Source organism: Denticeps clupeoides, chromosome 18, assembly GCF_900700375.1.
Source record: "Denticeps clupeoides chromosome 18, fDenClu1.1, whole genome shotgun sequence".
Classification (NCBI taxonomy): Eukaryota; Metazoa; Chordata; class Actinopteri; order Clupeiformes; family Denticipitidae; genus Denticeps; species Denticeps clupeoides.
Window position 1 is genome coordinate 254,064 of NC_041724.1, and position 137,502 is coordinate 391,565.

The 137,502-nt window shown below is 49.3% G+C and overlaps 12 protein-coding genes across 32 annotated transcripts in view; 5 read left to right on the plus strand and 7 right to left on the minus strand.

Annotated features, from left to right (window-relative positions):
- Window positions 1–54,604: 54,604 nt before the first annotated feature.
- Window positions 54,605–59,844, minus strand: LOC114768405 (hyaluronan mediated motility receptor). Of its 3 annotated transcripts, none has more exons than XR_003743049.1 (7): window positions 59,489–59,844; window positions 58,517–58,674; window positions 58,204–58,385; window positions 56,433–56,633; window positions 56,062–56,202; window positions 55,767–55,973; window positions 54,605–55,628 (listed from the first exon to the last, which is right to left on the minus strand). XR_003743049.1 is itself a non-coding variant. In XM_028960667.1 (7 exons), exons 1-7 carry the CDS (start codon window positions 59,577–59,579, stop codon window positions 55,611–55,613), a joined length of 906 nt encoding a protein of 301 aa, XP_028816500.1. In that variant the 5' UTR covers window positions 59,580–59,844; the 3' UTR covers window positions 54,605–55,610. The 3 variants fall into 3 exon arrangements, 1 of the variants encoding a protein (XP_028816500.1); XR_003743048.1 differs by having other exon boundaries at window positions 58,204–58,397; XM_028960667.1 differs by having other exon boundaries at window positions 55,871–55,973; window positions 58,204–58,397.
- Window positions 59,845–60,602: 758 nt separating this feature from the next.
- Window positions 60,603–62,822, minus strand: LOC114767771 (leptin receptor overlapping transcript-like 1). Its single transcript, XM_028959480.1, has 4 exons — window positions 62,625–62,822; window positions 61,884–61,959; window positions 61,624–61,810; window positions 60,603–61,546 (listed from the first exon to the last, which is right to left on the minus strand). The coding sequence occupies exons 1-4, from the start codon at window positions 62,638–62,640 to the stop codon at window positions 61,430–61,432; spliced, it is 396 nt and encodes a 131-aa protein (XP_028815313.1). The 5' UTR covers window positions 62,641–62,822; the 3' UTR covers window positions 60,603–61,429.
- A 150-nt stretch (window positions 62,823–62,972) lies between these two features.
- On the plus strand, window positions 62,973–70,384 carry srp72 (signal recognition particle 72). Its single transcript, XM_028959463.1, has 19 exons — window positions 62,973–63,113; window positions 63,428–63,548; window positions 64,638–64,761; window positions 64,839–64,982; window positions 66,008–66,119; window positions 66,201–66,232; window positions 66,309–66,433; window positions 66,566–66,623; window positions 66,708–66,839; window positions 67,567–67,695; window positions 67,774–67,846; window positions 67,915–67,979; window positions 68,045–68,140; window positions 68,223–68,326; window positions 68,405–68,482; window positions 69,339–69,476; window positions 69,552–69,589; window positions 69,674–69,833; window positions 69,905–70,384. Exons 1-19 carry the CDS (start codon window positions 63,014–63,016, stop codon window positions 70,077–70,079), a joined length of 2,004 nt encoding a protein of 667 aa, XP_028815296.1. The 5' UTR covers window positions 62,973–63,013; the 3' UTR covers window positions 70,080–70,384.
- Window positions 70,385–70,715: 331 nt separating this feature from the next.
- LOC114767770 (signal recognition particle subunit SRP72-like) lies at window positions 70,716–72,469 on the plus strand. The gene is made up of 4 exons (XM_028959479.1): window positions 70,716–71,557; window positions 71,633–71,670; window positions 71,755–71,914; window positions 71,986–72,469. The coding sequence occupies exons 1-4, from the start codon at window positions 71,451–71,453 to the stop codon at window positions 72,158–72,160; spliced, it is 480 nt and encodes a 159-aa protein (XP_028815312.1). The 5' UTR covers window positions 70,716–71,450; the 3' UTR covers window positions 72,161–72,469.
- A 2,170-nt stretch (window positions 72,470–74,639) lies between these two features.
- arl9 (ADP-ribosylation factor-like 9) lies at window positions 74,640–80,594 on the plus strand. 14 transcript variants are annotated; one of them, XM_028959478.1, is made up of 6 exons: window positions 74,640–74,967; window positions 75,043–75,211; window positions 75,284–75,459; window positions 75,534–78,907; window positions 78,987–80,088; window positions 80,165–80,594. In XM_028959478.1, the coding sequence occupies exons 1-4, from the start codon at window positions 74,821–74,823 to the stop codon at window positions 75,756–75,758; spliced, it is 717 nt and encodes a 238-aa protein (XP_028815311.1). In that variant the 5' UTR covers window positions 74,640–74,820; the 3' UTR covers window positions 75,759–78,907; window positions 78,987–80,088; window positions 80,165–80,594. The 14 variants fall into 14 exon arrangements, with proteins under 14 accessions (XP_028815311.1, XP_028815310.1, XP_028815303.1 ...); XM_028959477.1 differs by having other exon boundaries at window positions 78,990–80,088; XM_028959470.1 differs by lacking the exons at window positions 74,640–74,967; window positions 75,043–75,211; window positions 75,284–75,459 and having other exon boundaries at window positions 75,775–78,659; window positions 78,761–78,907; window positions 78,987–79,106; window positions 79,737–80,088.
- Window positions 80,595–81,582: 988 nt separating this feature from the next.
- Window positions 81,583–82,994, minus strand: hopx (HOP homeobox). The gene is made up of 2 exons (XM_028960567.1): window positions 82,657–82,994; window positions 81,583–81,799 (listed from the first exon to the last, which is right to left on the minus strand). The coding sequence occupies exons 1-2, from the start codon at window positions 82,807–82,809 to the stop codon at window positions 81,722–81,724; spliced, it is 231 nt and encodes a 76-aa protein (XP_028816400.1). The 5' UTR covers window positions 82,810–82,994; the 3' UTR covers window positions 81,583–81,721.
- Window positions 82,995–85,021: 2,027 nt separating this feature from the next.
- sec24b (SEC24 homolog B, COPII coat complex component) lies at window positions 85,022–95,261 on the minus strand. 6 transcript variants are annotated; one of them, XM_028960633.1, is made up of 24 exons: window positions 95,054–95,261; window positions 94,401–94,537; window positions 93,773–94,346; window positions 93,602–93,697; window positions 92,548–92,673; window positions 91,217–91,306; window positions 91,009–91,139; window positions 89,935–90,119; window positions 89,628–89,857; window positions 89,450–89,559; window positions 89,262–89,374; window positions 89,063–89,181; window positions 88,939–88,994; window positions 88,662–88,868; window positions 88,452–88,575; window positions 88,217–88,375; window positions 87,968–88,141; window positions 86,706–86,816; window positions 86,443–86,618; window positions 86,122–86,259; window positions 85,927–86,025; window positions 85,755–85,847; window positions 85,550–85,653; window positions 85,022–85,451 (listed from the first exon to the last, which is right to left on the minus strand). In XM_028960633.1, exons 1-24 carry the CDS (start codon window positions 95,103–95,105, stop codon window positions 85,337–85,339), a joined length of 3,519 nt encoding a protein of 1,172 aa, XP_028816466.1. In that variant the 5' UTR covers window positions 95,106–95,261; the 3' UTR covers window positions 85,022–85,336. The 6 variants fall into 6 exon arrangements, with proteins under 6 accessions (XP_028816466.1, XP_028816468.1, XP_028816465.1 ...); XM_028960635.1 differs by having other exon boundaries at window positions 93,773–94,039; window positions 94,259–94,537; XM_028960632.1 differs by having other exon boundaries at window positions 93,773–94,039; window positions 94,085–94,537.
- Window positions 95,262–96,594: 1,333 nt separating this feature from the next.
- LOC114768341 (LRRN4 C-terminal-like protein) lies at window positions 96,595–97,903 on the minus strand. The gene is made up of 2 exons (XM_028960569.1): window positions 97,799–97,903; window positions 96,595–97,494 (listed from the first exon to the last, which is right to left on the minus strand). The coding sequence occupies exon 2, from the start codon at window positions 97,487–97,489 to the stop codon at window positions 96,764–96,766; it is 726 nt and encodes a 241-aa protein (XP_028816402.1). The 5' UTR covers window positions 97,490–97,494; window positions 97,799–97,903; the 3' UTR covers window positions 96,595–96,763.
- A 3,338-nt stretch (window positions 97,904–101,241) lies between these two features.
- On the plus strand, window positions 101,242–118,093 carry slc16a2 (solute carrier family 16 member 2). Its single transcript, XM_028960880.1, has 7 exons — window positions 101,242–102,176; window positions 103,734–103,878; window positions 106,458–106,935; window positions 108,148–108,291; window positions 108,532–108,760; window positions 115,393–115,639; window positions 115,722–118,093. The coding sequence occupies exons 1-6, from the start codon at window positions 101,894–101,896 to the stop codon at window positions 115,617–115,619; spliced, it is 1,506 nt and encodes a 501-aa protein (XP_028816713.1). The 5' UTR covers window positions 101,242–101,893; the 3' UTR covers window positions 115,620–115,639; window positions 115,722–118,093.
- Window positions 118,094–119,796: 1,703 nt separating this feature from the next.
- f8 (coagulation factor VIII, procoagulant component) lies at window positions 119,797–128,607 on the minus strand. The gene is made up of 25 exons (XM_028960574.1): window positions 128,154–128,607; window positions 127,509–127,606; window positions 127,270–127,392; window positions 126,974–127,186; window positions 126,716–126,889; window positions 126,369–126,593; window positions 125,686–125,953; window positions 125,426–125,600; window positions 124,831–124,924; window positions 124,539–124,756; window positions 124,302–124,452; window positions 124,014–124,223; window positions 122,931–123,942; window positions 122,693–122,858; window positions 122,391–122,609; window positions 122,087–122,315; window positions 121,831–122,013; window positions 121,631–121,747; window positions 121,477–121,548; window positions 121,296–121,381; window positions 121,056–121,217; window positions 120,819–120,963; window positions 120,591–120,739; window positions 120,291–120,473; window positions 119,797–120,123 (listed from the first exon to the last, which is right to left on the minus strand). The coding sequence occupies exons 1-25, from the start codon at window positions 128,285–128,287 to the stop codon at window positions 119,968–119,970; spliced, it is 4,962 nt and encodes a 1,653-aa protein (XP_028816407.1). The 5' UTR covers window positions 128,288–128,607; the 3' UTR covers window positions 119,797–119,967.
- A 998-nt stretch (window positions 128,608–129,605) lies between these two features.
- slc30a9 (solute carrier family 30 member 9) lies at window positions 129,606–135,113 on the plus strand. The gene is made up of 19 exons (XM_028960084.1): window positions 129,606–129,735; window positions 130,008–130,272; window positions 130,353–130,376; window positions 130,455–130,502; window positions 130,590–130,689; window positions 130,772–130,864; window positions 130,977–131,059; window positions 131,151–131,209; window positions 131,306–131,373; window positions 131,891–131,993; window positions 132,109–132,164; window positions 132,579–132,714; window positions 132,829–132,868; window positions 132,950–133,021; window positions 133,139–133,246; window positions 133,480–133,645; window positions 133,727–133,856; window positions 133,938–134,051; window positions 134,201–135,113. The coding sequence occupies exons 2-19, from the start codon at window positions 130,047–130,049 to the stop codon at window positions 134,243–134,245; spliced, it is 1,671 nt and encodes a 556-aa protein (XP_028815917.1). The 5' UTR covers window positions 129,606–129,735; window positions 130,008–130,046; the 3' UTR covers window positions 134,246–135,113.
- The window catches only part of grxcr1a (glutaredoxin and cysteine rich domain containing 1 a), a 6,781-nt gene continuing 3,881 nt past the window's right edge, over window positions 134,603–137,502 (minus strand). The window contains exons 2-4 of the mRNA XM_028960085.1: window positions 137,473–137,502; window positions 137,317–137,382; window positions 134,603–136,219 (exon numbers count right to left, since the gene is read on the minus strand). The exon at window positions 137,473–137,502 is cut by the window's right edge and continues 210 nt beyond it. Of these exons, the coding sequence (XP_028815918.1) occupies window positions 136,040–136,219; window positions 137,317–137,382; window positions 137,473–137,502 (276 nt within the window). The 3' untranslated portion in view covers window positions 134,603–136,039. The remainder of the gene's footprint in view (window positions 136,220–137,316; window positions 137,383–137,472) is intronic.

Genomic DNA, 137,502 nt, shown 5'->3' on the forward strand with positions numbered 1-137,502 from the left:
CCAATCACTCAGGGTGACTTTTTCCCAGCATGCTCTGAAAATAGCTTGAACAACGGCACCTTCTAAAGCAGCTAGGCGGCGGCGAAACGTGGCTGTTTTGTGTGTTAGCTCCCAGGAAGCGCGTTTCCTTCGCCGCCCCCGCCTCAGACCGGAGCCCGATGGATTTGGAACATGTCGGAGATGCGCGATCACGTTACAGCCCCCCCCGCCCTCCTGCGCTGGTACCGACTCGGCCTGTCCCGCTAATCTCCTCGCCGCGCTGCGAGCGCTTGAGTGTTTTACTGGGACGAGCGGCCGGCCCCGAAACTTTATCTGAGCGCTGGAATGTGCTCCTCAGAGAACTTATATCTGCAGGCCTTTTCAGTCGTAAAGCCACGCTCCACGACTTCAATTACGGAGGGATCGAGGCGTTGAGGGATTGACCCCCAACGCTGACCTCTCTGGTTTTTGATGTAACGTCACTGAGCATGAAGCGCTGTGATGATTTGTCCACAGTTGGTGCTGCTCTCGCATGTCGGTTATCTCCAGGTGAACCAGACCGCGGTCGCACAGAACGTACAGAACGTACAGAACGGGTCGCGTGAATCATTGCACGTGGTGCTTTTCAGCTCCAGGGGTTGGATACGGTTGGGTCTTTACGGCCCAACTCGGTCCTTCTCCTGCCCGATGTGTGGCCATCGCTGAAGGTGCACGATGTTGTTCCAGGTAAAGCGAGGATAACGCTGTCTAGCACACACACACACGTACTGGAAGTCCACACATCTGTTCTTTGACCTTCTGGCAGTAATAAAAACGGCCTGAGCCGTCAAATCCCTCAGACTGTGCGGTTCCAGAGTGTGGCGGATGGTAAAGTGTTTTGAAAGTGGAATCTGGTTGGGCCTGAAAGAGAGAATATCTGCTTTTGTTCGTCCCATTGACACACATTACGTCTTGATAACCCGTAATTATCACTTCCGCAAGGCGAGCGCGGTTTTCACCGACACTAACCGAGTTTGACGTGATGCCGGTGATTTCCTGGGGAAAATCCTGACCAGAGAGTGCAGCTGACGTTGTTCTGACCCGACCTGATGGTCAACTGCAGGAACAAATGATCCAGGAAGCGCCGTAATGTTTGGCTCCTGGAAGCATGTTATACGACTGCAGAGCAGCGTTTACTACGGATAAAGTGGTGGAATGGAATGAAGCACCAGTAGATGGAACCTCGAAGCTCGAAACCACGTTGTTCGGTGCAATAACATGGATGCCATCGAGCATTTTAATTCATTCATTCCAATCCATTCACTGCAACAACATTTCTAAGTTGCTGTGCAACCCACAGATTTTACGTCTCCCCCTTGTGGTCTCCGAGAGCCACTGAGCATGAAACGGAACCGCCACCGAATTCACTGGAAAGTGCGATAATCCAAACCAAATGACATTCCTGCCTCTCACACTGGGGACTCAGCATTATATTCACCAACAGCACCGTGCAGCTCTTTATTTGTCTCTCTGCCTGCACCTCTCGTGTATTTTGCCAATTTAAACCCACAGGAAGGGGGGGGGACACCATGAGATGGTTTTCTCATGCACGCGGGTTATTACATTTCTCTTGAAGCCACAGAGTACAAAGAGAGCAATTGAGCGCAATAAAGATAATTTCAACCATGGATGCTGTCGCAGCCATAAAAGCGCAGGTGCACGAGCCGGTGGGCGTGAGGGCCGCGGCCATGGCGGCATTACTCAAAAATGCCCGCTCTGTTTTCGTTTCGAGATTTACGGCAGGAGGGAAAAACATGTTTTTGTAAAGGCTGGACGAAGAGCCCGTGTTAAGAGCCCCATCACAGTGACCCGAACAGGACGGCTCGCTTTGGGGATCACGGGTCTGCCCCCCCCCCCCCCCCCCCCGGCGAAAATGCCACACAGGTTGAGCGTTGCAGCGCTGGCATCTGGAGGCATCAGAGAAAACATCGTGAATCCGTCCACAGAGCCGTTCCTCAGCAGCCGTCCCAGGCCATGTGTGAAGAAGAAACGAGCTGATAAGCGAGACGAGGTGTGACGGTGCAGGTCCTCAATGCGAACCCTTGTCCCAGTCCAGGACGATCCTCCTGGAGATACGGTGACGGGGACGGTAGCGCAGGGTCCCACTTCTTTCACGCCCTCCAATACAAGGTTCATGGTGCGAGCTGGTGCACATTTTCAGCTTCAGTGCAGTGGGGTCACCAAGTAAATCAACTTAATACTTCAAGTTCATGAAAAATCACAAGAACAACGTTCTGTACAAAAAGGCGCGGCGGTTTAAATGTGTTTTCTAGCGTTGTCAACTATTTGGGAACAATAACATTGGCCTGAGACATCATCGAAAACCCCGGAGGCTGTTAAGCGACAAGCTGTTCAAATAGAGCTTAAAGGCACAGACACTTTTATTGAAACGAAAACGTGCGTTTCCTTAAATATCAGGCCCGGCCCGGCCCTTCGTGCCAAGAGGTATATTGTTGGACGAGCAGGGTCCTGGACGGCTTCGTGCATTTCTGCATATTCTGGCGGCCGCCAGCGAAAGAAGAAAAGCGCGGTGCCGGTTTCTGTTGGAGGCGCAACACAGAGATGTGGCCGATATGGCCGGGACTGGTGAGGAGAACAAGGCGGGGACGTCCCCTCGGCCCTCACAATATAAGCGTGATTTACCGGGCTCCGCCCCCTCGCCACGGCCTGGCGGGAAACTTATTCCGACCACCAAACGGAGCCCATAAGTCAGCGGGCCGTCCGCGGGAGGTTATCGGCGTGGAGACGCTGGACTGATTCGGCATTTTTAATCAGAATCGGGTTGCGGCCGCATTTCCTGCGACGTGGGGATATTTACACAAAAAAAAAACTAAAAAATGGCGCACGCACACATGGAAAAAATCGTCAGGCAGCTGCTTCCAATCGGCGGCGCCGAGGTGAACGATGGATTCTGGACGGCCGGGATGCCGCCGCCGCCGCCGCATGGCCGGTCGCATGCAATGCCCGCGATGCTGGAACACGATACGGAACGCGGCCCGCCGAGCCGTACATCACGTAAATGGCGTTCATTAGAAAACCATTTGGCCGGCGCGGAAGGGGGAGAAGAATAAACAGGCGCTGGCCGCGCTCCACCCGTCATCGGGACGGATATACAGCATAACTCATATTAGGTCCTCCTGTAAACAGTTTTCATGTCCTGACACACTTGCTGGTCTTGAGAGGGCACTTTGCCGCGATGTCTGTTTGATTGTTGGCCGTTAAGTGAGTCCAAGTCCTGGGAGATCTGAAGAAAGCCCATCGAGTGTCCCAACGTAGCGTTCCGAAGGTTTCCCGGAGCGTTCCGGAGGTTCCTTCTGAGCCGCCTGGGCTGGGGTGACTCTCCCGCATGGGTATGCGTCTTAAGCTCTCTGGCAGTCAGATGTGGGGGGAGATTTATTTTGCATTGTCTAGCGCTGCTCCCCCAGGTCCACAGGCTGTTTGGAGAAGATAGATGACGAAGTCGAACGAGTCGTTTGGAGAGGAGAGAATGGACTCCATTTTTATTAGCGGCATCAATAAAAAGCACAATGCTGGGATGAATCATAGGAAGGGCCTGACGAACGTCTCGTGGGAGTCCATCTGTAAATCAGAGGAGAAGAAAGCCTCTCTGATGTGGAAGCCGCGTCACTCAGGCCTTCACTGGTGTAAATGAAGTCGGTGGTTTTGGGGAAAGTTGTGAATAAACATTAATAAAGCGGATCTGTCCCCTTTCCATTGGCCGCAGAGCCTCGGGGACGACGGGCCGCATGGAACCAAAACAAGCAGCCGCCCGAACAGCCCTGCAAACAAGCCGGTCAACCCGACACCATTCCAGCATGTTCACTAGGAGATGGGAGAACCGAGGTCGGAGGGAGAAGTTCCCACAGGGACTATCAGTGTCCCGTCCCGGAGCTCTGGCTCCACACACAGCTGGGGTCCAGCGTCGACAGGCCGAGATCCTCCCGGGTTTCATGGAACGTCGCCTTCGAGATGTTCACACGGCAGAGACCAGCGTTTTTGGACCGGCCAGGGGCAGTCCAAATGGCAGGAGAAGGGGTGCATGTCCACCATCTCTTTCATCCAGCCAGCCAAGGACTTTACTTTACTTTATTTAGCAGACGCTTTTATCCAAAGCGACTTACAAGAGGAAGACACCAGCAATTCTCGTTCGATTTCTATAGAATATCGAGTTTACAAACTAAGAGCCCTGATAAGGCTCAGACTTGTCAGTGAAGAGCATGCTCAGAGATTGTTGGGTGCTAGACTAAGAAAAATTATAATGTATTTATACATTTTGTATTTGTTTGTGCAGTGTGTCTGCATGTGCTTGTGTAAGTGTTAGATTTGTCTGTAATATTTTTGGAACAAGAGGGTTTTCACCTGCTTCTTAAAAGTGGTGATAGTCTCGGCTAGTCGTGTGGAGGAGGGCAGGTTGTTCCACCAGCCAGGGACAACAACGGAGAACAGACATGATTGGAATCGGAGACCCCGTGAAGAAGGAATTTTTTGTCTCCTTTCGTTTGCCGATCTGAGAGAGCGTGCAGGACGTCACGTTGGTGACGCGTGTCAACGTTGGTCGGGCGGGGGACTCAGCTGCTCCTCTGCAACGTCTGCACCTCCACCACCACCTGGTGAAAAACAAATGTTTATCTCCACGGAGGATGGAAGGTCTGCTGCTGGTCAGGCATGTGTGCACTTGACCCAGATCACAAGCTGCCTGGTAAATCATTCACGCTGGAGAACACGTGCAGGATCTTCATCAGTAAAGCGTTGTCTGGATGCGGTTATTTACAGTTAATATGGACAGGCCTCTGCAAGATTTTTTTTCATATGTTCTCAGTAATGTTCTTCAGGTGAGGGATGTTCTCCTGGGTTTTCCCATGCCGCTGTGGAATGGGTGAGGAATGTTCCGTGTTTGCTGTTGGAGGATTATGTGTGTAATACCCCTCATCTCACCATTGTTATGCTGACATATTCCATCATAATCCAGCTTCCCTGGTTTCTCCCTGATGAAGTCAGGCGTCTGAAAAAAGCCACATCCTGCTGCGTTCTCATGCAAGAAGAGTCGCTTCCAACTGGACTAAAGCCCATAGAGCACCAGAGAGATCCTTCCCATTAAAGCCCACAGCTGGATGAACTGGGCCTAGCAGGAGGTGCTCACTGTGGAGATCCTGGACTGGACGTTCAGGTGGTTCCACGCAGCACTGGACTCCTGGTGGGGCAGGTGTCCGTCTCGCTTGCTCCTCAGATTAGACCAGCTGGATGAGATGCTCTTGCAGCAATTACCAGCATCTGGGACGAGGTCTTAGTCAGCAGAAAACCTGTCTCATCTGAAGGCTTCGCTACAACCGAATTCGGTCTGCTTCTCATTTCATCTCTGCCTGGAAACCCTGAATAGAACTATAGCATCGTCTGCTACATCAACTTCATGTTCAGGGACACGTTTCTCCATTATTTTATCTTGAAAACGCCTGTTCTGAAGTCTCCTTTCTAAGTTTACTTCAAAAACCAAAAACCTTATGAACCCGGCATACGAATATTGAAGGATAATTATTTTACATGTGGTACGTACACTAGTGCTCATATCAGAAGGCCATAATTAACCAAAGAAAGGTCCTATAAGGCCTACAAATTCACTCCAATGAGCACCCCTGTGTAACGACTCTATGTTAGGGAGAACCAAGCATGTAAATAAATCCATTCTTATGGATTAATGCAAGATTTTCATAAAATCCAGATTCTTCTAGGGGGATAATCAAAGAATCCTGTTCTTTAGGCAATTTGATCCAAGAGTATGCAGCAGATAAAATGTTATCTTCAAAAAACAAATTAAAATATTGAACTAGAATCCCTAGAGAAGCCCCCCCCGGCAAGACGGACCTGCCATTCACTATTCATCATCACACTCAGCAGATGACAATGGACGAGGTCAACAGTCCCATGTTCCCCATGCATGTCCACTGCAAACATTTTCTCCTTGTAAATTCGGATCTTTCCTACTGTAAGAGCTCAGAAGTCACGTTGCCATGTTTGGCTGCGTTGCCATGTTTGTGCTGGTTTTCACATCTTATCAGCCTGCTGTGGAATTACAAAGGGAGGAAAGTACAAAGTTACTTCGAGTGTTATGCCTCAGAACTGTTTTTGGTGTAATAATTAATTTTTAATGGGCTCTTGAATAATGTCTACCTTCAGCGGCCTCTCTGGCTTCTCCTGCTCGGATATAAATTTTCATGCTGCTGGCAGCGTTTTGCACCTTGGCTTCATTTAGTGGCAACTATGAAACATTCAAAAGCAGCTAACCGCTGGAATAAAAACCATCCTTTGAGGATCTGAGACATAAAGAAGACGAGGAAGACAAATGTAATCCAAATAAAAACAGTTCCACCCGCTCACTGATGTGGCCAATCAGAAAGTAGCCGATTTATTTATTTCCCGAAATGAGGGCGCGCCTTCCAAAAAGCATTCCTCGCAAAGGCACCGTATCTGTCCACGTCCATCACGTCATAGATCACACCGCAATCACCACAAGCGTGGAGTCCCTACCAATCTGGACAGGCCAAGAACCCCAGGGGTCGTTCAGGGTGTGAGCCGCTCGCTCACTTTCATATAACAGCCAATGAATTCCATGAGTGTTGACCTGTCACCTCAGGTCAAAGTTCAACCGAATAAATCGTCTTCTGACGCCGCTTGTCTGTAAATATAAAGGCCGACGTCGTGTCCAGCGCCTGAGAGTTATGATATTTACAGAAGTTGGTCTGCGTTCAGGATATATTTGCGTTTACTGCGGTCCGCTGACTTTTCTGGCCGAGGTCACGGCGTGAAGAATAATTTCACCTTGTTCTGCCCAATAACGCGGCCTGTGAACATTTTCACATATTGTGTTTGTGCCGTTTTCATTTTATTTTCATTGCAGCGTTGTGATTGGCCGGACGAAGGTGAGCGTTGGCCAATCGTGTTTTACAAGTCGACCAATAAAAAATACACTCTCATGCACACCCGTAACCGTGGGTTTCCATTTTTGCGGCCGTATTAATCTGTAATTAATTATATATGCTCACATGTTATTAAAGTTCACCGGGACGCCACACCTAATCCCTTCACATTATAATTTTTATGAATTTATTTAGTATTACTTATTTATTTTATTTACTACATTTTGCAGGTAGAATAATTGAGATCGTTTATGGATCGATTATGGAATAATAATCCAGTGGTCTTCATTGCACCAGTCTGTAAGTGAGCAGTGACACGTGACCTCAGGATGCACCGTGGAGCCGGGATGAGGAGGAGCAGGCCAGACATGACGTCCCGCCTTATCACATTCAAAACAGCTCTTAAAAGGAGTCAAAAGATAGAAGCTTTTTGTTTTCTTCGCTTTCCCTCCCCTGGCTGGATTCCTCCACTTCTCCGTTGTCCTCGCAGGAAGTGGCTGAAGCACCACGGCCCAGAGACATCTCAGAAGGCCTGACGGGGACTGACGAGGAGCAGATTCTGCCGGGATAAAATCCTCCGGCTCCTGTCTGTGTTTAAAAAGTACGAGTTGGAATGTGGGGAGAAGGAGGGGGATAAAGTTATGGACTTGTCACTGGTCTCGATATCTCCCCACCGGCTCTCTCTCTCTCCCCCGGCGTCCTGTAAAGCGGCACCGCCGGCGCACGCTGCTGCTGCCATCTAGTGTTGACCCGGCGGCACAATGTGGTCATCTGCAGACCCTGAACCACAAAGAACTCGCCAAATACTGGCTTGTCCTCCTTTCCTGGAATTGATGTAATCAGGTCTTTTTCCTTATTTACCAGGACGACAAATGTCTGGAACGTCCACCAGGAGAGACTCTGCCACTCTGGCACCAGACAGAATGTAGACAAATGTGAGGCACTTACAGAAGAATTTAATATTTCTCAAGCTCAAGATCTCAAGCACCGTCTCTGGAAATATTTAGCCAAAGTATGGAGCAGATTTCTCAATTTCTTTCTTTCAAAGACGAGGCCACCTCAAGTCCACCACAGAAAACCGGCCACTTCCATATCAGCTGCGTGGAAAGTGTCCCCGGAAAGGGTGACAGGGTCCCTCCCAGCAGGCCGGCTCCTGTGGTCTGGGACCCAGGAGGGGAGTTACTGACTTTGGCCGCAGTGCAGCCTGCTGTGACCCAGCAAAGCAGAAAATGGGGGGCTAATTCAGAGGGACGTGTTTGCACTATTAAAGTAAAAAAAATCCAATCCAAGTTCAACACCGGCGAGTAAAAGACGGCCGAGTGTAGCTGCAGTCATTAACTTTTACAGCAGTAATTACCTCTCTGGCCCCAGTCCCCCCCCCCGTCCCCAGACGCATTCCTACAGGTGACCTTCATAAACTCCGCCTGACCCCCAGTTCAACGTAGACGCGACCTCGACACGCCCAGGTTCCACCACCAGGAGGAAAACGCTGTCCGTCAGGAGACGTCTACAGAGACCACAAGCAGCCAGGGAGCCTGAGGCTTCTACAGCAACACACACACACTTACACGCTCACACACACTAACACACACACTTACACGCTCACACACACTAACACACACACTTACACGCTCACACACACTAACACACACACTTACACGCTCATACACACTAACACACACACTTACACAGTAACATACACACTTACACACACACTTACACGCTCACACACACTAACACACACACTTACACGCTCACACACACTAACACACACACTTACATGCTCACACACACTAACACACACACTTACTAACACACACACTTACACGCTCTCACACACACACTTACTAACACACACACTTACACGCTCACACACACTAACACACACACTTACATGCTCACACACACTAACACACACACTTACACGCTCACACACACTAACACACACACTTACACGCTCATACACACTAACACACACACTTACACAGTAACATACACACTTACACACACACTTACACGCTCACACACACTAACACACACACTTACATGCTCACACACACTAACACACACACTTACTAACACACACACTTACACGCTCACACACACTAACACACACACTTACATGCTCACACACACTTACACGCTCACACACACTAACACACACACTTACACGCTCATACACACTAACACACACACTTACACAGTAACATACACACTTACACACACACTTACACGCTCACACACACTTACACACACACTTACACGCTCACACACACTAACACACACACTTACACGCTCATACACACTAACACACACACTTACATGCTCACACACACTTACACACACACTTACACGCTCACACACACTAACACACACACTTACACGCTCACACACACTTACACACACACTTACACGCTCACACACACTTACACACACACTTACATGCTCACACACACTAACACACACACTTACACGCTCACACACACTAACACACACACTTACATGCTCACACACACTTACACACACACTTACACGCTCACACACACTAACACACACACTTACACGCTCACACACACTAACACACACACTTACACGCTCACACACACTTACGCTCACACACACTAACACACACACTTACATGCTCACACACACTTACACACACACTTACACGCTCACACACACTTACACGCTCACACACAGTAACACACACACTTACATGCTCACACACACTTACACACACACTTACACGCTCACACACACTTACACGCTCACACACACTAACACACACATTTACACAATTAACCCCAGATTTTTAAATTATACCAAGAACTGCATTTTCTCTACTTATATAATACACCATCTTTCATTACATTCTCTTACATTCTCGAGATTCACGAATGAAGTTGCTGAATCGACCAAAAATTGTAAGGTAAGGTCGGTCTGCCAAGAAAAGTGACATATCAGCAGCGGCCAGAACAACCGTGAAGGACATTTAAACCACATCCAGACCCATCTGCAGATGGAGGACAGGATTAAGAGAATTATAATCTGGCAACCTTCACACCACATCAACGCTCCGTATTTATTTGTCATTAAGTTGCACCCTGAAGAATGACAGAGCCGCGCATATTAATTGTATTATATTGTTCTGATAACACGCACACCGGCCCTAAATCGCAGGAAGGCGTAGCCGGACACGCCCAACGTTCCCGCTTCTCTACACACCAAGTCACAATGCGGGCCTCCCTGGGTTTAGGTTACGGCTCTGGGCCAGGGAGCCACCTCCACTCTGTTTATTAGTGTTGGACCTGGCCACTGTTCAGACAGAACAATCGCACGAGCGACTATATCCAACTAATCTGGCCACTAGAACAGAGAAAGAATGAAGCGTATATACCGTATGTACCAGGAGGAAGTGCTCGTCTAGATTAAAATGCAGCGTGGACCAGGTTCTTCATCATTGGGCCGATTTTTTTACTGGTGCAGCGGCATTAAAAACTGTAACGTGCCCCCGTGCAGAAACTTCTCTTTTTATAGCGAATCCGAGTGCACAGATAAAAGGGTTCCGTAGAATTATTCCTGTCCTGCCGTCTGACGAGTCAGAATAATAACACTCAACCTCCTGTGTTCTGACTGAAGAAGTAAGTGTTTCCCGCAGATTTATTAACATCATAAACAACCTACAAGACAGAAATAAACCATGTTTCGCGTGATATTGTTTAACTAACTAAATATTTCATGTAATCGTATCAGACCTGCGTACCGTCAAAACCGACCCCTTACTGCCAGGATGTGGAGAAATCCCTCCTCCGCCCGGCTTTACTACATAAATCAGGGTGAGACTCCTTATCTTCAGGAAAATGGAACGTACCAATTAGGCTGCAGCGGGGGACAAGATCAGGACAAGGTCCAAAACAAATAGATTTGAAGGGGAATCCCTTTATTCCACCAGGAAGGAGTAAAGGAGCACTTCAAGTTCACTTCGTGGTGTGTGGCCCTTTGATTGGCTGTCCCCGTAGGAGTAAAATGTCCTCTGTTCTGATAATAATTGCACACCGCGTTCTAGGTACCCCCGTTTGCAGTGTACTGATACATTTCCCACCATTCTGCTGGTCGCACGTGTGCCGTAGGAGCCAGTTGAGACTCTCAGGCCTGTCATCGCAGCCAGTTGGTGCCCGGCGGGCAGCGGGACCCTCCCTGCCAAAATCCAGACTGTGAACTTCGCTATAAATGACTTTTATGGCAACACGACCATTAAACATGACAATGACAGATTATTGTGAACATAAAGCGAGGCACAATGGCTGCAGTATTCGTCGGACTTGGAGTGACCTGCGGTTGCCGGCCTTTCCGTGCCAAAGTAATCACAACATTTATTTTGCTTGGTTCCCCTTCGCCGGCGTGTCCATTGTGTTCGAATGCGCCCGATCACGCTTATTCCTGCACTGCGCCGTCTAGACTTAACCCGTGCTTGGATTAAGTCAAAATCTGTCAAATTAATTTTTCTTATTAACTCCCCACGTAAATTTACTGGACGGGATTATGAGGCGGGATTACTACAGACTAAACAACCGTTTCTACCCTGTTGTCATTTAATGTCATTTAATCCATGTTTAATCCAACCTAATAATAACTGTGCAGTAAGGTAGTTAAATTTTATATTCTGTAGTGGATTTGTATTATATTTTGTATTATGTAAGTATACCTCTCCGGCTCAGGGACGACACCTCATTAAGGATATTCTGATTGTGATGAAGAGCCTGAAGCGCCCCAACAGCTTCATCATCATCACCGCTTCGGGCTGATCCAACGCTCAGCAGCCGTCTTGGTGGCTGTTCTACATCATTCAGTTCCTGTTCATACGAACTCATAGCCCTCCACATCTTCACCACCACAGACGTTTCCCACACATCTTTATTCAGGATTCTGGAAGTGTCGTGTCTGCTCCATTTTTACGTCTCTGGGGACAATTGGAAACCAGTCAGCGTAGAATAAAGAACAATAAATTTCCAGATGATTAATCCAAGCCTCACTCCCAGCGCTGAAAAGCGGGGGTCTGGTAATACGGTCCATGTAAGATGCATTACTTCTCCAAATATGACTCCACGGCCCCGGACTTCTTCTAGATTCACTAGAGTGAGTGTTAGACGTCAGACGATATTCCGCGGCATTAGCCGTGCCCTAAATCAATTGCATGTTGTGAACAGATCCTACTGCGTAACCCAGTGTGGCTCCATTTGGTCTTCGTCAAAATGTTTCTCCTAGTTTTTCAGGCCAGAGGTCTGGTGGTGTATTTATTTTCAACTGCGGTGTTCCACACATTATGATTTCGATCCACTTCCTAGGGATTGTTATTTCCTACCGAAAGAGGAAATTCCTCTAATTACTAGTTTTGGAGGCTTTAGGGCCATGGGAATTCCAGCCATCGAGCAACGACATGCTGGCTGTTAAACACGCAACTGTAGAACCCAGAAGACATTTACATTTACAGCATTTACCAGACGCCCTTATCCAGAGCGACTTACAGTCAGTATTTACAGGGACAGTCCCCCTGGAGACACTCAGGGTGAAGTGTCTCGCTCAGGGACACGATGGTAGTAAGTGGGGTTTGAACCTGGGTCTTCTGGTTCATAGGCGAGTGTGTTACCCGCCAGGCTACTACCACCCTGGTAGAAGAAGTGCAGGAGCACATCATCACCGTCTTTACCTCCTGCTACTGCTCCTGAGTCCTGCATCTGTGGCGCTCCATGGCCTTCAGATGTGTCACTTTTTAATGACGTGACGTATACGGTTACAGGACGTGCTGGAGAAATCCGGTCAACGTATAGTGTGGCGGATTTATGAGCGTCTCTCAGCTGTAACATTTCTGAGCTTCACGACTGCTGACGCTCGGCCATTAGCGCCGTTTATTTGACTCAGGACGGCCGTGAAGGTCCCGCTCCCTTCCTCCAGCCGAGCAAGCATGTGGCAGCTGCGCTTTCTCCAGCGTTACGATGGGAAAGATGCATGAAGTGAGCATCAGGAGGGCCACAGCGGTCCAACGTGGAACCAGACTGATGAATTGGTACAGTGTGTGCTTCATTAATCTGAGGAGGGTTCTCGTGTCCCTCTGACTAAATAGTCAAGTTACCATCCACATTTTACAGCTCGTGCACTTCAGGTGGGTGAGGACCTTCATAGGCGCACGAACTCAGAAGTTCTCAGAACTTTCCCTGTTGAGAACCGACTCGCGGAATTTAAACCGCGAGCAAAAGAGTTTTATTGTAACGCTGAGAAGAGTTTTTTTAACCACATGGTATGCGCAGAAGAGAAAAAAAGGTTCAGCTGAAGTCCAAAATGACCAATGGTTCCCCGAGCACGTTCCTCCTCCTGCTGCATGCACGAGCAGAGCCGTTTTTTTCTCCGAGGGATATGTAAGCTCGAGCGTGTTTACTCCTCACGACAAGCTCAAATTCTTCTGACTGGTTCCTTATGTGACTGCTCCTATCATGTGGTTCATTTCAAGCTAAATAGTTTTTTTTCCCTCCAAAAGTATGACATCACATCCTTAGTAAGGAACCCTAGAAGCCATGTAATCCACACCACTCTACACTCTCCATCCACCTCCAGCACCATGAAGAAGACATTCTGCAGTAAATCCAGATCTTTTAGGCCTGTCAATCAATAACGTTTAGGTTATTCATTGTGAGTAATTCTGATTAATTCTAAAAACTGGTTGTCGCTCTTGTGCTCCCTGCATGGCAGACACGCCCATCATCATACGTACATGTCTACGTACAGTAAATTTCAGGTTATTTCGGTTTCAGCGATTAACATCTTCATTTTCCACACGCCTCATTTCTTTATTCATACATTTACATTTATGGCATTTATCAGACGCCCTTATCCAGAGCGACTTACAATCAGTAGTTACAGGGACAGTCCCCCCCTGGAGACACTCAGGGTTAAGTGTCTTGCTCAGGGACACCATGGTAGTAAGTGGTGTTTGAACCTGGGTCTTCTGGTTCATAGGCGAGTGTGTTTTTCACCAGACTTCTACCATCATAATAAGATTTTGTCGTAAAAACATCCCCAATTGTGTATTTGCACTGCTGACTTTTCAGGGTAGACAAGTTCATATTGCCACTTGTTGCATATCATATCAAATCTTATTTAAACGTGTAGCTGCTGCATTTGAAATTTCAGCATGTTCTTTTTTAACCTCGGGGTGAAAATGTCTTTAATTGATCGACTCGGAGGAACTCTGGAGTGTTCGCTGCTTTTTCCTGCGTACCGCGAAGCCATAAATCTCTCCAGCCCCGTGCGTTTTTCCTGCTGACGGCTCCTGCGTTTGCAGTTCATTTGATGGCGGGCCTTTAATGAGTTGTGGATTTTCTTTTTTCTACTTAAACCGCCGTTAATCTTCCAGTTCAGCGTTACAAAGCCCCACTTCCCACCCCCTCTCCCCACATCCAAACTGATGGCACTCGGGCCGGAGAGGAAATAAATCTATAAAGAATCATTTGCTTCCCAGATGTTTTATCAAAATTACCTCCAGATGAAATATGATGCTAATGTTTTTAGCATTGATTGTACGTTGTCCAAGAAGAATAAATATGCAAGATCAGCGTCTCCACCTCCTCTGCATGTGTGAGGTGCTTGTAGATGCCTCGCTGGATAATGCTGGTTTCATTCCATGCAGTCGAGCTCTCCTCCTGACAGACGAGCGTGTCCAGCGGCGTAACGCACCACCGTCAGCATCGGGGTGCAGGAGATGAGAACCCACATTCACTTCAGGCCAGTTCTCACCAGAACCACGACCCCAAAAAACGATGAGTGGTGGTAGTAACCTAGCGGGTAACACACTCGCCTATGAACCAGAAGACCCAGGTACCCCACTTACTACCATCGTGTCCCTGAGCAGGACACTTTACCCTGAGTGTCTCCAGGGGGGGACTGTCCCTGTAACTACTGACTGTAAGTCGCTCTGGATAAGGGGGTCTGGTAAATACTGTAAATGTAAAATGTAAATGATGAAACTGCTTCTAGAATCTGTTATCGACCCGTTTTGCGCTCTAGTTGCGGCGCGACGAGCCTGTTTTCCAATATTCAATATTCCACTATCCTCTTGCGCATTGGTCAGACTGGCCGACCACTGAAATGCAGCCAGTTTTAAACAATTATTCTTAATAATCTGTGTATTAAATTAACAATTTATATGTAAACGGTTTCCGGTGATGTTTTACTGAGCAGAAGGCTTCATGTGGGTGGTGTTGGGGCGGTGGTTGCCGTGCGGACCCGTAATCGGAAGGTTGTGGGTTCGAATCCCGATCTACCAAGGTGCCACTGATGTCCCCTTGACGAAGGTACCGTCCCTGCACACTGCTCACCAAGGGTTAAATACAGAGGACACGTTTCACCGAGTGTCACATGTGACCTCCCGTTATATGAAGCCACCCAGGTGAGAGGCGTGTCCTGGAGATCTTCAGGACGTCAGGTTGTCGTGCGCAAGATAAAATGAGGTCAACTGGTTTTGCACTCAGGGGTCTTGTCAGCTCTGGAGGTCCAGTTCGAAAGATGAAGGGATCTGTGATGTGAGGGCTTTAAACAATCTTCTTACTTTGGACCCAAACATTTCTACGTATGCAGGACTGCATTTAATTTTATGACACTGCAAGGGCCCGTAAAAAAGGTCCCTGCCAGCTGGCGGGGACTTTTACTGGAGGGTCTCAGGGCCGCGTGGCTTTAAAAGCTTCTTACACCACTACTGCTCGGTGAAGAACATGAGCTCCTGCATAAATCTGAAGGCAGAACGACTCTCGCATGAAAGTATCAGCATGTGACTTTACATATTAAAGTCCTCATTGTTTCTATATCTGCACAGCTTCCACCACAACCTGATTCCACTCGAGGACCAGGTGGGGACAACTAGAGATGAGTTTAACCAGGTTTCAGGTTAGATGAATGTGCTGGAGGATCGACGTCACAGCCCAAACCGAATCTCTAAATAATTCTGAATCGATTCATTTTTGTTATGGCAGAACAAGCAAATCTAGAGCTGTCATGTCACCCAACGTGTTCCTTTGGCCCTTATCATCCTCTGAACAGCCGCCACAGTCGTGGTGCTTGATCTCCAGACACTTTCTTCCTACCAGTTTCAGAGCTTCAGGGACTATTTAAAGAGTCCTCTTCTAAACATTTACCGTAGTCTGGATGTGTCTGAATAGGGGACGTGCCGCGAACCCGCCTGATGGGCTGGCGCCCGAGCTGATGCTGGCACGGTCGGCAGCCCGGTATCAGGATCTTGGCATACCTTCAGCAATTCAGCTATGACCTTGTGGTGCAGGTGGCCTCAGGAACACTGAATGGATTTCAGGCTGTTCGCATCAGGGGTGCTCCTCTCCTGGCAGCAGTCTTCCCTGAAGGTGGCTTTCAGGTGTCATTGCTATTCATATCTTACCAGATCAACATCCTCCGGACGGGCTGTTTTAGAAGATAAACTTGTTAAGATCTTCACATAGCTGTGAAATACTGATGGAGATTAAACATTAAATCTACAGGCTTGGGTCTGCAGAAAACTCCTCCGCTCACTACTCATCAGCGCCATCGATACTGAATACCTTCACAGCTGAGAGTTGTAATATCAGAACCAGGCCCGCACACAGAAGTGACTTCATATCTAGCACTGGAATAGTGGGAAAAAAGAGGAGTGATGAAAAGCAAACACCCTGAAATTAGCCTGGAAAACATCTGCCATCCGTCCATGACTTTAATTATGTGGTTTATAATATTCTCAGTGCATTGTTTAACGTAAGAACTTAAAGCCAAATTCTGCATTGTTCCAGCTTTTTTAATAAACCACACTCAGTGTGCACAAATGACTGGAATTAAACCATAAAAATGTGTATGTTGCACACGTTGGTGGCCTCTGAATTCTCCTGAAAGATGATAATAGGCTATAACTTCGCAAAGCTTGGCGTGGCTTTGGTTCCTAATTACTTAAATAACTGTTCCCTATTAATGCGCAAAGCATTGTGCATTTGGGCAGCTACGTCTTCCAAATGGCGGCCATTTCCTGGCACTCTACGATTAATGAAATGAAACTTCGCTGGTTCTATCGGCATAACTGTAGTCCTGTGATGCAAATTCGCTTGGAAACTTATGTTAGGGTGGTAGTAGCCACTCGCCTATGAACCAGTAGACCCAGGTTCAAACCCCACTTACTACCATCGTGTCCCTGAGCAAGACACTTAACCCTGAGTGTCTCCAGGGGGGGACAGTCCCTGTAACTACTGATTGTAAGTCGCTCTGGATAAGGGCGTCTGATAAATGTCGTAAATGTAAATGTTAAGAATCAGCCGAGGCCCACTGACAAACAAACAGATAAATATTTTTATATCGCCCCCTTGTGGTCTCCAAAGGCAATAATTCAAACTGCATGAAACAGGTCAACAGAATGAACCATAAAGCTACACATTACATCTAATGGCTCAGATTACATCTAGATATCAGCTAATGGCTCAAATATATTTTTCATAATATAACATGGTGATAATCATTTTATTACACACCAAGTTCATACTATTTTTTTTTTTTTTTTGCACAAAACAATACATATGCCAATGTAAATTAACTTAATGTGAATTTGTGTAGTTAAGATCCTAGGATACTACACTGTTTTCCCAGCCCTGACTAATGTTAAAATGAAGGAGTTCTTCAAAAACAGACAACTTTCAGTTGGTTCCAGCCTCCGTGTTCTGTAAAGCACAAGTGTGGTGGGTGTAAGATGCCCAGCCCCCTGATAAATGCCAGAGCTACGTTTAAAATCTCGCGCACAGAGATCCAGAGGTGATTTAAAGAGAAACCAGTGTAGAGAACGGATGCTCTCATTAGGCCTGTGTATTTATTTTGAGGCCTGAAATTTTACGGGCTGGTCATTCACTACTGGCAAATGAACAATTATGGATGTAGGCAACACTGACAACAGTTTAAAGGTTAACACGTGAACGGAAGCGCGAGGTTTAAGAATGTGATGTAAACCACTGTGTACAGGCTGATGTGAAGACTGGGTGTGGTCACCGGCACCCTGGTCAAATTAGGATTTGGATTGAAACCAAACAACACTGATTTGAAAGGGACAGGACTGCAGAAATATGGTTGTACTGTGGTTGAAATAAGGCATGAAATGGGGGACCAGGAAGGCTAGGGTGTTTGGACACACCATCTCATTAAATGTGTTTCCTTTATTTTCATGACCATTTATGTTGGTAGATTCTCACTGAAGGCATCAAAACTATGAATGAACACATGTGGAGTTATGGACTTAACAAAAAGTGGAGACCTGACCTCCACAGTCACCGGACCTGAACCCAGTCCAGATGGTTTGGGGTGAGCTAGACCAACAAGTGCTAAACACCTCTGGGAACTCCTTCAAGACTGTTGGAGAAGCATTTCAGGTGACGACCTCTTGAAGCTCATCGAGAGAATGCCAAGAGTGTGTAAAGCAGTAATCAGAGCAAAGAAACTAGAATGTAAAACATGTTTTCACTTATTTCACCTTTTTTTGTTAAGTACAGAACTCCACATGTGTTCATTCATAGTTTTGATGCCTTCAGTGAGAATCTACCAACGTAAATGGTCCTGAAAAGAAAGAAAACAATGAGAAGGTAATCAGAAGGTTGTCGGTTCGAATCCCGATCCGTCAAGGTGCCACTGAGGTGCCACTGAGCAAAGCACCGTCCCCACACACTGCTCCCCAGGCACCTGTCATGGCCGCCCACTGCTCACTCAGGGTGATGGGTTAAATGCAGAGGACAAATTTCACAGTGTGCATCGTGTGCTGTGCTGCTGTGTATCGCATGTGAAAATCACTTCACTTTAAACTTTTGGCCTGTACTGTATGTGTGTGTGTGTGTGTGTGTGTGTATATATATATATATATATATAAATCCAGTGCCAGGCACCTTAATGTGTTTAATTTTTGTAGCTTTTTTATTATTTTTATATTAAACGTCTGGCTCGGAATACACATGCATTAAAACCTTGGTGGTATGTTGATCAGTACTGGCTCGGGTTGATCGTCATTATGAATCTAGGCTATGAAAGTAGGGTGGCAGTAGCCTAGAGGGGTAACACATTCGCCTATGAACCAGAAGACCCAGGTTCAAACCCCACTTACTACCATCGTGTCCCTGAGCAAGACACTTAACCCTGAGTGTCTCCAGGGGGGGACTGTCCCTGTAACTACTGATTGTAAATCACTCTGGATAAGGGCGTCTGATAAATGCTGTAAATTTAAATTTCACATGAACAGAAAAATGGAAATAGAGCAGAAATAGCAGCGTGCACTGATGCAGCAGCTTTAGTTTGTTTAGTTTTCTGGACATTTGTCCAGGTTTGGGGCGTCCATGAATTGGGTGGGCACTACTTGTTTTTCCAACATCTACAGATAACATTGGTCAAGGAACAAGTGCACCATGAATTTATTTATTCCCTTTTTATTTTAGTTTTAACTTTAGTGAACGTGTTTTTTTTATTATTATTTATTTTCTGCACTTGAAAATTGCACCTAAATTTTTTTTTGTACAATATCTTATTGCAAGAATTTATTATTGAATACTGTACACGACAATGTGATTAATCATGATTAATCATAAACAATTAAATCATAAAAAATAGTTAATCATACCCCAGTACTAATATATATATAGGAATACATAAATAATGCAATTATATAACATTCCAAAAGAAATGTTCCTATTGAACTGAGATGTAATTTTTTTTAAACACAAATTCTGATTAATTTTTGTGAGCGTAAAGCTCTGAGCTTTATACACATATATTTATGTGTACAAAATCAAATGAAGAGACGTCAACTCAGAGATTCCTGTGATCAGAAGGTTCTGTCTTCACATCGCTTCCAGCTACATGAAGCATGAAGGCCTTCAGCAGTTGGAGGGTCATAATGTGAACTCATGTGCTCAATCATCCCTGAATTAAAGACAAACAGCAGATGACCTTGGTGGAAGCCGGTTTCATACGGACGTGCTGTTGAGCAGGTGAGGGTGTAAAAAAAGGATGAAAAGGTCAGAAGTTTCACATCCTGACAAGAATTAAAATGAGAAGCATCATCATGCGAGACTCTAATAGTTCCCTAAAGAACTACTGCAAGACCACGGCGAATTAAAATATTCTAAATATGCTAATATGATAGACTGTATGTGATGCATTTTATTCAATAATATAATACATAAAATTGGTACATTAAATATAATAATATGACAAAAGGCTGCATACATGAAGTACCAAACAATGCAGAAATTAAATATAAAGTTATTTTGTTTTAAATAATTCTGAGAACCCACTCACTGGGGACACAGGGGACAGTTGGTCCCAAGCCCGGGTAAATGGGTGTACACCTAGCGGGAGAACCCGAAGGAGGACGACCACTTTCCAGCTCGGAACCCAGGATCTGGGGACCAGTGAGGTGAGTGCTGTGGGAATCTTCTGTCTCCTTCAGGCCTGTGGTTAACCTCACGCTGCAGAGTCAGATGGCCCTGGGGCTCCGGTCTTCCTGTAGCCATCAGTCGAGCCGCGGCTCCTGCCAAGTCCTTCAACCACTTCGAGGCACACGCCTCCACCGTCCAAGAGTTCACGTCGGAGCCCAGAACCGTAAAACAACATCCCATCCAAACAGACAGTAAATACTGGACCTGGAGAGCACAGATCTTTCTTAAAACCACGATATCTGCTGGACGTGGGTCGAAACGGGGAGACGTTATCCAGGTCACCTTCTCAGGAGGCCTGCTGCATGCAACAGATTGCGCTGTAAAAAAGAAAACACCGTAAAACGAAAATAAAATTCTCGGTGCTTTAGCACCGTCAAGAGGCAAGCGAATGCATCCAAGTCAGGCCTGTCACATTCACATCACGATAACTCCTGACGTCCAAACACAATCTGACAGTGAACTTCCGAGACACAGATGTACGGGCGGAGGACCAGCAGACACCGACTTCGGTGCCAGACGTCTAAGAAATCATATGGAAACGCTGGCAGCAGTTCGCTTCCTCGTTTTCTCACCAGGCTGTTAAAGTATTAGCCGAAACTGTGAAAACGTTCTACAATCAGACAAAGTGGCTACATCTGAACTGATAAAAGTGGGGCGGGGGGTGTGTACGAGCTGTCAATCAAGCCCACAGGCTCCTCCCCTTCTTCACCTTCTTCAACAGCGTACAGCCAGCAACTAGCAATCGCTTCTTCTTCCTGTAAATCCCGTAAACAGACTTGTGACAGTAACGAATGTGAAGTCTTATCTAGAATCGTGAAAATGTAACTTTGTTCAGACCTTTCATCCCGTTGCCAGGTCAGCCTTTATTCATTAATGGTTTAAAATGGCGATTTACTCCTCTAATCAGCTGCCAGTCACTTTGCTGTGCTGATGAATTCCGTCCTAAACGTCCATTTGGCCACAAAACACGCACACACAATGCAGCCCGGAGGCGTGGTGAAGGTCTCCACACCCGTAAAACACTTAGCTGATTAATCTGCAGGGAGTGCTTGCCTGTGTGGGGGCTTTTTAACTCGTATCTAAATCACTTTTGTCTGGAGGAATCAGTCATTAAACCTGCATAACTCTTCTCAGTAGTATGGGCTGAAACCAAGTTTCCATTTTGGACCAGAACGTGCCTCTGGTGGTTTGAGACGCTCCAGCTTGCAGAACTTGGAGAACCCCCATTCCAAAAAGATCTCTCCGTTTCTATCTCACGGTGCTAGTCCCAAAACTTCAGTTCTTCCTCCGTCTTCATCGCTCTGCTGCCAGGCTGGACCTTTTTTTCCCCTCCAGTGCATGAAATACATGTGGTTGAAATCTGAGGCTGGCGTTCCTGCCAAGCCACAGGCCTCGTAATGGAGCAGTGGAGCTGGAGAATGAGCCATTGTTCAGGTGTGCTCTTCCAGAAGGAGCGAGGGGTGGAGCCAGGCCCCCAAGAACACACGCGCGTGGACACGCGTAAGCACTTGCGCCGGGGTCAAAGAGAATTTTTCACTTTCCGGCCAGGTTTCCGGTTGTGTCTGCTCTCCTGAGTGCTCATTAGAATATCCCATAGTCAATTTCAATCAATAATTCGCAATGTTCTCTTCAGCATGCCGAAGCAAATGCACTTCCTGTTCATTTTAAAAGACACCTCACCTTCTTCTACCATGTAGGCTACTTGAAAAATCCCACATTTCATTTGAGTCACTCTAGTTTACACTCAAGCAGCATTAATCGATTATTAACAATCAAAAATTATGGCCAGTTATTGTAAAACGTTGCAGCTTCTCGCCATCATTTTCTTTCACAGTCCTAGAGCTTCTATTGCAGAACTATAACTAACTAAAAACGTACATCTTCCTTCCTTGGTGGTTTCTCTACGTTAATTTCCACCGCACACAGGAGCGGCCGTGTTCAGCCACGGCCGGTGAAGATAATTGCTGCTGCTGCATTATGTCGCCACCTACACTGACGTTTATGGCACGGCGTGGAATTAACCCACACGGAGCAGACGGGACGTGGGTGACGACAAACCACCGTGAAGTTAATCCCATTACCATCCAGGCTGGAGTCGTCATTCGGTCTGACATGCGGGCCAAAATTCACCATTTTTTCTGACTCTTGTAAAAAATCATTTGATAATAAACAGTTCTTTGGCGTTGTTAGTGACCATTAAGATTAATACGCTGCATGGATTGCATGCTTTGCTCATTGTAAAAACCCAAACCCACCCAGACACGTGAGGATTTCTAACCATAATTTAACCAGCATCGGCTGACAACTCCTTCGAGGCAGCGCCATCAAGTGGTGCCACCTTATATTAATAAGCAGAGTCTGTTTTACTGGTTTTTACTTTATTTCCTGGTTTGAAGCATCGCCATCTAGTGGTGCCTCCTTGTATTAATATTGTTAAGCAGTTGCCACAGAGTTCATTTTACTGGTTTTTACTTTGTTTACTGGGTTGAAGCAGCACCATCTAGTGGTGCCTCCTTATATTAATTTTGATATGCAGAGTCTTTTTTATTGGTTTTTACTTTATTCACTTTACTTTACTTTATGTTGCAGACGCTTTTATCCAAAGCGACTTACAAGAGGAAGACACCAGCAATTCTCGTTAGATTTCTACAGATTTTGAGTTTACAAAACTAAGAGCCCTGATAAGGCCTAACTTAGAATCCTATCTAGAATCTTATCTAGAATCGTAAAAATACACCAAGAGGCATTTAACTTTGTTCAGACCTTTCATTCCATTGCCAGGTCAGCCTTTCTTCATTAATGGTTTTAAATGGCGACTTACTCCTCTAATCAGCTGCCAGTCACTTTGCTGGGTTGAAGCAGTGCCTCCTTATATTAATATTCATATGCCATTTCCACGGAAATCGTTTTTACTATTTTTTAGTTTATTTACTGGGATGAAGCAGCGCCGTATAGTGGTGCCTCATTGAATTAATTCTGATAAGCTATCTCCAATGAGAGTTTGAGAGTTTTCGTACCTATAAACAACATTTTGTAACATGAGAGGTAAGGTGATCCTGAAAAAAAAAAAAAATTATTTGTTTTAAAATAAAATAAATTAGAATTTAAATGCATGTCTTCTCATCAGGGTATTGGCCAAAAACAATGATATCAATAAAAATGACCATTGAAGCCAGTGACTAAAAATCCTTTTGTTGGCCTATAGGCAGTACTGAAAAAGAAGTTTTCTTGTCCTTGGAATCTTTTGGAATATGGGTCAAGCCCAGTATTACCTAAGCAGGCAGCTTGGCACACTTCACTGTTGAATTTACGATACAAGTCAGCAGGGTAACGCCAAGACCTTCTCTAAAACCGGGGAACAGTAGGTCTCATAAGCTCAGAGTGCCGACACTCGGCCATTATTCCTAACCTTCTCGCAACATCAAGCCAACATGTGAGACAGATTAAACCAACTAGCAGATAATCAGTAAAATTTGCAGGAGGCTCCACAATGATTTATGTGACTCTGTGGCCAATGAACCAAAAGACTCTTGAAGGTTTTGAGAAGGTTTAAACAATCTGTTGGACAAATTCTAGACACAGATGTCAAGAACCCATGAAGGAAGTGCAGGGGGACCAGGGCACTAATAATTACCAGACTAATGAGGAGAAGAGAGCTGATGTTGTACATTGAATATCTAACCAAGAGCTGTGATGTAAACCAGCACGAACAATTCATAATTCGTAACAATGCCATAAAATGGGGATATTTTGCCAGTTTGTTTTACTACTTGTTTTTGAGGCATTCTCCTGACTGCTGGAGACCCAAACAGGCTGAGGTCAGGTCAGGTCAGGTCGGGTCAAGCTTGCACTGTCAGCAAACATGAAATTCCGGTCTTTAGTACCTATCCTTTCCGTAGCCTACTTATCATGACTGGAACAGCCATACGTGCCGCTGTGAAGTGAGTTTTGCTTTGGTTCTTATTTTTAAAGTGAAGTGATTGTCATTGTGATACACAGCAGCACAGCACACAGTGCACACAGTGAAATGTGTCCTCTGTATTTAGCCATCACCCTGAGTGAGCAGTGTGTGGGGACGGTGCTTTGCTCGGTGGCACCTTGGCCGATCGGGATTCGAACCGGCTGTCACGTCCATGCGGGCATGACGCGGCGGGTGAACGGAGAGGAGGACAAAGAGTGACGAGGAATGAAGGACGCTTTCACCTGACATCACGAAACCAGGGTTTAATTAGTGAATCACAGGACAGGGGAGACATCCGAGACGTAGACACTGGTGAACACGGAACATAACTTTAAAGACCTGACAGCGGACAGAAACGAACAGGGCAGCTTTATACATTTGACACAGGTGAAAACGATTAGGGAACATTACACATGACAATGAAACTCCGGCCCGGATCCCGGACCGGAGTAACCCCTTTTCGGACCGGATCCTGACACTGGCAACCTTCTGATTACGGGGCCACTTCCTTAACCGCTAGGCCACCACTGCCCCACCTCTGACATGTTCATATTGCTCGTGTAGTGTGAGCAGTCAGGTTGCATCAGAGCATCGGATCGCACATAAATGTATTCATACAGTTTGAGCTGGGTGTTTAGCTCACAGCAGGAAACGACCAGGAAAAACCACCCGGTGTACGTCCAGCTTAGGTCTAGCACTCGTAATGCTTTTAAAAAGCTCTACTAGTTGGGTCAGATTGGGCTCGGGTCGACTTTTTAGGCCCGATGCCAACTTGTTTGCTCCACCCAGTGGTGATTCCTTAAATGACATTGAATACTCACACACATCCACAACAGAGATTTATATCTGCCCCAGGTGAAAATGTTTCTGATTACCATGCATCCATACCTGTTCAGTGGAATTTCAGTACGAGATTATACCACAGTTTAAACCCATTGAAGAAAACATTCTCTGGCCGCCCTTGTGCAGTTCTGAAACGGCATGGGACTTTTTCCACATGTTAAACGACGGAGTTGACACTTCATCACCAGAAAGCGATATGAAGGAAACAGCCCCCACTTCCCCGCTCAGACACCAACCGCACAACAGCGTGGGAGAAATGAGCAGATTTCAGGGTTCGTAATTTACAGGCTCGGTATTCCTCCAGGTTACTGTGGGTTTGGGTAGCATCTCCTGTGATAACTCACACAGGCAATAGTACCCCAGCAACCGGCGAGGGAATACTAGTCCATCGCCGTGATTTACTCCGACTTTAAGCGGGAGGGGTGAACACAGAACAAGAGCTGTGAGCTTTTCCCCCGCACGGCCGCGGATTCGGTTTCACGATGGATGGAAACGGTTATCCAGCGCTGACCGGCTTCCTGCGTACTGGATGCCCGTGATGAGGAACCTCACAGGGAACATTGATTGTCCTCAAAAAAACACACCTGTCAGGTGTTACTACCCAGGAACCCAATTCATCAATGGTGCTAAATCACAGTGTTATATTTAGCAGAACGTCCTCCAGTTAACTGTGTGAAATGGAAAAACCGGCACACTGGATTTATTCGCCTAGAGCTTTACAGGCGAAGGATTACGGCAGAATTATTAGTGTAATGCCTCTTCTCAACCCCCAATCAATCAGGTGGTCATTCGTTCAAATCAAAAATGTACTTTTTATAAGGATTTAACTTTTTGCTTTCATTTGTTTCACCATTTGTCTATGTCTGGATATGATATGGGCATGTCTGAGTATGTCTGGGGGAAGCTGAATGCTGGAATCCTAATTATTTGGTCAATAATGACGCTCTGTACATCTGTTTTAAAGTACCAGGTGTGTTGTAATGTCTTTCTTTTATTGAAATAGCCCCCCTGCCCCCCATACACACGCTGCAAATCAGATAGGCAGAGCGCTTCATGGTAAATAGTATTGTCTTCTTTGCATAGCAATAATATAAAACATGTGCGGCACATGAAAAAAATGCACAAATACTTGCAGAACATCATATTCTGTCTCAGTTTTGTCTGGACAGTGGTGACATGAATATTCATTGTTGTTATTTTCATTGTCTTTGGGAAAGAGACTAACTGTCTGAGTGGAGATTATTAAAGAAAAACAAACACCACATGACGTGTTCGTATCTGTGGAAGAAACGAAAAACGCCTCGCTTTAGTACATCTGCCACAGGCAAACAGAAAATATTAACATGAAATGGAATCTAATGAGCACCTCGGATGCAGAAGATATGCCTCAGAGATGAATAATAGGAGAGTATCATACACAGAGGCCACATTTATAGTCATTTTATTTCAATACACACAATGGGCAATATTTTCATACTGGCACTTAGTGCAGCATCATGGGCTCAGCATGGAACAGGATGCATTGTAAGTCGCTCTGGATAAGGGTGTCTGCCAAATGCTTTAAATGTAAATGTAAATGATGGAACGTGATGGTAATTCTAAAAATAAAGATTAGAGAGATTAAGATTAAATCCTGAGGATGCCTGACTTTACACTATCTTAGAGGAGAGCTGCACTTAGCAAAAGGAGTAGAGCAGCCAATAGAAGTTACATTTACAGCATTTATCAGACGCCCTTATCCAGAGCGACTTACAATCAGTAGTTACAGGGACAGTCTCCCTGGAGCAACTTAGGGTTAAGTGTCTTGCTCAGGGACACGATGGTAGTAAGTGGGATTCGAACCTGGGTCTTCTGGTTCATAGGCGAGTGTGTTACCCACTAGGCTACTACCACCCTGTTGAGCCGGCATTCGCAGAAATAACATCAACACGTCCTCTTTTTTTCCAGAAATAATAAAATGAACCCGCTGGTTCTTCAGAGTCTCACATGACGGAACTAAAAAAATTCCTTTTTACTCATTTTTACATCCAATAACCGAGCGACTGCAATGCTGCGTACATTTGGAAGCCATGACGGTCGGTGGAGATAATGTTTTAGGGGAGGGGCATGAGAAATGGGAGGTAACCTTTCCCCCTTATGTTGTCATAAGGGGACAAATTCCAGATCCGACCGTCTGAGCTGCTGCTCTCTGAATGGTGAAGCAGAACGACCAAAACACTCTTTACACCGACTGCCATTTCTAGCCACTGCAGGACCGTAGAAAGTCTGGAGGAACTCGTATTAATGTTCAATCATCTCACAATAAAGTGACATTTTCTTAATAGGGAACATTTAAGATGTACATCCCCTTTGTCCGCAGTGGGTTAAAAAAATAAACAGGGGCAGCGGTGGCCTAGCGGTTAAGGAAGCGGCCCCATAATCAGAAGGTTGCCGGTTCGAATCCCAGTCTGCCAAGGTACCACTGAGGTGCCACTGAGCAAAGCACCGTCCCCACACACTGCTCCCCGGGCGCCTGTCATGGTGCCCACTGCTCACTCAGGGTGAGGGGATAAATGCAGAGAACAAATTTCACTGTCTGCACTGTGTGCTGTGTATCACGTGTGACAATCACTTCACTTTCACTTTTTAAACATAAAAAAGAAAGAAAATAGATGCAAATGCAAATGACTCTATTTTTGGACCATGGTCCATTTGGTCCCACAGATGTGGAATATTTTTTGGGACAGGGGATCGATCTGAAGGTTTCAATGAAAACACGTGTTTTCATGTCTGGATTCTGTCTGTCCTACAGGCAATTCCATTATGTCCACTTCCCTTCCCCAGTCACAAACCATCAATCTCCAAAATCCAGGTTCGTCGCTGCAGATGGCCACGTGAGAGCAGAAAAAAGCAATAAATCAAAGGACTAACACTAAAGTATGCGGCTCGAGGACATTTTTAGCCGGACAGCGGGCTGCACTGTCCCTGGAACATCATCCCAGTGTGGAGTAAAATGTACGCCATGACATCTGCACTATTAGCTGCAGGGTGCGTGTGATTCATCCCATAATAAAAGCAGCGTTGGCCGTGGATGAGGGGTCATGTGCTGCGTACCATACAATCCCGCTGTTTAGCGTTACTGCGGGATTCCTGGGTCTCCTGGCTCTGTGACTCCACGTGTGTCACCCCCGCACTGAGATTCAGTGAACGACAAGCGTTTTCATCACCCGGCCAATACTGAGGACGTGAAATATCAGAGCGGAGTGACAGCAGAGCGTCGGTCCTCGTCCCTCGTCAACTTTAGGGTAGATCACGTTTCATCCGTGGCCCAGGCACCTTGCACGATGTCAGGCGATATTTCCTGGCCAGGTGTAATTTTGGCTTGTAAAGTTTCTCGGCGTGTTTGGTTAGGCTCGAGTGTCCCAGAAGAAATATTTTCGAATAGCTAATTCATGTATGTGACATGGGGTGGAAAAGAAAGCAGTGATGGATTCATACAGAGATTAAATTTGTAAAAGTTCAGTCAGGGAAGGGCAACCTTCATATTACTATCTACCACCTTCATATTATGAACATAAGATTTCATTCTGTGATAAAGAACTTCCATCAGATAGCATGAAGAACGGGGAATGAGGAGCTTTTGAATGACGCTGCAGGAAATAATCCCCAAATAAACACCAAACGGACTGAAATGCAGGCCCAGAACATGAGGTGGCCCAGAACGAGCTCTTCACAGAACCGCATCCACCGACAGAAGCGTGACATTTACTCAACTGTGTAAAAAAAAGTTGGAGAACCATCTGTGTCCATCCTTCCATGCCTTGTACCCGACAAACAAAATACTACTTTACGCTGTCATTCTAATTCTAGAAAAAAAGAAAAGTGAAGTGCTTGTCATTGTGATACACAGCAGCACAGCACGCGGTGCACACAGTGAAATTTGTCCTCTGCATTTAACCATCGCCCTGAGTGAGCAGTGGGCAGCCATGACAGGCGCCCGGGGAGCAGTGTGTGGGGACGGTGCTTTGCTCAGTGGCACCTCAGTGGCACCTTGGCGGGTCGGGATTTGAACCGACAACCTTCTGATTACGGGGCCGCTTTGCCAGTGGATAGGCCACCACTGCCCCAGTTCTAATTCCCATTCTAATTAAAGGCAATTTACCATCATACGTATCTCTAATATGCATGTGCCGGCAGGTTGTAATTATGTTCTTCTGCTTTTCTGAGCTTGTGTGTCATCGAGCGTGACCAAGAAAATACAGAGAAAGCGTCATTATGTAACAAGAAAAACAAACCGTAACATAATAATATGTAGCCTGAGACAGCGCCGCCGAGTCATATACAGCGATAAAGCATTAAAATAACGGCAAACTGCCGCATTTTTACACGAGTAAAGACGGGCCCTCGGGAACCATGCAGCAGTCGGAATAAACCGGAGACAACAGCGGATCTGTATCGTCTGACCAGCACTGGTGGCTTGGACACGACACACGAGACGGGGAAAATGGGGAGTCCGTTCTCACGAAGAAAAATAAATTACGGCCCTAATGTCGGCAGAACAATCCTACATGGAACCGTGGACGGCGAGGCGGTTCTACCCAGGTCCCACGTCGCCGATCTGCGGCAAATTCAATTGATTTGTGTTTATCTTCTTTACCCCCACCGCCACCGTCCACACACACTTCAAATGGACGTTCCTCTGTCCAACAACCACACCGGTTTGAAAATCATTTTCTTTCCCCCCTTTAAATAACTCAATTTCCTTCTCACGGCGGTTTTAACTCCAACACAGGCTGAGCTGTGTAGTTTAAATGGGATGAAAACCGAAACTGCGTAATGGGCCAAGAATATTGACGTTTAAATGGGTATTTATGTAAAGGAATTCTCTCTCTTTTCTTTTTAATGGACGCGGCGTTTGGACTGAAATACGGAGGATACGGTAAAACCTGCATTAGTGCATTCGTCCAGAGAAATGGGGCTCGTTCTTTTCCACTCAGCTCAAATGGGGTTGTGACTGGACGGACCTTCTCAGGCCCAGAGCAGGACACCTGGAGGAACCATGAACTCCACGTGTTTTATGGGTGAACCAGCCTTCACATGGGCGTGAGAGAGCCAGCAAGATGTTTTTACAGGAAGCTCTGTCAGACCTTGGAAACGGTTCCACTCACAAGTCCTTTGTCATATTGTCACTAAAGCCAGCCTTTAGTGACAATATGCGTCCCAGGTCACCTTGGAGAGTGGACCTTTGTTGGAATGGCTCTAAAAATAAATCCACTCTATTTTAGGATTTTTTTTTTAGGTCCTTGAGTTTGTGGACACAGACAGGACACGCCTCATCCCGTCATGGCTCCGCCCCCCCCATCTGCTCCTCGCCGCACAGCTGGGTGAAACGCGAGACGTCCCCCCCGGCAGAAAAACACGGCAGCTGTACCCTCCGCCATCGGGCCCGGGACTCGGTTCGGGCCCCGCGGGTGGTGGGACGGCAGGGGAACAACGTCCGCATTCACTCCGCCCCGGTGGGGTACATTCCACAACACTCGGCGGCCAATTATAACGCAATTTCCCAACGAATCGTGGGCGAAATGGCATTAGAGTCAGCGCTCGGTAATATTACATTAAAATCGAGTATAATCGCAGGTATTCCACCACGAGTCGGGTTTCTCCCTCCCCCAGCCGAGGCGTGGAATTATCTCCAATGGGTTTGCCTTGGCCCCGTTCCACATCGCCTCATGTTTGAGATTATCGGCGAGCCACCCAGCGCGGCGTATCCAGCAGGAATTTTTAATAAATTTGTCAGGCTCCGCTTTCGGCAGAGATCCTCCCCCCCCCCCCGGGGGAAAAGCGGAGATTCGGTCACTGAAAATGCCGAGGACCTTCACGCTTCTGTCCAGAAATGGCCGTGTTGGAGCCACGTGCGGTTACACCGGTCGAGTAAACCAGGCCCGCTACTCCGTTAGGAGCTTCGACGGCGGTGGAACGTGCAGCTGCGGTGCGCTGAAGGCCAACGAACGATTGCGGGCCTTTCCAGAGCAGACGCACGCAAACGGTGAAGCTTCCCGCCCCGTCCCGCGCCGCTGACCTTAAACGCGACGGCGGGGCCAAGATCTCGAGGCTCCTCAAATTGTTTGCGCGTGTTGTTATCCCGGATTGGAGCGGCTTGTGCCGAACGCCGGCCGCCCCGAGGCCCGGTGGAGACCGAACTCTGGAATTCCGTAAATGGAGCGGGCTGTGGGTGGCCCCCGCGCCGCGGGAAAACAGCCGCGATGAGCGCTGCCACGGTTGCACCGGGGGGACTGTTGCGGTGCGGGTGGGAAGGACAACAGGGGAAGGTCCAGCGCGGCCGTCCTCCTGGCCACCACCGACGCTCCTGCAGCTTGACGAGTGTCTGGAAGAGAGCGCCGGGGTAGCCGGTGATTTGTTTCGCGTAATTCAGCCAGTTCGCTCCCATCTCCTGAGGTAAATCAAATGTTGGGGTTCTCCCATAAAATCCAAACAGGCCGATGGCGGCCTTAAATCACGACTTTATGGTTTTACGGAAGGAAGGTGCTGTCTGACGAGTGGTCCAGGTTGTGTACCGAGACACACCTGACCAACGCACATCGGAGATCTGGAATCCTCCAGCCCTTCATGATCTTCAGTATCTTCAGTGTGCATCACACGCTACTTTATACCGTCTGCAGAGATGAGCAGATCCACCACCAAACGTTGGCTTGGTGCAGAGCTTCGTGTTCTTCAAAGGAGGAGTGCAGCATGGGGACCGGGTGCTCATCAACGTTCCATCAGATTCCCAACCACGGGCCAATATTGTGCCCGGTCAGGTAATCGGTATTGGCAACAGGAACCGTTCACCAGGCCTCGGCTGAGGAAGGTCAGCAGACCACGCTCACAGCCTGGAGAATATGTGAAAACGACCGTAATTTTCTGCATTTACGCCAGTAATAATACGGCTTCTGCCGGACAGCGGAATGCAGAATACCGTGCAGCTGGTGGAAGGGCCAGAAGTGAAAGAGCCTGAAGATGTACAGTGGATGTGTGGCGTTGGGGCCGGTTTCATTTATTCCTTATTGTTGTTTTTGAATTTTTTTGAATTTTTCATGAATGAGTAACGAGTTAAAAAATCATTTGAAAGGAACGAACCTCCTTCTGGGTGATGGGTGTAAACCGGCTACCGTAAAACCGGCGTCAGGAGAGGCGGGAGAGTCGGAGAAGAGAGTGGCTGGACGGTAGAGAACATGAGCAGAACGAACGGCAGCGTAAATCGGAAACACCGCGCCGGCGGTTGGCGGAGATAAATCAGGATCTCACTTTCTTTCCAGAACATCCGCGGCAGGGCGACGGCACTTTATTTTTCTGCCCCGCGCCTCAGACGCGGCCTTCAACACAACAGTTTATTTCGGCGGCTGAAGTTATTTACAAAGCGCCGATGACTGATGAACGGCGGCGAGTTATTCCGCCATCGCTCACGCCACGCGGTCGCTTGCGGCTTTCCAATTCTGTCCGGCTGAGTAGAACTTTGAGTAAATAACCGAAGGCCGGAATACATACAATACTTTCATTACAACAACCGCGCTGACTCACGCTGAAAAATGGCATCGCTGCCGAGGAAAACAGCGGAATTCCGCGGAGAAGACACGGAACGTGTTCCGCATGTGCGGCAGCCGATTTCACGTACGGTTCTTCACACCGCCAGAGTGAAGGCCGTAAGATCCGGGTTATTCATTCGCATGGCCTGCCCGCTCCCGATCATTTATTTTAACAAAGCAACTCATCTTACCGGTAATTAGAGTTCGCCAAACCGCACCGTAATGCCTGTGGGAAACGCAAATATTTAAAATGGGGTTCAGGAGGTTTACAGTCTCACCGCCTCTGCTGGCCGTGTTGGAATGCCTTTGTTGTCTTTGGCAACGGCGGCGTAAACGCATCTCGTCTTCTGTTGTGTCAGAACACGCCGTGTACACAAGCACCGGCGGCGGCGGCGGCCCCGTAGACTAAATAAGAGGCGCGTTGCCCCGGCGGTTCGGCAAGTGGATCCCACCTGAGTCCAACTGGAAGGTGCGGGCGGGGACAGGCCCAGACCGTCCCCCACCGAAATGGACGTTTGGGCCACCCAGTGTTCCTTCACGGTGCTGAGATTGACAGCTGACACCGGTCTAGCGCCTCTGCTGGCTGGCTGCGGTATAATGTTTAGCCCCGCCCCTTCCGGCAAGTTTCAGGGACAAACTTCTCTTCACTTCTACGGCGTTTATGCATTTTTTTATGTTATGCTGTTGTAAGAGGGTTTTTGTGGGAAAATACAATATACTTTGAATATTAAGACATTATTGCGCGATGTAGCCTGCTGGTACCTACTGGTAATATTTTTACTGTTTACTGCTGTATTTTACTACTGTAGTACTGCATGCAATAACTGACTATTTAAGTAAATTAACTATTTAAGTACATTTACATTTACGGCATTTACCAGACGCCCTTATCCAGAGCGACTTACAATCAGTAGTTACAGGGACAGTCTCCCCCCTGGAGACCCTCAGGGTTAAGTGTCTTGCTCAGGGACACAATGGTAGTAAGTGGGATTTGAACCTGGGTCTTCTGGTTCATAGGCGAGTGTGTTACCCGCTAGGCTACTACCACCTACTACCACCTAAGTAAAGACTGTTATTGATAAAATATTAATAAAAATCCATCCGCAGTTTGTATACGGACAGGATGGCTGTATGGCAATGGTCTCTCTGGAGCCCTTGGAGAGGTGGGCCGGCGCAGGCCTTCCGTTATCCAGCAGTGATGGACGTGAGCCACGCGTCAGCGAGACGGGTCCCATCGTGATGGCAGTGAACACTTCGCACCCTGGTTATCGCGCGATAACCCCTTTTTTTATAAACACACCCAGCGGTCAGTTCCAGGGATGAAGAGCATCAGTTTCTGAACCAAGTTGTGCTTCAGATCAGGCTCTACATACAATATAAGAATATTAACGGCTCCTGCTCTAAATAGTAACGTCTTGCCGCCAGGGACAGGTAATTACAGGTAATTACAGGTAATTACAGGCACATGCACCCTCACGCTGACGCCTCTGACCTTCTAACGCACCTCAGCTTCGCAGTGCCTGGTTGTGACCTGTGCTAATGCAGCTGAGGTGTCCGGTGACTTTTCCCATCAGGCCTCGGCGCAGGCACAGCGGATGTCGGCTGCCAGGGGTCGCCACCGGACGCATTCCTTCTGAGGACCGGGTTACAGGAAACAGATGAGCGTCCCCTGCGCGGCTCCCGCTCACCTCGGGGGAACCACTTCACCCCAGAAAAGGCCCAGATGACTTGTCATGTGGTCACTAACATTTTTCTCCACTTTATGAAAGTGGACAAGTGAACTGGGGTTAATGTTTGATGAAATGTCACCCTTTCATATCACATATCACCGCGTAGCACATTCCACAGGCGCCGTGGTGTGTTTATATTGCACCGTATGAAGGATCCTGTCGCCACGCGCAGAAGAACAGCTCCTTTTATTATTATTATTATTATTATTATTATTATTATTATGGAATGCTTTTCTAGAACGAATACAGACAAGCTTTTAGTGAATCTGTTACTCCGACCCCACCTCCGATCCCATGTCACACACTAGACCGCGGTAAAAAATGACCAGCATTGTTGAGTGTAAAGAGAAATACCATTCAGCAGTCCAGGACCGGGCCGCATTCTGAACAATGTTATACGGCTTACGCCGTTGTTCAAAGGTTCGGGGTCAATTCCTTCCGCGGTCTTTAGCAGAATTTGTTTGGTGACGAACACGTCAGCATTTTGATGGAAGAAAATCACTGCAAAAAAATTCACAGTTTACATTCATTACTGAGATATCCTGGAAGGATATTACAAATTATTAGAAATATGGGAACATGATTTCACCACATGCATTAAGGCCATGAACGATCCGGGGAGCCTCGGAACAGGAACATTTCCAAACGTTCATGGTCAGCAGATGCGGGGAATCGGTGACTCTCAACCAATCCTGGCAATTTGTTCGTGAGCGAAACCTTCCAGTCGCCCTATCAGCGTTTCCTGGGAAAAGCAGGAGAATTGTGGGTAATTCGCCTTCTGGCAGAAACCTGCTGTGTTAAACAGTACGTTGCAGCAGAATGTGGAGGTGATATGGAACCATATTTCCTACAGTATTTATTCCACCGGTTTTAGTGCTCTGTCTGTCTTGTCTGTCTGTCTTGCACTTCCTGTGTCCCACGTTTGTACTGTACATCGCCAGTTATGTCAACTTGAGCTCGAACTTCCTTCCTGAAAGCGTGCAGGCACATGTAGATACTGCAGAACTTTGGAAGTTACCACAACTCAGATGAACCTGACTCAACGTCTCAGGAACATCAGGTGCAGCAGGGTGGACACCCACGTGAATCGTACGTTCGATTCCGCAGATGCGTTCACCGCAATACTAACGGATCCCTTCTGGTTTGTCTCAGATTCACAGAGCGGCTCTGGTCAGGAGCACCATAAATTAACCAAAAACGGAACCAGCGCATCCCCGCTTCATAACTCTTCCCGCTCCGTCCCCGCCGTTATATTTCATGTCCAAATTTCCCCTGATTGCATTAGCAGGCGCGCCGCAGCCTTGAAGAGAACCCGGGCGTCATCGCTGGCCGGGCCTTCTGGGGCGCGGGTGGGTCAGGGGACGTGTCCTGGCATGATGGCCGGGCCTTCTGGGGTGCGGATGGGTCAGGGGACGTGCCTTGGCATGATGGTCGGGCCTTCTGGGTCAGGGGTCGTGCCTTGGCATGATGGCCGGGCCTTCTGGGTCAGGGGTCGTGCCTTGGCATGATGACCGGGCCTTCTGGGGCGCGGGTGGGTCAGGGGACGTGCCTTGGCATAATGGCCGGGCCTTCTGGGTCAGGGGTCGTGCCTTGGCATGATGACCGGGCCTTCTGGGGTGCGGATGGGTCAGGGGACGTGCCTTGGCATAATGGCCGGGCCTTCTGGGTCAGGGGTCGTGCCTTGGCATGATGACCGGGCCTTCTGGGGCGCGGATGGGTCAGGGGACGTGCCCTGGCTTGATGGCTGGGCCTTCTGGGGCGCGGATGGGTCAGGGGACGTGCCTCGGCATGATGGCCGGGCCTTCTGGGTCAGGGGACGAGCCCTGGCATGATGGCCGGGCCTTCTGGGGCGCGGGTGGGTCAGGGGACATGCCTCGGCATGATGGTCGGGCCTTCTGGGTCAGGGGACGAGCCCTGGCATGATGGTCGGGCCTTCTGGGTCAGGGGACGAGCCCTGGCATGATGGTCGGGCCTTCTGGGTCAGGGGACGAGCCCTGGCATGATGGCCGGGCCTTCTGGGGCGCGGATGGGACAGGGGACGTGCCTCTGCATGAACGCGGGCCTCGGAATTATTATCCACCCTCCTCTCGTCCCAGGGGCGTCTGATCCCACACCGGGCCCCCGTGAGGGGAAACGGACGGAGGTCGCACATGCAGCGAGACACTCGTCCTTTCAAACGCACCGCAGTGGGCTCCCGCTCCACAGTAGCCGTCTGTGCCGCCAGACCGCTCAGGTTGCTTCAGACGTCCCCGCGCTACTGAAGGCTTCTTTGTGCGGCGCGGTGCTGAAATTCCCAGGTCGTGACATTGCTAATGATGCCCCCGCTGAGGGCAGAGCTGCAGAGCTGCTGCTTTTGCAACCGTTTGAACCGTTCAGGGGTCGCCGAGGGTTCGTTTTATGTAAATTCGGGGTGAAAGCGTGTCTGATTACAGAATCGCTCCCGGACCCACGAACCAAGCCGGTAAACTTCCTAATACACGGATCATCATAATTACCATAATGATGTAACCGTTTCCTCCACTTGTTTACAGCGCGGAGCTCTGGTCAGCAGGACCAGGCGGGGGTCTGGTTCTCATCAAGGCGCAGTGATGCTGAAGGAAGTTACGCTTAATCACTTGTAGAAAACAAGCAATCTTGAGGTTTGCGGGACTCCGGGAAAGGTTACGAGTGCGTGTTGGTTCTGATGGAGGGCGGACAGAAGCATGTGTCCTCAGCTCAGAAGCGGATGCTGTGCTGTGCTGTGCTACAACTGGATACGGTTATAAATCTACGTCTTTCCTAATCCTGTTTATTCCTGATCCTGATCAGACCCGTCACGAGCCGCGCCAGGTGACCTGAGTAAGAGCAGGACTCAGAAACACTGACATATGTACGTAGGACACCGTTTCTAATGAAAGCAAAAAACTTTTTAGTCCAACTGTTCAGTCTGTGAATGATCCATTGTTGAAAGTCTTTTGTTAAAAGTTATACTGCTTTTCTATGATTATGAGCTGAATTATACCAGTGCTGTTTGTGTCATAGTGCATGGGACAGGTTCAGTGGGCGTGGTCACGTTGACTGGAATTAAAGCGCCTGATAACCTGCATGTTGGTGTTGGTAGTGGGTGTGGTCACGTTCGCTGGAATTAAAGCGCCTGATAACCTGCATGTTAGTGTTGGTAGTGGGTGTGGTCACGTTCGCTGGAATTAAAGCGCCTGATAACCTGCATGTTAGTGTCGGTAGTGGGTGTGGTCACGTTCGCTGGAATTAAAGCGCCTGATAACCTGCATGTCGGTGTCGGTAGTGGGCGTGGTCACGTTCGCTGGAATTAAAGCGCCTGATAACCTGCATGTCGGTGTTGGTAGTGGGCGTGGTCACGTTCACTAGGAATTAAAGCGCCTGATAACCTGCATGTTGGTGTTGGTAGTGGGCGTGGTCACGTTCACTGGAATTAAAGCGCCTGATAACCTGCATGTTGGTGTTGGTAGTGGGCGTGGTCACGTTCACTGGAATTAAAGCGCCTGATAACCTGCATGTTGGTGTTGGTAGTGGGCGTGGTCACGTTCGCAGGAATTAAAGCGCCTGATAACCTGCATGTTGGTGTTGGTAGTGGGCGTGGTCACGTTCACTGGAATTAAAGCGCCTGATAACCTGCATGTTGGTGTTGGTAGTGGGCGTGGTCACGTTCGCTGGAATTAAAGCGCCTGATAACCTGCATGTTGGTGTTGGTAGTGGGCGTGGTCACGTTCACTGGAATTAAAGCGCCTGATAAACCGCATGTTGGTGTCGGTAGTGGGCGTGGTCATGTTCACTGGAATTAAAGCGCCTGATAACCTGCATGTTGGTGTTGGTAGTGGGCGTGGTCACGTTCACTAGGAATTAAATCGCCTGATAACCTGCATGTCTGTGTTGGTAGTGGGCGTGGTCACGTTCGCTGGAATTTAAGCGCCTGATAACCTGCATGTTGGTGGTTGTAGTGGGCGTGGTCACATTCGCTGGAATTAAAGCGCCTGATAACCTGCATGTTGGTGTTGGTAGTGGGCGTGGTCACGTTCACTAGGAATTAAAGCGCCTGATAACCTGCATGTTGGTGTTGGTAGTGGGCGTGGTCACGTTCGCTGGAATTAAAGCGCCTGATAACCTGCATGTTGGTGTTGGTAGTGGGCGTGGTCACGTTCACTGGAATTAAAGCGCCTGATAACCTGCATGTTGGTGTTGGTAGTGGGCGTGGTCACGTTCGCTGGAATTAAAGCGACTGATAACCTGCATGTTGGTGTTGGTAGTGGGCGTGGGTCACGTTCACTGGAATTAAAGCGCCTGATAAACTGCATGTTGGTGTCGGTAGTGGGCGTGGTCATGTTCACTGGAATTAAAGCGCCTGATAACCTGCATGTTGGTGTTGGTAGTGGGCGTGGTCACGTTCACTAGGAATTAAATCGCCTGATAACCTGCATGTCTGTGTTGGTAGTGGGCGTGGTCACGTTCGCTGGAATTTAAGCGCCTGATAACCTGCATGTTGGTGGTTGTAGTGGGCGTGGTCACATTCGCTGGAATTAAAGCGCCTGATAACCTGCATGTTGGTGTTGGTAGTGGGCGTGGTCACGTTCACTAGGAATTAAAGCGCCTGATAACCTGCATGTTGGTGTTGGTAGTGGGCGTGGTCACGTTGACTGGAATTAAAGCGCCTGATAACCTGCATGTTGGTGTTGGTAGTGGGCGTGGTCACGTTGACTGGAATTAAAGCGCCTGATAACCTGCATGTTGGTGTTGGTAGTGGGTGTGGTCACGTTCGCTGGAATTAAAGCGCCTGATAAACCTGCATGATGGTGTTGGTAGTGGGCGTGGTCACGTTCGCTGGAATTAAAGCGACTGATAACCTGCATGTTGGTGTTAGTAGTGGGCGTGGTCACGTTCACTGGAATTAAAGCGCCTGATAAACTGCATGTTGGTGTCGGTAGTGGGCGTGGTCATGTTCACTGGAATTAAAGCGCCTGATAACCTGCATGTTGGTGTTGGTAGTGGGCGTGGTCACGTTCACTAGGAATTAAAGCGCCTGATAACCTGCATGTTGGTGTTGGTAGTGGGCGTGGTCACGTTCGCTGGAATTAAAGCGCCTGATAACCTGCATGTTGGTGTTGGTAGTGGGCGTGGTCACGTTCACTGGAATTAAAGCGCCTGATAACCTGCATGTTGGTGTTGGTAGTGGGCGTGGTCACGTTCGCTGGAATTAAAGCGACTGATAACCTGCATGTTGGTGTTGGTAGTGGGCGTGGTCACGTTCACTGGAATTAAAGCGCCTGATAAACTGCATGTTGGTGTCGGTAGTGGGCGTGGTCATGTTCACTGGAATTAAAGCGCCTGATAACCTGCATGTTGGTGTTGGTAGTGGGCGTGGTCACGTTCACTAGGAATTAAATCGCCTGATAACCTGCATGTCTGTGTTGGTAGTGGGCGTGGTCACGTTCGCTGGAATTTAAGCGCCTGATAACCTGCATGTTGGTGGTTGTAGTGGGCGTGGTCACATTCGCTGGAATTAAAGCGCCTGATAACCTGCATGTTGGTGTTGGTAGTGGGCGTGGTCACGTTCACTAGGAATTAAAGCGCCTGATAACCTGCATGTTGGTGTTGGTAGTGGGCGTGGTCACGTTGACTGGAATTAAAGCGCCTGATAACCTGCATGTTGGTGTTGGTAGTGGGCGTGGTCACGTTGACTGGAATTAAAGCGCCTGATAACCTGCATGTTGGTGTTGGTAGTGGGTGTGGTCACGTTCGCTGGAATTAAAGCGCCTGATAAACCTGCATGATGGTGTTGGTAGTGGGCGTGGTCACGTTCGCTGGAATTAAAGCGACTGATAACCTGCATGTTGGTGTTAGTAGTGGGCGTGGTCACGTTCACTGGAATTAAAGCGCCTGATAAACTGCATGTTGGTGTCGGTAGTGGGCGTGGTCATGTTCACTGGAATTAAAGCGCCTGATAACCTGCATGTTGGTGTTGGTAGTGGGCGTGGTCACGTTCGCTGGAATTAAAGCGCCTGATAACCTGCATGTTGGTGTTGGTAGTGGGCGTGGTCACGTTCACTGGAATTAAAGCGCCTGATAACCTGCATGTTGGTGTTGGTAGTGGGCGTGGTCACGTTCGCTGGAATTAAAGCGACTGATAACCTGCATGTTGGTGTTGGTAGTGGGCGTGGTCACGTTCACTGGAATTAAAGCGCCTGATAAACTGCATGTTGGTGTCGGTAGTGGGCGTGGTCATGTTCACTGGAATTAAAGCGCCTGATAACCTGCATGTTGGTGTTGGTAGTGGGCGTGGTCACGTTCACTAGGAATTAAATCGCCTGATAACCTGCATGTCTGTGTTGGTAGTGGGCGTGGTCACGTTCGCTGGAATTAAAGCGCCTGATAACCTGCATGTTGGTGTTGGTAGTGGGCGTGGTCACGTTCACTGGAATTAAAGCGCTGATAACCTGCATGTTGGTGGTTGTAGTGGGCGTGGTCACATTCGCTGGAATTAAAGCGCCTGATAACCTGCATGTTGGTGTTGGTAGTGGGCGTGGTCACGTTCACTAGGAATTAAAGCGCCTGATAACCTGCATGTTGGTGTTGGTAGTGGGCGTGGTCACGTTGACTGGAATTAAAGCGCCTGATAACCTGCATGTTGGTGTTGGTAGTGGGCGTGGTCACGTTGACTGGAATTAAAGCACCTGATAACCTGCATGTTGGTGTTGGTAGTGGGTGTGGTCACGTTCGCTGGAATTAAAGCGCCTGATAAACCTGCATGATGGTGTTGGAAGTGGCCATGGTCAAAAAAGGTCCTCATACAGGTAGCTAGTGAGTAGCAGCCACTTCTTGTTTCTATCTACTGATTTCTGTAAATGTAGAAGATATATTTGATGTTAGGCTGTTATTCTGCTCAGTTTTAGGATACTTGACTGATTCCTGGCCAGTTATTTGCTGATCAGTGATAAACGAGTTTATAATAAACGCAGTAATGAAGTATAAAGGAGAGTTTGGTGTTTTAGGAATATTATACACACAATGACCTTTCTCCTGAGCTCTTTGCACCACCCAAATATGTGCTGAAACCACACAGTTAATACTTGGTGGTTAAATGTGCTGAATTATTATTCGGGACGAGTAATTATGCTGGAGATGCTGGCACCCTCGGAGTCAGACTTGAAATGGATTCCTTTTTTCCACGCCGCTCTGCAGACGACGTGCCGTATCAAATGATAAAGAGGAACATTCCCACATTTCCAGCAGTCTGGAACTCTCTCCCAGTGCTCGCTTTCCAAACAAGAAAAGGCAGCGACGTTCCAAGGACAACAGACGTTTTACGCGAGGCCTCGGCGGCCGACATATCTCCAAATTTCTCCGCCATGATTGGCGCATGGGCCACAGGTCATGTGTACGTCTTCGTGGATTTATCACCTCCGCGAAGCGCTGCGTTCTCCGTTTATTTTACACACGACTTGACATCACGGGGTGGATTCGAACAACCTGGTACAGAACCGCCAGCCTCTGTGTGGCCTCGGTTAGAACTCCCTCGGGGACCGAAGTGAGGACATTTTCATGCAAACGAGAGGGGAATCTTTCACACGGAGCGCGAGTGAAGCGAGATTGACCTTTTTTCCCATTTTTTTGCATGCAATTGCCAGAACCTACAATAAACGGTGACAATATGGGCTGAAGATCACAGACACTTCATTAAACCACACAAAACCTACGGGGGGGGGACCAGCTGCTTAAAGGTCTGGCGACAGAAGAAGAATTACATTCTCCCTAATTCCCCTTTTAACCGTCTTTCGGACACAGAAGCGAGCAGTTAGAGTAAGTTTGTGGAGAACCGTCACGCTGAGGAACCTGAAAAGAGGCTTTCAGAAGGTGATTGCGGGAGGACTGTCCCAGACACAAACCCCTTCTGGCACCGCGGTGATGTCGAGCCGACGTTTTTCTTCTGGGTTTAGGGCTTCAGGAGCTTTAACAGCGGTGAGGACACCTCCAGAGTTCCCTCTGTCGAGATGTATTATTTATTCACCTCTGACGGGAGGAACGCTGATGACGATGATGCACGCTTCGTCCCCGTGTGAGGAACTTCAGGTTGCACCTCCAGCATGGCGGCGTGGGCATGACGAGGCCGTCATGGCGTCCATGTGTGAAAGGAGCGGTTACTGAGCAGCAGCCCCTTGTGATAATAGCGCACGCCTCGTTTAGCCCAGCAGCAGAACTCGGGACTGGGGGTTAGAACATGGGCCGTCCTCATCTGTATCACATTAGAACCCGTTCCACTGCAAAAACAGGTTCTGATCCTCGGTGTTTTATTGCCCCGGCGGATTTCTCCTCGATGAGTGTCCTGCGAGGTTCACTGCTTTCCAAAATGTCCTGACGGGGACAGAGAACAGAGCAGCTCCAACACACAAAACGTCCCTCTGTAGAACCTTCATACTTTACGCCCTCTGTCAGCAAAAGTAATATTACATAAAGAAATGTGAACCATGGCAACGATAAATTTAGCCAATTTCACTCAAATAAAACACCATATTTTAATCTAATGATTACATTTAAAAAAAACATATTCCACACAGATAACAGCAAACAGAAAAAGATATATACATAAAAATTGTGTGTGTATATACCACATATATATATATTATTGGTGGGCCGTTAAGTGCTGCGTTAACGTGAGACTCATATCGGGCGATAAAAAAATTAGCGCCGTTAACCTATTCACAAAGTTGTGTTGGGATCTGGGTCTATATTACGCAAGATATTGTGCCGGAGTTAAATGGTTACACTAGATTTTTAAGTATATTTCTTCTTTCTTGTGTCTTTTATTTTCTTATTTTCTAAAGACTTTTATTTTGTTTTTGAGACCCGGTTCAGGTCTCTTGGACACATGGCGTGAGTTGTGAGAGGTGCGTGGGGTTTGTGTGCAAAAAGTTACTTCTTTCATTTTAATTTATGTACATATTAGGAATATTTTGCATGTGTGTTATTTTGTGAATATTTTTTTATGTTCTTTTAATACTGTATATTGTAGAGAGAGGTGCAGAAAGACGCGATGTTCTGACGCGACCTTGCTTTTTGTACAGAATACACTTTGCACAGAAAATCTCTTGGGTGTCAGATCATCATTTGTGGTTCAAGAAACGAAATCAAAAAGTTACACAACGCAGAAGAAGAACCGCTACACTATGATGACTTTCACCTTGATATTTTAGCGCGGATGTATATCTAGCCGAATTGCACTGTAGGAGGCGAGAACGAGTCTTCAAACTGTGAAATTACCACATCAAACGTGACGTGGAAACATGGATGCAACTATTTAACTGAATAAACAGTTGGTAAACACAAGTACATCTTATTGAACATAATTTATTTTCATCACCAATTATCAGAGTAGAACAGCTTTCTCAAGCAGTTTGTGATGCATTTTGGAAACAGGAGATGAGCCCCTGGTCTAATGCTCCACCTGGCTTGAGAAACTCGTTCTCAAAGACTTACTTCTAGTCATTATTTGGGTAGCACACATATTCTCAATGCCTTCAGCAGAATTCAAATGAGCCATTTTAATCTAGATTAATGTAGATTAATCCCAAAATTACAGTGAGATTAATCTAGATTAAGAAAATTAATCTATGCCCACCTCTAATATATATACACACACACACACATAATATATATACATTTTTTTAAATATGTGTGTGTGTGTGTGTGTGTGTATATATATATATATATATATATATATACATATATATGGTTTGTATATTTAAATGTCTCTTATGACCATATAGTTCCATTTCAGATGCATGATTCTGCAGCAGTGACCGGACTGTCCAGCTTCAACAATGCAGCTAGCGAACAGCACAGAGGCCATAAATACCACATCATCTCAGAAGACACAGTTCCTCTGAACCCCCTCATTAGGAGCGATGATATGGAGCGGAGAATAAATTCTCGTTTTCCTCGTCTTCTGCAGTCACTTCCATGATGAACCAACAGTAAGTGCCAGGGTTGCCAGATAGAGCTGATTTCCTCCAGCCAAGAGCTGCTGAACAGCCACCAAAGCACACATAAAAATCCAAATTTAGTTCAGTGTTTTTAAAAAAAAAAAAAACAGAATCTGGTCAATCGGATAACACAATCTGGTTTGATCCACGTCTATTAAAGACACCGTAATAAAGCCGCCGTCTGATTGGTGAATACGTGACGCTTGGACAACACAAGAGACGGTTCTGTCCACGCTGTGAGAATCTGGCGAAAAGGAAATGGCTTCTGCAGATGTTTGCAACAGAACCATTCAGAGCCAGTTTCATCAGAACCTCGGCACACACAGCCAGGTTCTGTTTAAGATCTTCATAACAGATGATTTGTCACGTCTCAACAGGTAATGGGAGGAAAACGTGTGAATTTGATGGACCGCAGGCTGTTTGAGGTCTATTGGTTGGTCTGAACGGTACCTACGCGCCTACATTTGTAATAAATAAGTGTGGTACAGTGACACGGCATTTGACCCCCCGACCATCTCAAGTGGGCATCAGACTTGACCCACGTCGACCCCGCGGAGCAGCAGGGACATTTTTAAAATGCAGAACGCGGAACCATAAATCATACTTATGAGCGGGCTCGGGCCACGGCGGGGGGTCCGTCGGGTTCAAAGCTCCAATGATCTGAGTTATTTGTTTGGCTCCGCCGTGTCATGCCGGTTCTCTGCTGAGCCCCCACCCGGCCCTTCATGGGGAGTTTAAGAGTGACCGTTTCCACGGAGACGCCGAACAACAAACCCGTCGGCCTGGGAAACCCGAATGGTTTGGATATTCTTTTATTGCGACGTTGCAGCCGGGCCAGGAGTGGAACAGCTTCTCCAAGCTATTGTTTGAAATGGCAGCTGCTGCAATGAGCGGTTTGTGGTTTAGAGAAGATAGAGATTTTTTTTTTTTCACGGGAATGAACTGATGTAAAAGGTGTCTGTTTTCCATCAACTCCAGTACATTTTCCATATGCAAAATTCACCAACGTCCCAATTATACGAGCAAACACAGAAATGAACACATTCTATGCAGGAAATGAATGTGATCGTTCTCAAGCACGAGAAAGACGTTTTGCTTTTTGCTCCAAAAAGCAGATGCAGTTGTAGTTTTAACAAGGGACGTATAATAAGCAGTTCCCTTCAGAAGCAGTCCCCGACCGCAGGTTAAAACAAGCTCACCGAACATGATACACAGAGTCAGAAAGAACGTCCAAAACAACGTCCCCTGCTTCCCAAGTTCGGACGTTCCAGAGATGAAGAGAAATCTGCGGGGTGTGTTCGCGGTCGTGACCCTGTGAGGTCCGCTTGGCTTTCGGAGTGTGAAGGTGATATGTACGCTGTGATTAATTCTAGTTATTATGTGTTTTCTCAACCTATCGAGTTCGTGGGCACGGAATGACCTGAAGTGCTGACGTCACCGCGTCTTCGCTTATTTAGTCTTCGCCTCTCGTACTTTCGGCTCAGCTTGTTGTTCTTCGGGAGCCTTTGCTGATTAAAAGGTGAAATAGTTCTGTCTGCTGAGCTTCGTGTCCCCGTAGTGCCTTTAAATACACAAACCTACACAAATCCCGGACACACGAGGACCACACAACACTCCAACCTGGCCTCCACGCCGTGTTTTCCGAGGAAGCTCTATTACAAATGGAGGGATTGTAAAGATCTGGCTCACGACCACGAAGTCCAGAAGAAGAAAATAAGTTCGGCCGAGTCGTCTAAATAATAATAATAATAACTAATTTCCCTGACAGAAAAAAGTGGCTCATTATTTTAGTCTGGAAGCCCCCGTTCCCAGCGGGAGGGTAAAAAGCGGCCCGGCCGGATCTCAGGCTGGAGGAGGAAACGATTGGCTCTCATTAACAGACCGCAGAAAAGCCGAATTGTGCACATTCGGCACCATTTGCTGCAGGGACCCTGAAACGGAGGCACGTGCCTGGGCCGGGACAGAGCCGCGCTTGCCCTTCCCTCCAGGTGGTCCTCGGTGTAATAAGGTGTGTTAATCATCCTGGTGCATTCGGAGGGTCCGTTAAAGGCCTGCAGTTTTCCATGGAAACGGACTTGCTGGTTGAGCGAAATAAAGCTCTGATTGTTCGGGTCTTCCCTTCCGAGGCACGTGGATGTATATTACCTCACGCTACCTCTACCTCTAGCTCTAGCTCTAGCTTGGATGTATATTACCTCACGCTACCTCTAGCTCTAGCTTGGATGTATACTACCTCACGCTACCTCTACCTCTAGCTCTAGCTTGGATGTATACTACCTCACGCTAGCGCTAGCTTGGATGTATATTACCTCACGCTACCTCTACCTCTACCTCTAGCTTGGATGTATACTACCTCACGCTAGCGCTAGCTTGGAAACGGACTTGCTGGTTGAGCGAAATAAAGCTCTGATTGTTCGGGTCTTCCCTTCCGAGGCACGTGGATGTATACTACCTCACGCTACCTCTAGCTCTAGCTTGGATGTATATTACCTCACGCTACCTCTAGCTCTAGCTTGGATGTATACTACCTCACGCTACCTCTACCTCTAGCTCTAGCTTGGATGTATACTACCTCACGCTAGCGCTAGCTTGGATGTATATTACCTCACGCTACCTCTACCTCTACCTCTAGCTTGGATGTATACTACCTCACGCTAGCGCTAGCTTGGAAACGGACTTGCTGGTTGAGCGAAATAAAGCTCTGATTGTTCGGGTCTTCCCTTCCGAGGCACGTGGATGTATACTACCTCACGCTACCTCTACCTCTAGCTCTAGCTTGGATGTATATTACCTCACGCTACCTCTAGCTCTAGCTTGGATGTATACTACCTCACGCTACCTCTACCTCTAGCTCTAGCTTGGATGTATACTACCTCACGCTAGCGCTAGCTTGGATGTATATTACCTCACGCTACCTCTACCTCTACCTCTAGCTTGGATGTATACTACCTCACGCTAGCGCTAGCTTGGAAACGGACTTGCTGGTTGAGCGAAATAAAGCTCTGATTGTTCGGGTCTTCCCTTCCGAGGCACGTGGATGTATACTACCTCACGCTACCTCTACCTCTAGCTCTAGCTTGGATGTATATTACCTCACGCTACCTCTAGCTCTAGCTTGGATGTATACTACCTCACGCTACCTCTACCTCTAGCTCTAGCTTGGATGTATACTACCTCACGCTAGCGCTAGCTTGGATGTATATTACCTCACGCTACCTCTACCTCTACCTCTAGCTTGGATGTATACTACCTCACGCTAGCGCTAGCTTGGAAACGGACTTGCTGGTTGAGCGAAATAAAGCTCTGATTGTTCGGGTCTTCCCTTCCGAGGCACGTGGATGTATACTACCTCACGCTACCTCTACCTCTAGCTCTAGCTTGGATGTATATTACCTCACGCTACCTCTAGCTCTAGCTTGGATGTATACTACCTCACGCTACCTCTACCTCTAGCTCTAGCTTGGATGTATACTACCTCACGCTAGCGCTAGCTTGGATGTATATTACCTCACGCTACCTCTACCTCTACCTCTAGCTTGGATGTATACTACCTCACGCTAGCGCTAGCTTGGAAACGGACTTGCTGGTTGAGCGAAATAAAGCTCTGATTGTTCGGGTCTTCCCTTCCGAGGCACGTGGATGTATACTACCTCACGCTACCTCTACCTCTAGCTCTAGCTTGGATGTATATTACCTCACGCTACCTCTAGCTCTAGCTTGGATGTATACTACCTCACGCTACCTCTACCTCTAGCTCTAGCTTGGATGTATACTACCTCACGCTAGCGCTAGCTTGGATGTATATTACCTCACGCTACCTCTACCTCTACCTCTAGCTTGGATGTATACTACCTCACGCTAGCGCTAGCTTGGAAACGGACTTGCTGGTTGAGCGAAATAAAGCTCTGATTGTTCGGGTCTTCCCTTCCGAGGCACGTGGATGTATACTACCTCACGCTACCTCTACCTCTAGCTCTAGTTTGGATGTATACTACCTCACGCTACCTCTACCTCTAGCTCTAGCTTGTTTCTTGCTCTGGACGTTCAGTAGGATAGTAGAAAGTCGGTTGGTCGGTCGCTGCTCTGGTCAGTTTCGGACTGGTAGGTTGGTCACTGGTAAACGTCAGGAGAACAAAGGCTGCGTGGGGACACGACAACAGTCTGCAGCATCCAAACAGCAGTCGCCGAGAGCAGTCTGAGCAAACTCCAGTACCAGGGTTTGGTTTCACGCCACAATTGTCCCATGCACGCAAATGTTTGGAGAGGAAGGAAAGCCTCTCGCGGTAATCAGCTTTTTTAAAGGCCGTCTGGAAGGTTCCTCTCGCCACATAAAGCTCTCACTGAAAGACGGAATATTGTCGTTCCCATATTTTAGGCCCTGCTCCCCGTATCAGTTTTACATTAGAACAACAGTGAATCCCAGTAGTTCCAAGTCCGGTTAAAAGGGGGCAAGGCTTTCTCTTCACTTTCACACGTTTTCCCCAACGGAAGAGCCAAAGAGCTAAAGGCCCACCTGGGGCGTCAGGGTGCATTCGCTCCTTCATTGCGGGTTTTACAGGGCACTTTTCGAGTGGGATTATTTGGCCCGAGATGTTTTTCTCATTAAGATTCTTGTAGTTTCTGTTTCGTAGTTTTATTGGTGCTTATCGGTCGCGTCGCCGGCCGGAATGTGTGAAGCTGTGTTCATGAAACCCTTCTCCACATCAGACCTCCCCCTCATGGTACGGGCTGGGGTGAGTTAGGACTCTCTTGGCGCCGTCACTGAGAGGAGAAGAAGAAACTCCCGGGTTGGAAAGTCCTGACGTGATGCATGAACCAGAAGCCCCTGTTGAGATGACATCTGCAGCGTCCTCCAATCAACATGTCTGCGAATCCGAGTCATTTTTATGTTATACAGCTTCCATGCATTATACATGCATTTCCAGCCCTCTGATTAACCCACATCTTCATCCTCTGGAGACGAAATGTCAGCGCTGGCCTTGAAAAACGTGCTCTGCCGTTTGTTCCCTCACCAACAGCTCAAGGTCTGCCATAGCAGGTCTGGCTTTTCACACGTTTTAAAAATTGTCTATTTTATAGGAAATGGTGGGGTGAGGTAGACGTCCAGCCACAAAGATACCGGAGTCGAGGAATTTGTCAAACAAGCCCCTTTATTAACCTTAAATGGAAATCATGGAAAACACTCCCAACTGAGGCTTGCAGCCAGCCAGCTAGAATTTCATGTAAAAGGGTGGAGGCTGAGGAACCATGCCTGAAGACCTCTGTCTTTTGTTGGCTCGGCCTCTCCATGTGGGTGTGGCCCTGCCTTCCCACCACATGTAATAATTTTACTCATTTCATTGTCCGTTTCTCAAATGGAACCATTTAAACCTGTTGGAAACTCCACCTCCATATGAAGAAGTACAGAATTTTGCACACCGAAAAAACGCCAGCGTGAAGAATTTATAAGAAACGTGCGTGTGGCTCGAGAACCAAGGCATTCGAGTCGAGTCCCTCACCATGGCACAACATGTTAGCATTTGGACGTCACTCAAACCAGCAGTCATTATTTCCACACTCGACCAAATTCTGGAGCGTGACTGTTTTTCAAAAACACTTGTTTCTCCGGTAACTGCACAACGTATTAACGTGCGTGTTATGCAGGGACACTTCCACAATTTGGATATGAGGAGCTTCATTTGTAGTTACGCCACTGCGAACGGGTCGTTCACAGTGCCTCGGTGAGGTCACCAGACATTTAAGGGTTTTAAATATGCCGATTGCACCATTAGTGGGTTAGGATTTCCATGCGATGCCATGCAAAGACCTTCAAAAAATTACACAACTGTCTAGTTTTACAATTTACTGATATGGTTTTGGGATGCGGTTAAAATGGTCCTATGTCTTTGGAGAGCAATAACTGTTGCGCAATATCACACCTTTTTTGCTGTCCTATCCTATCATCATCTCACCTGCACTTTAACTACTTACTTTAAATTGCACATTTTCTAGACTGTATATTTTATTTAATTTGAACGTAATCTTTTTTATAACCCTAGTTTAAATGGGCATCTGTTGATTTGCTCCAAACTTTATCTTGCTGTACTTTTATAGTGACAATAAAGGGATCTATCTATCTCTCTATATATCTATCTATCTATCTATCTATCAGATTTACACTGAAAAAGGTGTTTGTTTTTCAGTAGGTGTTTCTAGAAAATGTTATATATGCACAATGATGTGGAATTTTGGTGAAATAATGCAGATTATGGACCAGAACGGCCTTCGTCCTTCTAGAACCTCTTCATTAAATGTTCTACGTGCTCTGAATCAGTGTCAAGTTCAAGGTAAAAACTTCGGCATCAGATCTCTGGCAGAGGACAGGGTGTTTCACGCCAACATATCTCGGTAATTGAAGCCACTCATCATCCATCTCTATCTTCAGTAGAGCCCACGTCCACCGCATCACGTGACGCTACCGGAAAATTCCTTCACTCTTTATTTTTGGGTGATGACCACGCTTGCATTGTTCTGACCTTAGTCTTGCCAAACCAGGAGACACTTTCCCACATGCTTCCATTTGTAGCAAATTTTTAACTTTTATTTCATTCCTATTTTGTGGTTTTCAAATTAATATCTATTGATTAGACTCTTTGACATGGACTTTTATGCTACCGCAGGAAGCAGGAGAAGCCGGTTCTTCCCAGTGGTCCTCAAAGAGAAGGACTTGAGTTCAGGCCGTGAAGTAGGCAGCGAGCGCGTGGAGCTCAGGCCCCGTTGTTGGCGCCGCGGTGATGGAGCTCCCCGGCTCCGGGTCAGAGCAGGCCTCTGAGGTGAATCGAGCGAGGAGAACATCTGCCTCTGGAGCATCTTCCCGACAGATGGTGCGCGTCGCTGTCTGCGTGGCAGAGTGGAGGGCAGCAGCAGGGAAGTCCAACCGCCATTTTCACCACACTGTTACCACACAGCTACTCGGGCCTTCGTTTTCACATTGGAAACACATTTTTCCTGGAACGTACGGAGAGCCTTTTCTCTTTTTTGTAACGATGTGTGAGTTTAGACAGAATCGTCTTTTAGAGAGACAACATGGAGCATCAGCGGCACATCAGAGGAGCCGAGCTTTTCCAATCGTGCTCCAAATGTTTGCGCTTTACTGTCATAGCTGATTTGAGCTCTGCCATGGTGGCAGAGGGACGGCCTCCAGCTGGGGGTAGGACTACTGTGGCCTGGCTGGCATGGTGGGGGAGGCCGTGGTTAACGTGAGCGAGAAGGTCCTTAACTCCTGCAGCGCCAGATCATCGTTGGGCTTCATTAAGAGATAATGAGACCGCGCTCGAGGCCAGCAGCATGAAACGTCTCTATGAAAATAAACTCGTGCACGAGAGGGATTCGCCGTGACCTAAACTTCTGAATATTGTTTAAAACTTCATCAGGATGAAACGGTTCATGTACAGTACGCTCGGCAGTAGTAAACGTTCGGGAGGAACGTGAGGTGAAAGTAATCTTGGACTCAAATGACACCAGTCTGCTGAACAGCATGAACTGTGCACCTCTAATTGAAGACACATTTGAAAAGTCTTGCCTGTCGCCAAAGCAGCACCACTGGAGCAAGAAGGACCTCTGGTGGCCAGATGGCGTCCCACCCTCGGTCAGTGAAGACATCATGTAAACACTCTCTGCTGCCTGGTTCAACAGATGAGAGTTCTGGGTCCAAACATGCCTGCAGGAGCAGACGAGGGGTCACCAGGTCAGATGATAAGACGGCTATGGAGATTTTAACCAGGCCGCACTGAGCAGATGTCTCCAAAGAAGAAGACGTGGAGGGGTTTAGTGATATGAGTTAGGAGAACAAGAATTAAACACCTGACGAAAGAGACACGAATAAGAAATGTTCATATTTTATAGAAATTTCATCAAAATAGCAATTAAGGATCAGCAAGTCATTTTAGCCATCGTGTTAAAACATCTAATAAAACTTGATCAGTTGGCGATGGAGACACCAAAAGGGGACATTTTGACTGTCCAGAATGAGGACGTAGGGTGTGGGAGAGCTGTCAATCATTCCTACAGGCTCCTCTCCCTTTAAAAAACTTTGCATAAAAAAAATCATCTTCTGGATGTCAGAAATAATTCCTAATTTGCATCTTAAAGATAACTTTATTAAAGGTCATTTTAGTAAATATATTTTTGAGAGCATTTTACATCCCAAAACCTCAGTAGACCTGTTATCAGTAGCGTCCTTTACATAGAGCAGACAAGGTGTCCATTGGGCCCTGTGGAGGACATTTCCCAGCATGCCGCGCTCCCACATGATGTCATTGTGTCTCTCCAGGCAAGAATAACATTTCTTGTTCGTGTTTTGAGAACCTTCACTCAAGGGCATCTTGTGGGCGGAGGTGGCGGTCTGTCTGAGGACAGCGGCGTGCAGCTCTCAGCGTATCGACACCCAGCCGCCATGCAAGTTTACCAGCATCTCAGTTAAACATTTACGCATCTACTGTAAACCGAACGACATGTAGGTTCCACTGGGGGTTACACTAGTGCAGATCTATTCATCATATACCCATCTTATAAACGACCTGACGTTGGGAAGATGGAGAGAAAGTTTCGGGAAAAAAATGTTGTTCCCAGTCTGATAAAACTAGTTAGCATCCGGGAAAGTGGTAGTGGTGCTAGTAGCCTGGCGTGTAACACACTCAACCAGAAGACCCAGGTTCAAACCCCACTTACTACCATCGTGTCCCTGAGCAAGACACTTAACCCTGAGTGTCTCCAGGGGGGGACTGTCCCCGTAACTACTGACTGTAAGTCGCTCTGGATAAGGGTGTAAATGTAAATGGAAAGCAAATCTTATAAAATCTGATATTTGGAAGATGAAGAGAAAATTCCAGAAATAATAGTTGTTCCCAGTCTGATATACTAGTTAGCATCTGGGAAAGTGTAAGGGACGTGATTGTCATTGTGAAACACTGCAGCACAGTGACACGGTAAAATGTGTCCTCTGCTTTTAACCATCACCCTTGGTGAGTGGCACCTTGGCTGATCGGGATTCGTACCTGCAACCTTCTGATTACGGGGCCACTTCCTAAATCGCTAGGCCACCGCTGCCCCTAAGACAGGATTATTATTAGTTATTGAATAGTTAAAACATCAACCGACATTTCTGTTGTACCTTCTGGTTTGATTTGCTAACTAAAGCAAGACTCATCTGGTTGGTATCAACTCGCTGTGACGTGACTGAACTGAAGACGATAAAATACAGCCGTTACTGATAGAGATTTAGCTTTTTTACTTCCCCTCCATTTTGGAAATGACTTGTTACAATTTACACACAGATGGTCACATGACAGGTCACGGGGTCACGAAACCAGTTCTGACAGACAACAATGCTGGTCGAATTAGCATATTATTTAAAATAGTTCATTTTAATTTTATATTATTACTACCTGTGTTGGACACATTACTTTTTAAAAGGCATTTAGTTGTAGTTACTCGAAACTTATTTCATTCAAGTATCAGAGATAGTAACTGAGTAACAGCGATTTTAACCAGGGAAAGTTCATTAAAATGTTAAAATACGTCTGGGTTTGTGCTGCCATCAATTTACAGGATGGATACACACTTAGTTCCACGGCATAATGTACATTTATCATTTACAATCGAACCTTTAATCCTAACAAGGAAAAAGGTCACGTCTGCATTTCCACTGTAAAAAAGCAAATTTTCAACTCGCAGTGTCTGTGGGTGGTTTTCTGTAAAGACCCGCCCACCTGTGCCTCTGATTGGCTGACCGAGGGGGTTTAAATCAACCATAGCCAATCATTATCACTTATGCGGCTATATCGGCCGTCTCCATTAAGATTAATTACAGTAACGGTAAAAGTGTTGTAACCATGGAAACCGTTTGATTAACCATTACTACTGATTAATTTCCTTTTAAAAAACTTAAATTACCAGGAACAGGACAAACATGGACAAAAAGTACATAAAAAATATAGAATAAAAAGAAAACAGAATAAAATAAGAGAAACGTGCAGCAATTTGAATGAAACAAGGGGTTAAATAAAACAGAAAAGTGAGTTCAGAAAGGACTGTATAAAAAAACACATAAAACACTGCATAAGAACACCGTACAAGAACCACGTCACACTGGGTTAAAAGCCAGGGCGTAAAAGGGAGTTTTTAAACGAGATTTAAACGCTGTGATTGACGGCGCCTGCCTGACACTGATTGGCAGGTCATTCACCTCCGGGCTTGTAATGAGACCGAGGAACAGACAACAGGTCCTGGTCTGAAGACCTGAGAGAACGGAGAAGGTCTGACCAACAGGCTTTTGACAACAGACGTTCATACTTGAGATGAACTAGCAGAAGTTAAACCTGTAAAACGCACTGTTTTTCGTTCTGAAGTTATGTTTTTCTCTCTCTCCAGAATCCCCAATTAATGTCTATTTATAGACACATGGCAAAGTTCACATTTTTTGGATTGCAGGTGAGCAGAATAAAAAAAAATTATAAAAATGTGCCACTTAAGTCACACAAGCGTCCCAGTGTCTCCAGCAGCACCCGTCCACACACACACACACACACTGTTTCTACTGGCATGGACGAATGTAACACACCCATTAATAAGGTCTTTATGAGGCCGAGTGTGTGATGTACAACAGTAGAGGACAGTCGGTTAAATCCACCATCTGGCCCGCATACAACAACATCGCTCTGTTTTTAAAAAGACATCCATCTTCTACGTTTTTATAAATAGACATTCATTCATTTTACATGCTCTTATGAATATGTTCGTAAAATAAGTATTTATCCACAGCTTCAGGAGGGATGACCAGTAGTGTGGTCGTCAGACTGGTTAATGGGAAGAAGCAGGACCAAAATGGTGAAGAATCCATATGTTCTGGAGGCAAGTGGTGGTCCTATTTACTCCTGGTACCTAATAAAGTGTCCACAGAATTTCTGACGTTGGGTCAGTGGTCCTCTTCACTGTCCACTGAGCTGTGTTCATTTAAAAGATTCTTTTAAATCCCACAGAAGAAACATGACGCGAATCATCTCAGGTCCACGATGCGGAGAGGTGGGGTGACGGTGCGGAGCAACACACTCAGCTCCGGCCTCCGGGTCCTCAGGGGGGTTTCTGGTTCTGGACACAGAACAAGACTGCAATGAGAAACGTCCAACCTCCTCTAAACGTACGCCACGCGGACAATTTTCTTAACCCTGGTATGAAACCCTGGTATGATTCTGCCGTATTCAGCGAGTTACAGTGCATGGACACTACCTCGTCCTAGCAACACGTTCTCAGTCTTCAGAGATACCAGGAGAAACGGGCCATGCTGAGGCCTACTGGAGGTCAGCAGGGACAGTAGCTGCGGCTTTCTTCACCTGGAGTGGAGTGAGTTTGTTGAAGAGCTCCTCATACATCCCCCGCCACCTTTCTACTTCTGCCCGGAGGTCGGCCATCGTGTCAGGATCCCAAGGGCCCACTCTGGAAGCGGGAGAACATTTTGTTTCAGAAGCACAATCACAAACTTCTCAGAACGTCCGCGTCGTGCCGCTAAGTAGAAGAGACTGACCGGTTAAATGAAGGTCCCTTCATATCGTCAGGGTCCTGGAGTCTGGCCTGTGGGTTCATCCTCAGGTCCTGCACCTCCACCTGCAGTCGGTGCACCTGTAGAATCAGGCACTGTTTCTGCTCCAGAAGGCCCTTTTTAAATCTGGAAGCACAGTTTAAAGGTAGAACCACCAGTTTTGGTTGCTTTCAGAACAAAGTTAAGCGCTGTTGGACGTTTATGAAGATTTGCTGAGTAATCCAGCAGCTGCCCATGAAGATGCTGGAAGCTGCTCAACATCTCCACACATCAGTAACTCTAGAACCAAGTGAGTGAAAATTGAATGCATTTTTAACCATCTATGTCGAACTTAATGGAGGAGGGTGAACTCTGACCTCTTGACACAGCCCATCCAAGCCCGCTGCTGCTCACAGAGCATCTCGAACTGCTCAGCCATCTCACACAGCTTCCGGAGGCTTCCGTCCTTCTCGTGCCGCAGCTCCTCCACCGTCCTCTGGTGGGAGCTCCTGAGCTCCTCCAGCTCCTGGCTCTGGGCTGCATGGCTGCCCTGAAGCTCCTTCAGCTCGCAGGTCTTACTGCACAACAAGAAAGAGAAGCCAGTCTCACAGCACGGGACGTCATGATGTGGGCTGCTGGTGTCCTGGTGGGTAAGACATTCGTCTCTGAAGTCCCAGGTTGAAACCCCACTTACTTCCATTGAGTCATCGAACCAGACACTTGTGTCCAGGGGGACTGTCCCCCGTCTGTATGACGGCGTCTGGTAAACGCTGTAAATGATGGTGTTGGAATTCAGCTTCTCCAGGACCGTACACGAGGCCATTAAATGAGATCGTCTGCGTTCTGGAATGCGTTCTGCACCTCGGGGAGCAGCTGAACTTCCAGCTCTCTGCATTTTTATCAGCTCGGTGTCGGCGTGGTGCCCCTCCCGAAACCGGGCCGACTTCCTGGAGCTTCCAGTCAGCAAATTACGACGCAGCGGGGCTTGGAATTACGAATTCGGCCATGTTTTTATTCAGGCTGTAAATATCCAGGAAGTGCAGTAAAAACTCCTTCATGGAAAACATTCGGAGGAGATGAGGATCGAGGTCGTTTCTCGCCAGGCAGAACCGCAATTATCATTTAAAACCGCCGGTCCAGCTTGGTACAGATGCGGCTCTGCTTTCACGTCGGGAGGTCAGGAGGTCAGCAGATCCTCTCAGTATTCTGCGTGGTTTTCCCTGCTCTCCACTTTCCAGATATATTTCACGATCTACATTCATTACACTCACAGAATAAATGTGATACGCATACATTCATCTAAAATTAAAAATGCTCAAGCTGATAGCTCTTACACTCAATATCTTCATTCGCACAATACTTAGTTGAGGCTTTACGTTGTCAGATTACATTTCAGGACCAAAAGAGCCTTCTTGCCATATTTATGAGACGCGCTGGAATATAATATGCACGTATGAGCTCATTTTAACATTATGGGCCAGTTTTCCCTTCAGGGAAAGAGAACTGCAATGATCTTCTCCATTCAAACACACTTTCAGTCTTGGACTAGGCTTAATCCATGGACAGGACCCCGACCCTGTACGTATACAGTACAGGCCAAAAGTCTGGACACCTTCTCATTCAACGTGTTTTCTTTATCTTCATGACCATTTACGTTGGTAGATTCTCACTGAAGGCATCAAAACTATGAATGAACACATGTAGAGTTCTGTACTTAACAAAAAGTGGAGACCTGACCTCCACAGTCACCGGACCTGAACCCAATCCAGATGGTTTGGGGTGAGCTGGACCCCAACAAGTGCTAAACACCTCTGGGAACTCCTTCAAGACTGTTGGAGAAGCATTTCAGGTGACGACCTCTTGAAGCTCATCGAGAGAATGCCAAGAGTGTGCAAAGCAGTAATCAGAGCAAAGAAACTAGAATATAAAACATGTTTTCACTTATTTCACCTTTTTTTATTAAGTACAGAACTCCACATGTGTTCATTCATAGTTTTGATGCCTTCAGTGAGAATCTACCAACGTAAATGGTCATGAAGATAAAGAAAACACGTTGGATGAGAAGGTGTCTCCAAACTTTTGGCCTGTACTGTATACCGTATATGCAACATCCTGCATAATGTCATGAAAAAGACGTTATCCTCCCACCTATGAAGCTGCATCTCCAGGTCCTGGGCCTCCACATGCAGCTCGTCCACCAGGCCCTCCAGCTGCGCCTCTGAGCCCAGCAGCAGCTGCACCTCCCCGTTCACCTGCTCCAGCTGGAGACTCAGCAGCGCCGCCTCCTGGCCGCTCTCCTCCGTCGCAGCGCGCTCCCGCCGCCGCAGGGCCTGCACCAGCTCCTGCACCAGGGTTTCAGACGTCATTAACGCCCGTAATGACCGTGAGCGGCACGAAGGCAACAAGCCCAGACACAGAGACGAGAAGGTCTGCAGGTTCACTACACGCCTTCCACGTTTACCCTCTCGTCTTTTAGTCGCCTCCGCAGTCGCTCGCGTTCCAGTTGCAGTTCGTGGCTGGCCTGCTCCCTCTGGCGAAGCTGCAGAGCCAGGGCTTCCACCTCCAGCTGCAGGGTCCGGTTCCCATCTTTGGCCAGCAGGCACTGTCTCTCCAGGACCGCTACACCAGGGAGGAGGACAAGCGCTGGTCAGAATCAGCATCTAGACTGGTTCCTCATGCTGTTTATGGTCAATCTGAGGACTAAAGAGACAAAAATGCGTCCTGGTGCTCGACTAACCAAAGTGAGAACGGCGCACCGATCTCCAGCATGATTTAAAACAGGAGAGTCTGTATTTTAGTGGAGCTAAGCAGGTCTGAAGGTCACATCAGGTTCTCCAGATATGAAATCTGCATTATCTGAACGGCAGTCGGCATGCACCAGAATCCAGGAAAGCATGACATGCGGTGAGTCCAGACCTGTAGCTGCTCATCTCTTTTACACAGAAGACCCACGAAATGCTGATAGATTTATGCTTATAGAGTCGCCAATGGTGTGTTGCCAGATAACTGACTGTTTCAGCCACAATTTGGTCCAAAAATGCACCAGAACTCCCTGAGAAGCACTTAACTGTTGTCAACGCGCAATTCTCCCCAAATGTCCGATACAAAACTGCCTGATCTGGCAACCCCTGGTCTGAGAAAGTTTCTTACTGGGTATAAAACATTAAAAAGCCGTGAAATATAATAATATTATTCTATCAGCCAATATGCATCTTTGGGAGGAGACATGCGTTGACTTCATGTCTTTAAAATGCTCGGCCCTGCATTGCCGCAGCCTGCTTGAGGTTGAACTTTGGTCTCAGTAGGCAGGGCTGCATTTGAGAAGTTTCTTCTGTGTCTTTATGGACCAGCACAGAATGCAGATTAGTCGTTGGACATACAACCAAATATAACGCAGGTGTCCTGAAGATTGTAAAATATACAGCAAACTTACCATTTTCGTGAGAAAGACGACCGCACTTGGCCGTGAGGTACTGGATCTGGCTGAAATCCTCGTCCCTGCTCGATCGGAAGAACCTCCTCATTCCACCTCTACGATTCTCCTCCTGCTGCCAAGCAAAGCGGAGAAGCTCTGACGCCCCCAGCTACGAAACCACACCCCGCACTCCAGTGGGCCGGATTCCGCCCCCAGACCCCGCAACAAGGTCCAGGCTGTGACAGAACTCGCCCCAAAACCGCTGCACCTGCATGCATTCCTGGACCTGACCTGAACCTGAGACAAGCTGGTACCTGTGGTCCAAGAACCTTACACAGCGGCAAAAATCATTATATTACGCCTCTTCCATTAAAGACCACTTAGAGTCAGGTGATTGTGAGACACTGCAGCACAGCACACGGTGAAACGCGTCCTCTGTATTTAACAATCACCCTTGGTGAGCAGTGGGCACCATGACAGGCGCCCGGGGAGCAGCGTGTGGGGACGGGACCTTCATCAAGGGGACCTCAGTGGCATCTTGGCTGGTCAGGATTCGAACCGGCAACCTTCTGATTATGGGGCCACTTCCTTACCGCTAGGCAACCGCTGTCTAATATTACATTCCTTCACCTGATCGTCCATGGACACTCATACCGGTTCTGCTGCTTGCTAAGGGGGAAAAGTGGTCAAGTCTGAAGCAGTTTGGGGCAGTGGTGGCCTAACAGTTAATCAGAAGGTTGCCGGTTCGAATCCCGATCCGCCGAGGTGCCACTGAGGTGCCACCGTCCCCCCACACGCTGCTCCCCGGGCGCCTGTCATGGCCGCCCACTGCTCACTCAGGGTGATGGTTAAATGCAGAGGACAAATTTCACTGTGTGCACCGTGTGCAGTGCTGCTGTTTATCACAAGTGACAATCACTTCACTTTATTATTATTATTAAGCTTCTGTGCAGCAGGAACTTATTTTACCCTAAAAAGATGCAGGAACTTCAGGCCAGAAGAGGGAGACAAAAGCCCCTAAATGACAATCTATTACCTCCAATCCCAGTAGCTGAAACATCTACACGAAGGGATAAAAAAAGAAGAAGAAGACAGAATGTTCTTTTAATGGCATTTTATTTAAAAAAAAAAAAAGGAAGGAAGAAAGAAAGAAAGAAAGAAAGATGTTGATGCGAGCCCCTCGAATTCACACAAGGACATCGACATAAAGCCCTGGGTTAAATGGGAACGTTACAGTAGAAGAACTGGACTCAACTTCATACATCTCACCGTCTTCTGCCAAATTCCCCGATTCATGCAACTATCAATTAGTCGTTTTAATAATTAATCAACGTTCCGGTGTTTTATATTAATAGTTTAGAAGTTGACAGAAGAAAAGGTTTTTTTGACAAAGCACATGATGAGTAACGAGAGAGAGTTTTAAATTTACATTCTGCAGTGCAAATGGGCGAACCGTAAACCGGCTGGAGAACGAGACCCGGCGACTCTCCGCCAGGTACAACACAACGGCTAGAAAGTACGAAAAAAACGTAATAAATAGAACGAGTGACCAAATCCCCAAATCCTTCTGTACACGTGGGAATATTTCAGGCCGCGACGTACAGGAGCAGCGGGACGGTGAACGGTAGTTCCAGTAACGCGCCGGTTACGGACTTTATTCCGTATGCATGTGACATCATGGCTGTCCGCTACACTCCTGGGGAGAAACGCGTACAAGCGGCGGCGACCAGTGTCCCTCTCCGGGGGACATCTGGTGACGTCTCCCTTCGCTTCAGCTCAGTAGTTAAGTACGGGCTCACGTCATGGTTTATGATACACAATGAAGAAACATGTCAGTTTTTACACAGCTTATTGCACCTGGATCCTGCGACTATGGGACGGCGGCCATAAATAACAACAGTAACAGTAATTACAGGGAATAAAAAGAGTTGTGGCGCAGGTCCCCGGGGGCCAGACACTTCACCACTGCTGCCAGCTGAAGTCGTCGTTGGAGCCGAACACCAGGAAGAAGCCCAGGATGGTGGCGAAGATGACCACGTTGCCCGTGAGCACCAGGGCACACGCCCCCCAGGCGATCTGCAGGGGGGGAGGGGAGAAGGGGCGTTATTCACCCGGCGCGCCAGCGGGACATGCGGGACACGCCGGAGCCTCACCACTTCCGCGCGGGCGAAGACGACGGGCAGGCCGAAGGCGGACACCACGATGCCGGTGGTGAGGAACAGCGCCAGCTCTTTACAGGCGTGGCTGGCGGAGTCGGTGTCGTCCACCACCCGCCGCGAGATGCAGTACGGGACCGGGGACAGGATGTAGAAGAAGAGCAGGAACAGCGGCCAGTACTTGCTGCAAGAGAGCGGAGGGACGGTTACGGCGTCCGGCGCCGGGTCCGGGCGCGGAGGAGGCGGCCGCCACTTACTTGTAGACCGGCAACGCGCATCCCAGCATCAGGAACATGAGTCCAACGGCGCCGCCGAAGGACAAGCTGATCAGAGCTGAGCAGACAACACAACAGATCCGTTATGAAGCAGGGACGGGACGTCCTCATGTGACGCGTCACATGACCTGGAATGACGGGATTACAGAGGCCGGCATTCCTACTCACCACGCCACAGTACAGAATACACACCGTTCTTACCACACACTTCCATGACGGTATTGTGATGATCACCATGACTGCTGAGCTGTTAGTAGCCTGGTGGGTAACACACTCAACTACGAACCAGAAGACCCAGGTTCGATCCCCACTTACTACCATGGTGTCACTGAGCAAGACACTTAACCCTGAGTGTCTCCAGGGGGGGACTGTCCCTGTAACTACTGATTGTAAGACGTCCTGGATAAGGGCGTCTGGTAAACGCTGTAAATGTAAATGACTGCTGCGGTTATTATAATAATCACAAGTATCACTAGTATTATCGTTATATAACTAGTATTTATCACTAGTATTATCGTAGGGTGGGTGGCTTAAATAAAGACGCGGAATAATTACACGACCAGCGATGAACGGTGAGAAAGATTATAGAGTCGAGCTATCGGCTAACGGTCCAGACGGGCCGCCCGCTGCCTGCACCCACCAGCAGGGTTTAATTCGGGCCGAAAATAAACGCGCTGCGGGCCGCGCAGGTCGAGCGCCGCGCCGCGGGGGGCGGAAACGCACCTTTAATTCCCGCCATGTGTGCCAGACATGAAAATTGTCCGCAAGTCCTCGTCCGGCCCGGCCAGCGTCTTTCCACGCTCCGCACACACGACTCAGCGCCTGGCGCGGACTGCGCATGCGCCGGGACACACTTCCGCTCCGCGGAAAAACAAATTAAAGGTCCGGCATTTACTCAAACGCAGTTATCCTACAACAACCGTCCTGTCAAAAAATACGGATGTTGGCACTGCCTCAAAGGAATTGGCCTAAAAAAAACCATAAAGCGCATCGCCAAAGAAAACGTGGTTCGTTTTGCGTATTATCACGTGTCCACCAGGTATTTTCGGGCTTTTATTCTGGCGGAAAGCGCCGGAAGCGAGCGCGTCTTCCCCAGCGCAGCGCTGGTCGACATGGCGAACGCCGGCGGCTCCGTGGCGTCGCTCTGGACCGAGGTGAACCGCTGCGGCCAGAACGGAGACTTCACCCGGGCGCTCAAAGCCGTCAACAAAAGTAAAGGCCGCTGCTCCGCTCCGCCGTGCGCGTTTCTGCTCGGCGCGTCCGTTCGCGATAAAACATCGGCGCGTCGGCTGCGTGGCTTTTTGCGCGAATTAATTGCTCGTCGCGGGAGGTCCCGGCGGCCCTGGCAGTGGACGTGTTTCGAGCCACCGAACTACCGAACCACGTCTTCCGCCACCGACCCCGCCGGGTTGAGTACGGCGCTTGCATGGCGGCTCCTGCGCCAGCGGCTGCGATTACGTGTCCTTTCTCGGCGTCTGTTTACTCGCCGTTCTCATGAAGTGAAAATGTCCGCCTGTTTTCCGCAGTTGTCCAGGAGGTGAAGGACGACGTGACTGCTCTTCGCTGCAAGCTGGTCTGCCTCATTCAGAACGGCAGCTTCAAGGAAGCGCTGAACGTCATCAACACCCACAGTAAAGTCCTCACCAGGTGAGTGGTGACTATATGTCGCGATATTTCACCTGATGGGGACGTTTTTGTATCGGGGTTGTTGTATACTAGTTTTGTGGGGTCAGTAAAGTCCTCACCAGGTGAGTAATGAAGATATATTGCGATATTTCACCTGGTGGGGACGTTTTTGTATCGGGGTTGTTGTATACTAGTTTGGTGGGGCCTGTAAAGTCCTCACCAGGTGAGGAATGAAGATATATTGCGATATTTCACCTGATGGGGACGTTTTTGTATCGGGGTTGTTGTATACTAGTTTGGTGGGGTCTGTAAAGTCCTCACCAGGTGAGTGGTGACGATATATTGCGATATTTCACCTGATGGGGACGTTGTTGTATCGGGGTTATTGTATACTAGTTTTGTGGGGTCAGTAAAGTCCTCACCAGGTGAGGAATGAAGATATATTGCGATATTTCACCTGGTGGGGACGTTTTTGTATCGGGGTTATTGTATACTAGTTTGGTGGGGTCTGTAAAGTCCTCACCAGGTGAGTGGTGACGATATATCGCGATATTTCACCTGATGGGGACGTTGTTGTATCGGGGTTATTGTATACTAGTTTGGTGGGGTCTGTAAAGTCCTCACCAGGTGAGTAATGAAGATATATCGCGATATTTCACCTGGTGGGGACGTTGTTGTATCGGGGTTATTGTATACTAGTTTGGTGGGGTCAGTAAAGTCCTCACCAGGTGAGTTATGAAGATATATTGCGATATTTCACCTGGTGGGGACGTTTTTGTATCGGGGTTGTTGTATACTAGTTTTGTGGGGTCAGTAAAGTCCTCACCAGGTGAGTAATGAAGATATATCGCGATATTTCACCTGGTGGGGACGTTGTTGTATCGGGGTTATTGTATACTAGTTTGGTCAGCAGAGATTGGAATCATCTCTACAGCCTCCACTCCTGTAGATAAGATAAACCTTTATTACAGCCATGGCATGGCGTAATTCCGCTTGGTTTCTACATTATCGCGGTACGTGCAGTAGCACGATAAATCGTATGGTGAGATCCTCGCCAATACGCGCCCTAGTGGTGGCTGAGTAACAGACGGCTTTCTGGTTCCCCCGCAGTGATGTGGTCTGCTTTGAGAAGGCGTACTGCGAGTACCGCCTGAACCGGGTGGAAAGTGCCCTGAAGACCATCGAGGGGGTCGCGGAACAGTCTGACAAGATCAAGGAGCTTTACGGTCAGGTGGTGAGTACCCGGCGCTGCGCTCGCTCGCCTGTACGGCGGAGCCGCGCTGATCTGTTCTGTCCTGACGCGTCTTCCAGCTGTACCGGCTGGAACGATACAGCGAGTGCCGGGCCGTCTATAAGGACCTGATCAGGAACTCTCAGGATGAGTACGAGGAGGAGAGGAAGACCAACCTCTCCGCTGTGGTGGCGGCCCAGAGCACGTGGGAGATAGCCGACGCCGTGAGTAGATCCGCCAGAACCAAAATGCACTCTGGGTCAAGAACGGTTACAGGAACAGGTTCGCAGTGTTGACTTGATCTGTAAATATAATCTGTAACTTACTACCATCGTGTCCCTGAGTAGGACACTTAACCCTGACTGTCTCCAGGGGGACTGTCCCTGTAACTACTGACTGTAAGGAGCTCTGGATAAGGGCGTCTGGTTAATGCTGGAAATACAAAATGAGCAGTGGGCACCATGACAGGCGACGGGACCTTCATCAAGGGGACCTCGGTGGCACCTTCTGATTACGGGGCCGCTTCCTTAACCACTAGGCCACCACTGCCCTGATAAATGACCAGGGTTCCCACGGGAATATCAGGGACCATCTGGGAATTTGATCGTTGGGGTGCCAAGTCCGGGAATCATCTGGGAATTTTGTTGATTGCATGTAGTGCAGTAACCAAAACCTGACGTGTGTTTAGGCGTCTTTGTTCCCGTTTCTTCCTCTCAAAGTCGCCAGCTCGCCAAACACGCTAAGTGTACATTTTTACGATATTTGGCGTGAATATGAGGTTTCATGTAGAGGACGTCAGAGACTGAGTCGAGATGTTCTACAGTAATGATGTAAATGTGGTTTTAAATTCTAGACCTGCTTTTAAGGGCCATTTTTCTGCTCTGCGCCCAAACGTTATATATTTCTGTAGATGGGTGGTAGTAGCCTAGCGGGTAAAACGCTCATATATGACCCAAAAGTCCCCGGTTCAAACCCCCCCCCCTTACTACCACTGTGTCCCTGAGCAGTCTCCAGGGGGACGGTCCCGTCACTACTGATGAGGGAGCTCATGGGATGAGGGCCTGAAGGATCTACTGTGGACTGCTGGTCCCAGATAGCACAGCAGAGGCCTTGGCTCAATGCTTCTACGCTGCTTGGGTCCCAAATGGGGCATCAGCTCGATGTGGTCGTAATGATACGGGGGGTCGTTGTGCTTTTTATTTGTTCGGCCGTGGGGATCTTCAGTGAATAATCTGCCTGAAATCCGCAGGACGACCTGGGCCTGCCAGAGACCACGTATGAATTGTGCTACAACGCTGCCTGCACTCTGATTGGACAAGGACAGCTAACGAAAGCCATGAACAAGCTCCAGCAAGCGGAGGGTAAGATGTCAGGAAGTCCACTTCTGCAGTGAAATGTTCAGCATGTTCTGCTTTTAATACCGGTTCTTCTCTCCTGAGCAGAATTGTGCAGGATGTCGCTGGCTGACGATTCGGTAAGCTCCGTTTATATGTTTATAGTCTGCCGTTCGCCTGTCTGTCATGTGACTGTTCCGGTTTGCTCGTCCTCAGGACGTGACCGAGGAGGAGATCAAGTCTGAGCTGGCCGTCATCCACTCGCAAATGGCCTTCATCATGCAGCTGCAGGGCAGGACCGAGGACGCGCTGCAGCTCTACAACCAAGTCATCAAGCTCAAGTCAGTCAAACCGTTGCCTCCTTTTACCACATATATTATATTTACCTTATGTCTGTTTAGAAGCTATTATTATAATAATAATTCAAAATGTCCTGCCCCTACTGTTTAACCGGAACTCCTCTTTTCTTTCAGACCCTCGGACGTGGGCCTGCTGGCTGTCACGGCCAATAACATTATAACTATTAACAAGGTAGGTTCTTGGTAGAAGACGTTTCATCTAATGTTCTCACCTGGCCAGTTTGTCCTGCATGCAGCTGTCCCTCTGTCCCTGCAGGACCAAAACGTTTTTGACTCCAAGAAGAAGGTGAAACTGACTAACGCCGACGGTGTCGAGTACAAACTGGCCAGGAAGCAGCTGCAGGCCATCGACTTCAACAAGGCTCTTCTGGCCATGTACACCAACCAGGTAAAGTTGCTTGAGTTTTGTTACAGGTTTTATAGGGTTTCTGGGGATCCTTGAAAAACTCTTAAAGGTCCCCTATTATAAAAATGTGACTCTGGGATTATTTAACTTTTGGTCGTTCTGCTTCACCGTTCAGAGAGCGGCAGCTCAGACGGTCTGATCTGGAATTTGTCCCCCTTATGACATCATAAGGGGAAAGGTTACCTCCCGTTTCTCATGCTTTTCCCACCCCTGCCCTAAAATATTATCTCCACCAACCGTCATGACTTCCAAACATGTGAAGCATTACATTAGCTCTGTAATTAAATGTAAAATTGAGCACATTTATTGATTTAACTTCCATCACGCAAGACTCTGAAGAACCAGCGGGTTCGTTTTATTTTTTCTGGAAAAATGCCGACACGACTTCTTGTCTGTACCAAACGTTGTAGTCGGTGAGTGGTGTTGATCAACTTCTACAGGTCAGACACAGAATTAGGGGACCAACAAGACCGATTTAAAAACAAGGCACAGTCCCCCCCTGGAGACACTCCAGTGTTTTGTTCAGGAACATGATGGTAGTAAGTGGGGTTTGAACCTGGACCCCTGGTTCACAGGCGAGTGTGTTACCCACAAGGCTAAACTCTGGCCCCTTGTATGGCCGTTAATTTTGACTTCCTCAAACCTGCAGAAACCCTGGACCCTCTGGTGCTTCTGTTGAGGGACGTTTCTGTGCGTCTCCTTGTTTTAGGCGGATCAGTGCAGGAAGCTGTCGTCCAACCTGCAGTCCCAGAACCCCGGCCATCCCAGACCCGTTCTGATCCAGGTGGCCCAGCTGTGCCGCGAGAAGCAGCACTCCAAAGCGATAGAGCTTCTGCAGGTGCGTGTCCGCCGTCCCCCCATCCCCCGCGGCGTCCGCGGCGAGCGTCTCACCGCGTCCCTCTGTCCTCCCCCGCAGGCGTTCGCGGAGCAGCACCCCGAGAGCGCCTCCAGCATCAAGCTGACCATGGCACAATTATACCTGATTCAAGGTACCGCGGTGTCCTCTGCCCCGGGCAGGGTTCTCGTAGGGTTCTCACCGTTTCACCTTCGTCCCCAGGTCACGTTACGAAAGCCTGCGACATTTTGGGGTCCATAGAGGAGTTCAAGCACAAGCCAGGAATGGTGAGAAGTGGGACTCGGACGTTTATTTAAAATAAGGCGGGTTCTGACCGGCGCGTCCTCCACAGATCTCCGCACTGGTGACCATGTACACACACGAAGAGGACATCGACAGCGCCATCGACGTCTTCAGCCAGGCCATTCACTACTACCAGACCGAGCAGGTGTTCTAGCGTTCCGAGGGTTTATAACGAGTGTATAATGACATCACCGTACGGAACCTGTCCCCTCCTGCCCCTCCTGCAGCCTGGTTCCTCCGCCCACCTGGCCCTGGTCCGCGAGGCGGCCAACTTCAAGCTGAAGTACGGCCGCAAGAAGGAGGCCATCAGTGACCTGGAGCAGCTGTGGAGGTGAGTGGCTGCGCTCGGGCCGGCTGGGTTTCCCCCGGCGACGTGGCGCCGCCTTTTAAAACCGCTTCCGCTCCGCAGGCAGAACACGAAGGACGTTCACACGCTGGCGCAGCTCATCTCCGCGTATTCCCTGGTGGATCAGGACAAGGCCAAGTCGTATCCTTACTGCCCAGGCGGCCTTCAAACCCCACTTACTCGCATCGTGTCCCTCAGCAAGACAAGTCCCAGGGGGACTGTCCCGGTAAATACTGAGTGTTAACTCAGGGTTAAGTGTCCTGCTCATGGATACGATGCTAGTAAGTCTGGTTTGAACCTGGGTCTTCTGGTTCACAGGCATTCAGCAGCTTGGTTCAGCAGGTCTTTTTCCTCCTGAACCTGCTTCTCTTCATTCAGCAGCCTCTGGATCACCGCCTGAACCTGCTTACTTTGGAGTACAAAGCAGGTCCTAATTTCATCTATCTCCTTCTGGTGCTTTTCAAGGTACTCTTTTATGTCAGTGTCCCTTTTCTGGAGCTGCAAAAATTGGGACAAACGATTTTCTTGGACCTCCATAAATATCGTTATTAGTTGTTGCAGTAGACGTGGATTCCTCTGCTGGTACAAGGAGCTGTTCTGCTGGTTAATATTCCTCGATCTGTCTTGAATACAAGTATTATTAGACATCTCAGTATACTCTGAAGACAAGAAAATCCTCTTATTTAAATACTTGCTGGTGGGCGGGGTCATCACCAGGGAAGCAAAATGATTGGTTGCTTCTTGATTCTTCTTTAAATAGCTTCAAATTACATCATAAAGGATTGATTCTTTAGGACTTCTTTAGGACTTCTTTAGGTAAAGCTCATATCAAAATCTGTGAGGGGCCTTACATATTATGTATTTGAAATACATTAAAGTATTATAACCCGGAGTGTCTACAGGGGGACCGTCCCGGTAAATACTGATGCTCTGGTACATGATGTAAACGTGTCCCAGCTCGGCCGGTTGGAGATGTTTCCTTAGCCCCCTTCCCCAGGCTCAGCAAGCACCTTCCGTCCCCGGACACCATGTCCTTCAACGTGGACGTGGACGAGCTGGAGAACTCTCACGGCGCCACGTACATCAGGAAGAAGGCCGCCAAAGTGGTGGGGGAGAATCCCCCCAAAGATCAAGGGTACGAGTAGAGAACCCTGTAGAACAGGTAACGACTACGGGGATGACGATCTGTAACGTCTCGGTTTTCTTCCAGCCACGTGGATGTCAAAAAGAAGAGGAAGAAGAAGAAAGGTGAGCGTTTTGTCTCTACGTTTTTAACACGCTGGTCCCGGGGGCGCGGTGAGAGCTTGTCCGGTTTTACCCGCTTCCGAACAGGTAAATTACCCAAAAACTACGACCCCAAGTCCACCCCGGACCCCGAGCGCTGGCTGCCCATGAGGGAGCGTTCGTACTACCGCGGCAGGAAGAAGGGCAAGAAGAAGGAGCAAGTTGGGAAGGGGACGCAGGGGACGACGTCGGCCGCGTCCGCAGAGCTGTGAGTGGCGGCGAAGACGCACGGACGCCGGCGGAACCGTTACGGCCTTCTAACGCGATCTGTCGTTACAGGGACGCCAGCAAGACGGCCAGCAGTCCCCCCACGTCCCCCAGACCGGGCTCAGGGTCGGCCCCAGCCTCAGTCGCCGTCGGCAACGTGGTGCCGCCCCGGCAACAGAAACCGGCGCCCTCTACCCGCAAGAAGCAACCACAGAAGAAGAAGAAAGGAGGGAAGGGAGGCTGGTAGAGAGAAAGAACCAGCCTGCGTTTCACTTTTTAATTTTTACGTTAAACCTGCGAACGAAGAGACGGAACGTATGAAATTATTTTACAAAATGTCATCTGATTAATTTCATCTTTTTTTTTTTTTTTTTTTTTGTTTTGCTTGCGCCTCCATCAGTATTAAACTGAACATTTTCTTCTGTTAAACCAAAACAAACCAAGCAGTTTATGCAAAATTGAGATGATGAAGATATTTATTTAAAAGTGATTCCTTTTTAAACCTGGTCCCTGTAATAAGAGGAGTTATTAATAAACAGGCCCTCTCACGTCTCCGGTCTCTGTTCTTACTTTTAGTAAAATTAAACGCGAGTCCAGAACGGAGCGAAGTCCTGGCCGCCTTGTTGGAACGTTTAAATAACGTTTAAATAACGTTATTAACGGACGCGTGTATAATCCCCCGCCGCTCGACCGGAAGTCCCCCGTCTCGCTGCCATGTCCAGCGTGTCCGGAGAGCCGGCCTGGTCCTGGCCGCCATGTTGGAACGTTTTAATAACGTTTAAGTAACGTTTTAATAAAAGCCTCAGAGCGAATGAGTCAGTAGTTACAGGGACACTCAGGGTTAAGTGTCCTGCTCATGGATACGATGCTAGTAAGTGGGGTTTGAACCTGGGTCTTCTGGTTCACAGGCATTCAGCAGCTTGGTTCAGCAGGTCTTTTTCCTCCTGAACCTGCTTCTCTTCATTCAGCAGCCTCTGGATCACCGCCTGAACCTGCTTACTTTGGAGTACAAAGCAGGTCCTAATTTCATCTATCTCCTTCTGGTGCTTTTCAAGGTACTCTTTTATGTCAGTGTCCCTTTTCTGGAGCTGCAAAAATTGGGACAAACGATTTTCTTGGACCTCCATAAATATCGTTATTAGTTGTTGCAGTAGACGGGGATTCCTCTGCTGGTACAAGGAGCTGTTCTGCTGGTTAATATTCCTCGATCTGTCTTGAATACAAGTATTATTAGACATCTCAGTATACTCTGAAGACAAGAAAATCCTCTTATTTAAATACTTGCTGGTGGGCGGGGTCATCACCAGGGAAGCAAAATGATTGGTTGCTTCTTGATTCTTCTTTAAATAGCTTCAAATTACATCATAAAGGATTGATTCTTTAGGACTTCTTTAGGACTTCTTTAGGTAAAGCTCATATCAAAATCTGTGAGGGGCCTTACATATTATGTATTTGAAATACATTAAAGTATTATAACCCGGAGTGTCTACAGGGGGACCGTCCCGGTAAATACTGATGCTCTGGTACATGATGTAAACGTGTCCCAGCTCGGCCGGTTGGAGATGTTTCCTTAGCCCCCTTCCCCAGGCTCAGCAAGCACCTTCCGTCCCCGGACACCATGTCCTTCAACGTGGACGTGGACGAGCTGGAGAACTCTCACGGCGCCACGTACATCAGGAAGAAGGCCGCCAAAGTGGTGGGGGAGAATCCCCCCAAAGATCAAGGGTACGAGTAGAGAACCCTGTAGAACAGGTAACGACTACGGGGATGACGATCTGTAACGTCTCGGTTTTCTTCCAGCCACGTGGATGTCAAAAAGAAGAGGAAGAAGAAGAAAGGTGAGCGTTTTGTCTCTACGTTTTTAACACGCTGGTCCCGGGGGCGCGGTGAGAGCTTGTCCGGTTTTACCCGCTTCCGAACAGGTAAATTACCCAAAAACTACGACCCCAAGTCCACCCCGGACCCCGAGCGCTGGCTGCCCATGAGGGAGCGTTCGTACTACCGCGGCAGGAAGAAGGGCAAGAAGAAGGAGCAAGTTGGGAAGGGGACGCAGGGGACGACGTCGGCCGCGTCCGCAGAGCTGTGAGTGGCGGCGAAGACGCACGGACGCCGGCGGAACCGTTACGGCCTTCTAACGCGATCTGTCGTTACAGGGACGCCAGCAAGACGGCCAGCAGTCCCCCCACGTCCCCCAGACCGGGCTCAGGGTCGGCCCCAGCCTCAGTCGCCGTCGGCAACGTGGTGCCGCCCCGGCAACAGAAACCGGCGCCCTCTACCCGCAAGAAGCAACCACAGAAGAAGAAGAAAGGAGGGAAGGGAGGCTGGTAGAGAGAAAGAACCAGCCTGCGTTTCACTTTTTAATTTTTACGTTAAACCTGCGAACGAAGAGACGGAACGTATGAAATTATTTTACAAAATGTCATCTGATTAATTTCATCTTTTTTTTTTTTTTTTTTTTTTTTTGTTTTGCTTGCGCCTCCATCAGTATTAAACTGAACATTTTCTTCTGTTAAACCAAAACAAACCAAGCAGTTTATGCAAAATTGAGATGATGAAGATATTTATTTAAAAGTGATTCCTTTTTAAACCTGGTCCCTGTAATAAGAGGAGTTATTAATAAACAGGCCCTCTCACGTCTCCGGTCTCTGTTCTTACTTTTAGTAAAATTAAACGCGAGTCCAGAACGGAGCGAAGTCCTGGCCGCCTTGTTGGAACGTTTAAATAACGTTTAAATAACGTTATTAACGGACGCGTGTATAATCCCCCGCCGCTCGACCGGAAGTCCCCCGTCTCGCTGCCATGTCCAGCGTGTCCGGAGAGCCGGCCTGGTCCTGGCCGCCATGTTGGAACGTTTTAATAACGTTTAAGTAACGTTTTAATAAAAGCCTCAGAGCGAATGAGTCAGTAGTTACAGGGACACTCAGGGTTAAGTGTCCTGCTCATGGATACGATGCTAGTAAGTGGGGTTTGAACCTGGGTCTTCTGGTTCACAGGCATTCAGCAGCTTGGTTCAGCAGGTCTTTTTCCTCCTGAACCTGCTTCTCTTCATTCAGCAGCCTCTGGATCACCCCCTGAACCTGCTTACTTTGGAGTACAAAGCAGGTCCTAATTTCATCTATCTCCTTCTGGTGCTTTTCAAGGTACTCTTTTATGTCAGTGTCCCTTTTCTGGAGCTGCAAAAATTGGGACAAACGATTTTCTTGGACCTCCATAAATATCGTTATTAGTTGTTGCAGTAGACGGGGATTCCTCTGCTGGTACAAGGAGCTGTTCTGCTGGTTAATATTCCTCGATCTGTCTTGAATACAAGTATTATTAGACATCTCAGTATACTCTGAAGACAAGAAAATCCTCTTATTTAAATACTTGCTGGTGGGCGGGGTCATCACCAGGGAAGCAAAATGATTGGTTGCTTCTTGATGCTTCTTTAAATCGCTTCAAATTACATCATAAAGGATTGATTCTTTAGGAATTCTTTAGGTAAAGCTCATATCAAAATCTGTGAGGGGCCTTACATATTATGTATTTGAAATACAATAAAGTATTATAACCCGGAGTGTCTACAGGGGGAAGCAGTTTATGCAAAATTGAGATGATGAAGATATTTATTTAAAAGTGATTCCTTTTTAAACCTGGTCCCTGTAATAAGAGGAGTTATTAATAAACAGGCCCTCTCACGTCTCCGGTCTCTGTTCTTACTTTTAGTAAAATTAAACGCGAGTCCAGAACGGAGCGAAGTCCTGGCCGCCTTGTTGGAACGTTTAAATAACGTTTAAATAACGTTATTAACGGACGCGTGTATAATCCCCCGCCGCTCGACCGGAAGTCCCCCGTCTCGCTGCCATGTCCAGCGTGTCCGGAGAGCCGGCCTGGTCCTGGCCGCCATGTTGGAACGTTTTAATAACGTTTAAGTAACGTTTTAATAAAAGCCTCAGAGCGAATGAGTCAGTAGTTACAGGGACACTCAGGGTTAAGTGTCCTGCTCATGGATACGATGCTAGTAAGTGGGGTTTGAACCTGGGTCTTCTGGTTCACAGGCATTCAGCAGCTTGGTTCAGCAGGTCTTTTTCCTCCTGAACCTGCTTCTCTTCATTCAGCAGCCTCTGGATCACCGCCTGAACCTGCTTACTTTGGAGTACAAAGCAGGTCCTAATTTCATCTATCTCCTTCTGGTGCTTTTCAAGGTACTCTTTTATGTCAGTGTCCCTTTTCTGGAGCTGCAAAAATTGGGACAAACGATTTTCTTGGACCTCCATAAATATCGTTATTAGTTGTTGCAGTAGACGGGGATTCCTCTGCTGGTACAAGGAGCTGTTCTGCTGGTTAATATTCCTCGATCTGTCTTGAATACAAGTATTATTAGACATCTCAGTATACTCTGAAGACAAGAAAATCCTCTTATTTAAATACTTGCTGGTGGGCGGGGTCATCACCAGGGAAGCAAAATGATTGGTTGCTTCTTGATGCTTCTTTAAATCGCTTCAAATTACATCATAAAGGATTGATTCTTTAGGACTTCTTTAGGTAAAGCTCATATCAAAATCTGTGAGGGGCCTTACATATTATGTATTTGAAATACAATAAAGTATTATAACCCGGAGTGTCTACAGGGGGAAGCAGTTTATGCAAAATTGAGATGATGAAGATATTTATTTAAAAGTGATTCTTTTTTAAACCTGGTCCCTGTAATAAGAGGAGTTATTAATAAACAGGCCCTCTCACGTCTCCGGTCTCTGTTCTTACTTTTAGTAAAATTAAACGAGTAAAATTAAACCGGAAGTCCCCCGTCTCACCGCCTGTTGTCCTACGGCTGCCATGTCCAGCGTGTCCGGAGAGCCGGCCTGGTCCTGGCCGCCATGTTGGAACGTTTTAATAACGTTTAAGTAACGTTTTATTTAAAGCCTCGGTCCCCGGGACGGACGCGTGTATAAACCGCCGCCGCTCGACCGGAAGTCGCCCGTCTCGCCGCCTGTAGTCCTCCGGCGGCCATGTCCAGCGTGTCCGGAGCCCGGAGAGCCGGCCTGTGGGGCCTGGTCCTGGCCGCGGCCGGCGGGGTCGCCCTCGCCGTGTGGAGCGTCGTGTGGCGGCGGCGGCGGCGCGGCGTGGAGCCGGGGGACAGGAGCGCCGCGTCCGAGGTTCTTAACTCGCCTTTTCTCCCGGGCTCCGGACGTGCACGGCAGGAACGGAGATGGTTCTTTTTGACGTTGCAGGTGAAGTCCAGCGGGCAGCAGGTGCTGCTTCTGGGTCTGGAAGGTTCCGGGAAGAGCAGCCTCCTGCAGTGCTTCACCGCCGGCGGCCTGGAGTACGACGTGAGCCCCACGCAGGGCTTCAGCGCCGTGTCCGTCCACAGAGAGGAGGTCCACGTCGAGTTCCTGGAGAGTGAGTACCGCCCCGGGGCCCCGAACCCGGGCCCGTCCCTACCTGACCCGTTCTGTGCTCCTGTGTGTGAAGTTGGCGGCGCCGAGCACCTGCGGCTCTACTGGGACATGTACCTGAGCCGGGCCGCCGTCCTGGTCTACGTGGTGGACTCCTCGGACCGGGCCCGCCTGCCGCTGGCCAGGAGGCTCCTGCACCGGCTGCTGCGCCCCGAGCCCCGCCTGCCCCTGGTGGTGCTGGCCAACAAGCAGGTGACCCCCCCGGGCCGGCCCGCCCGCCCCCCGCACACCCGACCCACCGTAAAACCCCGTCCCCCTGTCCCCAGGACCTGCCCGGAGCCTGCAGCGTCACGGACCTGCACGAGGCCCTGAGTCTGAGCGACCTGGGTGACCAGAGGAAGATGTTCCTCATCGGAACCCACCTGAAGAAGACCGGGGCCCAGCTGGACGCCGGCCTGCAGGACGCCCGGGACCTGATCCTCCAGATGGTGGCCGCCGTCCGAGAAGATCAGGAGCGAGGACACGAGACAAAAGCGTGTTCCTTTCTCTAATTATTTATTACTCTGGTCAAATGACGTTTTTTAATCCCACGTTCCTCCCTGGTTCTGGGTTCCTGTCCATAATTCTGGTCAAATGACGTTTTTTAATCCCACGTTCCTCCCTGGTTCTGGGTTCCTGTCCATAATTCTGGTCAAATTACGTTTTTTATTCCCGCGTTCCTCCCTGGTTCTGGGTTCCTGTCCATAATTATGGTCAAATGATGTTTTTTATTCCCACGTTCCTCCCTGGTTCTGGGTTCCTGTCCATAATTATGGTCAAATGATGTTTTTTATTCCCACGTTCCTCCCTGGTTCTGGGTTCCTGTCCATAATTATGGTCAAATGACGTTTTTTTTATTCCCACGTTCCTCCCTGGTTCTGGGTTCCTGTCCATAATTCTGGTCAAATGACGTTTTTTATTCCCACGTTCCTCCCTGGTTCTGGGTTCCTGTCCATAATTCTGGTCAAATGACGTTTTTTAATCCCACGTTCCTCCCTGGTTCTGAGTTCCTGTCCATAATTCTGGTCAAATGACGTTTTTTATTCCCACGTTCCTCCCTGGTTCTGGGTTCTTGACCAGAATTCTGGGTTCCTGTCCATAATTCTGGTCAAATGACGTTTTTTTTATTCCCACGTTCCTCCCTGGTTCTGGGTTCTTGTCCATAATTCTGGTCAAATGACGTTTTTTATTCCCACGTTCCTCCCTGGTTCTGGGTTCTTGTCCATAATTAGGGTCTCATGACGTTTTTTATTCCCACGTTCGTCCCTGGTTCTGGGTTCCTGTCCATAATTCTGGTCAAATGACGTTTTTTATTCCCACGTTCCTCCCTGGTTCTGGGTTCCTGTCCATAATTCTGGTCAAATGACATTTTTTATTCCCACGTTCCTCCCTGGTTCTGGGTTCCTGTCCATAATTCTGGTCAAATTACGTTTTTATTCCCACGTTCCTCCCTGGTTCTGGGTTCCTGTCCATAATTCTGGTCAAATGACATTTTTTATTCCCACGTTCCTCCCTGGTTCTGGGTTCCTGTCCATAATTCTGGTCAAATTACGTTTTTTAATCCCACGTTCCTCCCTGGTTCTGAGTTCCTGTCCATAATTCTGGTCAAATGACGTTTTTTATTCCCACGTTCCTCCCTGGTTCTGGGTTCTTGACCAGAATTCTGGGTTCCTGTCCATAATTCTGGTCAAATGACGTTTTTTTTATTCCCACGTTCCTCCCTGGTTCTGGGTTCTTGTCCATAATTCTGGTCAAATGACGTTTTTTATTCCCACGTTCCTCCCTGGTTCTGGGTTCTTGTCCATAATTCTGTTTGCACAATAAAAACGTTCACGGACTGTGATGAAGTTTTACTTTCCGAGGTCACGTTTCCGTCCCCGCTCGGGTTACGTGTGACTGGTCGCCATGGCGACCTGGCTTGCTGGCCAGATCCAGGTGGACATGGCGGCAGGACAAGATGGTGAGCGTCTGTCCACCACGTTCCACCTCCACAGGTTCTGGGTTCCTGTCCATAATTATGGTCAAATGATGTTTTTTATTCCCACGTTCCTCCCTGGTTCTGGGTTCCTGTCCATAATTATGGTCAAATGATGTTTTTTATTCCCACGTTCCTCCCTGGTTCTGGGTTCCTGTCCATAATTATGGTCAAATGACGTTTTTTTTATTCCCACGTTCCTCCCTGGTTCTGGGTTCCTGTCCATAATTCTGGTCAAATGACGTTTTTTATTCCCACGTTCCTCCCTGGTTCTGGGTTCCTGTCCATAATTCTGGTCAAATGACGTTTTTTAATCCCACGTTCCTCCCTGGTTCTGAGTTCCTGTCCATAATTCTGGTCAAATGACGTTTTTTATTCCCACGTTCCTCCCTGGTTCTGGGTTCTTGACCAGAATTCTGGGTTCCTGTCCATAATTCTGGTCAAATGACGTTTTTTTTATTCCCACGTTCCTCCCTGGTTCTGGGTTCTTGTCCATAATTCTGGTCAAATGACGTTTTTTATTCCCACGTTCCTCCCTGGTTCTGGGTTCTTGTCCATAATTAGGGTCTCATGACGTTTTTTATTCCCACGTTCGTCCCTGGTTCTGGGTTCCTGTCCATAATTCTGGTCAAATGACGTTTTTTATTCCCACGTTCCTCCCTGGTTCTGGGTTCCTGTCCATAATTCTGGTCAAATGACATTTTTTATTCCCACGTTCCTCCCTGGTTCTGGGTTCCTGTCCATAATTCTGGTCAAATTACGTTTTTTATTCCCACGTTCCTCCCTGGTTCTGGGTTCCTGTCCATAATTCTGGTCAAATGACATTTTTTATTCCCACGTTCCTCCCTGGTTCTGGGTTCCTGTCCATAATTCTGGTCAAATTACGTTTTTTAATCCCACGTTCCTCCCTGGTTCTGAGTTCCTGTCCATAATTCTGGTCAAATGACGTTTTTTATTCCCACGTTCCTCCCTGGTTCTGGGTTCTTGACCAGAATTCTGGGTTCCTGTCCATAATTCTGGTCAAATGACGTTTTTTTTATTCCCACGTTCCTCCCTGGTTCTGGGTTCTTGTCCATAATTCTGGTCAAATGACGTTTTTTATTCCCACGTTCCTCCCTGGTTCTGGGTTCTTGTCCATAATTCTGTTTGCACAATAAAAACGTTCACGGACTGTGATGAAGTTTTACTTTCCGAGGTCACGTTTCCGTCCCCGCTCGGGTTACGTGTGACTGGTCGCCATGGCGACCTGGCTTGCTGGCCAGATCCAGGTGGACATGGCGGCAGGACAAGATGGTGAGCGTCTGTCCACCACGTTCCACCTCCACAGGTGCAAAACAGGAAGGAAACCTGCTGCACAACGTGGAACGTTCCTCGCAAACAGGATCGCGGAACTTGCCCGACACAAGAGCTGTAAAAGCGTGTGGGCCACGACGCCATGGTGAGTGTGTGTGTGTTTGCAGAAGAACACGTTTCACGTTCTGCGTAGGTTGGATGTGGAACCACGTCCAGGTTTCTTGAACGGAACTTCGTTGCTTTTAGCAGGAAGTTGGCGTGGGGGAACCAGGAACTAATACGACCTCTGACCTATTCTGCCCTGGGAGCGGTTCCATCAGAAAGAATCGAGGTCCTCGCGAAACCCAAAAGAGATTTTTCTGCGCTGGACACCCGCCGGGCGGCGGCGGCGAGGTGACCATTTGTTCTCTGACTGGATCGCGTGCCGATGTTGGAGAATGAATTCGACCGGTTAGTCGTTCCTTTTCTTCAGCAGGACGGGAGGGGACATCGGCGTGTCCGAGACGCCACGTCCTTCCTGCAGAGCGGCTCAGTATCAACACGTCGTACGTCTCTCAACGCCCAAGAGCAGCTGCAGGGTCCTGGAAGGCAGGTAGAAGGTCCCCGTCCTGCCATTTTAACGCCTGAGGAGCAGGAAGTCTGGGTGTGACTGGGGACGTTCAGACTCGGGGTCTCCTGTGTGCCAACGTCACCGCACCCAGTCGCGCGGTACATCTGCTGAAAACGTCTTCACGTTTAGGCTTCTTAGCTACCACATACGGCGCCTTATTAATTAGGTCTGGAATCGGGTCCCGAAATGACAGCACTGTGACCTGGTGCCACCGCAGGCCGGACCCCTACAGTCCCGACATGTTTACACCCGGTTTTATTCACCAGGACGCTTTACCGACTCCAGACCTTTTACTGTCGAAGATCTAAAAACACAAAACCGTACAGGGGATGCTGGGGGCGGGGTCCGGGGACAGGACCTTCATCAAGGGGACCTCAGTGGCACCATGGCGGCTCGGGATTCGAACCCACAACCTTCTGATTACGGGTCCGCTTCCTTAACCGCTGGGCCACCACCGCCCCGTAGGTGGGACGTCTGTATGGGACAACGTCGGTGACCTGGTGAACGTTGGCGTGATCTTCGTTTTGGTGATGGTCCAGGCAAGGTCTTCTTGGTCCGTCCCAGGTTCAGGAACCAGAGAGCCGTCTCAGATCAGGGTCTTCTCGTCCTCAGATCTGCCCATACGGCGGGGTGTGAGCACAACTGTCCCATCTGGCACACGGAGACCCGAGGTCGCGTGACCGAAGCCTCGCCGCGGATCACGCAGCTGGCGACGCCCAGGACGCTCCACCCACATTTCCAGTGGAATCAGGACGTGAGCGCGTTTCCTCCTCCTTCTTCTTCTTCTCACTCTGCTGTTCCAGGCGTCTCATCCGTGTCTTCTGGCCAGTTGGTGGTGACACGCGTGTCACACGCTGCGAGAACGGCGCGCCTCACGCCGAGGCTGGAGCAGCTGTCCGAACCCAGGACGAGAGACGGCGGCATGTTCTTCGAGCGGGGACGCCCCGAGCAGCCCATCCGACCGGTAGGACCGTTCCGGCTCGGACCTCACGTCCCCGAGGCCCGGCGGGCGCTGATGTCTCCATCGTCCACTTTCGCAGGTTTCCCGAGCGGCGAGGACCGCCAGAGCGTCCCCGCGCGTCAGCAGCCTGTCCTTACCCAAGCTGCCCATGAAGGCCTACGTCCCCAACCGGGAGCTGGACGCGTCCACAGCGGCACTCCGGCTGCATCCATCATGGAAGTAAATGCGCCGCTGCTTCTGCTTTTCTCCTGATTCACCACAGATGTTCGTCCCAAATTGTCCACTGAAGAGCCGCGTTGTCTTTAGCGTGGATGTGGACATTTTCCAGATCTCTGAACCGACCTGCAGCGTCGTCCTTCAAACCCAAATGAAGACAGAGACGCTGCGTATTCTCACCGTCTCGACATTTATTGATCAGTTGAAAATACGACCTTCTGACCTTTGCCCCTTGACCCAACAAGGCTGTATTAGTGTTGTTATGTGTATAATAAAGTTTTTTTTTAAAACTACGTTTAAATTTGTCTGGTCAGTTTGATCAGAAACCAGAACTTTACACACAGATGTTTCTTTACTAACCAACGGCTGTTCGTATTAGTATTTATTTATTTATCAGGGCCAGTGGTGTCCTAGCGGTTAAGGAAGCGGCCCCGTAATCAGAAGGTTGCCGGTTCGAATCCCGATCCGCCAAGGTGCCACTGAGCAAAGCACCGTCCCCACACACTGCTCCCCGGGCGCCTGTCATGGTGCCCACTGCTCACCAAGCGTGATGGGTTAAATGCAGAGGACAAATTTCACTGTGTGCACCGTGTGTTGTGCTGCTGTGTATCACATGTGACAATCACTACACTTTATTATTATTATATTTATTTGATTTAATTATTTAGATTTCATTTCGTTATGTTATAGACTCTATACAATATTAAAACCCGTATATTACAGAGTGGGGTGTGTTCTGTCTCTGTTGAGCCACTGTTTATCATGCAATCATGCATGAGGACATTGTCCTCAGTTCCGAGGTCTGTTTGTGTGTGTGTGTGTGTGTGTGTGTGTGTGTGTGTGTGTGTCCTGTTTAATCCCCACGGCAGATTTTCCTGTCCCGCCCATTCAAATCCGTACGCAAATACTTCCATCCCACCAACGCGTATTTATCATGACGCTCGTCCGCCATGGACGCTGTAGCTGCGGATTCCACCCCGTCCCGCAGCGCCGTCTTAGCAACAAACAATGAGGCACGTCATTAACATTCAGCACGACACCATGTCCCCGTCCCCGTCCCAACGCACCTGCTGACGTGATTTCACTTTATTAGTAGGCTGGTAGTAAAACACCAGAAGACCCGGGTTCGAACCCCACCTACTACCATGGTGTCCCTGAGCAGGACACTTCTCCAGGGGGGGACTGTCCCCGTCACTACTGACCGGATAAGGGCGTCTGGTAAATGTTGTAAATTGTTGGGTCGACCGGGTTTCTGGTCCGATTATCCAGCCGGTAAACTGATCAGCTACAAAGCAGAGGATTTATTAATTAACGCAAACAGTGACAGTTCCCTTCACATTTACATATTCATCTCAGAACAGAGGAGGCGGGGAGAAGAGGGCGTGGCGGCCGTGGCGGCCGTGGCGGCCGTGGCGGCGGCTCAGTCCTTCACTGATCCCAGTTCAGCCGGCAGCCCCTCCGACTGTCTCCACTGGGCGTTACGGAGCCGGAACCACTTCTGCAGGACAGACAAGTTTTATACAAACTTTAAACACAAGGCCAGCTGACCACGGCTTTAACCTCTGACCTCCACACACAAAACAACCCGGGAGCAGAGACGGGGGACCTCGGGTCCGGGGGTCCAGAAAAAGCGGCCGTTCTGTGATGGGGGAGCGTGTTCCAGCAGGGTACGACCCGGTACTGGGCCACGCCCCCTCCACTAGGACCTCCCACTTCTGTTCCTTCTGAAGAGCGGCGAATGCGGCGGAACCCGTTCTAGGCGTGGCGCGAATCCAGGAACCATGTGACCCACCCACCTTGTTTACACGGCGAGTAACCTTCCTCAGGCAGCATTCAAATGATGTACGACACACACACACACACACACATATATATATATATATACACACACACACACATTCACACACATATATATATATATATATATATATACAAACACACACACACATATATTTATATATACTCATACAAACACACACACACACATATATATATATATATATACTCATACAAACACACACACACAGACACACACACATTCACACATATATATATACTCATACAAACACACACACACACACATATATTTATATATACTCATACATACACACATATATATTCCCCCCCACACACACATATATACACACACACACACACACACACATATATATATATATATACACACACACACACACACACACACACACATTCATACACAAACACACTTTCACACTATCCAAGTACCTACAACAACAGGATTGTGTTGTGGAAGGTCAGCTGCAGCTTGTCTGGGTGTCTGCAGGAGAACCGCTAGTCCGGGTTCTGGTCCCGGTTCGGGTTCTGTTCGGTACTCACCGCGGTCTCCTGCTCCGACAGTCCGCACTCCGCGGCGATCAGCATGAGCGTCGCCTCGTCCGGATGCTTGGTGACTTTCCTGAAGTTCTCCTCCAGAACTTTGAGCTGGTCCTCCGCCAGCTTCATGTCCTTCGTCCCGCCATCCGACGCCATGTCCCCCCCGGACCCGAGTCCCGAGACTCCCGAGGCAGCAGATCCAGGAGCGGAGAGAGGCTGGACGGGGAGGAGGAACGGGGACGTTACGCAGCGTCCTCTTCCTCCTCCTCCTCCTCCTCCTCCTCCTCCCACCACACCTGCACCACCAGGGACGCTTCTTCTGTCCTGGAAGAACCGGTTGCGAGAAACTACAGAATTTGTCTCAGCGAGCGCATCCTCCTCCTACTCGATACGATAAAAACCGTGTACGGAACCGACGATATATCGCAGCACGGAACGGATCCCGCACAGGAGTCCAGTTCGTGAACGAACGAGTCCGAGCCGCTCGGAAGTTCGTTCTCATTCCCGTGAACTTTGACCTCGTTATAATTCCATCTTCCAGGGACCTGGTTTTTACCAGAGAAGCTCCAGTTTATTCTTTTTTATTGAGTTTGTACTGTGTTAGTGAGAATATTAGCGTACGTTTAGCGTACTGTAGAGTGAGCGTGGTAATAACGCGCAGTGTCACGTCATGTCAGCGACAATCTTATTTTTTAGGTGAACAAAATTGCTTCCATCTTAGTCTAATGGTGGTTTGATTTGAAAGTGACCTGATTGTCATTGTGAGACACTGCAGCGCAGCACACGGTGACACAGTGAAACTTGTCCTCTGCATTTGACCGTCACCCTTGGTGAGCAGTGGGCGCCCGGGGAGCAGCATGTGGGGACGGTACCTTCATCAAGGGGACCTCAGTGGCACCTCGGCGGTGCGGGATTTGAACCGGCAACCTTCTGGTTGACTGGTTCGTATTGCATAGTACAGTATATTGATATATATACACACTTTATTAACATTATTGGTGGTTTGGTCGAGATGTTTTCAGGAGGCTGAAAGTGCAGATGTCTGCCCATTAGAACGTTTCACAAAGGAGACATGAAAAATCTTATAAGCAGTCCATCGAGTAGCAAATCTTTCCAGTTCGTGGGAGACGCAGAAAACACACACACACACACACACACAGCAGAGCAGTTCCAGTTTCCTCTACGGAGCACAGAAGCCAGTTATTCGGGGAGGTGGCAGTCCTGGCCCCGCCCCCTTCCTCCGCCCATCCCCCGGGGGCCAGAAGAACATCTGGAAATGGACACCAGGTTCACATGGAAGCCGGGAGGAAACGAAGCTCCTGTCCAGCGCTCGGACGCCTGCAGCGAGGGGGCGGGCCTTCGGTGGCCTCGTGCAAATTAGCAGCGTGGACGGCGCGACAGTGCTGCGAAAACTCGACCTGACCAGATGGCTCCACCTCCAGGAGAAGGTCCATCCAGCTTTAAAAAAGTGGGACTTTTCTCTCATTGTTTATGAAATACTGTGAATAAAAAAAGGTAATAAGAAGAAACGGAATCTAGCTGCTTTCAGAGAAAACGCGAGTTCCACGGGAGCATGTGGTTCCAGTTTTGAGGCCTCACGGCGAGGAATTCTCGTCTGAGAAGGTTCAGGGGAGGAGGACGGCTTTTTTTAATCTGTTTTGTTTCCTGTGGAACAATACCCGATTGTTCAGCCACAGGAAATAGTTTGGAATTTCTGAAGACAGAAAGCGCCTCATACTTGGGTTTGCGGTGGGCCGTGACCGTCGAGGCAACTGCTGAAACATCTAGAAAAAGAACAGATGGACGTGCAGGAGCCGGCTGGAAGGGAGTTCCAGTCCCGAGAAGAAGAAGAGGAAACGGGAGCGCTGCCTCGGAAAATGCGGTCATCCAGACGGGAAGCGGTGACGTAATCGCCCGGTGAATATCAAAAGGCGCTCTGTAGTGGAGCGAGGGAACCCACGAGAACGTCAAATCGTCTCCACACTGTGGCCTCCCCCAATCAAACCAGAACCATCACCAGGAGGCCGAAAGGCCAGCAAGCTGCCTGAGGTGCATGATGGGAAGGTCTTTGTTGGGGGTGGATGACCACTGGAAACAGATCACAGGACAATCTGATCAGTCTGCACGTGTCCGGTATAAAGAAGGGGTTCATAGCTCATTTTGGGGGCTTCTCCAGGTCCAGGTTCCTCTCTGGAGTTAGTACATTGCTAATAAATGAATGGAGTCAGATTAACAAGGTCACCGCATGAAACGGTTGGTCTGGTCAGAGGCTTGAAACGTTTGTTCTCCTGATTGTCCCCCCATTACACGTATCTTAAAACTAAATGTGGATTTTTGTAATTTATTCCACACAGGACGTACATCAGGAAAGAATCTCAGAATGAAAACTGCCTTTTTATTTAATAACATGAACATAAATTAATTGCACGTAAAATATTACCCATTATCAGAAGTCCCCAGAGTTAGAAAGAGGACAGATGTCTTGCTCGAGGGACGTGGCTTGTAGAAAATAAAAAGATTTGGCGTCGTCCAGCCTCCTCCTGTCCCAACCACAATCACAAAACCATGATCCAGTGTGGCCACCAGTGGAGAGAAAAAACTATTAAAATGGTCATGGTGACTGGGGGAGAACCTACTCCACATCTCCATACATGGTCTACATTCCGGTCCACCCGTGGAGCTTCTACTTGGAGAGCTGCTGCTGGATGTGGAGCAGGAACTCGTAGTAGGAGAACGCCGACTCCGTACGATCCTCGATCAAGTGCTGGAAGAAGCAGGTCTTGGCTGACGAATCGTCTCTGGGATGGAGAGAGGGAGGAGGTTCTGGGAACTCTGATAAAACACCACGGCCACGATTATACTCTTCTCTCACACACACACACACCGTCTAACTTACTTCACCACGCAGAAAGACGGACAAAACGATCTTGACTCTTGTAACCAGCAGAGGAAAGCACGGGTTCTCTCGGAAAACCAGTTCTCCAGATCTGGAATCTGAGTCTGTGGAGGACGTGAAATTTGGACATTCAAATGAAATAAACCAAACATCAGCAAGTCGATGGGATTTAACCGGAACATTCTGCACAAGTGCACATTATTACCATGTTCGGGGGAATGGAGGCGTGGTTGGGAAAGCCCAGAACGTCTCGTATGAAGGCTTCGTTACAGCACGTCCCCACCCACAGGTACAGCATCTGAGAAGGAGCGTCAGAGTGGTTCACGTTATGATTGTTAATAATGGAGGATGGAGGGGTTGAAGGCTCCAGCACTCACACTGCCGCAGTCCAGGAGAAAAGCCCCGTCCCTGGTGAGCTTCTCAGCAGAGAGCTGCAGCCGTGGAGGGACCACAGTTTCATTATGGTGGAGCGCCCCCTGTGGGTGACATCCCTTTTCAAGCAGAGCGCTTGGATATTTCATTTAAAAAAAAAAAAAAAAATGTTAAAAAGCGAATAAAGAAAAAAGTCCCACCAGCTCAGACAGGCTGTCGAGGCGATACAGATCAGGATGGATGGTCTGCATGACGTGCTGCAGCGGCTGACTCTTGAACTCGCACATGGCGAAGACGCGGTCGTCCAGGCGGGTGCTCGTGCCTGTACGCAGGGCTTTCTGTGGGATCGGGGAGGTTTTGTATTCAAAGTTGACATGATGACATGTAGTATGACAAGTACGGTCTTCTCGGTCCACTTTTACAATATGGGTCATGCATGCATGCGTTAAATCTGATATTTCTGAAAAATGTAAAGGATTTAATTGTTTAATTGTTGTGGTGAACTGATATGAAAATCCCACCTGTTTGAGCAGGGCCAGGATGTAAAGGGGAAAGAGGCGCATGGCAGCGGGGGCGATGAGGCCAGCGGGCTGCAGGTTGGAGCCGTTGTTGCGGTACGCTGCCAGGGAGTCGACCACCGCGTTCACCAGGGCGTCCCGCGCATCCGAAACACTCGAAGTTACACACCGGTCAATAGCTATAAATTTAAATAAAAATAACACTTTACCTACATACAGTACACAGGGGGACATGAGCGTTAATCTGCATACTCCGAATCACTAACCCATGTTGGCCAGTAGGCAGGTGATCGCCTGGACATCAGCACCAGCAAACACATCACTCAGCTGGCTGACCACAGGCAGACACAGGGTGTGAACCCGAATCCGCCTCTTCCCTGTACAGCACACGGAATAAACCCAGTCAACAGTCCATTTTTACCAGACTAGTAGAGGCGCCAGGAGCCCCTCTTTACCTCAACAGGACGTGTACAGGAGACCCGACTTTATATAAAGGGGTACAGGAGCCCCTCTTTACCTCTACAGGATGTGTAGAGGAGACCTTAGTGTATATAAAGGGGTACAGTAGCCCCATATTTCCTTTACAGGACGTGTACAGGAGACCTGAGTGTATATAAAGGGGTACAGGAGCCCCTCGTTTCCTTTACAGGACGTGTACAGGAGACCTGAGTGTATATAAAGGGGTACAGGAGCCCCTCTTTTCCTTTACAGGACGTGTACAGGAGACCTGAGTGTATATAAAGGGGTACAGGAGCCCCTCTTTTCCTTTACAGGACGTGTACAGGAGACCTGACTTTATTTAAAGGGGTACAGGAGGAGCACCTCTTTTCCTTTACAGGATGTGTACAGGAGACCTGAGTGTATATAAAGGGGTACAGGAGCCCCTCGTTTCCTTTACAGGACGTGTACAGGAGACCTGAGTGTATATAAAGGGGTACAGGAGCCCCTCGTTTCCTTTACAGGATGTGTACAGGAGACCTGAGTGTATATAAAGGGGTACAGGAGCCCCTCGTTTCCTTTACAGGACGTGTAGAGGAGACCTGAGTGTGTATAAAGGGGTACAGGAGCCCCACTTTTCCTTTACAGGACGTGTACAGGAGACCTGACTTTTTACATTTACAGCATTTATCAGACGCCCTTATCCAGAGCGACTTACAATCAGTATTACAGGGACAGTCTCCCTGGAGCAATTTAGGGTTAAGTGTCTTGCTCAGGGACACAATGGTAGTAAGTGGGATTCGAACCTGGGTCTTCTGGTTCATAGGCGAGTGTGTTACCCGCTAGGCTACTACCACCCCGGGTCTTTATTTAAAGGGGTATAGGAGGAGCACCTCTTTTCCTTTACAGGATGTGTACAGGAGACCTGAGTGTATATAAAGGGGTACAGGAGCCCCTCGTTTCCTTTACAGGACGTGTACAGGAGACCTGAGTGTATATAAAGGGGTACAGGAGCCCCTCGTTTCCTTTACAGGACATGTACAGGAGACCTGAGTGTATATAAAGGGGTACAGGAGGAGCCCCTCGTTACCTTTACAGGACGTGTAGAGGAGGGCTGCCTGGAAGCAGGCCAGAGACGTGTCTGCTAAACTCTCATCGATGGACATCTGCACAGCAAAGCCGGAGTCCGGGTTGACGTTGGCCAAAGACAGGAGGTCGGTGGAACGAACAAAGAAGTTACCGTGGAACGTGTGGATGGACAGCCCTGATAGACACAAGTTCACAGGTCAGAGCTGGATGGTCAAGCACAACCCTGGATGGTCAAGCACAACCCGCCCACCTTTTGTACATCTAATCCTCATCACAGCCTCAAACCCGATCTTCCTGGTGAGGTAGCGCTGGAGGTCTCTCTGAAGCTTCTCCCGCTGGGTTGGGTTGTGGATGTGATGGAATGTGGGGTAGTAGAAGATGCTACCAGCAGAGTATTTAGAAATGCAAGCTGTGCGGAAATGAAACCGGGTCAAAACAATCAGCTCTCCAACCCCTTCGCTGCTGTCATTCCGTAAATGTTGTACCTAATGATGCCAGATCAGAGTACTGGGAACTGAGGAGGAAAAGGTCCACTCCGATCTGCTGACCAGAGCAGTCCAGGGCCAGCTTTTTGTAGAAATCCGTGGCTGGTCCCAAGTGCTGTACCGCCTTTCAAGAAAAGAAAACCTGAAGTGAATTGTGGATTTATACATGAACCCCGGAACCCCAGCAGTGCATTATGGGTGTTGGAGTACCTTCGTACTGGATCTCTGGTTGGGGTCCTCGCGTGAGTGCAGGAAACCGGCGCCCAGGGTGGGCAGCTGGGTCTGGAACACGGACACTCGTCCCCCCGTGGGAGACATGAGCTTGTAGGCAGCCTGCAGCGCCGGGCCCAGTGCACTGTGGGTCTCTTGTGTGTTGGAGAACATCCCAGGCAGAGCGTTCAGCAAGTCCATCACCAACTAAAACACACCACAGCGATTTACACTACAGAAGACCACAGCATGGTCACAGGAAACCAAGTCAAAATACCTCTTTACTCTCTTTCAGGTTCACCAGAAGGCTGTCATTGGTTGGGAGGAAAACATCTACGAGAAAAAGCGAATAATTAGAAATGGGGGACATGGGGACATGGAGACATGGTGGAACATCTCACCTTCGATGTCTGAGACCACCAGCATCTGTGGCTGAGAGAGCCCCTCCTGCAGGTTGTAGAAGTGAAGGGTGCTGTCGAAGGTGAGGAAGCCCACCCGTGTCCGTGCGTCTCCTGGCAACCTGCTCACACACATCAGGGAACAGAAGAGACGTTCAAGACGGAACGCCTCGTCTCAGCTTCCAGGCCGCAATCTGCTCACCTGTCCAGGTTCTCCAGGACACACTGACAGAAAACGTTCAGGTATCCAGCTTCCACGGCATTATGGGATACATCAAGCACGAACAGGTAAACCGCAGGCTGAGGAGGTCGCAGCTGGGAGGAGAGTGAAGAACGGAGAGTCACGGATCTGAAGAAGGTCCTGCAGATCAGACTCGGACTCGGACTCACCATGTAGTCTGACGAGGCGATAAACTCCACGGTGGAGTTCTGCACCTCCGGCCTCTTGTGGGGTTCACCGTAGGACCGGGTAACGGGGTTGTACATGAACTCGTCTGGAACTGAAACAGCCACGTCATGCGCCGCTTCATCCCCGACACCGATACGCCGAAGCTCGTGCCGCTCTTACCGTCGTTCACCCGGTAGCACAGGTTGCACTTCCACCGCCGCTGGTCCAGGAAGGAGACGAAGGGGTTGATGTAGGTCCTGCAGGAGCGGCAGCGCACGATGGTGTTGGAGGTGATGACCGGCAGCTGCTGCAGGTCCCTGAAGGGGTGAAGCAGCAGGCCCAGCGGGAGCCGGGCTTTGTTCAGCAGCGCCTGGGTCTGGGGCAGGTTGGTGAGGGTGCATCTGAACGTTCTGAGGACACAGAAGACCCCAGGTTAACGCCGCCTTGGTGGTGCGAGCTGAGACGCCAACGGGAGTCCACAACTCACTCCGGGCTGCAGTTGACCTTCCTGAGGTCCGCGCTGAGGTTCGGTTCTGGCGGCGGGGCGGCGCTCGGGGGCAGGATGCTCCTCTCCTGCAGTAAATTGACGGGCCGCAGCCCCTCCACCGTGAGCTCTGGCACGGCACTCACCCCGCCGAGGGAGGTGTAGAGCTCAGACATGCTGGGGAACGCCTGTGAAGAAACCAGGATCTGTTCATCTCACGGACATGTGACTTTGGGAGATGATTTAACATTAATAAGAGTTCCTGTCTGTGGTCCTGCAGTGGATAGAAATGGTGATGGGTGTAGCGTGTTTTGGTCGTTCTTCTTCACCGTTCAGAGAGCGGCAGCTCAGATCTGGAATTGGTCCCCTTATGACGTCATAAGAGGGAAGGTTACCTCCCGTTTCTCATGATTTTCCCGCCCCTGCCCTAAAACATGATCTCCACCGACCGCCATGGCTTCCAAACGTGTGAAGCATCACAGTCGCTCGCTGTTTGGATGTAAAAATTAGCACGAATGTATTTTTTAGTTCCGTCACGCGAGACTCATTTTATTTTTTCCGACAAAAACTTCCTGTCTGCGCCAAACATTGTGGTTGGTGGATGGTGTAGGGTGGTAGTAGCCTAGTGGGTAACACACTCGCCTATGAACCAGAAGACCCAGGTTCAAATCCCACTTACTACCATTGTGTCCCTGAGCAGGACACTTAACCCTAAGTTGCTCCAGGGGGGACTGTCCCTGTTACTACTGATTGTAAGTCGCTCTGGATAAGGGCGTCTGGTAAAATGCAGTAAATGTAAATGTAATGTGTTGATGACGCCATTTCCCCCACAACTTCTATAGGCCGCTATCCTGCTCGTCCCGCCTCTCTCCTCCTCATTAGCATTTAAAGCTAGACGGTGAAGCGGTGCGTCCTGGCAAATCTCACTGTGGGACTGGACCAAAGTGGCTGTAATTCTGCACCAAGAGACTTCAGAATTAGGGGACCAACAAGACCGACAGAAAAGCAAAAACAAGTTGATGTCAGGGGACGTTTACCAGAATTGTACACACCTGCATCAAATGTAAAAAGGTTTACCTGCTGGTACCCATGAGGAGGGTCGGATCTGGGCGCGGTCTGTATGTAGGCTGGCTGCATGGCGGGGTAAGTGTACGCGTAGGGCGGGGCGTGTCTGGAGGGGTCGCCGGGAGGCGGGACAGACGCAGGGTCTGCGGCGGGAAAACAGAGACGGTCAGTGCTCGGCGCCCCGCGCTCCTCGGCATGGACGGGCGGGCGGGAGAAGCACCTGGATGGAATCCGCCACCCTCCAGGGACTCGTAGCTGTTGGGCACAGGAGACGCACTTCCTGTGGTGGTGGAGGAGGAGCTGTCGCCACCTGACAGACGAGAGACCACAGATCACAAGTCAGCGTTAACGCGCGCTCTGCGCAGGACGTACCGTACGCTGGTACGGAGTTTATCATTATCTACCGTTCTGAAATGTCTTCTCTGCAGAGTAGATTTTAAAATTCAAAGCTTACATTTACCGTATTTACCGTATTTACCAGACGCCCTTATCCAGACCGACTTACAACCAGTAGTTACAGAGACAGTCCCCCCTGGAGACAGTCAGGGTTAAGTGTCCTGCTCAGGGACACGATGGTAGTAAGTGGGATTTGAACCTGGGTCCTCTGGTTACCCGCTAGGCTACCACCACCAGTAGTTACAGGGACAGTCCCCCCTGGAGACAGTCAGGGTTAAGTGTCCTGCTCAGGGACACGATGGTAGTAAGTGGGATTTGAACCTGGGTCCTCTGGTTACCCGCTAGGCTATCACCACCAGTAGATACAGGGACAGTCCTCCCTGGAGACAGTCAGGGTTAAGTGTCCTGCTCAGGAACACGATGGTAGTAAGTGGGATTTGAACCTGGGTCCTCTGGTTACCCGCTAGGCTACCACCACCAGTAGTTACAGGGACAGTCCCCCCTGGAGACAGTCAGGGTTAAGTGTCCTGCTCAGGGACATTTTGGTAGTAAGTGGGATTTGAACCTGGGTCCTCTGGTTACCCGCTAGGCTATCACCACCAGTAGTTACAGGGACAGTCCCCCCTGGAGACAGTCAGGGTTAAGTGTCCTGCTCAGGGACATTTTGGTAGTAAGTGGGATTTGAACCTGGGTCCTCTGGTTACCCGCTAGGCTATCACCACCAGTAGCTGCTTTTGACATGCGGTTAAAACGCCTGCGGGGGGACCGCTGTCCTTTGTGCCGAGGCCAGCGCGGCGCTTCACAAATGTCCATTAATCCATCTGAGGCGAGGAGGGCGGAGACAGCGGGCGAAACCTTATTGGCTTCCGGCTAAATCTGGCCCGGCACGCAGTGGATTATCCGGCCCGGCTCAGCGAGCGGCCGGCGACAAGGCGGAGCACGTAAAACGCAGGCGGGCACGCCGCAGTTCACACCGCCGAGTGGATGGACGGGATGGAGTTCCGGCGTCTTCTGGAAAGACGGCGGGTGGGGACGCCACTGTAGGCTGGAGTTGGGGCTTTTTACGCAGGATGGAAGGAGGGGGAATTAGGTAATTAGAGGGAAGATGGATGGATGGATGGGAGCATGGCGAAGGGAGTAAAATCCAGAGCAGACCTGCTTCCTCATCATCATCGTCCTCTTCCTCATCGTCAGAGCTTGACGAGGTGTGGCCAGCGGGCGTGGCAGAAGGGGCGGAGCCAGCGCTAACTCCACAATTAGTTACATATCCATACTGCAGGCCTGCAGGAGAGGGGAAGTAGACAGAGAACATCAACCCAGAACGGAGCTGTCGGTGACGGTGGACGACGTACAGACAGACATTAGATCCAGGCACGTGGGTGCCAGACAGACAGAAAAATGGAGGAAAAGGTCCCGCAGGACAAAAAACCTCTCACAATAAAAAAAGGGAGGACGGCTCTGGATGACAACAAGCACGATCAGACATATAAAAAAAAAAAAAAAAAAACCACACAGCTGGGACCTGCTGGAACCTGGTCCTGCAACGTCCACAAGTAGACGAGATGTGAAGAAGCCAATATAATGACTATTGAAATGAATCTGATTATCGATGCACCAGGATGCAGCGCAGAACACGATCGATTAGATCATAACGACGCCGCTGGGTAGTGCTGAACGCCACATGGACGCCACTTTGATTTGGTCCAACAGCGTTTTCCAGGCCCAGCAGTTGAGGAAGATAAGATAAGATGATCCCTACATTGCGAAATTTACAAGCAGACCCGTAATGGAAAGGTTACGACCAAGGTACTAAGCAGAGGACACATTTCACTGTGTCACCGTGTGCTGTGCTGCAGTGTTTCACAATGACAAAAGAAAATTCAGACGGCCACGCGAGCGAGGAATTAACACTCAGCTCACTGACTGTCGTGTAGTAAGTAACGTGATGCACCGATAACCGTAATCGAATCGTGGGACCAGTGAAGGTTCACGCCTCTGCTGGACATACGTCAAGAAACTGGAAAAATGAGCGAAAGACGACAACAAAGCAACAAGTGTTTGAAGGAAAGGTCTGTCCCTGCTATATAATGCTAGAGGTGTAATGTCTCCTCTCGTAGTAAGAAGACGATGCCGAGGGACCGCTGTACGAGCGCCGCTGCTCGGTTACGATGACGAAGCTCGCTTTACTGGGCAGTGATGAGAGGTTTACCTTGGTGGTGGCTTGGAGAGGAGTGGACGGAGGTGGAGGGGGTTCCGGACAGCGGCCTGTCCCCGTACGAGTGCTGCTGCTGAGTCGGGGTCTGCACTGAGGGGGGAAAAAAACCTTCGTCATTCACGCCTGTTGCGGCCAATAAAAGAAAGTGATTTAATAGGGACTTACATGCGTTGTTCTGCCCATTTACTGCAGCCGGAGCAGAGGGACCGTTTCCCTGGGCCGACGGCGCCAGGACGTCCTGAACGGGTCCTGGTCCAGACAAGGCCTGACAGGAGCGCAGCGTGCCGAACTGGCTGCTCCCCGGGGCGGACGGGTACGAGACGATGGGGTACAGAGGGGCACCGTTGCTCAGGGTGCTGGACGCCGCCACCAGATTTGGCTGCTGGGGAGCGGAGTTTATGTAGGAACCCGGCTGATGGAGGGATGGAGGAGCTGTGGAGTTTGGGTAGGGACCAGGCTGACGGAGGGATGGAGGACCAGAGTTTGTGTAGGGACCAGGCTGGTTCTGCAGTCCGTGGATGGAGTTTGTGTAGGGACCGGGCTGATGGAGGGATGGAGGAGCTGTGGAGTTTGTGTAGGGACCCGGCTGATGGAGGGATGGAGGAGCTGTGGAGTTTGGGTAGGGACCAGGCTGACGGAGGGATGGAGGACCAGAGTTTGTGTAGGGACCAGGCTGGTTCTGCAGTCCGTGGATGGAGTTTGTGTAGGGACCGGGCTGACGGAGGGATGGAGGAGCTGCGGGAGGAGTGGAGTTTGTGTAGGGACCGGGCTGACGGAGGGATGGAGGAGCTGCAGGAGCAGCGGGGACGGCCTGGCAGCCGCTGTTCAGCACCGGCGCTTTGTTGGGGGCCGAGGAGATGCTACTCTGCTGCGGCGGAGCTCCATAGTAGCTGGCAGCAGGATACACAGGGGAGCACGTCCCACTGGGCCCTGAAATCAATCACAAACATGAAAAACCCGCAACATGACGTTCATTTTAGAAGAGAAATATCCCTGAAATACCCAACGCGCGACTAAAAACGAGTTCTATATTGCAGCTGTACAGGCAGCAGCGGCCGTCAATTCACCACAAGCAGGATTAAAAGCAGCCTGCTAGCTGCTAGCTGCTATTAGCACAGGACCCCGACAGACCGGAAACGGCGCTGCGTGTATTATATTATTATTACTCTCTGGTTTATACTGCGTCTGTCCTGCGGGGTTATTAAACAAACTAGAAAGCAGTCAAACTGTAAAACGCCGCGAACGGCACGTCGCTAGCATCGGCGTTAGCTAATCAGCTAATGCCGTTTAATATCGTGACGCGAACACGAACACGCTCGTCAACGCTCCTCTGGCGACCGCGACATCGCCGTCGCGGACACTCGGACGCCAGAAAATGGAGGATTTTGTTTTTGTGATGATTATTACTGTTGTTATCGGCCCTAATCCCGGGCCCGTTCATCTCACCGTTCTGGTACCGGGAGCCGGACTTCACGTCAGCGTGATCCGGCGCAGACATGTTCCTGCCCAGCTGCGGCTCCGCGGACGGACGTACATGAATTAGCAGCTGGCGTCGTCGCCCCCCATCAACCCGGTGCGCTCGGGTGACAGCCGATCTGTCGCCGATCTGTCGCCGCCGCCGCTGCCCCGGAGCGCCGCTTCAAAATAAGAGTCCCCGCACTCTTTATATTTGTCCGTCGTGACGTCGTGTATTTTGCCTCAATTTTTGTCTCCAGCTGTGTCACATGCTGCGGTTTGTCTCTGGGCGGACGTGGAAGGTGAAGGAGCAGGTGTGCAGGTCGAGCGGCGATGTCACGTACATTTCTGTTTAGAAATATAACTCCTTCCTGCTAACTAGAGACGCGTTGTCCGCTGGTGAAGGCCTGGAGCAGAGGAGCCGGTGGACGGCCGGGACCTGCTGGCTTTTATTTTGAATAAACCCGGAAGTTGACGGGCGCCCTCCGTCCAGCGGTTGGCATGGCGACGGCCGACCGCATTTCAAGTCATCCCGGTGTTTGTGACCTGGGTATGAATTTGAATTTGTGCCTCGCTGGTTGGCTGAAGGGCGGTGCAGCTGTTTAATCCCTGCACCTTAGGTTGAAGTAATGCATGTGGCATCATGGTCGCTGGTTCCCAGTCTGCCAGTTTTTACCCATGCAGTCGGCCATTTCCTGCCCCAGCTCTGTTGTAAATGGATCCACAGTTGGTGCATTGTTGGTTGTTCCTACACAGTAACGTTGATGGTTATTATTATAATTGTACAAAAACGTTGATATTGTTAAATGTATTATTATTATTACTAGAACTGTGCAAAGGGGAACAAAGCGTGAGCAAAGGGGCTTTTCAGGTCCCCTGGGTGATGGGGCATTTATAGCATCTTTTTTTAGATGGACATTGTGGATGGAAAATCTCTTCCAAAGCAAACAGAGCAGACAGCGCAGAAGGTCAGCACGCTTAACCGTTCCCTCCTCAGTGTTCTGACTAGTCAACCCTCGTTTCGACTACATTTACATTTCCTGCTCAGGGACACGATGGTAGTAAGTGGGGTTTGAACCTGAGTCTTCTGGTTCACAGGCGAGCGTGTTAACCGTTAGGCTACCAGCACCCTACATTAACCAGCCTAATGATCTACACACAGCATGTATTGTGCATGATATTGTGTGTCTTCTCAGTCCCGACCCCACTAGGTCACTAACACTAGGGTGGTAGTAGCCTACCGGGTAACACACTCACCTGTGAACCAGAAGACCCAGGTTCAAACCCCACTTACTACCATCGTGTCCCTGAGCAAGACACTTAACCCTGAGTGTCTCCTCGGGGGGACTGTCCCTGGATTTATGAGGAATACTTCTGGCTTGACTCACATGTTGAGAGCAGGGCACTCGCTGGTTAACACGGGATATAAAAACAGATATTTCATCGTATTCGATTATTTTTTTGAACCTTGCGTATTTAAATCCGGATCTTTGGATTCCATTTGGCTGGACAATAAACTTTGTACAAATGAATGCCAACCAACTAATTTATTATTTTAATAATACAAAAAAGCTACCATACAAAATAGAGATGACATGAAGAATCCCCCCTCCTGGAGGTTAATGAAGGTTTTAGTGGTATCTTACTACAGGCCTATTATTAATGTGGTCAGTGTCTTCATTACTTTGTCCATGTTCCTCGTCACTCCTGAGAACTGTCTTTACTAAAGGACGGGTTTCCTAGTCCCTCCACATTTTCTGTCCTGGTTTGGTGGCAGAATTTCCGCTTCCAAAGCGAGATGGCGACCACAGATATAAGGACCAGGAGACCCAGCCCCCCGGCGATGACCCCGGCGGCCACGCCCGCAGAGCGAGGCGGGCTCGGGTCAAACACGGCGCACGAGGCGTCCGCAAAGCCACTGCTGCCGGCACCGTTCACGGCCTCCACGCACACCCTGTCCCCCGCCCTCACGCCCTCCACTGTCCTGTTGCGGGACCGCCCCCCAGCCGCCAGGCGCTGTTCGCCCCGCCCCTGCACCGTGACCCGGTACTGGTCCACGGTGGAGAGCGGGGCGCACCACTGAACCGACACCATCCCGGGCGCCCCCTGGGCCACCGACTTGATCTGCGGCGGCTGAGGCGGTTCCATGGGGCCGGTGATGCCCGGGCACAAGCACCCCGTCCTGACAGAGAGGTCGTAGCAGGACACGTCCTGGTACGCGCAGAGGTCATAGTCGCACGGCCGGAACCCGGGACGCGCGCTGGCCGCCGGCCCCCGGCCTCTGGTGACGGGCGGCGTGGTCGCCGTCTCCTCCTCGTCGCCGCCGAACTCGATCACCATGCCGCCGGGGTTCCGCGTCTCCGCCAGGCAGAGGAGGACGTCCCTCAGCAGCAGAGGGAGCAGAGCGGAGAACCGTGCCACCCTCATCACGTCTGGTGGGACCACAAAGAAAAGGCTTTCGTCTCGTCTTCATACGGGTTCTTGGGTTCACATGACAACCGAAAACTCATTTTAGGGCTAAACGCCAGTTCATTAAAAAGTTCCGACTGGAATTAAAGAACCACGACGTTCCAGTGGCTGTGGGCCAGGACCATCCGTGGGAATCTGGAGTCCCAAGGGGGCCAAGACATTTTAAGGCGGAGAATTCGGAATGTTTCCGTAAGAGTTACGCTGCACACGACTCGTCGTCATAGCAACAAAGCAGTCACGGGGAACGCGAGTTTTTTCCGACGGTACCTGGACAAGCGGAATCCTCTGGAGCCTGGGGTGTCCGCACCGGTCCGGTTCTCTCTCTCTCTGTTCCCCGCCTGACGCCGTCGCCTCCTTTTCTCCTCGCCGAGTCCTCCCCTCCCACGACGCGTCCCCATCCCCCGTCCCTCCCATCGTCCCTTTATTCCTCCCTCGGCTACTCCTGAAAAGAGTTGCATACTAATTTCCCCCGCCGCCGGCAGCACCCGGACTTGCCTGGATCTGTTTGGTTCCGTGCGGCCTCGGCACAGGGTTCTAGAACACGGGGGACCTTTCAGATCTCAGGAGTCCACACTCTGCCGGTGTGGGATATCTGGGTTGGCCGGCCTGTGTGTGAAGGTACCCCGTTCACGCAGGACCCTTTAGGACACGAGCAGCGTGGATTTTGATCCTATACGGAGATACGGGGCTCCGAGTGAGAGGAAAAGTCGGGGTGTTTATTTCTTCAGCCCCCTTCTAAGGAGAGGCATGAAGAGGGGGGCGAGATCCCAGACCCCCGGCCCTTAAAAGGAGCTCACAATGGGTCACAATGGGACCGGCGGAGGAGGTTTTTACAGCAGGCCTCGAGTCGACCGGGCGTGTCCCCTCATGTCACGGGATTTACAGGAACGGGAACTCGCTGCTAGTCGCTGGTTATCTGTGTGTCGGAGAACCTGGAATCTCAGTTTAAAGGTTCATTAATGCGCTGTTAATCGTCCGATGTAGGAAAGTGGAGGACAGACAGCGGGACGGGGAGAGAGCAGACAGAACCAGACATGGTTGTGACTACAGAGATGGAGGCCTGGAGGTTGTTCATGTTCGGACACGTCAAGCATCAGACGAGCCTTTATTCTCCTGTTCACTCCCACGTTCTATCAGATTCAGACGTTCAGCGGTGGCCTAGCGGGTGAGGAAGCGGCCTCCTAATCGGAAGGTTTCCGAACCGCCAAGGTGCCACCGAGGTCCCCTTGGTGAAGGTCCCGTCCCCACACACTGCTCCCCGGGCGCCTGTCATGGTGCCCACTGCTCACCAAGGGTGACGGTTAAATACAGAGGACACGCTTCACCGTGACACGTCTCCTGTCCGCCTCCCACCGTGCTCCGTCACCGTCTCCCGGCTCTCTGGGTCAAAGGGGTCTGAGTAACAGCCAACGTGACTCAGTGTTCATCAATTCAAGTAAAATGATAGTTTGCCCCGTCTTGTTTAGGGTGACATCTGGTGGCCCCAGGAGTGACTGTTCAGGATCAGAACTATTTTGTGGGAAATATATACAAGAAGGCAGATGGCAAATAATAGTACAATATGACATATGATTATGAATTCATTATTATAAAATAATAATGATTTAATTGGGGCAGTGGTGGCCTAGCGGTTAAGGAAACGGCCTTCGGTTTTAAATCCTGAGCCGCCAAGGTTCCACTGCGGTCCCCTTGAAATGAAGTGAATGTCACTTGTGATACACAGCAGCACAGCACACACAGTGAAATTTGTCCTCTGCATTTAACCCATCACCCTGAGTGAGCAGGAGCAGTGTGTGGGGACGGTGCTTTGCTCAGTGGCACCTCAGTGGCACCGTGGCAGATCGGGATTCGAACCGGCAGCCTTCTGATTACGGGGCCGCTTCCTTAACCGCTAGGCCACCACTGGCCCTGTCACGGTGCCCACTGTCACCAAGAGTGATGGTTAAATACAGAGGACACGTTTCACCGTGTCATTGTGTGCTGTGCTGCTGGGTCTCACAATAACAATCACTTCACTTTACACTTTTCATTTTATCATTTGAACATTTGCGGAGCACCCCCTGCTGGTCCCGACTTGAAAAAACATCGCAAATGTTAGTGTTAACCATATGAATGTTATTTAAGCGCATATTCATGTATTAATCGCGTGAGGGTCTTTTATTGAAAGAAAGGGACGTTTTGCCCTGTTGCGTGTAAACCCAGCGCCCGAGTCCCGGACAGAACCCCCGGTAAACAGAGGGGAGCGCTGACGTCATCCTTTCCGACAGGGTTGCCAGGTCGCGACCACAAAACGTCCAAACCAAACATCTCGACAACGACAAGGTCGGCGGTTCATCAGAGTTGTGATTTGAGGTCGTGTGGTGTTAGAAGCCTAGAAAAGATAACGAATTACAAAAGTAACGAATTACATTTACTCACGTAACTGTAATTGATTTGTTTTAGAAATAGGTCATTTTACTTTTACTCTAGTAGTATATTGTCTGATATTGTAGAGAAGGAATCTACATGAGCGGGAAAGGTTGCTGATGTGAGTTGAGAAGGAGAGTTGGTTGTCTATTGTTACTCCGAGGTTGCGGGCTGTTGTAGAAGGAGAGAGCTGTGAGTTGTCCAGGTAAATAGCAAGATCCTGATGTGGTGAAGAATCTGCTGGAATAAATGTTAGTTCAGTTTTGCTGGGATTGAGTTTGAGGTGATGGGCTGCCATCCAAGATGAGATGTCTGTTAGACATGCAGAGATTTTGGAAGCAGCATGTAGATCAGAGGGAGGAAAAGATAAGATGAGTTGTGTGTTGTAGCAGTGGTAGGATAATCCATGTGAGGAAATGACCTCACCAATTGATCTCGTGTAGTGGGAGAAAAGGAGAGGACCTAGCGCCGAGCCTTGAGGGACACCAGTGGAGAGTATACGTGAGGTAGAGGTGGATCCTTTCCAAGTCACTTAGTAAGATAGCTCATCAAGGTAGGAAGCAAACCACTGCCATGCTGAGCCCTGAATTCCAAGCATATTTAGGATAGACAAGAGAGTTGCTTGGTTAACTGTGTTGAATGATGCAGAGAGGTCGAGGGGAATTTTTTTTCCGATCTGGCTGCATGTAGCTTCTCAGAAACTGCCAGATGGGCAGTCTCAGTAGAATGAGCTGTTCTGAAGCCAGACTGGATCCAGGAGGTTGTTCTGTGACAGGTGAAGTGACATCTGATTGTAGACACACCGCTCAAGGATTTTAGAAAGAAATCCCTACCTCTAAGCACCATCCGACCTCTACAACTCATACAAAATGCAGCAGCACGACTGATCTTCAACCTTCCCAAGTTCTCCCACACCACCCCTCTGCTACGTTCCTCCACTGGCTCCCAGTAGCTGCACTCATCAGGTTCAAAATACTGATGCTGGCTTACAAAGCCAGACATGGAGTAGCACCATCCTACCTCACAGCCCTTATTACACCCCGCACTGCACCTCGTATACTCCGAGCCTCCAGTACTGCTCGCCTGGTCCCTCCATCTCTGAAGGTAAAAGGAAGACGCTCATCTAGACTCTTCTCCGTCTTGGCCCCTCGGTGGTGGAATGAACTTCCAGCTCAGTCACTGAGCACCTTCACACGGCAGCTCAAGACCTTCCTCTTTAGAGAAGATTTAGATGAACTTGTAACCTTCTTCTTGTCTGACTTCTGTACAGAAACTAGAACAGAGTGAATAAAAAGATTGTATTCACCACTTCATCCATGGTGACATGGAAGCACGTTGTAAGTCGCTCTGGATACGGCCGCCTGGTAAATACTGTAAATGTAAATGTAAATCTCATGGACGATCAGGATGTTCTGTGACTATGCTAGACGTTTGGAGCGAAGGCGGACGCGACCTGGCAACCCCGCGACCAGCGAGAAGGGGGCGGAGCCTGACATCCGATCTCTCCGTAATCCGGCGCTGCAGGAATTTTAAATCCGCTCCCCGACGGACCCCGGCGGGCCGCTGGAGCCGGAGGCGGTGAATGGAGGGTGTTTACCCCGCACCTCCTGTAAAAAGCAGCCCGGGCGCGACGGAGGAGCGGGAGGAAGGGGTATAAATATTAAACAAATGACCGGGCAGGAGGAGGAGTCGGCGCGGATAAAGGGATGCAGGGCGCGTTTTTCTTTTTTTTTATTTCCCTCCCCGGACTTTCATATCATGCGAGAAAAGACGTGAATGGACGCGCCGCCGCGCCTTCTCTGCGTTGTAGGAGACTCGCGTCTTTTTATTAACTTTCCCGGTCAACTTTCTCTCTCTCTCTCTCTCTCTCTCTCTCTCTCCCCCGCTCGGTTCGGCTCGACTCGGCTCGGTTCGGGATCCGGACCCGCATGAGCGCGCAGTCGGTGCGCGGCCACGATGCACCCAGAAGACCGCGACACCGGAGACCCGTCCGCGGCGCCTGAGCCGGAGAAGCTCCCCGCGGCCGAGCGGCTGGTGGAGACGGGGGGCGCCGACGGAAGGCCCGGCTCCGGCTCCGGCTTCGTCCCCCCCGAGGGCGGCTTCGGCTGGATCGTGGTGTTCGCCGCCACCTGGTGCAACGGCTCCATCTTCGGCATCCAGAACTCGTTCGGGATCCTGCACATGATGCTGCTGCGGGACCACGCCGAGCCGGGCGACCAGGGGTCCCAGTTCCGAGTCGGTGAGTCGCGCTGCACCTGCTGCTGGTGGCTCCACGTCGCGATTGAAAGGATGACATGGATGACACTTGTGGTGTGACCCCTGACCCTGGTGGCAGGTGACACGCTCGCCTTGACCCCCGTCTTACTGCCACCGTGTCCCGGCCCAGGCCTGCTGTCCCCCGGGCCTCACACGCTTCCCTCACACATCAGAGGGAAGTTAATTGGACTTGCCGGGACAGGGACACGACATGGCGGGATCCATGTTAGGACGAGTTTATTTCTCTTTGTAATACTTCCGCACGGACCCAGAGCACAAAATCCAATTCAAATTTTATTTGTCCCATACAGTCACACACGGTGTGACATGCAGTCAAATGCTTCTGCGACTGCTGCAAATATGGCAAGTACGGAACCAATATGCAAATATTGCACACATAACCCAATATTACACGTTTATGTTTTTAGGCATAAAAATATGTGTAACAGGTAGGTGTGCAAATGTGTAAAGTGAAGTGAACATTTGGGGGGGTTGAGTCCAGAAGTGATTGAAAGTGCTGGAGTGTATTAGAGTTCCGGATTTTTCTGTGTTATCGTCTCCACGCGCTGCCGTGTTAGTGCTTTTGTAAATCCGCGTCTGAGAAGGACGTCCACATAAAACCCTAATGAGAATGGCGTTATGGGATACGGCGCGCATGTCACCGTCTCGGCGCGCCTACAGGCCTCCGGTCGAACGAGTTCTATCAGAAGAACGTGAGAAGAGCCGCTGCTTGTTTCTTCTGGTTCTTTTTAGATGTATTATTCTCCCTGCAAGAATAGAATTGACTGGACCGGGTTTGGACCCGCGGATCGGCACGAGATGTGGCGTCCGTTCACCGTAATAGGCCGCGTCTGTAAACGGTTTTCCGCTTTATTTCCTCTTCCCGCTTTGACCGCGCACACAGAAAGGAAATTCGGTGCGGATGTGGAATGAGGTCGGCGTTGGGAGTTCGTATTTCCGGCCCGGTCCGTACCGGGAGAAGACGTGGATGGATGTGGCGTGTGGGGAAGTAAAATGGTAAAAGGGTCCAGTTCCTCTCGGCGGACATCAATTTCGCTTTTTTTTTTTTAATTTAAACCTTGACCCCCCCCTCGTCCAGTCGGCCGCGTCTGATAACGGCGCCGAATGTTTGACCATCAGACGCTCCGCCACCTTTGTACCATCAAAATAACATTCTGTTCCCCCAAAACCAGCCAGGCGGCGGTTAACGATTGGCAGGCGGGTCGGAAAGTCCAATAAACCAAATCTGGCCACGAAATACCTCACTCCGCAAAGCCAAACGCACCGAAACCCAAATCACGTGCCAAATCCCGTCACGCAGGATGGAATCGGCTCCTCGGCGTCCGGACGAAAGGTTCCCGGAAGAGTTTTCCGGATTACTCGCGAGGTGCGTTAATCCCGAGTCTTGGCGGGTGCTGGTTGCTCGGCGACCTACTTGACTCGCATTCCCAGAGTTGCGGTCGGCCCCGGCTTTTTGGGGGGGACGGGGGGACGCTCCGGGAATAATTAGCGGGGGATTGACCGTCTTCTTCTCTTTCAGCCTGGGTTGGGGCTCTGGCCATGGGCATGATCTTCTTCTGCTCCCCGGTGGTCAGCATGTTCACCGACCACTTCGGCTGCAGGAAGACGGCCGTCGGCGGGGCGTTCCTGGCGTTCCTGGGACTTCTCACCAGCTCGTTTGCAAAGTAAAGTTGTCCTTTTAACAGTTGAGCTCATTTTTCATGTAGGAGATGGTAGTAGCCTAGCGGGTAACACACTCACCTATGAACCAGAAGACCCAGGTTCAAACCCCACTTACTACCATTGTGTCCCTGAGCAAGACACTTAACCCTGAGTGTCTCCAGGGGGGGACTGTCCCTGTAACTACTGATTGTAAGTCGCTCTGGATAAGGGCGTGTGGTAAATGCTGTAAATGTAAATGAGATTCTGAGGATCATCACTTCACTGCTCCCACGATTCGATTCGATTCGATTACGGTTATCAATGCCTCGATTATCGATGCATCACGGTGCATCCCATCATCCCATTTTTTTGCATTACTTCTCATTATGATTTCAAATCCATCAGTCAGATGAGAGTTAAGACCTCGTTCACGGGGACGTCCGAAGCAGGCCTGTCATGGCCGCCCACTGCTCACTCAGGGTGATGGTTAAATACAGAGGACAAATTTCACTGTGTCACCGAGTGCTGTGCTGCTGTGTATGACATGTGACAATCACTTCACTTTCACTTTGATTGCGATGCATCAACTGTGAGGTTAATTTCATCACCGCTAGTAAACAGTCTCTCGTAGTGAAGGGACACGGGGCGCGGCCCGTCGGCAGAGAGGGACGCGGGGCCGCGGCCCGTCGGCAGAGAGGGACGCGGGGCCGCGGCCCGTCGGCAGAGAGGGACGCGGGGCCGCGGCTGGTCGGCAGAAAGGGACGCGGGGCGCGGCTCCTCGGCAGAAAGGGACACGGGGCGCGGCTCCTCGGCAGAAAGGGACACGGGGGCGCGGCTCCTCGGCAGAAAGGGACACGGGGGCGCGGCTCCTCGGCAGAAAGGGACACGGGGCGCGGCTCCTCGGCAGAAAGGGACACGGGGCGCGGCTCCTCGGCAGAAAGGGACACGGGGCGCGGCTCCTCGGCAGAAAGGGACACGGGGCGCGGCTCCTCGGCAGAAAGGGACACGGGGCGCGGCTCCTCGGCAGAAAGGGACACGGGGCGCGGCTCCTCGGCAGAAAGGGACACGGGGGCGCGGCTCCTCGGCAGAAAGGGACGCGGGGCGCGGCTCCTCGGCAGAAAGGGACGCGGGGCGCGGCTCCTCGGCAGAAAGGGACGCGGGGGCGCGGCTCGTGGGCAGAAAGGGACACGGGACGAGGCTCCTCGGCAGAAAGGGACGCGGGGGCGCGGCTCGTGGGCAGAAAGGGACACGGGCCGCGGCCCCTCGGCAGAAAGGGACACGGGGCCGCGGCCCCTCGGCAGAAAGGGACACGGGGCCGCGGCCCGTCGGCAGAAAGGGACACGGGGCCGCGGCCCGTCGGCAGAAAGGGACACGGGGGCGCGGCTCGTCGGCAGAAAGGGACGCGGGGGCGCGGCTCCTCGGCAGAAAGGGACGCGGGGGGCGCGGCTCGTGGGCAGAAAGGGACAACGGGAACGAGGCTCCTCGGCAGAAAGGGACGCGGGGGGCGCGGCTCGTGGCAGAAAGGGACACGGGCCGCGGCCCCTCGGCAGAAAGGGACACGGGGCCGCGGCCCGTCGGCAGAAAGGGACACGGGGCCGCGGCCCGTCGGCAGAAAGGGACACGGGGGCGCGGCCCGTCGGCAGAAAGGGACACGGGGGCGCGGCTCGTCGGCAGAAAGGGACACGGGGGCGCGGCTCCTCGGCAGAAAGGGACGCGGGGCCGCGGCTCCTCGGCAGAAAGGGACACGGGGCGCGGCTCCTCGGCAGAAAGGGACACGGGGCGCGGCTCCTCGGCAGAAAGGGACACGGGGGCGCGGCCCCTCGGCAGAAAGGGACACGGGGGCGCGGCCCCTCGGCAGAAAGGGACGCGGGGCCGCGGCCCCTCGGCAGAAAGGGACGCGGGGCGCGGCTCCTCTGCAGAAAGGGACGCGGGGCGCGGCTCGTGGGCAGAAAGGGACGCGGGGCCGCGGCTCGTGGGCAGAAAGGGACGCGGGGGGGCGCGGCTCGTGGGCAGAAAGGGACACGGGGCGCGGCCCCTCGGCAGAAAGGGACACGGGGCGCGGCCCCTCGGCAGAAAGGGACACGGGGCGCGGCCCCTCGGCAGAAAGGGACACGGGGCGCGGCTCCTCTGCAGAAAGGGACGCGGGGCGCGGCTCGTGGGCAGAAAGGGACGCGGGGCCGCGGCTCGTGGGCAGAAAGGGACGCGGGGGCGCGGCTCGTGGGCAGAAAGGGACACGGGGCGCGGCTCCTCTGCAGAAAGGGACGCGGGGCGCGGCTCGTGGGCAGAAAGGGACGCGGGGCGCGGCTCGTGGGCAGAAAGGGACGCGGGGGCGCGGCCCCTCGGCAGAAAGGGACACGGGGCGCGGCCCCTCGGCAGAAAGGGACACGGGGCGCGGCCCCTCGGCAGAAAGGGACACGGGGGCGCGGCTCCTCGGCAGAAAGTAGCGGATTCTGCAGCGGGACCAGAAGAACCGTGTTAAAACGCAGCGTGGTGCCGCGCTTTGATCAGCGAATTTGCTGGGTCACCCCCCGCTGCTTCATCATGGGGTTGGTGGGGTTCCTGTCGGTGGTTGACGGTTCTCCCGGTTCTCTCTGCTTCGCAGCTCTCTCGGCCAGCGCTACTTCACGTACGGGATCCTCTTCGGCTGCGGCTCCTCCTTCGCCTTCCAGCCGTCCCTGGTCATCCTGGGCCACTACTTTCGGCGGCGCCTTGGCCTGGCTAATGGAGTGGTGACCGGGGGCAGCAGCCTCTTCTCCATGGGCCTTCCTGTGCTGTTGAAGAAAGTGGTGGAGCCGCTGGGCCTGGCGAGAACCTTCCAGATCCTCAGCGCCTTCATGCTGGTGCAGGCCCTGCTGGCCTTGACCTTCCGGCCTCTGCTGGCCAGCGGTATGGGACGCGGGCCGGGCGTGGCGGCGGGAAAGGCGGCCGTTCCCGGGGCCTCGGGCAGCAGGTGCCAGCGAGGGCTTGCCGAGGTGAAGAAGTACTTCAACCTGCGGGTGTTTTACGTCGTCACCTACCGCGTCTGGGCGTTCGGGGTCGCCACCGCCGTGCTGGGGTACTTCGTGCCCTACATCCACTTGGTAGGAGTTTTTTTTCGCTCATATTTTCGTAATGCAGTTCTATGGTCAATAAAAGGCAAAGTGCATGAAACAGCAAAGTAGATCAAAGGTAAAGAGAAGCCTGTATCTGTAGCAGCCCAGCGGGGTAACACACTCGACCCAGGTTCAAACCCCACTTACTACCATCGTGTCCCTGAGCAGGACACTTAACCCTGAGTGTCTCTGGGGGGGACTGTCCCTGTAACTACTGACCGTGAGTCGCTGTGGATGATTTTGGGGACAGTGGTGGCCTAGCGGTTTAGGAAGCGGCCCCGTAATCAGAAGGTTGCCGGTTCAAGGTGCCACTGAGCAAAGCACCGTCCCCACACACTGCTCCCCGGCCGCCTGTCATGGTCCCCACTGTCACCAAGGGTGATGGTTAAATGCAGAGGACAAATTTCACTGTGTGCACCATGTGCTGTGCTGCTGTGACAATCCCTTCACTTTAATTCGTAATAATTGGATGCTGTAAATGTAAACCAGCGCACCGCTCTGCACCATCCACCATAAAGATCCCTCGTTCGCGGAGCATGGACGGGTGGGTGAAGGTATGAATGGGGGCCCTCGGCCTCTCGGCACCGCTGTTTTTCTGGGCGGCGGCCCCGGACGTAAACCCCGGCTTTTGTTGTGTTGTCCGAAGCGAGCGGGACGAGCGCCCGACCTATATGCTGCAACAGGAAGGCTTTAAACGCCGACATGCTACCGCCATTGATGTTATTCTACCATCCTGCCATGTGGAACATTTTCAAAGCAGGGAAAATATTCCACTGGGGCCGGGAGGCCTTTGGCCAGGAAGCTCTTGTTTTTTGTTCTTCGGAGGGTGGAGGCGATGGGGAAATTATTCAACTTATCCTACACGCCAGCGTGCCAAGTTACATTCCATTAGGAGGGAGATGTTGGGCAGCGGTGCAGAGTCTCCAGGAATTCGAACGCCGCTGTCATGTCCCGTCTTTTCATACATGAACTCGCACCCGTCAACTGTTCCCTGCTTGCGTTCTGTTCGTATGTAGAATTTGACTTCTCATCAACAGAAGGAATGACCTCAAAACGGCTACGTAAACGTTGCATTTGAACCTCTGGCAAGGATCAGGACTGAAATTTTGTCCATACTGTTATTTGACCGGCGAGGTGAAGGGATGGGACGTTTTGTGAAACATGCAGACTTTGTCTCCAACTCTCCTGCTTGCTCAACAGATCAACTTTGTGAAGGACCAGTTCCCGGAGACGGAGAAGGAGTGGGTTTTGCTTGTGTGCATCGGCGCCTCCTCGGGGGTCGGACGACTCGTTTTCGGGAAAGTGGGAGACCTCATCCCAGGCGTAAAAAAGATCTACATGCAGGTTCGGAATTTCTTTTATATTTATAATATTTATAATAACATGTTTGGGTCAGAGTTGCTCGATCATGGACCATTTCATGGTGTGTTGGGCCAGTAGAATACATAATATACACAAATCTTCACATCTTATACACGTCTTCACAGCAGAAGTGGAGCGTGGGCTTCAGGCCAAGGGCCCAGTGGATCAAGAGCTTCTAGTCCAAGTTGCCTTTGTTTATCTTTTCCCATGGACTCATTCCAGGTGGCTTCCTTCATGGTGCTGGGGCTGATGTCCATGATGATCCCATTGTGCTGGGTGTTTGAGGGGCTGGTGGTGGTCTGCATTTTCCTGGGACTCTGCGATGGATGTTTCATCACCATCATGGCACCCATAGCCTTCGAGCTGGTGGGTCCGATGCGAGCATCGCAGGCGATTGGCTACCTCCTGGGTCTCATGGCACTGCCCATGACGGCTGGTCCTCCCATCGCAGGTAGTCATATGCAATTTCTGTGTCTGCTCTGAATTCAGAGAAAAAAAAGTAGCTCTGTTCACTTCCACCGATTCATGGCGGCCTGGTAATTTATGTCAAGGAGGGGCAAATTCCAAAGCACAGCCGTCTCCTAGCAAATAGGATTGTTGACACAAAGGCAGCAGTTTGCAGCTGAACTCCATGCCTTTTCCTGCCCAACACTAATTCCCTTCATACAGATCTGTAATCTATAGTAGAGCTGTAAATCTTGCTGGCACGGCATTAAAACAAAAAAATGGACCAGTATCACGTTATAACGTATAATTTTTATGACGGGAAACTTGTAGCGTAAAAAAACGCAAAGCGTATCACGTTATGACGGGAAATTTTTCGCGAAAAAACGCGAAGAGTATCACGTTATGACGGGAAACTTGTAGCGTAAAAACGTGACTCGTATCTCGTTATGACGTGAAACTTGTAGCGTAAAAACGCGAAGCGTATCTCGTTATGACGGGAAACTTGTAGCGTAAAAACGGGAAGCGTATCACATTATGACGGGAAACTTGTAGCGAAAAAACGCGAAGAGTATCACGTTATGATGGGAAACTTGTAGCGAAAAAACGCAGAGTATCACGTTATGACGGGAAACTTGTAGCGAAAAAACGCAGAGTATCACGTTATGACGGGAAACTTGTAGCGAAAAAACGCAGAGTATCACGTTATGACGGGAAACTTGTAGCGTAAAAACGTGACTCGTATCTCGTTATGACGGGAAACTTGTAGCGTAAAAACGCGAAGCGTATCTCGTTATGACGGGAAACTTGTAGCGTAAAAACGCGAAGCGTATCACATTATGACGGGAAACTTGTAGCGAAAAAACGCGAAGAGTATCACGTTATGATGGGAAACTTGTAGCGAAAAAACGCAGAGTATCACGTTATGACGGGAAACTTGTAGCGAAAAAACGCAGAGTATCACGTTATGACGGGAAACTTGTAGCGAAAAAACGCAGAGTATCACGTTATGACGGGAAACTTGTAGCGTAAAAACGTGACTCGTATCTCGTTATGACGGGAAACTTGTAGCGTAAAAACGCGAAGCGTATCTCGTTATGACGGGAAACTTGTAGCGTAAAAACGCGAAGCGTATCTCATTATGACGGGAAACTTGTAGCGTAAAAACGGGAAGCGTATCACATTATGACGGGAAACTTGTAGCGAAAAAACGCGAAGAGTATCACGTTATGATGGGAAACTTGTAGCGAAAAAACGCAGAGTATCACGTTATGACGGGAAACTTGTAGCGAAAAAAACGCAGAGTATCACGTTATGACGGGAAACTTGTAGCGAAAAAACGCAGAGTATCACGTTATGACGGGAAACTTGTAGCGAAAAAAACGCAGAGTATCACGTTATGACGGGAACTTGTAGCGAAAAAACGCAGAGTATCACGTTATGACGGGAAACTTGTAGCGAAAAAACGCAGAGTATCACGTTATGACGGGAAACTTGTAGCGAAAAAACGCAGAGTATCACGTTATGACGGGAAACTTGTAGCGAAAAAACGCAGAGTATCACGTTATGACGGGAAACTTGTAGCGAAAAAACGCAGAGTATCACGTTATGACGGGAAACTTGTAGCGAAAAAAACGCAGAGTATCACGTTATGACGGGAAACTTGTAGCGAAAAAACGCAGAGTATCACGTTATGACGGGAAACTTGTAGCGAAAAAACGCAGAGTATCACGTTATGACGGGAAACTTGTAGCGAAAAAACGCAGAGTATCACGTTATGACGGGAAACTTGTAGCGTAAAAAACGCGAAGCGTATCACGTTATGACTGGAAATTTTTCGCGAAAAAACGCGAAGAGTATCACGTTATGACGGGAAACTTGTAGCGTAAAAACGCGACTCGTATCTCGTTATGACGTGAAACTTGTAGCGTAAAAACGCGAAGCGTATCTCGTTATGACGGGAAACTTGTAGCGTAAAAACGCGAACCGTATCACGTTATGACTCGAAACTTGTAGCGTAAAAACGTGAACCGTATCACGTTATGACGGGAAACTTGTAGCGTAAAAACGTGAACCGTATCACGTTATGACGGGAAACTTGTAGCGAAAAAACGCGACGCGTATCACGTTATGACGGGAAACTTGTAGCGAAAAAACGCGTATCACGTTATGACGGGAAACTTGTAGCGAAAAAACGCGACGCGTATCACGTTATGACGGGAAACTTGTAGCGTAAAAACGTGACTCGTATCTCGTTATGACGGGAAACTTGTAGCGTAAAAACGCGAAGCGTATCTCGTTATGACGGGAAACTTGTAGCGTAAAAACGGGAAGCGTATCACATTATGACGGGAAACTTGTAGCGAAAAAACGCGAAGAGTATCACGTTATGACGGGAAACTTGTAGCGTAAAAACGCGAAGCGTATCTCATTATGACGGGAAACTTGTAGCGTAAAAACGGGAAGCGTATCACATTATGACGGGAAACTTGTAGCGAAAAAACGCGAAGATTATCACGTTATGACGGGAAACTTGTAGCGAAAAAACGCAGAGTATCACGTTATGACGGGAAACTTGTAGCGAAAAAACGCAGAGTATCACGTTATGACGGGAAACTTGTAGCGAAAAAACGCAGAGTATCACGTTATGACGGGAAACTTGTAGCGAAAAAAACGCAGAGTATCACGTTATGACGGGAAACTTGTAGCGAAAAAACGCAGAGTATCACGTTATGACGGGAAACTTGTAGCGAAAAAACGCAGAGTATCACGTTATGACGGGAAACTTGTAGCGAAAAAAACGCAGAGTATCACGTTATGACGGGAAACTTGTAGCGTAAAAACGTGACTCGTATCTCGTTATGACGGGAAACTTGTAGCGTAAAAACGCGAAGCGTATCTCGTTATGACGGGAAACTTGTAGCGTAAAAACGCGAAGCGTATCTCGTTATGACGGGAAACTTGTAGCGTAAAAACGGGAAGCGTATCACGTTATGACGGGAAACTTGTAGCGAAAAAACGCAGAGTATCACGTTATGACGGGAAACTTGTAGCGTAAAAACGCGAAGCGTATCTCGTTATGACGGGAAACTTGTAGCGTAAAAACGCGAAGCGTATCTCGTTATGACGGGAAACTTGTAGCGTAAAAACGGGAAGCGTATCACGTTATGACGGGAAACTTGTAGCGAAAAAACGCGAAGAGTATCACGTTATGACGGGAAACTTGTAGCGAAAAAACGCAGAGTATCACGTTATGACGGGAAACTTGTAGCGAAAAAAACGCAGAGTATCACGTTATGACGGGAAACTTGTAGCGAAAAAACGCAGAGTATCACGTTATGACGGGAAACTTGTAGCGAAAAAACGCAGAGTATCACGTTATGACGGGAAACTTGTAGCGAAAAAACGCAGAGTATCACGTTATGACGGGAAACTTGTAGCGTAAAAACGTGACTCGTATCTCGTTATGACGGGAAACTTGTAGCGTAAAAACGCGAAGCGTATCTCGTTATGACGGGAAACTTGTAGCGTAAAAACGCGAAGCGTATCTCGTTATGACGGGAAACTTGTAGCGTAAAAACGGGAAGCGTATCACGTTATGACGGGAAACTTGTAGCGAAAAAACGCGAAGAGTATCACGTTATGACGGGAAACTTGTAGCGTAAAAACGGGAAGCGTATCACATTATGACGGGAAACTTGTAGCGAAAAAACGCGAAGATTATCACGTTATGACGGGAAACTTGTAGCGAAAAAACGCAGAGTATCACGTTATGACGGGAAACTTGTAGCGAAAAAACGCAGAGTATCACGTTATGACGGGAAACTTGTAGCGAAAAAACGCAGAGTATCACGTTATGACGGGAAACTTGTAGCGAAAAAAACGCAGAGTATCACGTTATGACGGGAAACTTGTAGCGAAAAAAACGCAGAGTATCACGTTATGACGGGAAACTTGTAGCGAAAAAACGCAGAGTATCACGTTATGACGGGAAACTTGTAGCGAAAAAACGCAGAGTATCACGTTATGACGGGAAACTTGTAGCGTAAAAACGTGACTCGTATCTCGTTATGACGGGAAACTTGTAGCGTAAAAACGCGAAGCGTATCTCGTTATGACGGGAAACTTGTAGCGTAAAAACGCGAAGCGTATCTCGTTATGACGGGAAACTTGTAGCGTAAAAACGGGAAGCGTATCACGTTATGACGGGAAACTTGTAGCGAAAAAACGCAGAGTATCACGTTATGACGGGAAACTTGTAGCGTAAAAACGCGAAGCGTATCTCGTTATGACGGGAAACTTGTAGCGTAAAAACGCGAAGCGTATCTCGTTATGACGGGAAACTTGTAGCGTAAAAACGGGAAGCGTATCACGTTATGACGGGAAACTTGTAGCGAAAAAACGCGAAGAGTATCACGTTATGATGGGAAACTTGTAGCGAAAAAACGCAGAGTATCACGTTATGACGGGAAACTTGTAGCGAAAAAACGCAGAGTATCACGTTATGACGGGAAACTTGTAGCGAAAAAACGCAGAGTATCACGTTATGACGGGAAACTTGTAGCGAAAAAACGCAGAGTATCACGTTATGACGGGAAACTTGTAGCGAAAAAACGCAGAGTATCACGTTATGACGGGAAACTTGTAGCGTAAAAACGTGACTCGTATCTCGTTATGACGGGAAACTTGTAGCGTAAAAACGCGAAGCGTATCTCGTTATGACGGGAAACTTGTAGCGTAAAAACGCGAAGCGTATCTCGTTATGACGGGAAACTTGTAGCGTAAAAACGGGAAGCGTATCACGTTATGACGGGAAACTTGTAGCGAAAAAACGCGAAGAGTATCACGTTATGATGGGAAACTTGTAGCGAAAAAACGCAGAGTATCACGTTATGACGGGAAACTTGTAGCGAAAAAACGCAGAGTATCACGTTATGACGGGAAACTTGTAGCGAAAAAACGCAGAGTATCACGTTATGACGGGAAACTTGTAGCGAAAAAACGCAGAGTATCACGTTATGACGGGAAACTTGTAGCGAAAAAACGCAGAGTATCACGTTATGACGGGAAACTTGTAGCGTAAAAACGTGACTCGTATCTCGTTATGACGGGAAACTTGTAGCGTAAAAACGCGAAGCGTATCTCGTTATGACGGGAAACTTGTAGCGTAAAAACGCGAAGCGTATCTCATTATGACGGGAAACTTGTAGCGTAAAAACGGGAAGCGTATCACATTATGACGGGAAACTTGTAGCGAAAAAACGCGAAGAGTATCACGTTATGATGGGAAACTTGTAGCGAAAAAAACGCAGAGTATCCCGTTATGACGGGAAACTTGTAGCGAAAAAACGCAGAGTATCACGTTATGACGGGAAACTTGTAGCGAAAAAACGCAGAGTATCACGTTATGACGGGAAACTTGTAGCGAAAAAACGCAGAGTATCACGTTATGACGGGAAACTTGTAGCGAAAAAACGCAGAGTATCATGTTATGACGGGAAACTTGTAGCGTAAAAAACGCGAAGCGTATCACGTTATGACTGGAAATTTTTCGCGAAAAAACGCGAAGAGTATCACGTTATGACGGGAAACTTGTAGCGTAAAAACGTGACTCGTATCTCGTTATGACGTGAAACTTGTAGCGTAAAAACGCGAAGCGTATCTCGTTATGACGGGAAACTTGTAGCGTAAAAACGTGAACCGTATCACGTTATGACTCGAAACTTGTAGCGTAAAAACGTGAACCGTATCACGTTATGACGGGAAACTTGTAGCGAAAAAACGCGACGCGTATCACGTTATGACGGGAAACTTGTAGCGTAAAAACGCAGAGTATCACGTTATGACGGGAAACTTGTAGCGTAAAAACGTGACTCGTATCTCGTTATGACGTGAAACTTGTAGCGTAAAAACGCGAAGCGTATCTCGTTATGACGGGAAACTTGTAGCGTAAAAACGTGAACCGTATCACGTTATGACTCGAAACTTGTAGCGTAAAAACGTGAACCGTATCACGTTATGACGGGAAACTTGTAGCGAAAAAACGCGACGCGTATCACGTTATGACGGGAAACTTGTAGCGAAAAAACGCGTATCACGTTATGACGGGAAACTTGTAGCGAAAAAACGCGACGCGTATCACGTTATGACGGGAAACTTGTAGCGAAAAAACGCGACGCGTATCACGTTATGACGGGAAACTTGTAGCGAAAAAACGCGACGCGTATCACGTTATGACTCGAAACTTGTAGCGTAAAAACGCGAAGCGTAAAAAAAAACCTGAAGCATATCCAGCCATAGCGTATCAGGTTATGATGGGAAACAATTTACATTTATAGTATTTACCAGACGTCATTATCCAGAGCGACTTACAATCAGTAGTTAGTGACAGTCCCCCCCTGGAAGACACTCAGGGTTAAGAGTCCTGCTCAGGGACACTTGGCCTCAGTAAGTGGGGTTTGAACCTGGTTTTACTACCTTTCTTCAGTATCAGATTCTGTTATTAATGCACGAGTGCTTTATTGATTTGATTTCTTTGGTTCTTCTCATCCAAACTCAGTCACAGACCTTCAAGAAGGTGCGTCCAGCTCCTTTATCAGACATTATAATGTCCTGCATGACCTCCCTGTTCCCCTGTAGGTCTCCTGCATGACTACTTCGGGGACTACCATGTTGCGTTCTACCTGGCCGGGGTGCCGCCCATTGTTGGGGGGATGGTGCTGTTTTGTGTCCCCCTGGTCCATCGGCGCATGATGAAGGAGGAGCAGAAGGGGGAACCAGATGACCACAGCATGGACAAGATGCTGAAGAACTGCACCAACGGGGACATGCTGCCAGGCTACACAGACATGGAAACTCACATATGAGCGCCACCTACTGGACAAAGGTACGTTTCCACGACCGGTGACCTTTCATTCACCCTTGCAGCTCCACAAGTTTTAATCCTTTTTCATGCATGGTCCCAACAGGGATTTAGCTCACCAGCATTTCCTGCAGAAATTCTGCCAGAGTACAACCCATCATGTCACGTCAAATCAGCAAGAGGAGGAGCTCTGTCTGTCGGCCGTGTCCAGCAGGAGGTTCTCAGTGAGGGCTTCCGGCCTCCTGTGGACGGTCCTACGTCTGAGCATGATCATCCCATCCAACACTCATCAGTTCTTTTAAAATCTGGATTCTTTTTTTTTTTTTTTTTAGTTGATTACAGCAGACAAGTATTTTAATAAGATTTTTATTTTTTTTTTGGTCTTCTTACACACTGCGGCGTGATTACACCCCCATATTTTGTATAATACATGTTACACGTGTTTTTATTTTCCTTTGCACCTAAGTCATGAATAGAGATTATTTAATCGGCATCTTCAGATTACTAGACGCAGCATTTACACAGCCTGTGCCAACACTGAATTATTAAGAGGCTAAAAACGCCATTTTTCACATTATAGACCATTCGCCTCTCGTTCTCCTCCATCGTCTCTAGCTGACGTACATGCAGCCAGGAGATGTGAAAATCTGCAATAGTTTAGGAGCGCGTTCGCCTGCGTTATGTGCAGAGACAATCGGCGAAATGCTGGCAGCGTTGTAGCCGTGAAAGCACTTCAGTGCATCCCAATGGTTCCTTGCGCCCGTCGCTCCTTGTTTTACCGCGTATCCTCGCTCACAATCGGTCACGATGGAAACCGTATTGCCTCATGCAGGTCCCTTTTTGGCTGTTTGTTGGCCGAAATCGGAACATACCTCAGTAGACCGCGCCCAGTCTCCATTTTCAGCGTGCTGTGAGATTCCGAGCCTCAATGACCAACACCCGTCTGCCGTCCTGTCCATCCCGTAGCGGCTCCTGCGGTTCTGTGCCGGTGCGGGACAAGTTTCCGCGCCGTCGAGCGTTCCTGCCGCCCAGAACCTGAATCCAACCGGATGCTTTGTTCAGCTTGAGATCCATTAAGGTCCACCAGGACCATCCAGTCCCCATCCTGAGCATTACTTTATTGAGCCAGTATAACTACGTATTTGTGTCAAAAACACACAGGGACCTACACTTTGACCCAAATGTACCTCATTTATCTGTGGTAGACCAGATCTTGCACCCCGGTCACCTACGTAGGGAATCCGGAACGACCCCGTATGGACCTATATTGGTGTAAAGGGCAGTATAGACACCTTATAGGACACAGGGCACCTTAGTTCACGCACCTTCTCTTCTCCCCGTCAAAGGGCAGCCACCAGGGCACTTTTTTTTTTTGGCATTTAGACGGCACTTTAGCAATGCATGTTCAACCGTGGGGGGGTTGTGCCACGTTCGCCTTAGCTCTTATCTTCCACCCGCAACTGGTCTTCCATTTCACGAATTCACGCTGAACATTTTTCTGAGGCTTTACGCTTGTTTTTCCCCCCTCGTGAGATTAATGGGATTTCTTTTAAATAACAGACCCTCAGTTCACGTGTCTGTAATTTAAAGGCCGTTACCTCAGATTATCAGGAATGTGTATGAACGTATTAACAGGTTCATTTTCTTTATTTGGTTTTGCTTGCATTTATCATAGGAGTTCCTATTTAGAACCAGTATTTCCTCCACATCAGCGTTCTAAACCGTCCATTTTTAACGTTGGTGTCAGGTTTTGGTTTTGGAGCGTAGAAACCTGCTTTCTTAGTGCCTGCGTTGAAGCATAATCTGTATGAAACAGATTGGCTCCATATTTAACATGTATCTGCGTTTTATAGACAGATATGATCCACGAATGACACCTGGATATTGGTGTTGTCCGTAATTTGGCCATCCTGAAATTTGCTTGCGTTTCTGTATATTTTGCTGCTGAACGTTCGCTCGTATGTTTTATAATACACGTGATTATTACATGAAAAGGTGATACACAACGTCTAATTTGATTAGATTTGACTGACCTTCCAGACCGTAATTGGTAGACCATTGCACTACATTTCACTACAAGTGAAACAAAAAGTGAGATTTTAAAATATGCAAAAAAAAAAACCCCAAGTGAAATATGTTAGTGTATGTGAGTAGACGACCCCTTCGGAGCGGAATTCCTGGCCGGAGGCGAAATCTCCTGTAATCCGGCCGGCCGTTAATAAATAAACTCCGGATCGAGACCAGGTTGAATAATCGAGGGTGTTGTGCTGCCGTTCGTTTGTGACCCGGTGCTGCCTTGGCACCTCCTGCTTAGACCTCAACCTTTGATACAGCTTTTTTTAAAAAAAAAAAAAAATGCTGCTAGTTGTGTAATTGTGTTTTACGTGAAGAGATTTTTTTTTAAAAATCCTCCTCTGTATTAAGTCTATTTCTCGCTCTGTGTCTCATTTTCTAATAAAGCCCTGATGATAAATCGCACGTTTGTTGTGGTGGCTACTGTACTCCCCGGGCTGCCAGTGGCGGTTAGTGTCCGGCCCTCGCAGCATGATTATCCCGCTTGACCTACTTTTGCAGCGCGGGGGTGGAAGGGGACGTCTGACCCTGCGTGGGCCCGGCTCCAGCACCCCGGCCAGGCTCCGCCGGTCTACTTCCAACATTTACACACAATTAATACCAGCAAATTATGCCTCCGACACATTCTCAGTGTGACTGTGATCAGGAATATTAAGTAAAATTGAGCTTTCAATCTAACTGTGAGACAAGCCTGTGGTGGAAGTGACGTTTTTCTAGAGATTCTTTTAAAAGAATCAAATTCACAAATTTCCTGAAGGAGTGATCCTATAATTTGCTTTTATATTGTGCGGTCGAAATGACCGTCATACCAAGGGACAGAACCTGTTTATATGAAAAATATTGTGTATGATATTTCATCAAATCATGTAAAAGTCATTACATGAAGCAGAGACCAGGGCAATCTTATTAAAAAGGTCCATTCTGGCACTTGAAATCCATTCATTTGCATACATATTTAATGAGTCAAATATAATTGTGACAAATTTTTCTAAATTGATGCATTAACCTATTAAAATCATGACCATTTACGTTGGTAGATTCTCACTGAAGGCATCAAAACTATGAATGAACACATGTGGAGTTCTGTACTTAACAAAAAGTGGAGACCTGACCTCCACAGTCACCGGACCTGAACCCAGTCCAGATGGTTTGGGGTGAGCTGGACCAACAAGTGCTAAACACCTCTGGGAACTCCTTCAAGACTGTTGGAGAAGCATTTCAGGTGACGACCTCTTGAAGCTCATCGAGAGAATGCCAAGAGTGTGCAAAGCAGTAATCAGAGCAAAGAAACTAGAACATAAAACATGTTTTCACTTATTTCACCTTTTTTTGTTAAGTACAGAACTCCACATGTGTTCATTCATAGTTTTGATGCCTTCAGTGAGAATCTACCAACGTAAATGTTCATGAAAATAAAGAAAACACGTTGAATGAGAAGGTGTCCAGACTTTTGCCCTGTACTGAACATAAAATCTATATAAATCAGTGTCTGACCCCACCGATAGAGGATGACATGCAGTGCGAAACGTATTTTGTTCTGTTATTTTATATTACTGGACTGAAGAATGCTCAAAGATTTTGAACTAAACACCTCTGACCCGAGGCGTCCCTGGGGCAAGTACTTTATCGTCATTTTATTCCCGCGTTATCGCTCCTCTCAGCGCTTCCTTCGCTGCATCCGGTCACTTTACGCCATGTTTTTAATGAAATTGTGAAGTCTGTCTGGTTAGAAATGTGTGAGCTGTGGCACAATGCGGCCTGTTTCCACATTTTAAATGAAGTCCTTGATTGTTGTCCTTGGGACCCGATAATTTTTTGCCACATTTTTGTGTGGCAGCGGGACAAAGTGCAGGACTGAAGGAGGACGTGCCAAGATAACGTTCTCCTGGACAGCGGGGCCGTTGCGTAGATACCCCCATTATCGGAGGAAGAGTGTGAGAAAAACACGACGCCCCACAATCTCTCAGGACCGAAGAGAAACAGGCCACTTCCCCGCCATGAACAAGACGCGGAACAGGACCGTCTTTATCGAACCACAAGATACTCACGATGCTGACATTCCGAAGACGTGTGTTGTACGAAGATGAGTTCTAGGCGGACAGTGACACTTCATATGACAATATACTCTTTATTATTTACACATTGAGCATAAATCATTCCTCTAACTGTTATAAGCCATAATGATATTGCAGTCCGTCGTGCTTGTATTGATTATTGTAAGTGATGCAACGTTTAGAAGAAGAGGAAGAAGGAGGAGGAGGAGGGTAAAGTGCCTTCGTCTAGAGCCGTTGTTGTGTGTCACAGCCCAGAAACTCCAGTCGGAGGGCGATGTCGTTCGCCCATCCCTTCGGGTGAACCCGAACATAACGCGCAAAAAGAGGCGGGTCGAACAGGTTCACCATCTCCTGGTCGTGTTCACCGTTTCCTTCAAAGATCTGAAATAAAGTGAGCGGTCAGAACCTGGCAGCTGACTTCCTCTCGTCGCTCTGCGGCGTGAAGTGTGAGGAAACACAGGAAATGTAGGTGGTAATAACCACTTCTCCAGGACGTGTACCAGAAACACCTTCTCAGCACAAAGGAGGTTGACGGTAGCTCAGCGTACCTTCTCCCCGCGAGCTCCCTTCTCCTGCACGCTGGTCCAGGAGTGGCCATTGTCGCTGGTGGAGACTGAGAACTCGGTGACCATCATCGGTGTGAGTACAGCACGGGCTCCCTGCGTGACGATGCCAGTCACCCGTTTTACTGCCAGGAAGTCCACCTGGATCCACTCGTGTGGATTGTTGGTCTGGGAATGTACGACATGGTTTCTCGAGGTTTCTGTGGTCTTTCTAAAGAATCATTTCCGTTCCGAGTCCAGATTATGTGGAAGGGAAGTGGTGGCTACCACTGGTAGTGTTCTCACCTTTGGCCTCCAGGCGTTGGCGCTGCCCTCTTGGTGGAGACGGGCGAGAGGGGGGGTCCAGGCGAGGAACCATTTTTCCAGGAAGGATGACGCTGTGATGCTCTGGTTGGGAATGACCTTGCTCTGCATGCCCATTGGCATCGAGCAACCTGAGATTATTTCATAAAAGGCAAATGGGGAAAAGGTCAAATGGGAAACGGCAAATGGGGGAAAAAGGTCGACACTCACTGTTCATGTCACATCCTAAAAACTCCAGACGAAGGGTGGGGAACTTTTGAAAAGCTACCGGATGAACCCTGAGATATCTGCCAATAATCGGCGGGGACAGGGCGTTTTCCTTTATTTTGGAGCCGTCCATGTTTCCTTTGAATATCTGTGTGAAACAAACAGAAGTGAAGTGGAAAGCGGTTTGGCCGGTGAGAATTCTGGTTAAGCAGCGTCTCCACATCCCAGTAGCTGTCTTACCCGAGCTGGCTTGGTGGAATTTCCTCGATAGGTTTTCCACAGCTCGTTGTCCAGGCTGTAGGACAGGGTGTAGTACAGTGTAAAGATCTCTTTCAGTCCCATGGAGGTCCGCGCCCCTTGAGTCTGAATTCCATGTATGATCATGGCCCCCAACAGATCCACCTTTCAGTCGCATGGAAAAGCCATTTTAATACGATAAAAATGAGACGTTAGACAACATACAACTGGAACAATATATACCTGGATCCATGACTCTGTACTTTTCCCAATCCATGCATTGATGGAGCCAGACAAGTGTAATCTGGCCAGACTTGGTCCCCAGCCACCTGGGTGACCAATCCAACCATGGAAATCAAGTCAAACATACATCCAATGGCCATATTCCTCTCAATGTGAACAATGCATCTCCTCCAGGACATACCGTAGTGGTCAGATGCTGTAATCTGATTGTCTGCGATCCTTCCTGACTGCATCCCTAATGGCTGCACACATTCTGTGGTAAAAAACAGAAACGGATCATCTTGCACGACTCTTTCCCTTAGAGGCTCACTGCATGATTGGTGAGACGCTCCTACTTGGGTTGTAAACCAGCAGTTTTGCTCTCATCCCAGACAGTTGGTATTCTCCGATGGTGCACTCCACCAGCCAGGTGCCCAGCATGGTCGGCCTCATCTCCACGGTGCCAAACACACCTGCCAAACGTACAAATGGAGACATCTGTTACTGATGAATTCTAATAATCATGAGGCAAAGGCAAAATGAGGACTTTTGGTACCAGGGTAAAGGTTAAAGATGCCCCTCCGGTGTTCTTGGTCCTTCCGGACATTGAACGGAAGTCCGTGAAAATGTACAGCATGGAATTCCCCACCGCTGCCCATGTTGAGCAGATGCCATCTGACTGTCTGGTACTGAGCCACAGCAAGACCAGGAAGTGTCTCAGCCACGTAACCGTTAATTGCTAAAGAACAGGGTTTGGTGTTAAAAGACCGGATTCTGCAACGTGCGTTTCCACAGAGACGTCAGACGCGCACCAGAAAACTTGTTGCTAATCTCAAACCAGGCATCGTCGGTCCTGGCCTCGCAGGGGGGGGTGCAGAACATGTCCATGTTTTCCCTCAGGTACCAGCTCTTTCTCTCATCGAAGACGCTGAAGAGCAGGAAGAAGTCCTGTACGCCCTGCTGCACCTGGATCCGGGGGTCCAGGGTCCCGGTCTTACAAATCAGCAGGGGTCCAATCAACCCTGAGTTGATGTCCTTTTCCTGGTGGACCAACAAAACACATGAGGACACAAGTTCCAACCCGTCAAACCGCTTCAGCACAACGGGAGGACTTGCCTTGTTGAGATCGGAGTAGTAGGCACCAGCCTTGCAGTCAAAGTCTTTCTGGGAGGGTCCTTGTCGCTTGGAAAGTCTCCAGTTATACACACGTTCCTCCCCGGGCGGAACCGGCTTTCCAGGCGCCTCGTCAGCCTGGCTTCCATCTCCCTGGTACTTGTCGTAAATGCCTTGAAGGTGTAGAGAGTATGGCCTGGAGGCCTTGTTCCTGAAAACAACCTATTAAAGCAAGCTTGCTGAAATGTGAACTCGTTCTCTGCGAGTGGTAATAATTCCAGACAAACGTTACGCGATGTACTCACCGTCAGAACGTCATTAACTTCGGCTTTCAGGACCGGACCCATGATTCCGAGGTGCTCGTTGATCTCCCCTCGATTGACAGGCTCCAGGAAGTCGCTGGCCTGATACGCCCGGAAGACAACTTTCTTGTACTCTGGGAGATACTTCCTCATCCCCAATCGCATTTCCCTGTCAAGCAGTCACAGACAGCATTGTGAACGAGTTCTTGTTCTTCTTCTGAGCTGCGTTCCACACACGTACCTGGGCCTGATGAGCTGGTGCGGTTTCTTGATGCCGTAGTCCCACACGATTTCCTCAGCCGCGATGTAGTAAACGCGGAACTTTGTCTTGGTTGTTCTCGGGTTGAAGGCCTCGTCGTTGCCGGCCCCCGCGCCGTACTCGTCGTCCTCGAACGAGAACGCCCCTCCGGGGCCCGACTGATTCCCAGAAGAGTTTGAGGGGTCATCGATGAACTCGGGGTACGAAGCAAATTTATCTGGGTAGACGTAGGCGTAGTCCAGACTCTCCTGCATCTGGTCAGCCTCCAGAGACGAGTCTTTCAGGACGTCGTTCTCGCTCAGCGGCTCCAGCAGTTTCCTGTCATCCATCATGTGCTTCATTTTGTTGAAGGTTTCTCGTCTGCTTCTGTTCTGCTGGGCTCGGTCACCGCTGCCCTCCTCTCTCGTGCGCACGATGTTTTTAAAGAAGGACGCCTTCTTCTCCTTTACATATGGGGCTTGGGTTTGGTGTTTTGCCGATTTTTTACCATACGCTGTTGAGTTTGAGCTCTTCGCAGGGTCTGATTTTGAGATATTTGCATCGACGTTGGCAGAAGGTGACTTGGGCCCCGCAATCACTTCTGAGTCACTTCTGTACAGTTCCTGTTCCACAGATCGCCTCTGGCGTTCTGACGGACTTCCATTCATCTCGGCGTCCAGCTCGTCCAGAATGTCCTGCGGAATTCCGCCCTCTGACAGAGCATCCCGGTCTTCGTCAGTTGCCACGGAGATATGCTTTATCTCACAAAGCGGCCTTCTGGTGGTAGGGTTCTCCGTCGACGTGTGGTTCTTCCTGCACACCCGTACGGCCAGCGTCCGGTTCTTCCCGCGAGCTCCCCTCACCGCCGGCACGTTGTCGGCGATGTAGTCGCTCAGCTCGTCGTAGTCTTCGCGGTCCACCAGGGAGAGCTCCCTTTCGCAGCTGTAGACCGAGTAGCGGACGCTCATCCCTCGACTCTTAAAGTCGCTGTCGAAGGCACTGATGTCCCACTCGCCTAGAGACATGGACAACGATCCGGTTATTATTAATAAGGAAACAGCCGCAGCAGCTTAATTAAAACCTCACCGATCGTCTCCATCTCCGTGGCAACCGTCTCACCCGTCATGGGAAACAGGGTAAGCACCGTGTCGTACACTTTGTCCCTCTCGAACGGATTTCCCGTGAAGTAGACCGACAGGAATCGGCTCTCGGCGCCCACGGTTGCCAGGTGCCAGAATATAACTTCGCCCGTGCAGGCTTCAAACTTGAGGTTACTGAACATGAGGCCGTTCACACCTGTGAAGAGAACGCACGGTTCTCTTCATTGCGTATTACGCACGCGGTGCATACGATGAAGACCAGTCATATACTCACTGTACATCATGTTGGAATTGTAGAAATCAGGATCAGTTTTATTGACCTTGTTGGGGTCCTGGCTGTACTTCTGGATGTTTTCATCAATATACCAACTTTTGTTTTCGTCAAAAATGGCAAAAATCAAGTGTTTCTCTTTATCAGATGTTACCTGCACACACGGAAAATGAGAAAAATGAGGCCGGCGGACGGGCGGACCCTCAGCTGCCTCCTGCGTCAGCAAGTTGGTCCCCTCACCACTCGGCCGGTGGAGTCCAGAGAGCCCCGCTTGCAGATGATGAGCGGCCCGATGAGCCCCGATGCCAGGTCCCTCTCGGGGTCCACGGCGCTCTGGTACAGCCGGGTCAGGCACCGCGGGTCGGCCTCGGCAGGGCCGTCTTCGGGGGTCAGTTTCCACAGGTACACAAACGACTGACCCGGCTGTATGGCCAAAGAGCTGAGATCTTTCAGGTCTTCTGCGGGGAAAATGAAAAATGAGAACCATTCTGTTGTGCTTTACAGAAATCTGAATGGTGCACGGCTCCTTCACCTGTAGCTGGGCCTTTTTGTTGCAGAGACGAAATGCTTGTCAAGCCATTCGGATAGATGTTGAACGGACGACTGGCCAAGTTCTTGAAAATGATCTGAGGACACATTTCGGGCAGGTTCTTTGATCCGTGTTCACGCTCAGGCTGCCTGCGGATGCTAGTTCTCCTCATGTTAAACATTTCTCTGATATTACTGAATCAGGAAGAGCCTACTGAGGAGGGAAACGTGTGTTCATGCATTCATTTTCCTTCTAAACCAAGCCTTCAATCCGTCAGTAATCCGCTGGTCATGGCGTGCTGCGCACTTCAGTGTTCACGAACAAGAAATCGAAAACCTTGCAGACGCCCCCTAGTGGCTTGCTGCAGTACGGGTAATATGACACTGTTGACGTTGCAAAAAACAAGAATTTATTACTTAGGATAAAATACAATTAATATTCTCTGTGTCAGCCAAGAAAAACCCTTGAACAAATTGTCCTAATGCAAAGTCTCAAATATAATGAAAGTGGCCTTTAAAAGGTAATAACACTCTTACATTCATCTTAAATCTGCAGAACCCTTCCAGGGTGAAGACAGCTGAGTCGTGAGAGGGTTTACCTGGAATTTGTCCTCGGTTTCTGCTCTCAGGACGGGACCCATCAGTCTAACGGACGGGCTCTTTGCAGGTTTTCTCTTTGTGAAGGTCTTGTCCGTGTACTCCACGTAAACCACCTTCTTGTACACTTTGCCCAAGCGGTCTGGACCCTTCTTCAGATAATCCGATGTAGACAGACTGAAATGATAATGAGGCATTACGATTTCCTTCAAGAGAAATAGCAAAATACCTCTATCAGGTACGGGGCTTCGCCGAGCCTCACCGACTGCCCTTCACAACATCTGGCGCATAGTCCCAGCTCATCTCCTCGGCCGCAATGTAGTGCACCCGCAACTTGGGCTTCTTCTGTGATGGGGATCTGAGAATGGACACCGATCCTTTGGGCTTAATGACTTGGATTGAGAACGGCCCTCCTTCATCCCCGTCTTCATATTCACTGTCTTCGTCCGCCGGTTGCTTGACTTTGCGGACGTTGGGGCCCGGTGCTGGCTGGGGACAATTCTCCACGGAGAAACGTGCCGTCATAGCAGCTGTGGTGTAGACAGAACGGTTCTGGGCATTTCATGCATTTTTTATGCTTTATTTGTGATTTTCAAATAACAGCTGTTGACCAATATCCACCCACCAACCCCAGACCCACCAATCAAACAGCAAGAAGAGAACTAAATAAACAAACAAACAAACAAATAAATAAATAAACTAACAAAAAATCTAAATAATAAAAAAAGGGGAAGGGAAGCTGTCTCCTCTCAGTGTTGTAGTATTTTACTTTGTAGATGCATTAAGAAATAACATGTCTATGCTGGACTTAAACTGGATGATTTAACATAATCAATAAATGGTGACCATATCTCCTTGACCTTTTCCTGACGATTAGCTTGATAGTATCGCAGTTTTTACAACTGATTTCATGCATTTTTTTATCTGGAGAGCTTTTTTTTTTACCTGCTTGATGATAATGGATTCGACAGGAGATAAGAAATTTCCCGACTGACAGCGGCTTCATCAGGGCCATGGTGAAGGTCATGGGTGCCATCTCCAAAAAAACCTTTCTGTGATTCATCACCTCCAGCGTGTGCTCTTCAAACTGGATGGAGTGGATCTCGGATGAAGAGCCCAGGCCAATGAGGTGCCAGGAAATGTCCTCATAACTCTGACATAAACTCAGACCTAGGAAATGTGAGCATGGTAAGTTCTGCTCTTGCAAAACACGCAATAGGACTGAATTTTTCTTTATGTTACGTTCCTGTTTATAGTAAAGAAATTCTCTCACCGCTGAAACACCTCCCTACCTGGTAAAGTTGAGTTGACGTGTCCGTTTATGGTGTGAAACTCGCTCGTTTCGCTCTTCCTCAACTTGCTGCCTGTCCTCTCCACTGTTCTATACCAGCTCTTGTTTTCATTGAACACAGCAAAAAGCAGGATGAATTCCGGAGCCTTCCGTCTTCCTCTGTCAGCCAGGACGCCTGTCAATACAACGGATGATATTTTAATCCCATCAAGATCCCAGCAGGTCGGAATAAAAACTGACGGGAGGGGATTTCTGCCACCTGACTTGCAGATCAGCAGGGCGCCGACGAGGCCAGAGTTAAAGTCCCTGACCACGTCCACCTGGGACGAGTACGAGTAGGTGAGGCACTCGGGGTCGGTAGCGGTGGGTCCACTGTGGGGCTGGACGTCCCACACGTATCTGTAGTAGCCGCCAGGAGCGACGGCGTCGTCTCCCTTCTCCGGGTCGTCTGTTGAATCCTCGTATCCCGCGCCTGGGTTGTGAAGAGGAGAGACGAGAATAAAGCGCGCCTGACGCGGTTTAGATGAAATTCCATTAAATCAGCTTCTGCTCCACCTTCAGACTGCTTCCAGTACGGAATCCCTATGGGGGAGATGCTGAAGGGATGAGAGGCGAAATTTTTGAAGTGGACCACGATCTTGTCGTTCACTTGGGCCCTGATTGTCGGACCCTGAATTCCTATAGAAATAAAAGTTCAGAATGAAGATGGGCTCCTTTTTTGATGTATTTTAGTAGAAACACACACACAAACATGAGAAAAGATGTGAGGTGGAAATGAAATCCTTTCCCCTCACCAGCCCATGGAGGAGGCGCTTTTTGGGCGGTGAAAGTCGAGTCTGTGAATTCCCTATAAACCGCCTTGGTGAATTTTGAGCCGAGGGGTCCAGCAGCCCTGTGAAGAAGTAATAGACATCGACCTCATTTCTGTTCAGAAGAATTTAAATCAGCCGAACTCCAGATAATAATAAAAAAAAAGAATGATTCATTCAAAGCATTTATTGTCCTATTGTCATCATGTGCAAGAAAAGTTTTTTTTTTCCCACTCCCCCCTCTGTCACACATCGGTATGAGAGATTTTTGCAGTTCTGCCTCATGAGAGGATGTAATATAAATAGCTATCAGCTATCACTTATCTCCAGATGTGTTTTGTGTGTCAATGAGGGTTTTGAGGTGGTTATATTTCTAAAAAATTCATAAAGAATGGTCTTGGTTCTGTTGGGTTTTTGGTGTATGTGTGTGCGTGTGACATGTCTTTATTATAGTATTATGGTATTATTTAAATGTTTTTCTGTTTATTCTTTTATTTATGTATTTGTTTTTATTGCTTAAGTTGTTTTTGTATTCTGAAGTGAAATTCAAGTCAAATTCTGAATGTCCCAAATTAAAAAAAAGTTTTTTGAATAAAAAAGTGGATAAATGGTGGACGGACGCTCTGGTACCTGTGGCTGGGAGCTGCAGGCTCGGCGTAGTCCCAGGCCACCTCCATGGCACCGATGAAGAACTCCTGCGTCTGCGGCGTGGCCCACGCATCCTCGGCCGCCCGGAGCAGGAGGAGAAGCAGCGCTGAGAACATGGTCGCTGGTCACCCTCCACACCACGCTGTGTCTGAAAATGACTGTGGGAGGCATTTAAATACTGACCAAAGGAGGGGGAAGTAGCAGAGGAGGCAGCAGGAAAAGGAAATGATGGAGAGATGATAAAGAGGTGAGAATGGTGGAGAACAGAAAGAATAAGAAAGACTACATTTTCTCTAAAAAACAAAGGAAGGAAAGGGAGATGGAGAGGGGATGTCATTTAATCAGAGCACACTTTTTTTTTTTTAACAGTATTTACCAGACGCCCTTATCCAGAGCGCCTTACAATCAGTACTTGCAGGGACAGTCCCCCCCTGGAGACACTCAGGGTTAAGTGTCTTGCTCAGGGACACGATGGTAGTAAGTGGGGTTTGAACCTGGGTCTTCTGGTTCATAGGCGAGTGTGTTACCCGCTAGGCTACTACCAGCCCGGCATTCCTCATCTGACCGAACAAGCAGACTTGTGCCTCCGTGTGGTGATTGTTTGGAAGTGCCTTTCAACTTCCTTGTCATCGTGAAACGTGTCCCCTGTATAAAACCATCATCCTTAGTTGCATCAGAGCTCAAATCACAGCAACAACAAAAAAAGGCAAAATTGTGAAGCCGATCTGATTCTGTTCGAGCAAAACAGCACAGACAGCTGGAGGTCCCGAACTGGTCTCAGGAGGTCTTAAACAAACACCCACTTAACAAAAAGTATCTTGGGTGGGTGATAGTGGCCTAGTGGGTAACACACTCGCCTATGCATCAGAAGACCCAGGTTCAAATCCCACTTACTACCATCGTGTCCCTGAGCAAGACACTTAACCCTGAATGTCTCCAGGGGGGGACTGTCCCTGTAACTACTGACTGTAAGTCGCTCTGGATAAGTGCCATAAATGTAAATGTAAATCTTTGGTGTGACTTTTAACTGGATTTTTTAGGGATCTGTAATAGAGAGAGATAAAAAACACAGAAACAAGAGTAAATACAGTAAACAGCCAGGAAAACACACATACAGAACTGGTAACCTTACAATGCTGAATATGTCATTTCTCAGCTGCTTTATCATTAGCCATTTTATCTACATGTCTGCAGTATTCTCTAATCTCACTTAAGTTTTACATTTTTGGACAATTTGTATTGTTATTATTATTAAAGCACAGTTTTGGAATTTTTTTATTATCAACACGATGAAATTCAGTGTTTATTTATTCACTATGTAAAACAGTAGTATTTAACAGTACGGGAACGAGTATTGCCGGTGTTCATTGACCTGTATTTGATTGTTGTTGTTGATGTGACGAGTTCGCGGACCGTAATCTCGCGAGAGTCGCAATCTCGCGAGAGTCGCCCAGACACCGCGGCCCCATCCCCCTCCGCCGAGACCCCGGTAACGAGCGACACAACTTCTGGTCCCCGAGCCGGAGATGGAGTGAGATGCGCGGAGCGACTTTCACCGCGACAGGTACCGGCCGCGGACGCGCTCAAGCCCCCGCCGTCCGGCCGCCAAATAGGCGCCGCGCTCCCGGTGTATTGTGGGATACCACTGGAGCTACGCTAGCTGCGCTAACTGTAGAAAAGTCCGCGTTATTTACTGTTATTTACTGTTATTTACCGCACGGTCGCGGCTTGTTAAGATCCCCGTTATAACGCCGCGTTATAAGACGCCGGCTAATTCCCCCCAGCGGCTTAACCTGCCCCGCTCTCCTCGTCACATGACGCGACGTTCCCCCACAGGTTCCACAGTCGCCCTCTCCACGCCGGCCCGCAGCGACGATGTTCCCCGGCCTGGCACACCGACCCTGGCCGCTCCTCCGCAGGGTCTGCCTGCAGCGGCGGGTCCCCTGCCCCGGGCCACTACTATTCTTTTACACCGGACGCGATGTCGCCGGCCCGGGCGGCCCTGCCGTGGCTGTGACGTGTGGTGCCCGGGTCCGCTTCTACTCCACGGCCGGCTCCGGGAAAGATGTACCGGCCAAGCGGCCTCCTGCTGAAGCCGCAGGTACCTGTCGCCGCCCGTCTCTTGTCCCCCGGGCTCTGGAGCCACTCGTAGTTCCCACATTGTCGCCTTTTTGTTTGTAGGTGCAGCCAAGGGGGGACCCTCTGGTGAGTTTCACGCTAACATCGTGTATTCACTCTTTTCCCACACTCTGTCTTTTATTCGCTCAAATTTGGTGTTTTTAGAGCAGAAACCTCAAGGACTGAGCAAAGTAGAATCCATCCAAGTGAAAGGTATTTGCAGATGTTGTCAGGTCCATGCCGTTTGCACGTACGCGACCCCCGACGCGCTGACATTCGACCCCTGACCTGTGTTGTTAGTCCGAGCCGTCCTGAAGAAGAGGGAGTACGGAAGCAAGTACACCAAGAACAACTTCATCACGGCGGTACGGGCCATGAACGAGTTCTGCCTGAAGCCCAGGTAAGGCGCCGAACCCGGACGCCCCGCCCGTCCCGCGCCGCGGCCGACCGCCTTCTGAGCCCGCTGCGTTCTTGTTGCCCAGCGACCTGGAGCAGCTGAGGAAGATCCGGCGCCGCAGTCCGCACGACGACACGGAGGCCTTCACGGTGTTCCTGCGCTCGGACGTGGAGGCCAAGTACGCCATGCCTGTGGAGCCTTCTAAACATTTTTAACAGATGCATATACGTATTATAATAGATTTATTTGTATTTTATATATATATATATGTAATTCTTTTTGTCCGTTAGGGCGCTGGAGGTCTGGGGCAGCCATGAAGCCCTCACCAGGGAGACCAACCTGAGAAAAGAAGTCGAGCGAGAATACAAAGAGAGTACGTCCCCCCTGTCCGTCATGGACTTTACTTGCAGAAGAATCCGGATTCGTGTTAATAACCCCGCTTGGTTCTGTTCTCAACCTGCCAGATATTTTTCGGAATCAGCAGCTGCTGAAAGAATATAAGGACTTCTGGGGCAACACTAAGGTATGAGTATGAGCGGGCGCTGCTCGTGGCGCGTCCTGACCGAGCTTCAGGCTTCACCGTCGCGTGAGCTGAAACACATTTTCATTTCTTCCGCAGCCTCGGTCGGGCAAGAGAGCCACCTTCCTCCAGGGGCCAGGAAAGGTGGTGATGGTGGCGATTTGCATGTGAGAAACTTCCGTTTTTTTATGGATCAGCGCGCACATGAATCCGTCATAAAAACCACCAGAAGCCTCCTCTACCTTCTGGCGGTTTTATTTCATTTGAACCCTCGGACGGTCATTAGAAACAGATACTGTTCTTATGATGCTGTAGATGTGTCGCGGTCCCACCTTATTAGATTAAGGTGATTTGATTTAGAAGGCACGTGCTGTCACATGATGGACGGTCCGTACAGATCTGCTGTCTGTACCACCCGGCCATCTGCCCCACTTTGGACCCGCCTGCACGTGTTCAAATGACTGCGGAGGTTTTTGAGGTTTTTATGCCGTCGTATAAGATCACCAAGTGACCGGATCACATCCGACCAATCACAGCAGCCGCAGTCAGGATCGTATTTATTTTAGCCGAATTTGTATTGTGCTTATTTGAAATGATTTTGACCCTTTAACCCACGGACAGTTTTCCGCGCGGCGTTGCAGTTCTGGATGTAACAGCCGGGTGTCCCCCCCCCCCCTTTCTCAGAAACGGCCTGAATTTCTTCTTCAAGCTGCTGGCGTGGGTGTACACTGGATCAGCCAGCATGTTCTCAGAAGCCATCCACTCCCTCGCTGATACAGCCAATCAGGTTTGTCTAATTTTATATATATATAATATATATATAATATTTAAATGAATGATTCCCTCTTTCTCTCTGTGTTCATTAATCCAGCGTTTCTCGGTTTCTTTTGTCCTACATACAGGCTCTTCTTGCTCTCGGCATCAGTCAGTCCGTCAGGAATCCAGACGCCATTCACCCGTAAGAGAACATTTCACCACGTCAGGCTTTTTGATATCGTGCAAAACGCATTTACTTTAGTTCTGTACATTTTAATACATTTATTTTTGAAAAGAAAAATTATTATTTAGTGTGGTAGTAGCCTAGTGGGCAAGACACCCGCCTACCAACCACAGAGTCTCGGGTTCGAGCCCCACTTACTACCATCGTGTCCCTGAGCAAGACACTTAACCCTGAGTGTCTCCAGGGGGACACTGTCCCTGTAACTACTGACTGTAATGTACTCTGGATAAGGGCGTCTGGTAAAATGCCATGGCTGTATTATGTATTTTAAACCAGTAAAGGTTCAAATTAGTCTTAACATTTAATGAGTCCAGGATTTCAGTCTTCACATTTTATTTGGAACATGTGAAGTTAATTGTGGCGTCTCCGCAGGTACGGTTTCTCCAACATGCGCTACATCGCGTCGCTCATCAGCGGCGTCGGCATCTTCATGATGGGCGCAGGGCTGTCCTGGTACCACGGCATCATGGGACTCCTGCATCCGCAGCCAATGGAGTCGCTTCTCTGGGTGAGCGACCATATGTTTTACCTCCACGCCGCTCCGCTTCCAACTGCAGGTTAAACGCGCCGGGAAGGTCTGCCAGAGACGTCATGGGGTGTCTTTCTGTCTCCTCTCTCCCAGGCTTACTGTATTTTGGCAGGATCTCTGGTCTCTGAAGGAGGTGGGTTGGTGTTTTTGGTGAAATTGGTATTTTTTAAAAAAAAATTTTTAATTGCAAAAATTTACATTTGACCCATTTTAGCAACACTGCTGGTAGCCATAAACGAGATCAAGAAGAGCGCCCACAAACACGGACTGTCCTTTTACGAGTACGGTACGTGTCTGCGCTGCTCAGTCTGAGTGTGACATAGAGGCAAGACACTGAAATGAAGTGTGTGTGTGTGTGTGTGTGTGTGTGTGTGTGTGTGTGTGTGTGCGTGTGTGTGATCAGTGATGCAGAGTCGTGACCCCAGCACAAATGTGGTCCTGCTGGAGGATGCCGCTGCGGTCCTCGGTGTGGTCTTGGCTGCGGGGTGCATGGGCCTGACATCCCTCACAGGTACTCATGCACACAGCAGTGACAGGGACCGTCCCCCCCGGGAGACACTCGGGCTCAAGTGTCCTGCTCGGGGACACGATGGTAGTAGGTGGGGTTTGAACCTGGGTCTTTGTGGTCGGTCTGGAACCGTTTTAAACACGTTTTGTGCTCTTGTCTGTTGCTGTAGTTTCACCACCGTGTGGCGTTTTGATCTTTTTATTATAATCGGTGAAAAATGTGAAACTTTTCTCCAGGAAATCCGTACTACGACAGTCTGGGTTCTCTGGGCGTAGGAACGTTGCTGGGTACGGTATCGGCGTTCCTCATCTACACGAACACCGAGGCGCTGCTGGGCCGCTCCATCCAGGCCGAGCACATGCAGAAGCTGACCGAGTTCCTGGAGAGTGACCCTGCTGTCAGGTACGTGTCCACCTGGAAAGCCTCTCCGTCCCTGTCCGCGTGTCTCTTCCACGAACGTTCTGGTCACGGATTCTTCCGCAGGGCGATTCATGACGTGAAGGCCACAGACATCGGGCTCAGCAAAGTGCGCTTCAAGGCGGAGGTGGACTTCGATGGACGGGTGGTAACTCGCTCGTACCTGGAGAAGCAAGACATCGAGCAGATTCTCAACGTGAGTAATTATGATCCCCCTCTGCTGGTTATTAGCTCTGTCCTCTTCATGATAATCCGTGGTTTTCCTCTCCAACTGTAGGACATCCAGCAGGTGAAAACCCCCGAAGAGCTTGAGGCCTTCATGCTGAAGCACGGCGAGAACATCATTGACACTTTAGGGGCTGAAGTGGACCGCCTGGAGAAAGAACTCAAGGTGGAGTCCCTCATTTCTGACCGTGTAGAGAAACGGCGTCGCCTCTTCCATTCATTAGATCCACAGTGTCCAACACAATCTGACGTGGCCAACGTGTGTGATGTTAGAGAAACTAATAAACTTTTTTTTTTTTTTCCGCCCCACAACAGCAACGCAACCCGGAGGTACGGCACGTTGATTTGGAGATCCTGTGATTTCGCCTGCTGCGGCCGAGATGAAGGAAGAGGGGGACGTAACACAGTCCCGTTCTGACTTCCGGCTCCTAAGACGAAGTCCTACGCTCCCCACGGTCCAGCCACAAAGTTGACTTTGTGTTCTGCTGCTTTTCCTCACCGTTCTGCTCAGGTGTTGCCCTGCTGCTGAGGTGGCTGCGCATGTGGGACGCTGCACGAGTGAGCCGAGACGTTCAGCAGCTGCGGTCCGCCTGTAGTCCGTTGTGTAAGAGCAGCAGTAGTGGTGAAATATATGAAGGCAGCCGATTAAAAGCACTGGTAGAAACGTACACGTTTCCTTTATATTATAGAAAAAGAATATGCCAGTTCTTTCTCGCATCACCTCGTGGTTTTATTAACAATAAATGTCATTAACATCACAGGTTTCTTCAACGTTAGCAGCGCTTGTGCATCGAAGACATGCTGTTGGAGAAAGTTGTCCAAAGACCGTGGTAGAAACAGGTTATTAATATTAATGAACACTATTTAACAGGGCCCATCGTTCCTCGGGTGCTTGGACCAGAATGTCCTGTATCCACGTTTCTGGTGGAACTGGTGGAAGTGAATGCCGTGGTTTCGTGTCCAATCATAGTTCCTCTTTAACAAAGAACTACAGTTTCATCTTTAAATGCTCAGCTGTATGGGATGTGGTGGTAAACAGATGCTGAGGAGCCCTGCACTCTACCTGGAGAAATTTATTCTATATTAAAATGTGTATCTATTTACTGTGCGTATATATATATTTTTAAATTTGTGTGTCCTGCAGCAGTGTGAAAAAGTTCCCATTTGGGAAGTTGAATTTTTGAATACGATTGATTTGATTAAAACCTCATTAATTTATTCAGCTCCACCCCGTGTGCCCGCTTCTTGATTTGGTGCGATGCCTCCTGGCTCCGCCTCCTGACTCCCATTGGTCCGCGCTGTCCAGCGGAAGGCTCTGATTGGCTCTCCGCGCCGTCGTGCCGCGGAACGCGTCGGGCGGCCAGGCAGGCGCGCTCCCGTGCCCGTCTCCGAACCGACCGGACCGGACCCGCGTTCCGGGCACGACGCAGACCGGTCGCCGTTTCCGGTGCGTCTCCTGCTCTGTGCTTTTAGCCTCTTTACAATGCTGCCTTGTGGCGTCCGGATCAAGCAGCATTGTACAGGGCTATGACCGCGCAGAGACCGAGCACCTGCCGGCGGACCCGAACCTTCTCCTCCCCGCTCGAACCGACCCGATCGGCACCTGCCATTTTGTGGACGGGAGGAGCGCTGGGCGCGAAATGTGCGTCCACAAAATGACACCAAACGTCCAGCTCAGACGCCGTCGAGCGGAAAAATCATCCGCAGGGTGACGGAGCGGATCGGCTTCGTGCGGTTTCGGCGTGGCGGCGTTTATTTTGTGGATGAAACGTAGCGACGTGTTGGCTTTTGTGCAGAGGAACGGTCGCTCGGGCCTGCGTGAAGTGGGCTGTGCCACCTCGTCACTTCCACCGAGATGTGCCACCGGTCGCAGGGATGCCACCATTCCTCCGGCCACGGCGTGCGAGCAAAAATCCCCCCAAAACATGATGCAATAAAAGTGCAATAAGAAAGTGGTGCTGGTTTAATGCTTGTGCGGTAACAGTGCCACGCTGGTGAGAGTTGTGCTTTTAATAAACGAGTTAGACAGTGCATCCATTATATTGGCACCACTGCAGAATTGGCCCCGTGATCAACTGCTGGAGGGAAACGAGTAGAAATGCAGCATTTTATTGAGCGGACGGCGAGGGGCGGGGCGGGTGGCCGAGGAGGACCTTAGTGGGAGCAGCTGGGACACGGCCGCAGGCCGTTCTCGTTGCAGGCGGTGCACTTGAGGGCCTTGAAGGAGTCGGTGAAGCAGTTGCGGAACGTGGACATCTTGCTGCCATGGCACGTCGGGCACGGGATGAAGGCGAAGCCCCCGCAGACCTGGCACGTGTAGGGGTGCTGCACCCGCTGCGGAGCACAAGAGCGACACCCCAATATCAAACCAGGCGGGACGCTTTATTATTGATGGGTGACACGCGTCGGAGAGTTTTCGTCACTTTTCACGGCTTTTTAGGGGTGGTAGTAGCCTAGCGGGTAACACACTCGCCAATGAACTGTGGTGGTGTCCTAGCGGTTAAAGAATCGGCCCCGTAATCAGAAGGTTGCCGGTTCGAATCCCGATCCGCCAAGGTGCCACTGAGCAAAACACCGTCCCCACACACTGCTCCCTGTCATGGCTGCCCACTGCTCACTCGGGGTGATGGTTAAATACAGAGGACAGAATTCACCGTGTCACTGTGTGCTGTGCTGCTGTGTATCACATGTGATAATCACTTCACTTTAAAAACCAGAAGACCCAGGTTCAAATCCCACTTACCACCATCGTGTCCCTGAGCTTGACACTTGAAATGCAAGTGTCCTTGTGATGCACAGCACACGGTGCACACAGTGAAATTTCTCCTCTGCATTTATCCCATCACCCTGAGTGAGCAGTGGGCAGCCATGACAGGCGCCCGGGGAGCAGTGTGTGGGGACGGTGCTTTGCTCAGTGGCGCCTTGGCGGATCGGGATTCGAACCGGCAACCTTCTGATTACGGGGCCGCTTCCTTAACCGCTAGGCCACCACTGCCCCTTAACCCTGAGTGTCTCCAGGGGGACACTGTCCCTGTACTGGTTGGATAAGGGCGCCTGGTAAATGCCGTAAATGTAAAGGACTTTTGGCAACACAAGGACGGGTTTTTACTGCTCCTGCCGGTTTCATTAGGCTCTTAATGGTCCGGTTCGGCGGAGGGGGCAGGTCCTCACCTTCTGTAGACATGAGGCCAACGTTAGATCTAAATTCAAGAAACGTGGTGACCCCAACGTCACCCACGTCTACAGTAGTCTTCGTGTGGTGTCCTCACTTCTATTTCCCTGAATCGACCATATCCACATCCTTATAAATGTCATATATACACATCATACAAATATCTCCATAAGCCATGGTTAGCTATTTTATATTTCATTTTTCTTTCAGACTTTTTGCATTATATAAAATTCTATTGTTTGTTTTGATTGATACATACCTCTATTTTGATGAGAAGATCCTGAAGTTCTCCTGATTCATTCATGTCCAGTATCTTCTCTGCCCCCTGCAACAATCACATCGTGAGATTTTTCTTTTCTAGCTCTGTGCTGGTGCCACATCGTGGTGATTTTCTGACCGCCAGCAGTGAACCGACCCCCAGATAATGTCCGTCGATGAAGACCAC

What these genes read in the sequence shown, in the direction of transcription:
- arl9 (XM_028959464.1), top strand. Translation starts at nt 77,152, where the DNA reads ATGGCGACCTGGCTTGCTGGCCAGATCCAGGTGGACATGGCGGCAGGA. An exon ending in CGCCGGGCGGCGGCGGCGAG is followed by an intron (nt 78,908 to 78,986) that starts GTGACCATTTGT and finishes CCTTTTCTTCAG; the next exon opens with CAGGACGGGAGGGGACATCG. An exon ending in TGCAGGGTCCTGGAAGGCAG is followed by an intron (nt 79,107 to 79,736) that starts GTAGAAGGTCCC and finishes TCTCGTCCTCAG; the next exon opens with ATCTGCCCATACGGCGGGGT.
- f8 (XM_028960574.1), bottom strand. Translation starts at nt 128,287, where the DNA reads ATGTTCTCAGCGCTGCTTCTCCTCCTGCTCCGGGCGGCCGAGGATGCG. An exon ending in AGCGCCTCCTCCATGGGCTG is followed by an intron (nt 127,393 to 127,508) that starts GTGAGGGGAAAG and finishes TTATTTCTATAG; the next exon opens with GAATTCAGGGTCCGACAATC. An exon ending in ACTGCTGGTTTACAACCCAA is followed by an intron (nt 121,549 to 121,630) that starts GTAGGAGCGTCT and finishes TTTTTACCACAG; the next exon opens with AATGTGTGCAGCCATTAGGG.
- hopx (XM_028960567.1), bottom strand. Translation starts at nt 82,809, where the DNA reads ATGGCGTCGGATGGCGGGACGAAGGACATGAAGCTGGCGGAGGACCAG. An exon ending in TGTCGGAGCAGGAGACCGCG is followed by an intron (nt 81,800 to 82,656) that starts GTGAGTACCGAA and finishes TCTGTCCTGCAG; the next exon opens with AAGTGGTTCCGGCTCCGTAA.
- slc30a9 (XM_028960084.1), top strand. Translation starts at nt 130,047, where the DNA reads ATGTTCCCCGGCCTGGCACACCGACCCTGGCCGCTCCTCCGCAGGGTC. An exon ending in AGCCAAGGGGGGACCCTCTG is followed by an intron (nt 130,377 to 130,454) that starts GTGAGTTTCACG and finishes TGGTGTTTTTAG; the next exon opens with AGCAGAAACCTCAAGGACTG. An exon ending in GGGCCTGACATCCCTCACAG is followed by an intron (nt 133,247 to 133,479) that starts GTACTCATGCAC and finishes ACTTTTCTCCAG; the next exon opens with GAAATCCGTACTACGACAGT.
- LOC114768405 (XM_028960667.1), bottom strand. Translation starts at nt 59,579, where the DNA reads ATGAGGAGGTTCTTCCGATCGAGCAGGGACGAGGATTTCAGCCAGATC. An exon ending in GGCGACTAAAAGACGAGAGG is followed by an intron (nt 58,398 to 58,516) that starts GTAAACGTGGAA and finishes ACCCTGGTGCAG; the next exon opens with GAGCTGGTGCAGGCCCTGCG. An exon ending in TGGATGGGCTGTGTCAAGAG is followed by an intron (nt 56,203 to 56,432) that starts GTCAGAGTTCAC and finishes CTGTGCTTCCAG; the next exon opens with ATTTAAAAAGGGCCTTCTGG.
- slc16a2 (XM_028960880.1), top strand. Translation starts at nt 101,894, where the DNA reads ATGCACCCAGAAGACCGCGACACCGGAGACCCGTCCGCGGCGCCTGAG. An exon ending in GGGGTCCCAGTTCCGAGTCG is followed by an intron (nt 102,177 to 103,733) that starts GTGAGTCGCGCT and finishes CTTCTCTTTCAG; the next exon opens with CCTGGGTTGGGGCTCTGGCC. An exon ending in TAAAAAAGATCTACATGCAG is followed by an intron (nt 108,292 to 108,531) that starts GTTCGGAATTTC and finishes GACTCATTCCAG; the next exon opens with GTGGCTTCCTTCATGGTGCT.
- LOC114768341 (XM_028960569.1), bottom strand. Translation starts at nt 97,489, where the DNA reads ATGAGGGTGGCACGGTTCTCCGCTCTGCTCCCTCTGCTGCTGAGGGAC.
- LOC114767771 (XM_028959480.1), bottom strand. An exon ending in TGCGCGTTGCCGGTCTACAA is followed by an intron (nt 61,811 to 61,883) that starts GTAAGTGGCGGC and finishes GCTCTCTTGCAG; the next exon opens with CAAGTACTGGCCGCTGTTCC. An exon ending in TCTTCGCCCGCGCGGAAGTG is followed by an intron (nt 61,547 to 61,623) that starts GTGAGGCTCCGG and finishes CCCCCCCTGCAG; the next exon opens with ATCGCCTGGGGGGCGTGTGC.
- sec24b (XM_028960631.1), bottom strand. Translation starts at nt 95,105, where the DNA reads ATGTCTGCGCCGGATCACGCTGACGTGAAGTCCGGCTCCCGGTACCAG. An exon ending in TTCTCCTGGACTGCGGCAGT is followed by an intron (nt 85,848 to 85,926) that starts GTGAGTGCTGGA and finishes GCTCCTTCTCAG; the next exon opens with ATGCTGTACCTGTGGGTGGG. An exon ending in CCTCCATTCCCCCGAACATG is followed by an intron (nt 85,654 to 85,754) that starts GTAATAATGTGC and finishes CGTCCTCCACAG; the next exon opens with ACTCAGATTCCAGATCTGGA.
- LOC114767770 (XM_028959479.1), top strand. Translation starts at nt 71,451, where the DNA reads ATGTCCTTCAACGTGGACGTGGACGAGCTGGAGAACTCTCACGGCGCC. An exon ending in AATCCCCCCAAAGATCAAGG is followed by an intron (nt 71,558 to 71,632) that starts GTACGAGTAGAG and finishes GTTTTCTTCCAG; the next exon opens with CCACGTGGATGTCAAAAAGA. An exon ending in GAAGAGGAAGAAGAAGAAAG is followed by an intron (nt 71,671 to 71,754) that starts GTGAGCGTTTTG and finishes GCTTCCGAACAG; the next exon opens with GTAAATTACCCAAAAACTAC.
- srp72 (XM_028959463.1), top strand. Translation starts at nt 63,014, where the DNA reads ATGGCGAACGCCGGCGGCTCCGTGGCGTCGCTCTGGACCGAGGTGAAC. An exon ending in GATCAGGACAAGGCCAAGTC is followed by an intron (nt 68,483 to 69,338) that starts GTATCCTTACTG and finishes CCCCTTCCCCAG; the next exon opens with GCTCAGCAAGCACCTTCCGT. An exon ending in AATCCCCCCAAAGATCAAGG is followed by an intron (nt 69,477 to 69,551) that starts GTACGAGTAGAG and finishes GTTTTCTTCCAG; the next exon opens with CCACGTGGATGTCAAAAAGA.